This window comes from Rhinolophus ferrumequinum, chromosome 12, assembly GCF_004115265.2.
Source record: "Rhinolophus ferrumequinum isolate MPI-CBG mRhiFer1 chromosome 12, mRhiFer1_v1.p, whole genome shotgun sequence".
Classification (NCBI taxonomy): domain Eukaryota; kingdom Metazoa; phylum Chordata; class Mammalia; order Chiroptera; family Rhinolophidae; genus Rhinolophus; species Rhinolophus ferrumequinum.
In genome coordinates this window covers 64,772,535-64,916,713 of record NC_046295.1, presented here as the reverse complement: position 1 = coordinate 64,916,713, position 144,179 = coordinate 64,772,535, and the positions used below count along the sequence as shown (strand labels likewise).

The 144,179-nt window shown below is 42.2% G+C and overlaps 2 protein-coding genes across 2 annotated transcripts; one reads left to right on the top strand and one right to left on the bottom strand.

The window, feature by feature from the left end:
* Positions 1-30,232: 30,232 nt before the first annotated feature.
* Positions 30,233-39,794, top strand: SLC46A2 (solute carrier family 46 member 2). The gene is made up of 4 exons (XM_033122163.1): positions 30,233-31,560; positions 32,973-33,056; positions 33,428-33,584; positions 39,110-39,794. Exons 1-4 carry the CDS (start codon positions 30,426-30,428, stop codon positions 39,165-39,167), a joined length of 1,434 nt encoding a protein of 477 aa, XP_032978054.1. The 5' UTR covers positions 30,233-30,425; the 3' UTR covers positions 39,168-39,794.
* A 7,341-nt stretch (positions 39,795-47,135) lies between these two features.
* Positions 47,136-143,603, bottom strand: SNX30 (sorting nexin family member 30). Its single transcript, XM_033122288.1, has 9 exons — positions 143,182-143,603; positions 104,148-104,339; positions 94,776-94,886; positions 83,231-83,389; positions 80,306-80,501; positions 78,675-78,874; positions 66,250-66,336; positions 55,864-56,016; positions 47,136-53,332 (listed from the first exon to the last, which is right to left on the bottom strand). Exons 1-9 carry the CDS (start codon positions 143,335-143,337, stop codon positions 53,273-53,275), a joined length of 1,314 nt encoding a protein of 437 aa, XP_032978179.1. The 5' UTR covers positions 143,338-143,603; the 3' UTR covers positions 47,136-53,272.
* Between the last annotated feature and the right edge of the window lie 576 nt (positions 143,604-144,179).

Sequence of the window (144,179 nt, the reverse complement as noted above, 5' to 3'; positions counted from 1 at the left end):
TTCTTGTGTGCTCTTGGTTAATTCATTTATACTGTCACAGTTTTTCTTAACCATTAGTTATTAGCATGAGTTTTTGCTGGTATAGAGAAATGTTATTGACTTTTGTATGTGGATCTCTCCAGCCCCCTTGATGAAATCTTTTATTAGTTATAATGACATTAGTTTGAACACTTTGTGGATTTTGTTGTTTTGATAAGTATATGACAATAATATCTACAAATATAGTCAATGTATCTACTCAAATACATATGCTTCCCTTTTTATTTTCTCCTCTCTTTATAACTTCAGCCAGAATCACCTGGAAAACTAAAAATTGGAATCATATTTTCTATATCAGAGGTTGGCAAAGTATGGCCTAGAGGCCAAATCCACCTGTTCCCTATTTTTGTATTGCCTGTGAGTCAAGAACGTTTGCAATTAATGTGCTATTGAAAATATGTGCATATTTTCAACCCCAGGCAAGAAAAATTCCAAAAATTTTATTCCAAAAAGAATTCCATTCTTCTCACTAAGAGACCTTTATAACCAAAAAAAAAGAAAGAAAAAAAATTGTACTCCATATTTTCATTTCATCCAAAAATGTGGAAATGTGTTTTCTCTGTTATTATATTATTAATATCTGATGTTACCTCTTGGCCTGCATGACCTAAACTATTTTCTGTCTGACTATTAAGACGAAAAGTTACTGGTCTTCTTTCTATATCATGGTTTCTCCCGACTGAAATTCACTACACTTATTTATGCTGCATTGTCCCCCAAATAAACAACTGTCAAATTGAACCCCTCAAAGTGTCCTCAAGAAAATCGGCATAAATTATCTGATTATGGGATTAAGCAGATATTTTTGAGTTGTTCTGTTAGTGCTCCCCTTTAAATATCATGAATGTGTTAAACCTGAATGGAGGAATTGTAGATAAATGTCAAATAAACTTCCAGAGTAAACGTCAAACCACAAACCCTGAAGTTATTTGCAGTTTTAAGAGCAACAATGAAGACTCCAGCTCTGTCTTCCTAGATGAAATGACTGCCATTAGAGTCTCTGGTCCCTGGACAGACTTTAATTCAAACTGTCTGCTCCTAGAAAGAGGCCCATGGAGACATCAACTGTTTTTAAAAGTTACCTTTTCTGAAACATTATTCCACTGCTTACAAAAACCTCATGATGGCTCTGTTGGTTTATTAGAATAACAGAAAATTACTGGCTGAGCCCTGGTAAAGAAAGACAGAAACTGGAGTGCTAGCTTGTTCAAGAAAGCCTGGCCAGAAAGCTTCACTGACAGTAATTACCCGCTGCCAGGATCCCCACAACCGCCTTCAGTTTCCCATGTTTCTGTTAAACCTCAATTCGTCATGCACACGTTTTCCTCAGACACCCCAGAAGCACTCCCATCTCTGCATCTTTGTTCTGGCTGCTCCCTTTGTCTGAACTGCTCATCTGCCAGAGAGCTGTATGGCCTCGCCCCTCACAACTTCTGCTCAATACCCCACGTGTAAAGTAGCACAATTCCCCATCTTCTTTGATGTTTACTTGTTTAGTGTCTTCCCCACTTACTAGAAGGTAAGTGAAATAGGGTCGAGGAGCTGATTTTTCTCAGGGCGATATCCAGCACCCGAAACAGTGCTATCCTGACACAGGCGCCCCATGTTTGCTGCCTTCATCATGGGCTTCCCTGACCTGCACTGGAGAGCCTTGGACTTGCTTTGATCACTGACAAGAGAGTAGAAATTCTCTATTTCCTGCTCACCAGGAATTTTAAAAGCTCTCCAGGTGATTCAAAAGACATTCCTGTAAGGATGGAATGAATTGGTTTTGCCACGTATGTCTGAAGTAGAATCTCTAGAACTAGAGCCATGGAGTGGGGGTGCCTGGAGCTGCCTCAAGCAATGTTCTGCAGATGTGGTGGGGGAATCTCAGGTTGGCCCCGTGCTCAGAGGAGCTCCAGAGAATGGCTTAAGCTAATTGTTCGCCAACTCTTACTACCATATTTTCTACTTAAGCATCAAGTAATTATATAAAATCCCCATTTATTTCATTTATGCTTTAACAATCTCAACCTTCTTAAATTCCTATTTGTCTAATAACATTCCCCCACCTGTTTTGTTTTTATTTCTCTTTAATCTCTCTCTTTTTCTTTTTTTCGTTAAGTCACTCTGACGACACAGCTACGCTTTTTATTCATGCTCACAGCTCATTTGTAAATACGAGGAATCATTTGGCTCCTATTTCATTGATTTTACTCCTTATATTGTCTGTTTTTATTAATTTATCTGTTCCTTAGACTGATTGATCTGACCACATTTTCTTCATTTTTCCCCACCTTTTTGTTAAATTAGAAGTTCTACAGTCAAATTCTAGGAGTTATTGTCCTGCTCTTAAACAAAATCTATTTCTTTCTTTACTGCACTTGTTGTCATTTAATTTGGAAAATCTAACTTGAGGTACAAGAAACTGTTTTTAAAAGATGTTAACTATTTCATATTCATACACTGAACTTAAAGTGGAATTCCTGGGGGAGCTAAAACCTATTATTTTGTTCACATAACTCCATTATATTACCTACAGTAGAAGTCATATTAAACATCAAGAACATAATACACATTAAATTTTGTAGAATAAAAGCACATAGCTAAGAGGACCATTTTGTTATCAGGAAGGACAGGTAGAAACAGAACAAAGGACAAACTTACCCATAGAGTTCTATATCCAGATGATTTTAGACATTCCTTGCGTTAGAAACATTATCTCCATCTTCAAAATATTTCAACCTTCTCAGGCCATGCTCTAGATATATTTAACATTAGTTTAAGCAATGTGCTTAGTGCTTCGAGGCATAGCTTATGAATACATCTATAAAGTGTTTGGAGAATGTGTTAAGGCAATAGCACAATTGGCTATGTGGTCTGTAAGGCTGCTTATGTTTGAAAAAATTACTGCTAGGACTCCCAGTTAAACATGGTACATTGGCATATGATTGCCTGTGCTCCTTCCTGAAAGCCCACTAACATACATTTACAGGTTTGGGGACAAAAGAGGGAGGTGGCACCAGAATCCATCAAAGACAGAAAAAAGAAAAAAAAAAAAGATTGAAAGAGGAAGTAATAGCAGAAGAGGATAAACATAAATGTTGGAGTTGGCAAGCAGATTTATAAGGGCTGAGTTAACAAATCAGAGTAAGCTGGATGTTCAGGTGGTGGGAAAGACAAGAAGAGCTCAGATCCTTAGTGTAGCACTCCGCAAAGGCACCAGCCCAGGAGACAGGAAGGCAAAAGGTCAGAAATGATAAGGTCATGGAATGATAGGTCAGAAATGCACTTAAGCACTGCCAGAGAAATACTAGGATGGGAGGGGTAGAGGCAGTGAGAAGTGGCAAGTTTCTGGATATATTTTGAAAGAGAGCCAGCATGATTTTATGATGGGTGGGATATGTAGTATGAGAGAAAGAGGAGATAGAATGACATCTTGGGTTTTTGACCCAAGCAATAAGAATAGTGGAGCTGACGCTAGTTGAAAAGAAAACTGCAGGAGTTACAGGTTTAGGAGTGAAGATAAGGAGTTCAGACATGTTAAGTCTGAGATGCCTATTAGACATCCCAGTAGCAACGGTGAAACATTATCTTTGTTATCCTGGTCAAGAAATAAATATGCCGTCTACTGTAGAGAGGGACATTATCTCTAGCCTCACAGGTTGTTTGACAAGCAAACATCCAATGAAGAGATAGTCCAAAATGTGTAGAAATGCTACTGAAGATTGCCCACTGCCAAACAATATCCACCCCTCATTTCTATATTGTCTTGACTTCTAGCAAATTTTCCTATGGATGTGCCATTCAATCAGCCACTATGATTAACAGAGCCAACAGGAGCTAAGACCAGGTCCACTCAATTGGTCCACTCTAAGCAGCAGAGTTAGACCAAGCCGCAACACTGACCTTCGCTGTGTCCCCCAGAATTCAGCTGAACAAATCCCATAGACCATCAGTGTCGACCTTAGAAAGCCAAGGGCTTTCTCCTTAAGTTTCTGTATCAACCCAAACCATCCACGTGGAGCAGGATATGTTAGCAATTGCACAGCCCTACCCTGGCCCACAAGGCGGACGTCTAGGATGATTCTTTCATCCATCACAAACCAGGCTAGAAAATTAAAGTTGACCTGGTACCTGCCAGGCCCAAAGCGGTGCTTCTTTAAGCACTTTCAGATCTCTTATGACCACCTCTTATGGTATAAGCCACTGTGTTTTAGGAGAGAGGTAAGTCAAGGTGTAGCTTCCACATAAGTACTATGATCCCAAAGTGTTTCTGAAAAGAGTTTACAATTTGCGGGGGGAATCCCCTGAAATAGGCTCTACATCAGTCAGCAAGCCAGGTTGACAGTGGCTCCAACATGGCCTCCCAGCTGCTGGTAAGCCTTCAAGTTCCCAGTTCTGGCCATCTGGAGGGTCTGCCTGAGGACAGTCAGTCCAGTTTGTCCCCAACCAGCTGGGTCACATCTATGTGCCTCACAGCATGGATCAGAGTCTTCTGGCCGAGGACAGCAGAGTCAACAGTCAGGTAAACTTCTTGCAACAGTTTAGAGAGAGACATACTGTGGGTCTTCCTTCTGTAGGAAGGCTCCAGGATGGTTCTGAAAGGCAGAGATCATTAATGCCCTTCTTCCCTCACACTCCCTGGTGCTGCTGCTGTGCTGCTCTTCCTTTACCGCCACAAAACCTTATGTCCCATTCTAATAGCTAGAATTTTACCTTTTACCCAATCATCCCTACGCACACCCAGACCTTTCATCTTCCGTGTTTCCCCAAAAATAAGACCTAACCAGCAAGTAAGCCCTAGCATGATTTTTCAGGATGCTTGTAATATAGAATAAACCCTACCGTATTTCCCCAGGAACATCCTGAAAAATCGTGCTAGGGCTTATTTTCTAGTTAGGTCTTATTTTCAGGGAAACACAGTAGAAGAATCAGGTGAAAGAGAGACAAGGGCATTTTTAGAAAACTTAAGAAGTAGATTGGAAGCCCCTGGGCCTCCCTCCCAGTGTCACTAGCTTAAGCTGATCAGTAACCTGAAGAAATATCAGTGTTGAGGCAGCCCTGAGCCTCAGAGGGAGTCAAAGAGCAAATAGAGTCCATCTGCTAGGCAGGAAAAGGGGGAACACCCCTTGTGATGGGGCCTTCCCGACTGTGGGACAACTTTTGGCAGGAGCCGCAAGTCTGGCACGCAGCAGTAGCCTCTACATCAGAAACATTGGGTTCAATCAGCAGCTTGATTCCAGTTGGTCTCAGAACCAGCCTTTGCCACCAGCATCTAAGTGAATGACCTAGACAGTTCAATCAATAAGCACGATTTATGTCAACAGCTTGAGTGCCACCTTTGATCTGGCAGTCTATGCTTTCCCAAGTGGAAGAACAAACAGCAACAGCCCACGAGTCCGAGTTCTGCCCACTGAGTGAGGTGCCCACATCCACCTCCAGCTCTGCAGGGCTGGCTCTGAGGCTAAACAGATAAATCAGCCCAGTAAACACTGCCAGGTTTCAACGTATCCAAACCCTCGTTGTGCCAGGCCCTAGCAGGCTCAGTCGAAGAAACTGTTGGGCCTGTGGCTTTGCTCTAGTGTTGTTTTTTGGGGGGTGGGATTTCCATAGAGGAATTACTGCTACTTTCCCATGTAAAGCCAAGATGCCACTGGGGTCAGGACAGCTGTGATCTTGAATATATTCATGTTAGTCTTTGAGTCCAAGTTGAACCACACCAAAACGGGAATTTGAAAACAGTCACAGACCTTCATGGGTCAAGTATTCCATTTCGGTAAGAACTCTGCAAGCTAAGAGCTGCTTTCCCCAAAGGGTTTACTTGGTAGCCACATCACAGGGGCCATAAATTCAAAACCCTGAGGGCACCTCTAGGTAGAGTCTGTCTCCCTTCTCCAGAAGCTCCAGTCGGCAAAATCAGTCAGAGAATTCTGTCTCCAATGCCCTAAGGTGTTGAGGTTCCTATTGGGAGGCAGGAGGGGGGGCAAAGACAGTGTTTTCCTTGACTGGCAGAGAAATTTAATGTCTTGAACCCACCCATGTAGACCTAAGAGACTTTATTTGGCATCTGGCCACCTGAATTTTTTCAGGTTCATCAGCCACACGTGCTGGCAAAGGTGTGCTCACACTATAGTCAGGTTGATGGAGACTGAGGCTTCTGACTTGGGAACCAACAAGACATCTAAACAGTGAAAGCTGTGGACATCAAAGGAGAGAGGCTCTCATGCTGAATCCTGACCCACCTCCTGGTGGCAAATGGCAGTGGTTTATCCCACTAGTCCGTCTTTATAGTAGCTCCTCCCTCAGCAGCCTAATCCTTTCTGGGTTGAGAAAATACAAGCATCTATAATAACAATTCCTACTATATGGTCAGATGTAGAGGCAACAAAAACAGTATATTGAGTCAGCCCAAAAGACCTCCTCCACAAGATCACCGTTTCTCCCCACTGCTGTAACTTTGACACAAGACCAAGTAGGATTGTCCTTCTCCTACCCAAGGTGCCCTAGCATACTTGGCTTTTCCCTTAAAGTGGCCAGTGTGCAGGTAGAGGAGAAGGGAGGGGTCTGAGCCTGAGAAGTGAGTGGCTCTGTCCTAGAAAGCATGGCCTGTTCACTTTATTTCCAGGAGCCCAGCAGTTGCTCGTGGTTTCTCCCACTGGCAGAATGAACCACCACTAAATGCCCTATTCAGGCTGGATGTTTCAATTCTTCCTCCCACCCCCTCAGTCTCATTAACAGGTAGGACAGTGGGATACTCTTAACTCACCCTCACTTGGGTAAGAGTACTCGTTACCACATCCTAGGTTATTTGTTTCTCATATCCCTTAAGCCAACCTACAAAGGCTCTTTGTCCTTTCTCTCCCAGAAAGATACATCTTTGTTAGCATCCCATTCTCTCCACCAAAACTTTTAAGAACTATGGAGGGTCTGAGATTTTACTCTACTTGCAAGCTAACAAATTAACCTGCCACAACTTTATGGATGCTGGGCAAGAAGACATGAGACCTCTGGATAAGACATAAAAGATTATTACTCACTACACAGCAGGCAGCATGAGCCTCATGTTTGCATGGGTTTCGTTTGCCCCCCAAGACCCATGGAACAGGTTTAGGTAGAGGCTACATACTGAATGGCTCTGTCACAGCTGAGGAACCCTAATCTCAGGAAATCTCACTCACTTATAGGGGCTACTAACAAAATGTCTGATTTCAACCACCTATCAAAATAGTTTTTCCTCAAGAGTATTGAGGGGGGTTGGGGGGGAGCTGCTTAGTCAAGCCTCCTGTTCCCCTGGAGTCTTTTCAAACCTGATGGAATTGAAAACACCTGGAGTTGTTTACTAGCAATGCCCTGGGGGTCAGCACCACATGTTTTACTTTACGCTAATGAACAAAAAGGGGCTGTGTTGGCAAGCCTGGCAAGCTCAATAACTAAAAGTAACCACATGGGATGTTTTGAGCATTAAAAAGAATCCTAACTAAGCAAGTCATGGTGGGATATCACGTCCTAAGGCCTAGATGATAGATGAATCTTTACCTTGAACAAGCCCTATCCATTGTTTTTGTGCATCTTGAATAATATACTTAAATTGTCAAAATGATCTCTTCTCCAGACCCCAGTGCAGGGTAAGACAACCTCAAAACATTCCTCATTGTTATCTTCTACCTGCATACTATGTGAAATGTTAACTATCCTGCACCCACCAATGTAAAAAAAGTATGTATCTCTCTATTTCTCTTTTTATCCAATCCTAGAGATTTCCCTGCTTTGCTTTCTCCTGCCTCCTTAATCTGCCACCAATGGATTTCACATCACCTTTCTGACATCTTCCCCTTTGGTTCTAATGTATAAAATAAACTGCAAAACTGCTGTTCTATACAGCAGTATTTCAATCCCTTGAGATTTTTGTTTCCAGGACTAGCCCCGACCCTCTTGGTTCATAATAAACTCTTTAAACCTTCTTGTAGGTTTGGAATTTCTTTCATCAACATGCCCAAGGGACCTACACATGGAGAAAAAACTTAGCACAGTGGTTTCTCAACTGTGGGTGATTTTTGCCCCTGGGGAAGACATATGGTAATATTTGAAGACATATTTGCTTGTCATAATGGGGAGAGAGATGCTACTTGCATCTAGTGGGTAGAGGCCAGAGATGCTGCTAAACATTCTAAATGCATAAGACGGCCTGCCCCAACAAAGAATTCTCCAGCCCCAAATGTCAGTAGCGCCAAGGATGAGAAACCCTGCCAGGGGAGGTGTAACATCCTCAGATGAGCTCTGTGGGTGTTTAAGGCACTACATTGCTGCTCAAACAGAAATCCCTTATTACGAGGCTCAACACAGGTGCACTGAGTGGTATCAAATATTAGGTTTGAAGAAGTGTAACTATTTTTCTATAATTATCTCAGTAGAAATAGTCTTTCTGATTTAAGATAGACCTTGTCACTTCCAGTTTGGGACTCTATTTCTTTTGGGTTAATACTCAGGGATTTCGGGATTGCTCCCTTCTCTTTGTTTTTCACTCCCTGAGGATAATTTGAACTCCTCAGAGGCTTTGGTATCATTCTGGCTCTGGGGAAGAGTCATTTGGACTACTATCACCAATAACCACTCATGCTGGTTTTCGGAGACGTCCAGCCCCCGCCGGTCCTTGTTTATCTGCATCATCCCAGTTGCCTACATTGCTGAAGCAATCTCAGCCCCCCTCTCCTCTCCCCTCCATCACACAGGTCTCTCTGTTCACCCATGGTACGAGATAACACTAGCATAAATTTCAAATGGATCAAAGAGCTATATGTAAGGGAAAACAATAGAAGAACTAGAAGAAAACCTGGATGAATTCCTTTACATTCTGGCAGTGAGGGGAACTTTCCTAATTACAACTCAAACTTTAGCAATAAAAAAAAAAATTGATGAAATTGACTACGCAAGAAAATCAGAAAATTTCTGCATGACAGAATATACTATATGAACAGTCAATACAATTGTAATAACTGTATATGGTGCTAGGTGGGTACTAGACTTATTGGGGGAATCACTTTGTAAATTATATAAATGTCTAACCACTATGCTATACACCTGAAACTAATATAAAATAACATTGAATGTTGACTCTAATTGAAAAATAAAAAAATATATGTATATTTAAAAAATATGGGTAAAAAAAATGGCTCAAAGGATGATGCTACGTCAGTGAGATAGGTGGGCTGATGGATAGTAGAGGATATTTCTGAACGCTCTATTTGTGATTATTTGATCTTAGAGGTTGGGCTTAAGAACGGTGAAGCAAATTTTAGTCTCTGCATATGAAGTTTCCTCTTTTTGTAACAACAGCAACAGCAACAACAACAACAACAAAAAGCCAAATAAAGGTCAAACTGATATTCAGATTGAAAAAATATATGCTATGTGTTTTCCATATAGCATATATTATTTTACTAGTAACATATCACAAAGTGTTAATGTCCTTAATATATATTTTTTTTTATTTGAGGAGAAAATAATCAATGACATGACATGGGGGCGGGGGGCAGAATACGAACAGATCACAGAAGAATAAATGCAAATGATCCTTAAATATGAAGAGATGGTCTACCTCACTCAGAAGAGGAGTGCATATTAAAATTATACTGAGGTACAATTTCTTATCCATTACATTGTCAAAAATTCCCAAGTCTGACAACCTGCTCTATTGGCTAGGCTGTAGGTAGACAGACACTCTCAAAAGCTACCAGTGGTCTTCAGGGAGACTTTCTCTGGAGGATTACTTCAACTAGCAAGATTACAGCACCACCTGTTGCAAATATCCAACAAAAAAAGCAGATGTTCTTTTTCTTTAAAGTTGAAACATTTTATAAGTCTCTGGGAACTGGTAGGAAGGATTTGAGAATTTTCTTTTCTCACCGCCTTGAAATCAGTGGATATAACATGTCTATTAAACCTTTTCAATAGTTTTTACTGAATTTTTTTTTTAATTAAAGTTTATTGGGGTGACAATTGTTAGTAAAATTACATAGATTTCAGGTGATAATTCTGTATTATATCATCTATAAAACACATTGTGTGTTCACCACCCAGAGTCAGTTCTCCTTCCATCACCATATATTTGATCCCTTTTACCCTCATCTCCCACCCTCCTCCCCCCTTACCCTCTGGTAACCATTAAGCTACCGTCTGTGTCTATGAGCTTTTGTTTCTCATTTGTTTGTCTTGTTCTTTTGTTGTTTTTGGTTCATATACCACATATCAATGAAATCATATGGTTCTCTGCTGTTTTTACTGAATTTTAATTTTCTAGAACTTAATCACTTTCTTCTAACTAAAACCACTGAGTGAGTGATTTATGATGTTTTCTATTGTGACACGCCTCATTCCATTAAGAAAGTCACATGCACACACACTTTACCAGCTTTTATTTATAATAACAGAGCTCCAATGATCTTAAAAAAAAAAAAAAGATTGCTGAGGAACACCAAAAGGAGTGGTGACTGCAATGGATTGAACATACAAACATAATAATCCACAAGTTAGGTGTCTAACATAATGCTGTGCCTTTTGATTTCTATGTTTGTCACTTAAAGATGAATTACAGGGCACTGCATCAATGACAAAGAGAACTCCAAGGTCATTAAAGTATGGGGATGATTAAAACCCTACACAAGAATATTTGTCGATCAGAATGTTTCAAGGGGCTCCACTGGTCGCTTCATAATTGCAAAACGAAAAACATACTTTACAATGGCGACATCTGGTGGTCACCCCTTAACCAAATTATTAAATTAAGCATCACCAAGAGTGGGACCATCTGAGATTATGTGTCTCCTTGTGTGATGCAATATGAAGTGCACTGCCTCACCTGTGACAAATTCTTGCCCAAAATATTTAACTTAAAGGTAATCAAGCCGTTAGCCCTAATCTCCAGTTTACAGGAAATTCAAGGGATACAGGAACAGGTTAAATATCACTATGAGGACACAGATAATTTCAGAGTTGGGGCATTAAAAAAAACAACTCACCTATTTTCTTCAAAAAGTCATCATAGGGGAAAAACATCAATGATATAGAAAAAAAGTGAGAGGATTGTTCCTAAGGCACTATTGATCACTAATGGATTACGTTCCTAATAAAGGTTCACTATGGCTAAGAGGGTAGCATTTTTTTTGGTAGACGAGATAAAGAACTGCATAGTGCCCCCCATTTGACAAAGTCCCAGAAAGTTACAAGACATAACCAATGAGTTGTGAAGATGAAGGAAATTTTTCTAAACTATCCATTTAAAAATTATTGCCACCTCAAAAAGTGACCAGAGTGTGCATCAATCCTGAAAGGGACAAAAAAAGTATTACAGAGATGTGTTGGGCAGTTAATTAATAAAAGTATTTTATTTCTCTGAATTTGGTGATGTTTGAGGTATATTTTAGCTTTGTGAAATTGGTAATTTGTTGTGAATTATTTTCTCATTCTTAGTAAGTATTCACTTTGGCGTCTAATTTTGTTGGGGTAATTTTGAATTTTGTTAAGAAGGTCCCAAAATGTATATAAGCTTCAGGCCCTACAAAACTTTAATCTGAATGTAATATTAGAGAAGTGACTTTCTCTCTGAGCATAGAGACTTAATAGGGACCGTGGGAAAATGAATGGAGGCTAAACCACAGGAGGTCTTCATACTAAGGGTCTGGAGGCTTCTCTCTTGCAGAAAACAGGGAGCGAAGAAGAGTTTTAGGCAAGGGAGTAGTGTGCTCAGAACTGCTGTGAGCGCTGTACAGTCAGGGAGACCTATGGCAACTTAATGCCAGCGACCAGGTGAGAAAGGATGAGGACGGATTTTCAAGTACCTGAGGATCCAGCCATGAGCTCATCCGAACTTCAGGCGAGACTGACCAGAATGGTTGCTTAAGACCCGATAATCAGAACATTCTCCTTTAAAATGTTTATTTAGGCATATACTTGGATTTTTGTCCCCTTTAGATATCTCTGCAGAAAGAATTTATTATAGGATTCTACAACTCAATCAGATGGCTAACATAGTTTTCCAACCAGGTGTTTACACATGGGGATTTACTTCAGTTCACTTATAAGAAATATTATAAAAGTGCCATAAGCCAAGCTTCAGACCACTTTGCCATAACATGTAGCATAAAACTTTTTTAAAAATTTGCAGTATAGCTTGTAATTCAAATTAATCATATCCAAATGTGTTTCACACAAGGGACCAGTGCTGCGACTACCACAGTCAACCTCGGCCAGTTCCCTAGCTTATAAAAGAAAACATTATCTAGCATTGTTGATTTGGAATGGCTGCTTGTTTTGAGATTGCCACAAATGTCCACTATGTGTGAGAGAAAAATGAGCCATTTGGTGTTTTTCTCAAAGAGACACAGCCATCTTTTCCCTTCTGTTTATCAAATAGACATGCACTGGCGGAAACAGTCTGGGTCGTATAGATTATATTATAAACTAATTGCTTTAAGAGTGCTCTCCATTAGACTGTAGCATTATGCGTTAATTTGATTCAGCAGCTAACCTAAAATGCCTCTGGCTCTTCATTTACCAAATGCCAGCGCCCTTAAAAGTTTTGGTTAAGTATGAGCAAAGGAGGAAGACAAGGAACATTCCTTGCATAGAAACACTGAACTTGAGCAACTTTTCTCTCAATTTTCCTTTTAAGAAAAAGCCTTTTCTGTTAATTAGCCTGTTAAAGTATGAAGAGAAAAATTGTTCTTTTCTAATATTTGATTGGAAACGAGCACTTATTTTTAACAGAATTCGTGATGTATAACACAACACATTGTAAGAGGGTAAATTACATGCCATTTTAACTATGTAGATGACGTCTTGACCAATCCGAATGTGGAGAAATTTTTATAGGGCCTTGTATGGGGGAGGGAGCTTTCATGTTCACACACACGTACTTCCTACTTTTAAGTGCATACTCCCCCCAAATAAAGTGGATTCTCGTGGGGCACCGTCCAAGCTGAAAACAGCCAAGGCTTATTTGTTGATGCTCCTAGTTGATCAGGCCAAGTCCTCTGGTCCAAGATCTCAGAAGCATGTGAGGAACAGAGGTGACCGCAGGCTGAGGAAGATAAAATCAAAACTATGCAAGGAGGAAGAGAACTCGAACTAATTCTCTCTCCCTCTTCTGTGTGTACAGAGCGTCCTCATCAATAGTGAATCATGTAATGAAACACACATTTATGTGCCAGGGGTTACTCTCAGTCACAAACATAGTCTTCATTCTGAAATTAGAATGTCCACTGTAATACATTCATCAACATTTTGATGTTTATTGCAAAGATAGGTCTTCTCCCTTCTCCTAGGGCTAAGGTCACTGCAGACTTCTGGGAAGTATTTTTTTTTTTCTCTTTTCGGCACTTCTTCTCTCTTAGATTCCTAAGGGCATCTTCAGGCCTCTCTGAGATTGGAGTCCAGGGAGGGAGAAGGAACAGGGAGTAAAAACTGGCTGACAGCATCCTAAGATGGCTTTGGGCTCTGTAGACCTGGGCGGTGTTTAAAGCTGACCTTTTCTCATGTGGGTTTGCCTAAGAGGTTCCTCTGACTACCCCTCATGTTGTAGGCTGTGCACCTTTGACTGGCTTCTTCCTGCACCGCCACCCCTATCCAGCATCTTCCTGTAGTGTGTCCCAGAATCTCTCCTGGAAGGTCATCCCTTTGGGCAAAATTCTTCTTAATCCTGGCCAACGTTTCCTGCAAACATTTCTGAGAATTCTGGCCTTTGCTCTCAGTTACTGAGAAGTGTCTCTAGGCTTTTAAAATATCCTACCTGATACAAGTGCCTCTGTTTACCTAAGGGTCTTGGGCCACACCAGATAGTCTAACAATGTGATTTATGATGGGGGTTTTGGGCCAAGCAGTATTACCTCAGCCTTCAGAGGGGCTGAAGACCAAAGGTCAGCCACATACGCTGTCGAACATGTCTGCATGATGGAGCTCCAATAAAAACTCGATACCAAGGCTCAGGTGAGTTTCTCTGGTTGGCAATACTCCATTCATATTGTTAAACATTTTTGCCAGGGGAGTAGCATGATCCATGAGTCTGCTAGAAGAGGACAACTGCAGGCTCCACTCTTGGAAACTTCCTGAACTCTACCCTATGATCTCTTCCCTTGGCTGATTTTAATCTGTATCTTTTTGCTGTAAAAAGCATAACTGAGAATATAACAGCTTTCGGTGGTTTCTGTGAGATCTTGGAGTGAATTATCAAACCTGCAGATTATCTTAGGAACCCCCCTACCTTGCCATTGGTGTCAAAAATGAGGCTGGTCTTGTAGATGGCCTCCCTAACATTGTAAGTGCCTTGCACAAGCAGATATTCAATAAGTGTTTCCTTCATTGAATGAAGGAAAGGACAAAGGAATTGGTAGATACCCACAGAATAAGCTATACCAGTTACCTAAGGATAGTGGTTTCTCAAATGCAGCATGATAAAATTTTGAGACCAACTGGTACTCCCCTTCCAATCCCAGATTCAACATCTCTGTCACAACTACACACACTACACACACACACACACTCGTTATTCTTTCTCTGGTTTGACAGTGGCATGCGGGTACCCTACCTGGCCAGCTGTCCGTGGTCCTCACAGAAGTGATTGCTCCTCTCTTATTCTTTATAATTGAATTCTCCTCACTCTCCTTCATCATCTTTCTTTTCTGAGCCAAGGCTTCATGTTTGATATGGAAGAATTGCTGACCTTAATTGAAGTCACTAGCAAACTCCTGAACCGGGAGCTCCAGTGTGTGTTTCCTTCTATGAACACACAGTAGGTGCTCCTATGTCTCAGTTTTCAGAGGTGGTAAGATGGTGAGAGATTGAACCCTACTCTCCTATCGCTAAAGAAAAACTGAGGTCTTGGCTAAAAAGGGTTGAGGTCCAGGGATACCAAAACAGGGTGGTATAAACTTGGGGTTTCGGGGAAAAGAGGGCCTGTGAACTAACAGGGGACTGGGAGATAACTCCCACACTGAGGGAAATGAGCCAGTAGAAGCAAACTTATCTCTTATTGCGCGAGAATGAATGATTGTCTCCTGGGCCCAAACTCCATCAAAAATCTAGGCCTGGGCATGCTGGTTTCCTATGTGACTGAGGGACAGAATCAAGACTCTCTAATTTCAGAAATCAGATAGAGCAGGTATCATCTTCTTGGTGAAACGTGGTAAGTTTGAGAAAACTTACCTCATATAATATTTTCCCAAGACATGTGTAATAGAAAAGTATTTATCTTTGAGTAGTTTAAAAGCTCAAAACTGTCCAGAAAACAAGTTATTCTCCCTAGGGTGCCTTCTGCCCATATAATATCTCATATACTTGTACATCTGGCCTATCTTACCTTCTTCCCTGTGACCTTCTTCAGTCCAAAGAGAGGCCAGTCCCTCCTCTTTACTGTAGGGTCTTGATCCATCATTTGTTCTCTTTCCACCCTAATTTTTCAACCAATTCCTTTCTACTGGCTCTTTTTTCTCTGTCTGCAAGACTCCCCAATTAACCACACTTGAAGGCTGGGGATGCCATGTTGCATAACTCCACAAGGCACCACTGACACCCTAGTCTATGTAAATGGTGCCCCCTGGAGTTAAGCAGCTGCACATTACAGAATAAATGAACAATAATGATGGGGAAAAGGAGCATTTCCTCTGCTCACTAGGTGGCGCTCAGGCAGTTTTCAACTATGGGATGATCATATCTGTGCTTTATCGAATGTGGTTCGGAGTTTGACCACAATAATGTGGTGAGCTCACTACCACTTTCTTAGCCGAGTAAACCTTTATTACAAGGGTCTTGGTATTATAGGACTCAGATTCTAAAAGAAGCTTTGAGTTTGCCTATCCTCAGCTTAAAATATCTCCAGTGGAAGGAGTATAATTCCCACTTAAAGAGCTCAGTCAGCTGTTCAGTCATTTGTTCATGCTTCATTCAAAAAGCATTTATTGAGTACCTACTACATATCAGGCACCCTACTCCATGCTGACAATTCAGGTGCAGATAAAAAGAAAAAAGAAAAACATCTCTGCACTCATGGACCTTTTGGCCATTAATTAAAAATTCATGCAAATACCATTAAATTATAACAGTGGAAAGAACTGCAAATGAGAGGTACATGATGCTATGAGAACTTCTAACAGACCAAAACAGGAATTTCAAGGAAGGCTTACTTGAGAATAGGATGGTTGAGTTAACATCTGAAGGGAAGGTAAGCGTTGATTAGATAAAATGGAAGTGAAATGTCATAAGCAGAGACTAAAGCATGCGCAAGGGCCCTGTGGGGAGTTTGAGGAAATGAATGATGAACACCACTGGATCATCATTCTGGATCACTCGTGAGCAAGGAGGAGTGCTGAGTGAAATGAGGCTAGAGAGGTAGGGAGGGCCAGACCGCATAAGCCTTACAGACCATAATACAAATTTTGGTCTTTAGTCCAAGAATAATTGGAAGTCATTTCGGTCATAAGCAGAGAAATGACATGATCATATCTGTGCTTTAAAAGAATCACTTTGGATGCAATGTGGCTAATGTATTAGAGGGGCCTTAGAGATCTGGGAAACAAATTAGATTATTGGAGTATAGCAGGAGAGAGAAGCTGGTGGCTTGTATTGAGGTAGTTTTGGAAAGCTCTGATTATTAGAAATTCCTTCCTTATATGAAAGCAAAAGTGGCCTCAGCTCTTTCTTCTGGAACCACAAAGAACGAGTCAAGTGCACATCAACATGACAGTCCTTTAAGTGGATTAAGGAACACATTGTTTCACCTCTTCCACTCTATCCCATCTTGCCCTCATTGTTTAGTCCTCCTTTTGTCTTGTTTAAAAAACATGATTTTTTTAACAGATCCTCACATGGCCTGAGTATTAATTCCCTTTGCCATCCTCACTGCCCCTCTCAGAAGAGTCTCAGGTAGCCAGTAGAGACTAAATCTCTCAATGAACCAAAGCTTCTGGAGATTATGATGAACACAAAAGATAGGATTGCGATATTAAGTCCGGATTACAGTATGAAAACAAACAAGGAAGAGTTAAACCTACAACTTGACCCCTAGAAAATTATAAACTAACATCTGATTTCTCAATCAGGCTGATAATAATAGATATCAACATGTATTGAGACTACTCGAAACGTATTATGTGCATGAACTCATTAAGTCTTCACAACAACCATTGAGGTAAGTCCTAATATTATTCCCATTTTACAGATGAGAAAAATAAGGTACAAGAGACTAAAGTCACACAGTCAGTAAGCATCGGAGCCAGGACTCAAGCACCAATCTGACGTCACAGCCTGAGCTCTTAGCCACTACAGTATACTACCTTCAAGGGCAAGGAAAATTATCTTCAAATTTAGAAGGGAAAAACAAACACAATGAGAAGGAATTAAAGCCCCCTAAAAGAGAAAATAATCAGAGAGCTTCCAACTACTTGATTTAATTCTAATCTAAAGCCCAGATGGAAAGTATTTTAAGACACTGAAAGCACAGTCAGATATAAACCCCAAATAACAGTTGGTCATCTTTAAGAAATATTGGAAGATAACCAGAGATGCCCAACAAATTAAAAAGATAAATTTTCAAAGCAGAGAAAGGGTCAATTTTTGGAAATTGATGCACTTTGTATTTCTCTCCATCTTATTTCATTTCTGTCTTTGTATCTTTTATCATTGACCAGGTAGTGCCCAATGGCTTTAGAAAAGGCTTTGAAATTCTGGCTCTTTTAACAAATCATCTACTCGTTTATTCACAAATATTTATTGAATATCTGCTACATGCCACACAGACCGCTAGATGCTAAAGAGTCAAAATACTCGTATATTCCACCAGCAGTGTACAAGGCAACACTTGTCATTGTCTTTCTTTTTGACTATAGCCATCCTAATGAGTGTGAAGTGGTATCTCATTGTGGTTTTGATTTGCTTTCCCTGAATTTGTTGAGCATTTTGCATGTGTTAATTGGTTACTTGTATATGTTCTCTGGACAAATGTCTATTCATATTCTTTGCCCATTTTTAAACTGGGTCATCTATTGTTTTATTATTGAGTTGTAAGTGTTCTTCTTATATTCTACATACAAGTCCCTTATTAGATATATGATTTGCAAATATTTTCTCTCATTCTGTGGGTTGTCTTTTCACTTTCTTGATGGAGTTCTTTGCAGCACAAAAACTGCTAATTTGAAGTCCAATTGACGATGAGTTTTACGTAGAAGTGGTAGATGTCACTTCCTGGACCAGGCATGTAATTGCCAGTATGAGTCTTTAGAGCTCTCTTTAAAAGGTGACCAGAAATGCTTGAATTGATGGTGGTGCCATCAACTTGGGTCCCTGAGTGATTGCAGGGAGCAGAAGCCCGCTGCCAACCCATGAAAGATATCAGCCTGAGACAGAAGTAAATCTTGGTCATTTTAAGTCACTAAGATTGAGGATTATTTGTTACCACAGTATAACAAAGCCCATCATGAATAATACACATGCCTTCTATAACTTCATTAGTTGTCAGAATATTATCAAGTAAGAACTAAGACAGTTTTAAAAATGTATCAGTTTAAATAAAATGAGTTTACCATCTCAGTTCTATGAACTATTGAGCATTTTACATTTTACTCCATATTCAGTCAAGAATTTCAAATAGTCATTTCATAACATGGGAAAATTCTTTTGATATAGTAAACAAGGAAAAACGTTTTAAATTTAAAGACAAAGTGCTGGAATATTAACAATGGTTATGTCTCCCTGTCAGATTGGGTTTTTTTTTCTTCAGAACTTGTCTGTAGTTTTACATTTATTTTTACAATTTTATACTCAGAAAATATTATTTTATTTAAAACATATTTCCACCTTAGAAATGGCATTTACTTTTATTTATTATTAGAAAAAAATCTAGCATGAAAGCTATCTGCCATTCTATATATTTTTATGTCACCATCTAACAATGTTTATAGAAAATCATGACAAGAATTGCTACCCCATAATCAACAGAATATATTTTGTACCATATTTTTTAAGTGATTAGCCAAAAGAATGCAATTTTACATGCACTAAATATCAGTGCAATAGATTACATTATTTCATGGTTTTAATTTCTGGATTCAGGAGTTAGGTATTGTAATCACAAATACAGGTTTACACAAATGAGCCATAAACTAAATTATATAAAAGCCTAGATACTTCAAGATATAATATGGCTTTTATCTCAAGACGGTGGGGATATATATGTATTACCTCTCTTACCTCTCAAAATATTATGAATGCAAAGGGAATATGAATAAGTGAGGAATAACTCCACTGAACCAAAGGCAAACAGGACACATGCCATTGGTGAACCAGAACCATCAAGAAACATTTGGAAGACGCTGAGCAGATAGAATCAGATTGGAGGTGAACTCCATGAAACAGAGAAGTCCCAAAGCCAGTCGGAAGAGATGGCATTGTTCTCTTCCCTCATTCAAGGGAAGTGATGTGGAACATACTCTAGCCCAGATATATTATGACTCAACCTAAATCTTCAAAACATTAACTTGATTTCTGGAAGGGGAAGCAGGTGTATCTTGTTTTCACCTTGGCCCTCGGTGGTTCTACAAGTTGGGCAATATTTACATGTGGGAAATAACTTTGACTGTTTCTTTTCTTCCTCTGGACTAGGTCAAGCTTTTTCTGCAGGGTTTGTGTTTTCCAAACACTTTCACTCCCTGTGATCAGAAAGTGATTAGGTGACTAACTTGATTTAGCTCATTACAGAGGTGTTTCCTGGCCTGTACCAGCCATGTCTCTCCAAGATCTACTTTTCCTGTTTCATAAAGCAAAATTTGACCAATAAAATAACAGTGCAGACAAGTAAATACTGAGTCAGGAATTTTAAAATAGCAGGAATAATGCCCCTTTCCCCATCTTTTGTCCTCCCCAAATTACATACACAGTGTGGTTTTTGAGACAATGCCTCTTTAAGTACTCAGGAAAAGAAACTTTTTTTTTTTTTGAGGAACAGGAACTTTATTTTCATTTCTTAATTTTTTTAACATTGTGGAGACTTTCACTTTGAGGTAGCTGATCACATGTTGGGAAAGGAGTGTAGCTCAGAGTCCCCACTCCCTTAATTAGGGAACATCAAGTCTCCATCAGCTGCTGACAGTGGGGATCTTTCGTGCTAGAGAATCCCTGTGGTGAAGCTCCTGAGTGGTGGAATTCGCTTTTGAGGAGAGAGTGAGAGGCACAGATGTGTGTATGTTAAGAGTTGCTATGTCTTGGCCAAGGATGACCAGGAGGGCTGGTTAGCTGAGATTAATGTGACTTCAAAGCCTCCTTTGCCAAAAACGTGACCTGGTATATTATATTAGATGTCAGAAGGTGATGAGACAGAAAATATGGGCTGTAGCTCCTAGCTCTGCATCTAGCCCTACTGGCCGCAAAGCTTTCAATAAATCAGGGCTTGGAAGAATAGCAGGGTTCTGAGTTCACCTTTGTAGGTTTTATTTAGTGGTGACAATTTGTCCAAAGTGTAGTACTGATGAGGCTGAGAGTCTCCCAAAGGTACCAGTGAGTTAAACCTAGACCCACGGTCATGTGCTAGTCCACTGCAAATCCATGTTAAGATGTCAGAGGGCTTAATTTAGTGTCATCACTGCTGGATGGGAGGGAGAGTGGTATGATGGGAGGTCTGAATCACAGAATTTGAAGACTCGTTCTTACTAACTGTGGATTTGGGGCCTCAGGTTCTTTAGAAGGCTGGTCTAAATAATGACTGACATTTAACTTTTCTATCTCTGAAAGGCTAAACCCATGGGTTCCCCAGACAATGGAATATAATATGATCTTTATTCACTATTTAACCAATATTGATTATATGCCTTTTTTTTTTTTTTTTTTTTTTTTTTGATTACATGCCTTCTAAGCGCCAGACAATGTGTTGGGCTCTGGGGATTTGATGTCAACCAAAATAGGGTCTGAGCCCGCATTGAGTTTACAGTCTAATGTCACCAAAAGACACTGTCGACTTAAGAAATGTCCAAACCTGTAGGGAATTTTTATGAGTTTGTTTGAACCAAATGGATGACAATTGTCAGGAAGCAGAAATCTCAACAAATTGAGAAAACGCTCTGAAGAATGGCAGTTTGGCAGCTTATTTTATACATTAGAATCAAAGCAGGAGTTGTATGGAGGATTATATGAAATCCATTGGGAATAGATTAAGTTGGTGAGAGAAATCAAAGTGGGGAAATCTCTAGTGTGGGATAAAAGGTAAAATGGAAAGACACATACTTCTTTTACATTGGTGGGTGCAGGATTGTTAATAATTAACATTTACAGCACAGAGATGGTATTCGGGGAACAAGATAACAATGAGGGATTCTGTGGTCTGTGCTCTGGTGCTATGGTTGTGCCCTCAGGGTTCTGGAAAAGGAGATGACTCTGACATTTCAAAGGTATGTTATCTTCTATGCACAAAGACAACAGACAGGCTCACATACTGTAAAGACTGACCTTTGTCAACGAAGCTACAAGCCTGGGATGTGACTACCGGCCATGACCTGCTTTTAGTTAGAAATTTTTATGTTCAGACCATCCTATGTGGTGACTTTCAGTCTTTGAGTTTGTGAGGCCCGCCATTGTGGCCTCCCCGAGCTTGTCAGGTTTAATGTGTGGCCCCTTTTTCGTCAACACATGAATCAAATTTATCACCAAAACAAATATGAAAATTGCAATTTTGACAAGAAGAAGAATCATGTGGTGCCAAGGAACCCTATAATGGGGATGGGGTGGAATGACTTAGAAAAGTCATGGAATGCTTTCCTGAGGGAGTAGCACGTGACCTGTGACCCAAAGGATAAGCAGACGCTCACTAGGCAAAAACGACTTTAGCCAATTGTAAATAGAAGGACTAGCATGAGCAAAGGCCTGAGGTAGGAGGAGCAAAGGACATTTAAGAAACAGAAAGCCAATATAGTTGGAGTAGAGACAACAAAAAGGAGTACGGGACATGATGAAGGTGGAAAGGTAGACACGGACCAGACTATGTAAGACTGGCAGACCATCGTAAGAGGATTTGGCTTTGGAATAGGATGTGTATTTTGAAAAGGTAAATTTTGTTTCAGCACTAGAGAGGAATGAAGATGGATTCAGATAAAACAATTAGTAGTCGATGGTTTGGGCTAAGCAAGAGAAAATGATACTTTGAATGAGGGCGCTGCTTTGAAAATGGAAAAAAGTGAATGGATTCCAAAATATTTAAGAGGTTAAATAAACATGATTTGGGAAGGAATTGTGTAAAGAAGGCAAGAGGGAGGAAGAGATCAAAGATATGTTTCTAGCTTATACATCCAGTTAAATGGTAGTGCTATTCACAACGATAGGGAAAAACTATAATGGGGGTGGGAAAAGGAAACTATGAGGTAAAAAAGATATCAAGTAGGTAGATATCAAAGTAGGTAGTTGATATGTGGGTCTGGAGCTCAAAGAAGGATCTGGATTGGAGACATGAGTCATCTATATATAAATGGTAGCTGAAACTATATATGTGTAGATGAGATTGTTTAGAGAAGAGATTGAGAAGAAAGCCTATGACTAAGTCATGTGAATTCTAACTTTAAAGACTGGTTAGAGTTTGAGGAGTTTCCAAAGATGAGAGGAGGGATGAGAGAGAAAGGAGATAAGCCAGGAGGTGTGGTGTTGCCAAAACAATGGAATAAACTCTCAATGGTTTAGGAAAGAGGTCAAAACTCTCAAAGGTTGCTCAGAGTCAAGTAGGATGAGGACTGAAAATGTCCATTAGATTTATTTTTGTCCCATTAGACTTAATCACATGGAATTACTGATGACATCAGGAAATCCATTTTAGTGATATGATAGAGCTGGAAATAAAATAGAAAATAGTAGAAGAGTTTGAAAGTTTGAAGGGAACAGCAAATTTCTGAACTTGTAATTTTGGAGAGTTAAAGAGTGAGAGTTGGCTGGAGAAACATAGGACTGCTGGATAGTTTTGAGGGCTCATTTGCGATTGGAATTTGTAAATTTATAGTTAAAATTTGCCCTATTGAGCTGCATCTTACACAACTAGACTGAGAAACAATGGCTTGAACTGGAGGGGGGGTTGAGGGAGGAGGCAGAAGAAGGGGGGGAGAGAAAACTTTAAAATCTGCCCTATTGTGAGACTTCTCCCAACAATCGTCAGGTACCTGAAGGCCGGAAGATACCTGGGTTCTTCCAAGGTTGACATACATTGAAAAGATAGGAGAACCAGAGAGTTTGATCTATTGAAAAGGATGTTGTTGAAATGATGTACCATAAAATCTAATTTAGATAATAGAAGAAGAGAAGAAAGAAAACAGCTACTGGCTTGGAAAATCATTCATTAGTATAGGGTACATGGGTCCTGGTAAAATCAAAGAATCATTGAAGTGTAAATAGTTGAACAAGTAACATAGAAGGAGAGGAGGCTGTAATCAGAGAGTGAGAGATTTGAATTAATGACTTTGGAGGTGGCACAGCTGCAGCTGATGATCACATCCAGGATCCAAGGGTGTTTGGAACGAGGGCGGAAGTCACTAGAGATGAAAGACCTTGGGTTTGACTCCATCAAATCTCTTTCATTTGCAATTGATAGAAAACCCAAATCAAACTTTAAAAAAAGTAATGCAGAAACTTTGTTATTAAAAAAATTGAGAGATAGTTTAGCTTCAGGCACAGCTCTTATGATGCCATCAGATCTGGACTCTCCCTCTTTCAGCTCAGCTGTCCTCTGTATGGGCTCCGATCTCAGGTAAGCTCCCCTCTCGTGGTAGCAAAACAGCTGCCAGCAACTCCAGGCTTTCATCCTCACCAGTCCAATAAGAGCAGAAAAGAATAAGTATTTCTTCCCTAAGTAAGCCTAAGTCCTGGGCCTCATTCTGACTGGTCCAAATTTGGGTCACATTCCCATCTCTGAACCAATCACTGCAATCACAAGGACACATTGCTGTGGTAGGCCAGACCTGAGTTGTATATCCACTTGGAGGATGGTTCACCAAAGGACAAATGGGGTGTTGTGACTGGAAGAGTCAATGTATGCCAGCCAGCAAAAAAGACAGGTGTCTTTCTTCTACAGTGTTGAGCAGGTTGTTCATGAGGTTATTGAAGTTGGTAGCAGCGCTTAGGAATCCCACAAAATCAGTCTTTGATGCAAGAAGAGGCATTGGCCTGGCATCAGTGACTTCACGTGTAAAACAGAACTTGGAGTGTCAGTACAAGTACCTTTTGATAACTCTTCAGACTGAAAGATCTTTGAGGGCAAATGATATTTTATCCCTGGTACCTACCAATGGTCCTGATACTCAAAATATTCTTGTAAATAGATGGATGGACAGATGGGTGAATGGATGGATAGTAGATGAGAGATGATGAATGAATAAACAAATGAACCACTGAATTTGAAAATACCTTAGGGTTAGGCTCACAATATTTGATGGAAAGTATTCAACAAACAAATGCCTTTTTAAACTGTATATCTTCTGTTCAATTACGGCAAAAATGGAGCATTGTGAAAATAGCAGACTCAGAAGTCAAACAAACCTAGATTTGAATCCTGGCTCTGTGTAAACCTTGTGCAAATTATTTAGCTACCCTAAGTCTCAGGTTCCACATCTATAAAATTGAGCAACGTTAGGGTGCTACCTCAAGGGGGAATGGACTATGAAACAATCTCCCATACATAACATTCATTATTTTGATAAATTTATTACAGATGGGGCCTAACTCTCAGCCTGACAGAATAAACAAACAAACAAACAAACAAACAAAACTTCATTTCATTAGCACAGGGAGAGGGAAGCCATTTCTTAGATACAGGCTCACGTTAACCAAACTAGAAAGGCAGATAGATAAATCAGAATGCCAGCTTATTAATTTGCCATAAGAAATTATTTGGAGCACTCAAGTAGCTATCACATTTTATCCTCGAGTGCAACTATTTTTGGGGAGGAAAATCATAACTAAAAGATTGCTTGCAATCAGACAAGCTGAGCTGCATCTTGCATGTAAGCGATGGACCAGCCATTGGAAAACCCTCAAAAGAAGTGCTCACTGACAAGGTTTGTCTCTGTCTCCTACAATGAGTTTGTGCATCTTTGCTTTGTTCAATTATGTATTTATATTTTGGAGGGCATCTTATTGCCCTTGCTTGCAGTGCCTTGGGGAAAGGCTCACCCAGCCCCTACAATAGTAACGATAAAAAGAATGACACCTTTCTCAATTAGTGCCGCTTGCACCTCAGTGGCGAGGGTCTCTCTGGGCCTCAGACTCTGGGTTAGATGGCTTCACTCCCCAAGTCTATAGCCTGTGAAAGTCCTAAGCCCATTTACGATTTTGACAAATGCTTGTGTCTTGTGGTCTCCTCTTCCACCTGTTTCCTCGTGATCTCTGCTCAGCATTCTGTCAACCCAGGCACGAATAATCACAGCGGCTTCACTGACTTCCACCAAAATGAAAACCAAAAAATTCCTTGTACACAAACCATTCATGAGCAGACTTTTCTAAAGCACTGAGGAGGCAGGGAGAGGTCTCTGGAAGGATTCGGATCCACACAGGACATAGAAAGCTGTTTGAAATCCTTATCAGACATTCCCTGTCCTTCTGAAACCGCCCTGACCACCCTGACGCCCACGGTTACTGTCCTGGCCCTTCCCAACTATAGCCCCCCTCCTCCCCACATCTCTTTCCCTCTCTCACTCCCTTCTCCCTCCTCTGCTTTCTCTCCCACCCCTCCCTTCCAGAACGCCAGACAAGTTCCTCTCTTTGACTCAGAACAGACTTTCTACACCCTCTCTCTCCGGAGCTTCCTCCACAGCTGCAATCCAAGCCTGGGGATTTCACCTTCTAACTGATTTTGTTTCCCCACCCCAAACAAAGACTTTTCCTTTCTAAATTGAATTTTGGGGCCATCTCTTAAAACAATAAAAGAGTTTCCTACTTGATTATAAAGTGCCTGGGATATACATTCAATAAACAAACATCCATCCACTCCTTGCTTCTCTCCGTTTATGCAATACGTTGTTGATCAATAATAATTTCAAAATGACTAAGGTGTTTTTACTCTTCTCTACATTCCTATGTTGATTGAAAGGACACCCTCAAATAAAATTCCCCATAGTTACAGGCTTTCAAAGACTGGTGCCAAATACTGGCTCCCCAATTTACTAGTTATATGATCTTGTGCAAATTACTTAACCTCTCTGGCCTCAGTTTCTCCACCCATAAAATGAGATGTTATAGTAGCTTGTAGATTTCTTGGGAGGATTAAATTAATTTATGTAAAGTGCTTAGTACATAGTAAGAGCTCTGTAAATGTTAGTTGCTCCTTTAAAACTTTTTTTTTTTTTTTTAGTTTCTTTCTCCTTAACTAGCACGGCTTTATCAACGTAAAAGATGAGAAGGTTTAACTGTTGTACTTTAATAAAGCCAGCTTAGAGACAGAGACTAAAGCGGCAGGGTCAGGGTTTAACTTGGCTCAAGGGCTATGCCCTGCTGGTACCCTGCTAGCAGAGAGGATGGCCAGGCATTAACTTAGCTGGGACCTGCATTTAGAGATGGAGGAAGTAGTGAGGACATGATGAAAATATAATCCAAACCAGAGTAGTCTACACTGGGAGAGATACCGACTGCCCTGGGGCTAGTTAATTTCTGGGTCAGAGGATTCAGGTCCCAAGCCTGGAGGGTTCCAGGGTTGGCTAACAGCATGATGACCCACTTCCACTAGACCTGTCTTATGGCTTGTGTGAATCTCTCAGAGGCCCCTCAAATATTCCTGGTTTCACAAGAGGATGGGAAGCATTGAGATACCACGGACCCTCCCAGATAAGATAAAAGCTGCCCTCTAGAGGCTGCAGCCCTAAGAATAGACATACTGTTCAGGCTGTTGTTCTCAGGGCAGCATCTGATTGCCGAATACCACCTTTCCCCATAACCCACCCTTCCCTTGGAGCCTCGTCCCTCACAGGAACAGGCTGGTTGGACTGCTTTGCTGCAGCCTCTGGAAAAACAGGGTTAGGAATGGAGTGGGAGAGCCAGGCACGGGTTGAGTGAAACCAGCACCTCCCAAAGTGGGCCTTGGTGAGGGGGAGGAAGAAGGAAGTGAGGAAGCTTTGAGGGAATTGCCAGGTCAGCTAAAAAGGGCACAACTTGAAGAGGGAGACTAAGTGAGTCTTTCTCTTTGCAGAAGGCAGAGTTGTCTGGGCCTGGACACAGGGGGCTAAGCAGTGACATGGAGGGGTAGAGAAGATTATAGCTCACGTAAAAACTACCTAAAGGACACATATCTACAGAAAATCATTTAGAGTTTAGTTTCTACATCAAAAAGTACATTATCCATTTAGCTTTCTAAACTCTCCCTACAGACTTGAGTTTCCCCTGTGTGACGTTGGATTCTTGCCTATCTATGCTGCCATGGCTGACGTTGGGTTCTTGCCTATCTATGCTGCCATGGCTGTGTTAGGATTGAACAGACAGGGAGAGAAGTTGTATATTTTTTTAAAGATTTTATTGGGGAAGGGGGAACAGGACTTTATTGGGGAACAAGTTGCAATTCTAGGACTTTTTTCCAAGTCAAGTTGTTGTCCTTTCAGTCTTAGTTGTGGGGGGCACAGTTCAGCTCTAGGTCTAATTGCCGTTGCTAGTTGCAGGGGGTGCAGCCCACCATCCCTTGCGGGAGTCGAACCTGAAACCTTGTGGTTGAGAGGATGCACTCCAGCCAACTGAGCCATCCGGGAGCTCAGCGGCAGCTCAGCTCAAGGTGCCGTGTTCAATCTTAGTTGCAGGGGGTGCTGCCCACCATCCCTTGTGGGACTCGAGGAATTGAACTGGCAACCTTGTGGTTGAGAGCCCACTGGCCCATGTGGGAATCAAACCGGCAGCCTTCGGAGTTAGGAGCACGGAGCTCCAACCGCCTGAGCCACCGGGCCAGCCCAGAAGTTGTATATTTTGACTCCATCCCTGGGCATGAGCATTTTTGCCCCTGTACCACCATCACCCTGGTCCTCTTTGCAAAAGTGTGTACTTAAAGGAGGAAGCAAGGCAGCCTGGGAAGCAGAGGTCTTAGCCCAGCCCAAGGCAGTGAGCCCATGGGATGGAAGAAGAGCAACCTTGAAGAAGGAGAAAGGGTCCTGAGGACCATATTCAGGAGCAGATGACACTGACGACTCCATTCTTTCCGGTGGGATCTTCTGCCTGCCAGAGCCCAGTTCCATCATCTGGAGGGACGTCTACGGCTGGCAGAACCTCCCCTTCTTTTCCTTGGCCTTGGGGTTGGAGGCTGGGGCCCACACTGGGGCCCATGATGGCTCCGGGACAATACAGGTGCTTGAAGCAGGACTCTCCTCCACGAGGCCTACAGCTTAGAGGAAGGGCTGAGCCTAGCTGCTCTGAGGTTTTGTTTATTTAGGGTTTTTTGTTTGTTTTTTTAATTGTGGTAAGAACACTTAACATGAGAGCTTCCCTTTTAACAAATTTGTACAATACATTAGTGCTGACTACGGTACAATGTTGTACAGCAGATTTCTACAGCTTATTCATTTAGCTTAACTGACACTTCACGCTTTTAGATTAGCAATTCCCCATTTCCCCCTCGCCTACCCCAGCCCCTGACAACCACCATTTCACTCTTTGATTCTATGAGTGTGACTATTTTAGATACCTCATATAAGTCAAATCATGCCATATTTGTCTTTTTTTATAACTACCTTATTTCACTTAGCATAATTCCCTCGAAGTTCATCTATGTTGTCACAAATTGCAGGATATCCTTCTTTTTAAAGGCTGGATAGTATTCAATTATATGTATACACCACATTATTCATTCAACTGCCAATGGACATTTAAGTTGTTTCCTGAAAATAAACAAGTGGAACTACATCAAACTAAAAAGCTCCTACACAGCAAAGGAAACAATCAACAGAGTGAAAAGGTAACCTACAGAATGGGAGAAAATATTGCACACTATATGTCTGTTAAGGGATTAATCTCCAAAATATCTAAGGAACTCCTATAATTAAGTTGTAAAACAAAAGCAAAATTAATAGCCTGATTGAAAAATAGTCTAAGGACTTGAATAGACATTTCTCCAAAGAAGACATAAAAATGGCCAACAAGCATATGAAAAGATAGTCAACATCACTAATCCTCAGGGGAATGCAAATCAAAACACAATAACATATTACCTCACAGCTGTGAGAATGGCTATTCTCAAAAAAAATGAAAGAAAGAAGGAAGCGAGGGAGGGAGAAAAGGAGGGAGGGAGGGAGAGAAGGAAGGAAGAAGAAGGGAAGGAAGGGAGGGAGGAAGGAAAGGGAAGGGAAGAGGAAGAGAGAGAGAGAAGGAAGGAAGGGGAAGAGAAGGGAAGACAGAGAGAGACAGAGAGAGAGAGAGAGAGAGAGAGAGAGAGAGAGAGAGAGAGAGAGAGAAGGAAGGAAGGAAGAGGGAGGGAAGAAAGTAAGTGTTGGCGAGGATGTGAGAAGTTGGAACCCTTGTGCACTGTTGATAGGAATGCAAAATGTGCAGCTTCTATGAAAACAGTACAGAGGTTCTCCAAAAAATTAAAAGTAGAATTACCATATGACCCAGCATCCTACTGCTGGGTATTTATCCAAAAGAATTGAAATCAGGATCTCAAAGAGATATTAGCACTCCTGAGTTTTTACTTCTCTCAGTGTCTGTGCTACCCAGCACATACACGGGTCCCGGTTACTTTTACACCCAACAAATAAAACCTCACACACCAGCACTGATCCCAGGCAGAATCCTAGGCGCCCCACCCCTCGCCTAAACCTGCCTTCCAAGGACATCGGAATTTTGCTCCCTGCCTGGTGGAGTGTGTGTGTGTGTGTGTGTGTGTGTGTGTGTGTGTGTGTGAGAGAGAGAGAGAGAGAGAGAGAGAGAGAGAGAGAGAGAGAGAGAGAGAGAGAGAGAGAGAGAGAGCCTATGCAGTGACAGGAGCAGAGGAAGATGCCCAGGGGCCTGCGGGAGGTCCAGGCACGCCTGGCTGTGGGGAAATCTGCCGCTGGTCAGGCGGACGCGCTTGCCGAAGCAGCATGACGCGGCGGCCAGAGGGTGGGGACACAGGGGGCCAACACTCGCCTTGCTTGCGCTCTCCCGCTCCTGGCTGCCCTGGGCTGCCACCAGCCTTACTCCACCGGTGAGGGCGTGGGTGGGGGCGGGGGCGGAGTGCGCTCTTTTCTAGCTGGGGAGGAGTGGCCGGGGCCAGGGAGGTCGCTTGGCTGCTGGGCTGGCTGCTGTCACACGCGCCCAGCGCCCGGCTCCGCTAGCCCTTCTCCCGCGCGCACCCAGACACACAGCTCACACTCGTGCTCTGGGACTGAGCCCGGGCTCCCTGGAGCAGCGGCCAGCGAGTAAGCCCCTCCATCCTCCATCAGAGAGACCACATGGGCCCCGAGACCACCTGCCCGTGCAGGGGCCCCCTGCCTCGCCTCCACATGAGGACCTGGGTTGAGCCAATAGTGGCCTCCACCCAGGTGGCCGGCTCCCTCTTCGACGCGGGGCTCCTCCTGGTAGTAAAAGCGTCCTTCGGGCCTGGGGCCGGAAACTCCTCCAACCACAGCATCAGCCCGTCACCACGGGGGGCTCTGGAGGACCAACAGCAGAAAGCCATCTCCAATTTCTACATAATCTACAACCTCGTGGCAGGCTTGTCGCCCCTGCTGTCTGCCTACGGCCTGGCCTGGCTCAGTGACCGTTACCACCGCAAGATCTCCGTCTGCGTGGCCCTGCTGGGTATCCTGCTCTGCCGACTCGGGCTGCTGTTCAAGGTGCTGTGGGACTGGCCCGTGGAGGTCATGTACTGGGCCACGGCGCTGAACGGGCTGTGCGGCGGCTTCTCCGCGTACTGGTCAGGCGTTATAGCCCTGGGATCCCTCAGCTCCTCTGAAGGCCGCCGCTCCCTACGCCTCATCTTTATTGACCTGATCCTGGGCTTGGCGGGATTCTGCGGGAGCATGGTCTCCGGGCATCTCTTTAAGCAGTTATCTGGGCATTCTGGACAGGGCCTGGTGCTGACAGCCTGCAGCGTGAGCTGTGCCGCTTTTGCCCTTTTCTACAGCCTCGTGGTCCTGAAGGTACCGGAGTCGGTGGCCACGCCCAGCAAGACTCTCCCCACCATGGATACAGTGTCTGGCACGACTGGCACATATCGCACCCTGGACCCTGATCAGCCCGACAAGCAGAGTGTGGTGGGGCGCCCTCTATCTCCTGGGAAAGCAAAGCCCCAAAAAACCATTATTGCCCTGCTCTTTGCAGGTGCCATCATCTACGACCTGGCAGTGGTGGGCACAGTGGAAGTGATGCCCCTTTTTGTGCTCAGGGAGCCTCTCAGTTGGAACCAAGTGCAGGTGGGCTATGGTATGGCGGCAGGGTACATCATCTTCATCACCAGTTTTCTGGGCGTCCTGGTCTTCTCCCGCTGCTTCCAGGACACCAGCATGATCATGATTGGGATGGTCTCCTTTGGGTTGGGAGCCCTCCTCCTGGCTTTTGTGAAAGAGACATACATGTTCTACATTGGTGAGTCTGGCATTCTGGGGGAGGCAGGACAAGGACACTGTGGGTCCCGAGTCATAGAGCTGACACCCGGAATGCCGTGGTCTAGGTGTCCAAGCTCAGCACCAGGCATTAGACCTGCTACCTAGAAGGTTCAAGGGAGACAGGGTTATGAGCACTTGAGTTTATCTGTGTTGTGTTATGCTTTGTGTTATCTGTCTTTATCTGCATGCTTAGTGTTATCTGGTAGCCTATTAAAATGCTACCAGAGTGATGGCCATGGCCCCAGGAGGTCAAGGGAGGGGTGGTCAGTGGTGCCTGGAGCCAGTAGAAGAGGCATCAGGATGCGGTTGGGTTTCTTCTCCCCAATTTTAAAACATTAAGTAATCCAACTGAAAAAGTCCCTTAATTAAAATCATTTCAGGCCAACTAAGGGTTTTTTAAAACTGAATAAAAACTCTCCATAAATGCCTTCCCCAACCAATACAACAAATTCCCTCAAGGAAGGAGAATGAAGATTCCATGTGAGGACACAGCTCAGACAACCGCACGCAGAGAGCTCTAGACCAATGCTCCAAAGAGAACTTTCTATAATGAGAGAAGCGTTCTGTATCTGTTTGGTCCAATACAGAAGCCACTAGCCACGTGTGGCTATGGAGCACCTGAAATGTGGCTAGTGCAACTAAAGAACAGAGTTTTAAATTTTATTTCGTATTAATTAAAATAGCCACACTTGAGTGGCTAACGTATTAGAAAGAACTAGACGATTACTAGAAGCTGTCCCCTGGCTGAGGTCACACACCTCATAAAAGCATCCAACAAAATGGCAAGATTACCTTTGGCCAGCTCCCAGTTAAACAGGCCATATGCAAAGGCCAGAGTACACCTCTCCCCTTCCCTTCTCACCACCTCTAACCCCCCCTCCCTCACACACACACCACATCGGGATAATGAATGGAGCCTGAGGGACGGAGGGGTATGCGGCAGCTGTGCAAGTGGCACACATTTCTGGATGTAGTTTTCCAAAGCTCCTGGGACTGTCTCCCAGCAGTGTTCATGAATGGCAAGGGCAGACACCTCTCTCTTGGGAGGCAAGGAGAGGAGTTTCAAGTCACTTCAGTGATATCAGCTCCACTTCCCTAGAAACCAACTAACTGCCAATGAATACACTTTTCACCATCTATCATCATACCAACTGTGCCTTGTCACCTTTCAGATGGATCTACAGCTTCTATAGCTCCATCAGAGCTCAGGGACAGCGTGCCCCAGGGAAGGCACGAGTCTGCCAGCAGAGAAACCGTTTCTTCCAGGGAAAATCATGTAGGAGATTTGGGGAGAGGGGATTCTCAGTGAGACTTTTGCTTTATTCTAATTTACTCCTTGGCCAAGGTTATATGAGCTATAGTGAGGAGTGTTCTTGTGTGATTTCTTTCCAGCTCGAGTCATCATGCTGTTTGCTCTCATCCCTGTCACAACCATCCGGTCAGCAATGTCCAAACTCATAAAGGACTCCTCTTACGGTGAGTAAAAGGCATCTCTCTGAGGTTCTCTGCCTGGCTATTTTAGAGCTGTTCGGCTTGAGGCACAGGGGTCAGGCTTGCAGAGGCACACAAGAGAGTTCTAGAAGCAATCTCAAATACTCTAGGAACACACTGGTGTCCATCCAGTGAAAATGGGAAAGACTTAGAAAGTCGGTCACTGAAAAGCCACAGTAAAAGGAAGACACTGCCATCCACAGGTCGCAGGTAGATCCAACTGGATGGAGGCAGGAGTCTTGGTGAAATGAGCCAGGGAAGGGCGAGGGGTCTCCCGAGAGCTCCCCAGAGTCTCAACTAGCTGGGAACATAGAAGGGACAGCAGTACATCTTGGTAACCTCTGTTCCTCCCACAGGAAAGGTGTTTGTCGTCCTGCAGCTGTCCCTGACAGTGACGTGGGTGGTGACATCTACACTGTATAACGAGCTCTATCAGCTCACCATGGAAAAGTTCGTCGGGACCTGCTTTGCTCTCTCCTCCTTCCTCTCCTTCGTGGCCATCATCCCAATTGGGTAAGACAGGAACAGTGTCTGCTGTTTGGGCTGGGCCCTAGGGCTTACGTAGGTCAAGGACAGTTGGACCATCTCCAGTTGTCTCCAAATAATACCATAAAGCATTATTTATTTTCAGTGGGTTCTCAGTAGGTTCTGTCACAAAGAAAATGTCCCATTGTTACCCCCAAACTAATCATTTGGGAATTCCCAAAGTCATAAGTAATGAACAGAGGGCCCCAACCAGCTGGCTCACTTCCTGGCAGTTTTGTAATACAATTTATTTATAGGAACCTCATCTACTTCCTTGTAATGAGAGGCTGTGATTTGAAATCCTCTTAAACTTTTCCGACTTCTTTTGTTTAGCTTCCTTTCGGTGAGTCATCCCACCTCACTTCCAAGTACTTGTTCTCTTTAGTACCCTCTGAGGGCTTGGTACCTGGCAGCCTCTGTGCTCAGTGCCCCTGAAATCTCACGGCTACTGGACTGAGTGAGCTCTCCGTAGGACTTGGGCAATTCCCTTGATGACTTTGGGGGAATTTACAAATTCTCATTTGTAAAACGAACACTCGAGTCTGGGAATAAACAGGCAAGAGAAAAGCTGGAAAAGCAAGGGAGAGGCACTCCAGTCCCACGGCTAGAGCACCAACCTAGGTTATCACCAAACTGGACCACATGGAATAGTTTGGTCTTTGACCAGCCCTGTCCAATGAAAATACAGAGCGAGCCACACGTGCAAGCCATATATGTGATTTAAAAATTTCTAGTAGTCACATTTAAAAATGATAAAAGTAACAAATGTGTGCCACTTGCACAGCTGCCACATACCCCTGTGAAATTAATTATAGCAACATTTTATTTAACCCACTATATCCAAACTACCATTTTAACATGTAGTCAATTTACAAAATTAATCAATGAGATTTTCTTTTTTTTTTTTTCTTTACTGAGTCTTTGAAGTCTGGTATGGATTTTATGCTAACAGCACTTCTCCATTTGGACCAGTCACATTTCAAGTGTTTGGTAGCCAGTGTGACTAGTAGCTACATATTAGGCAGCACAGCTTGGACCGACCATTTAGGTCCTTTTACCACCTCCCCTTAAAGTGAGGTTCTCTCATGCTTGTATCAATCCCACCAGAGGAAAAAGGAATACAATAAATCCTTCCACAAAAAGGTGCAAGGGATTTGATATAGACTTGCATTTTAAAGGGACCTACCCAGGAGCACATGAGAGCTGTACATATCTGTAATGGTGGTATCATAGGCAGCAGAGTAGTAAATAATTAAAGTCAGCTGAAAGAAGTGGGCAGTGGATGCTGGTAAGGCCCTTTCTTGAATTCTCACATCACATCACAATACAGGCCACTGCTCGCCTAGAAAATTGGGCCTTCTGAGACAGGAACCATTAGTCATTAAGGCTGTTTGCTTTATTTCACAGTTAAGAAGCTATGAAGAGCAAACAGCTTAGAGAATTTGTGCAAACAGCAGCCATGACCACTAGTGTCCTCATGGCCCAGTTCTCATTTTCTCAAGGTGTAGGATGGAACCAGACCTGTTCTCAAACTCCCCAGCCCTTAGGCCTTTTCGTGTGCTGGGTTTCATGTGAGCCCTGGCTGAATGGGTGGGGCTTAGCTAGACCTCGCATGCAATGCAAATTTCTCAGGAGCCCCAGCTCTTGTCCAAGAGAGTAATGTGTCCCTTTGAAGTGATCCAGTCCTATTTGATTGGCAGTTGGTTGCAATAGTCTCTTTAACCTAAACAAATAAACAAAAGCCATAAAAAAAAAAAGGAAGAAAGAAAACAAGTCTGACTAGTAGTCCATGTGTGTCAAAGCTAGAGATAGAAACTGACAAATGAAAGCAATGAGAAAGAAAATACAATAGCTGGCTCCTTTTTAGTTTCATTGCTTCATGTGTGTGCTAAGTAGGATGTCTTGCCTTTGTTAAGAGACTTTAGGGCACATGAAGCAGCTGTGCTGCCCTTGACATTTCACCCCAATGCACTTGTCATGTGCACTTGGACACAGTCATACATCCTGTGCACAAAATCTTGATTAGGCCGTGCATGGTCATCATGATCTTATATCACAGAAGCAGGGGTAGAATCTTGAACCAATTAAGTAAATAATTGAGTGCTTATATGAAGGAGGTGCTTCAGTAGTTGCTAATTGTTTCCCTCTTTTGTAGACATTTAGCAACAGAGAGACCCATGTGCAAAATCGCTTCCTTTGCTCACTGTACACTCGAATCACTTGGACAGATTTAAAAATTACTGATGTTGGAATCCCATCCCCAGAGATTCTGATTCCATTGATCTGGGGTGCAGCCTGGGCACAGGAATTTTTAAAAGCCCTCCAGGTTATTCGAATGTAGATTGAGAAACTCTGGTGTAAAGGGAATGTTTCCATTGCCTTTCCCTTTCACGAAGTCACTAAATAAATGAGATCCTGAAAAATTCTTACAGCTAGAAGATGCCAAGGCTCCACCATTAATAACTAAGTAAGATCAACAGGAAAGACCAGTAGAACTCCCTGACTGCAGAAAGAAAAGCTACATTCCAAAAACATAAACATCTAGCAAGTCATGCCAGAGCAGGGGAGCAGAGGCGGCCATGGAGGGCAGGATGCTGGGAGGAGAGGTCCCACAGCTGCTAACAGCCTATTTGTAAGACGGGACTTTAGTCCCAGCACTTCCTGGGACCAAAGCGAGCTGATTTCACGTTACTATGAGGACCTGCCCTCTCCTGCTTGCTCTTCTTTATATGCAACGGGGAGATGCTGAGGAAATAAATGTCTGCCTCTGCCTATCTGCCGCACACTCACCACCCAACACGCACGTGCTCAGCTTCATAAACAGAAGCCATCAGAGTGGAATGGCCTCCTCTTCCCCTCTGTTCATTTGCACCCATCCTATTCTTCCCCTTCCCTCCTCCTTTTTTTAAATGAAAATAATTGCAAACACTTAAACAGTCCTTAATATGTGCAAGGCACTACTTTAAATAGTTTATACATTTTAACTGATCTTCTTAAACAGTCCTCTGAGGTAATTCCTGTTATTATCCCCATTTTGCAGATGAGGAAACGACTCTAAAACTCTAAGGTATTACATGACTTGCCAAAGGTTACACAGCTAATTATGGCAGAGACAGGATTTGAACCCAGGCAGCCTTTCTTATCCACTACATGACATCGCTTCTTAGAAAAGTCACTGGGTATCTGGGTGCCACCTCTCCCATCTCCTTAGAAAGCTCACTGCACTAATTAGCTGCTCTCTCCTGAATTCTTCCTACCAGCACTGACACAATCTACCACCCTCCTTGCCACTCCCTGCCCTACCGCCTCGCCCACCCCACCCTGCCTGCTCCTCTTTATAGCCGAGTTCTCCAAAGGCTGGTGTGCACATGTTGTCTCACATCCTCATCTTCCATTCACTTTTCAACCCACTACGGTCTGATGTCCCTGCTCAACTCCACCCCTGCACTCAGACTAAGGAAGATAGGACTTCTTCAAAGCTGAATCCAGTGGACTCACTGCAGTCCTCACCTCACATGGTTTCTCAATGGCCCCCAACACTGTGCGTCATTCTTTCTTTGGGGGGCACTTGTCACCATACTTGGCTTTCTCAACACCTCCCTGTCCCAGTTTTTCTCCTACCTCTATGATCACTTCTTCTCCACAAGCCTCCAAATGGAAGACTTCTTTGGGGCTCTGCTCTGGGTTGTCTTCTCACTTCATATTCTCTGAGTAATCCAAAGGACTTTCAAAACTTCAAATTATCATTTCAATTTCCAAAATTGGGTTCTTAATGTCCTCCTATGTCTGCTCTCCCACCAGTCTTTCCCATCTCATTAAGTAGCACCACGACTCACCCAGGGTAGAAATCATAAAATCACCAATGTCCTCCTTCTTCTTCCTCCCCCACCTCCAATCCATTAGGCCTCATTGATTCTACCTGCAAAATATGCCTCAAATTCATCCTTTTCTTTTTATCTTTTTGCTACCACGCCTAATCCAAAGCACTTGGATGATTAGGTTAGCCTCTGAGCCATTCTCCCCATTATCTACTCTTGTTCCTCTCCCATCTTCTCTGCACCAGGTGGCCAGAGCAATTTCCTTGAAGGGTAAATCAGATCACATCATGTCCTGCTCAAAGTTCTGCACTTGGCTTTCTCTGCTCTTAGGATAAAACCCAAACATCTTACCATGGACCACAAGGTCCTGCATAATCTAGTCTTGCAAACCTCGCTGGCCTCCTGTTCCTGTCACTAATCACCCTCCCCACTCTGCTTCAGCCCCAGTAGCCTCCCCTCATGCTCTTCTCCTTCTTCACCCACATGTCTTTCTTAACCCAATTCATTGTGGTCTTAACCACCATTTTCACAAAGAAAATTTGAGAGAATCTCCTTCTCAATCTAAATGAGATCCTTCCATTATAGGCTCCCCACGCTTCCTATACTTTTTCTTCATAGAATGACAGTTGCTTATTTAGCGATTGTTTCATGGGCTTGCCCACTAGACTGCAGGCTCTTTGCAGGGACCATGACTGGCTCACCACAGTATCCTGTGCGTCCAGCAGAGCCTGGCATGAAAGAAATACTCAGAAAGCACTTGCTTAATGAATGAATGATCTGTCAGAAGGGTGTGGCACCTACTAAGCAGCACAGCTGACCACCCACATCCCAGGGCTGCCTATTGGCTGACCTTGAAGTGAGGGGCTGGCCATCACCATGGTGCTGGGCTATAGTGGTCCATAGCAGGGTTCAGCTGTGGAGTCAGGGCTGCAACCAGGGTTCCCATGGTCCTGGGCCGGCTGCCTCCAAAGTCTTTGCTCTCCTCTTGTTAGTTTTGCAATACAACGAGTTGTGTTTTAAGTACAGTAAGTGCTCCTCCCTGTAGTACCCTGGGGCTCATGAAAGGTGGGAAATCAGAGTGTTTGGAAGTTTCCACAAACATTTCCCTTAGAAGTTTTGGGTTTCAGCTCATACCCCATGCAGCAGCTCCAGGTATTGTGTATCCATCAGGAAGAGCTTAGAACCCGAGAACCTGAGGAACCTTAGAACCTGAGCGCTCAAACAGATGAGAAAACAGAGAGCTCCAGAGGTTGAAGGACCTACCAAAAGTCACACAGATCCAAGACTTCAACTCAGAGCTCCTAATTCCTATAATTCATTCACCTACAAATATTTTTAAACCATGTAACGATTTATGGAAGAAATAAAGGGGCTCTGGAAAGGCAGAAAATGAGCAGCTAATTGTGTTTGGGATTAGCCAATCTTGAGATACACGCGGGAGTTGATCCTTAGGCAGAAGAAAGATGGAAAGAGATTCCAGGAAAAGGAAAATGTAGGTGCATAGGGCTCATGTTACATGACTGGAATGAGCCTGGGATGAGAGAAACTCCCTTGGCCTATCTCTCTCCACTCAGCACAGCATTCTAATGCCCTAAGGGAGAGAGCCTCTCAGTCTATTAGTGATAGAAGTGGCTAGAGCACAGCTTGCCCTGTTCCAGCTCTTCTCTTGTAATTCTCTCTTATCAATTCTTACAGCATTGTGGCCTATAAACAAGACTCATGGTTGAAATGTGCAGACATCACAGAGAAATGAAAGCGCTGACCTGCAGGAGCTGAAAACACCAGCAATGGCCAGGCCCCTCTGAAGACAAAGGAAGGGACCAGGAACTGATGACCAAAGCGACCCACTGCCCAAGAAACCCGAGTTCCAGCCAGTCAGCCTCAGAATGACCTTCTCTGGCTCAGGCATCTCTGGTGGGTGGGGAAAAGCATTTTCCTGGTGATGGAAGAAATTTCTCAGCTTTCAGATGTCCGTTAGGCAGAGGTTAGGTTCTGCAGGCAGTAGAGTGTGAACTTTCAGGTTTACATGCAAGCTGCATGCACAGCCATACCTGATACTGTAAAGGGCGTCAGACAACAGATACCTTTCTTCCAGAAATTGTCTTGTGGACTCCAAAGTATGGCTAAATAGTCACCTGGCTGCGGCGCTCGGAGTCCCATGTGAGAACTCAAACCAAGGCACGCATTTTCAACAACATGAGGAGAATGTGGAAGGGATGTAAAACCTGCCTGCTGTGAACATCAGTCAATACTTTTTAAATAAAAATAAAACCTTGGGAAAAAAGCTGGCTTTCTTCCTGAGTCCCTGGTAGCTGTGAACAGTCAGAAGGGACTTAGAGCTCAGGCTCTTTCTTGGCTTCAGGGTAGTTTTGTTGTCACTGTTTCTGTTTTTAAGAAGCAAATATCAAAAGACTTTTTCTTTAATGAAATATTCAATTGAATACTTTCAGTCAACTATACCTCCCAAAGTGAGTGGTGTTGATGGGCAAAAAGAGAGGAAATATGCTAAGACCCATTTTATTTTGAGGTATTTTTACTGCCTATTTTACATACATACATAAAACTAGCAGACTCACCTCCTAGTAAAATCAACATTCATAGTATGTGTGTGACTCATTCTTTCCCAGGTAAGATTCCCTCTATAACGACAGACATGGCATTTTATCCTGGAGTAAAATTCATTCACAATGAAATAGTTTTGCTAATGTTAATGTTTTGCTAATAGTTTTGCTAATAGTTTTATAATGTTAGTATAATAGCAACTATACTAATAAGAATTTAATCAATCCAATACTAACATTGAGTTATGCTTTTGATTATTATATAAAATGAGTCCAGGAGTTTGCCATAACTAATTTGACTTTTACAAGACTACTATGTAATATTACACTAACTTTATTCCCATTTTACAAATGAATAAACTAGAGACTAAAAAAAACAAAAACAAACAAACAAACAAACAAAAAAACTCAAAGCTAGAGAATGCATTTAAATCTCAGAGCATTTGGGCTCAGAAGGTCTGTATCTCTGATTCCCTTGCAGGACACGAACAAAAGTTTATTGGCACATATACTTAGGTCCCAGCACCATGCTAGGTGCTGCGGTATAGCGAGGAGATGACTGCTTCTGCCCTAAAAGAGCGTGTTGTCGAGTGGGTGGAGCAGACAGAACAGCAGGCACTGATGTGTCCTATAATCAATGCTAATATAAGGGAGCATATAATCCAGATTTAGGAGAGAGGGAGGGCTTCTCAGAAGTGGCATATGATTAAGACTGAAAGGATAAGGAGTTACCAAGGCCAGAAGTTGGACATTTCAGGCAGACGGAACAACATTTGGGAAGGCGCAGGGGTGAGAATTTCAGAAGATAAAGGAATTCAGTGTGAGGGGAGCAAACAGGGAGGGTGAGAGGGAGAGATACCAGGAGGATGGAACTGAGAGATGAGACTGGGGCGGTCAGGAGGAACGATGTAATACTGAGCCTTTAGAAAAATTTCTCTCTAGAGGAATGGGGGTAGCTATTGAAAGGTTTTAAGCAGGAATATGGAATGCTTACCTCCGTATCTTAGATAGAGCACTCTGGCAGCACTGAGGATAAACTGGTAGAGGAAGGAGCAAGCCTTGCAGAAAGGAGACAAGAGACCCCTCCAGTAACCCAGGTGAAGGATGATGGAGGACTGACATTGGGTAAGAAGCTATGAGGATGGAGAAAAGTAGGTGCACTTGGAGTAATGTTTGGAAGCTAGAGGTCATCAGCAACTGGTGATGGATGGACTGGAGAGGTTAAGTTGATGGAGGCAAGAATGACTCAGATTTGGGTTTCAGGCAATCAGGAAGAAGGTAGAGCCCCTCACTCAGACAAGTAACAGAAATGCAGAAGGTGCCATGGGGAAGATAAGTTCAAGGCCATGCTCTTATCGAAACTCTCACCAGTATGTTCATTTCTCTTGACTCCTTGCCTCCCACCCCAGTTCCTGACCAGTTTCCCAGCCTGAATGAATCTAATCATTGGCCTCTTCTTTCCTGCTCTTGAAAAGCTTGCTCTCAACATCTAGAAAAATATCCTTATTTGTCCTCATTGACCCTGCCATAAACTTGTGGGTTTTAACCTTTAAGTTGGGCTCTCAAAGCCCTAGTACTGGCTGCTTTTCAATCCCACCTGTCACTAGGGTAGCAGTTTCAAACATTTTTTACTCTCCAAGGTCACCACTTCTTCTAACAGATGTTCTAACCTAGGGGTTCTCCAAGTGTGGTTTCTGGACCAGTGAACCTGTTAGAAATGCAAATTCTTGGGCCCCAGAAGAATCAAACTCTAGGGGTGGGACCCAACAGCTGGGGTTTTCACAAGCCCTCATGCTTAAGAACCACTGTTCTAATCTATGGTCCTGGCTTTTTCTCCTTAAAATCTTTCCCTGAGCCCCCCTCCTCCTTTTCCTGCATCCTGAATTCTTGAGGCCCCAAAAGCCATGTCCTTGGTTCTCTTCCCATGTAATCTAGTTTACTCCCGTGGACTCTAGAACTCTTTCCAACAATATAGTTCAACACCTCCACGTGGATTTCCTCAAACATAAATCCAAACCAAATTCTTCTTCTCCCACTGCACACTGCACCATCTAAACTCATTCCATCTTTTATATTTTTCTCCTGATTGATTTTCCAACTCTCAGGCTAGAAGTCTCCAAGTCTTTTCTGACTCCCCTTCACCACAGAAATCTCTTAAATCCATCTTCCTATTGCTTCTTGCCACTTTTGCAATCTATTCCCATCTATTCTCCAGGCCTTTAGTCTGAGTACAATCCCCCAGCATACTATCTCCATTATCTTCTTAAAAATAAAACAATTAAAAAAAGGTATATCCTGCTTTTTAATTTTCAATGGCAAAGCATACAGGAAGGATTGTTATGGGAATAACCTTAACATTTAAGTTGGCCATATTTAAACTAGTAATAGAAAGAGTCTTCCCATAAGGGCTATCATATAATAATGAGTGCCCGACACACGCTTGGGTGCTTTGTATAATTATTGCTAGTCCTATCAGCAAGCCTTCAGGGAAGGCATGTTTTCATTTCAAAGATCATAAGACTAGAGTTCAGAGAGCTATGACTTGCCTAACGTCACATAGTAAGTGAAAGGCTCTTTTTTGTTTGTTTGTTTATACTTTGAAAAAGCTTTAACGTATAGTCGTCATACAATAAGCTGCATATATTTAAAATGTACATTTTGTTGTTTTGACATATGTATATACCAGTGAAGCTATCACCACAAATAAGATGATAACTATACCCTTTTCCTCCAGAAGTTTTCCTCATGCCACTTTTTAATCCTTTCTAATGCTTATTCCTATCCCCTCCCTTGCCTGACACTCCCTATCTAACCCTAGAAAACCACTAATCTGCTTCTGTCATTATAAATTCAGACCTGATTTATTATATGTATGAAATTATACATGCACATATTTTTAGGACTAAGTGTCTACTTTTTAAATTTTTTATTGCTAGACTTTACTGTTTAGAACAGTTTTAGATTTACAGAGAAATTAAGCAACAGAAGAGAGAGTTCCCCTATATCCTCTGCATAGTTTGCCCTATTAATATCTTAATATGGTATATTTGTTACAATTAGTGAAGTAATATTGATACATTATTAACTAACACACATAGTTTATTCATATCTCCTTAGTTTTTTTTAGTTTATTTTTTATCAGTTTCAGGTGTACAAAGTAACGTAATAGTTAGACATTTAAACCCCTCATAAAGTGATAACCCATCCCCAAGCTACTACCCCTCTGACAACTTATATAGTTGTTACAATACCACTATCTTCCCTATGTTGTACTCCACATCCTGTGACTATATATACCTATATACTTAGTGATAGTTGACATTCAATATTATTCTACTTCAGCTTCAGGTGTAAAGCACATTGGACACAGTCTATGAAGTGATCCACCTGATAAGTCCAGTGTCCATCTGGCACCTTACATGATCCTTACAACGTTGATTATATTCCCCATACTGTATTAACAACCAATTTGTATTTCTTAATGCCTTCACCTTTTTCACCCTGCCCCTAACCCCATTCCCTTCTATCACCCTGATAGATCTAACATATATCTGGCACCGTATCTAGTTATTATAATACAATATTATTGATTATATTCCTTATGCTATACCCTACATTCTCATGACTACTGTGTAACAACAAATTTGTACTTCTTAATCCTTTCCCTTTTCACCCATTCTTAAACCCCTCCCATCTTAAAGGGGTCCCTTTATGATTCCTTGTAATACTGGTTTGGTAGTGATGAACTCCTTCAGCTTTTTCTTGTCTGGGTAACTCATCTGTCCTTCAATTCTAAATGATAGCTTTGCTGGGTAGAATAACCTTGGTTGTATGTCATTGCTTTTCATCACTTGGAATATTTCTTGCCACTCCCTTCTCGCCTGCAAAGTCTCTGTTGAGAAATCAGCCTCCAGTCTTATGGGGGCTCCCTTCTAGGTAACTAATTGCTTTTCTCTTGCTGCTTTTAAGATTCTCTTTGTCTTTAACTTTTGGCATTTTAATTATGATGTGTCTTGGTGTTGGCCTCTTTGGGTTTATCTTGTTTGGGACTCTCTGTGCTTTCTAGGCTTATATGTCTAGTTCCTTTACCAGGTTAGGGAAGTTTCCTGCCACCATTTCTTCAAATAGGTTTTCAATTCCTTGCTCTCTCTTCTCCTTCTGGTACCTCCTATAATGCGAATGTTGGTACGCTTGATATTGTCCCGGAGGCCCATTAAACTCTCAATTTTGGGGATTCTTTTTTCTTTTTGCTGTTCTGGTTGAGTGTTTTCTGCTACCTTGTCTTTTACATCACTGGTTGGATCCTCTGCTTCATCTAATCTACTGTTGATTCCCTGTAATATATTCTTCATTTCCGTTACTGTACCCTTTATTTCTGACTGGTTCTTTTTCATGGTTTTCATCTCCATTTTTATGCTTCCTATCTCTCTGTTGAAGTTCTCCCTGAGCTCATTGAGAATTCGTACAACCAGTGTTTAGAACGCTGCGTCTGATAGATTGCTTGTCTCCATTTCATTTAGTTCTCTTTCTGGAGCTTTGTTTTGTTCTTTTATTTGGGACATGTTTCTTTGTCTCCCAATTTTGGCTGCCTCCCTGTGTTTGTTTCTGTGTATTAAGTAGGGCTGCTATGTCTTCGGTCTTAGTAGAATAGCCTTATGTAGTAGGTGTGCTGTGGGGTTCAGTGGCACAGTCTTTCTGGCCACCTGAGCCATGCGCTCCAGGTGTTTCCCTTGTGTGGGTTGTATGTGCCCTGTTCTTGTAGTTGAGCCTTGTTAATAATTGCACATCAATGCGAGGGACTGACCCTTGGGCTCACTGGTTGTGAGGACTGGCCTTGACTACAATGGAGGAGTTGTGGTGCAGGCGCTGAACCTACAGGGCAGGATCTGCCTCAGCAGGACTCTGGGGCCTGCGCAATCTGCCCCTTGGTTGTATTGCACTTGGAGGTGGCTACTAATGCTCCAGCTTGTTTTGAAGCTAGCCAGACCCAGGACCACCTTAGAGGGGATCCACTGTAGGTCAAGTTCAGCCACAGCCCATGCCCCACCCGGGGCCACCCAGCAAGAGCCACAAATATGCAGAAGCACCTTGAGAGGCCAAGTTGCAAACCAAGGCTGGTTGCCTCTAATGCCAGCTTAGGGCTAGCTCAGCCAGAGGTACAGGACACGCTCAAGTCAGATGCTGCTTGTCTGGGTTCCATGAACCTTTGAGCGACCATAGGAAAGTCTGCAGCTTGAGCCAAGGCAGGCAGTCTGCACGAAAAAGCCACTGGAATCGGCCTGGGTATACCGAAAGTTGGGCAGGGTGGGGTCTTGAATTGCCAGGGTGTGGTGAACCAACAAAAGAGACTCAGATATGGTGGCTATCTGCATCTGCACGCAGGGAATGGGAAGGGCTCAGCAAAGAAACAATGGCCTCCACCATCTCCCCCATCCAGGAGAAAGCCTCCTCTCCAGCCCCCGTCCCAAGCCAGACAACTCAGTTCCCCACCATATGTCCCTTTCCAGCTGTTGCCCAGCGCTGGAGCTCAGAGCGTGATTCCAATGGTGGGTAAGTCTGTGCACAGTCCCTTTAAGAGGAGCGCCTGGGAGTGCAGCCGCCCTCAGTCTCACTCAGTCACAAGCTCTGCTGGTTTTCACAACCAGAAATTGTGGGGACTTCTTTCCCCAGCACTGGAACCTTGCGCTGGAGTGGAGCTCAGACCTCTCTCTTCTTTGGGAGGTGAGGGGACCTCCATAGCCGAAATATCCCTCCCAATCTTTAATGGTCACATATGGGTGTAGGACCAGCCCGTCCACATCTCTGCCCTTTCTATCAGACTGGAGGTGGTTTCTTCTGCACATCCTTAGTTGAAAGGCTTCAGTTGAGCTTGATTTTAGGCGATTCTCGATAATGGTTGTTTTGTAGGTTAGTTGTAATTTTGATGTGGTTGTGAGAGAAGGTAAGCACAGCATTTACCTACTGCGCCATCTTGCTTGTCTCCTTAGTTTTTACTGATGTCTTTTTTCCTTTCCAGGATTCCATCCAGGATACCACCTAACATTGATGTTATGTCTCCCTGGGCTCCTCTTGGTTATGACAGTTTATCAGACTTTCCTCATTTTTGATGATCTTGACAGTCCTGAGGAGTCTGGTAAGGCATTTTGGTAGGATGCTCCACCATTAGCATTTCATGTTTTACTCATGATTAGACTGGGTCTGTGGGTTTGGGGGAGGAAAATCATAGCAGTAAAGTGCCATATTCGTCATCAAGAATATGTACTGTCAACATGACTTACCTGTTGATGTTGACCTTGATCACCTGGCTGAAGTAGTATTTGTCAGGTTTCTCTACGGCACAGTTACTTTTCTTTTTTTCCTCTTTCCATACTGTACTCTTTGGAAGAAAGTCACTCTGTGCAGCCCACATTAAAGGAGTGTAGGGAGAGTAGGGAGGTATGCCCTTCCTCCTTTATGGTGGAGTATCTACATAACTTATTTGGAATTGTCCTGCATGGGAGATTTACGGAAAGGCTGAGTCTTGATCCAAATATCTTCCTTTTATCCCACCTTGCTGCCTCATTTTATATGACTACAGATTTATATTGATGATGTCTATTATCAGTAAGCCAAGTTTAACACCAGTTTAAGTCCATTTCAGTACCTTGACATCATTAAGCAAGCTTAACAGAGAGCATACTGGTCTCTAATTTGCAACACACTGCAACACTCTAATGACCTACAGACATTTTTGCTTTACATAACATTATAGCAATCAAAAACAAATGAGGAAATGACTGGTTCTGACCCAGAATATGATGTGTTTTGCTATGGGATGGAGTAGGAAGAAATCCTTCATGTAATTTCCTGGGCTGGCTGCCAGCCTGCCTGCCAATCACGGTTACAGATATGGTTATGTACAGACACTAGGTAGTTTCTTCATTTCCCCAAACTGATGCCAACTTATAGATGTAGGAGCTGGTAAATTGAAGATAAGTTTATAAAGACGTGAAGACGAATAAAAATAGTTCAATTATATTTTTTTCCTGTTGCTCTGTGTATCCTGATTCTAGCAGGCAAACTTAGAGAGAGAGAGACAGAGAAAGAGAGACAGAGAGAAGAGGCATGCATGTTTTCCTCTCTAATAAAGGGGTACAAATGAGAACAGGACTCAAGGTAAAGAAAGCATCTTTTATAGGTTTATTGGTCCATTACTTTAAGTTAATTGAGGTAAAGAAAACTTTTTAAATTTACAAGCTAACAGTTTATCAAGCAATACAAATTCTTTTGTTTACCTCAAAATGTAATACTAATCCCATAGTAAACAACAGACAGAATTTTTTATACACAGATATATGAAAAAAAAAAGTGGACAAAAACCTTGTGCCAGCATCAAAACTGCAACAAACACTCCTTTTTTTTCTTTTTTCTTTTTACAGTCTCTGGGTTCTATAACAAGAAAAAAAATGGTGCCATCCTTTTTAAAACTTGGTAGCTTCATGAAACAAAGACTTTGATCTGTAAATAAATCACTTTCTCATCTACACACATTCTCGAGCACATTTTGTTTTTTCACAGCTTTTGATTTGGCTTAATGGCAGCATGGAGAGAAGAGAACACATTTACACAGAGGACTTTATCAATACCTCAGCAGGTTTTTATTCTTTTAAAATTTTAAATGTAAAGAATGATTTCTAAAAATAAGAAATACAGTCCATAATTTGGACATGATCTAAGCAAAAGTTTTTCTCTCTTTTTCAACAGTTAAAATACAAGTTAGAAAGTCTGCTGGCAGTTTATTTCATGGGAATATATCAGGTGTACATCATTTCTCAATGCATTCCCAACGCACAGACACCAAGGGAGCAGGTACACAGAAGTACAACGGACAGGGCATCTACTGGACAGGACCCAAACCTCAGAGGTGTCCAGGTGAACGGTGCTGACTGTTGAGAGCTGCTGGTTTGTTATTTGATGACGGCCCAGCTGACACAGGCATCATTTTAGCATACTGATTCACATTGTTGCTTGCAATCTACTTTCCTCTCCTCATTTCCACACTTGAGGAAAAAGCAATCCCCCTTTCTCCTTTCTAGTATCATTGGTGGCTGGAAGGTTGGTCTGTGACTGTGAACCGGCCTGTCAAACAGGGGTGTTGATAGGTGTTATCTGCTTTCACCTTGCCTGCAGGGAGCCCAGAATCACATGGTAAGAGGGTGACAATGCTGAGGGAGGTGCATGTGCAATACTCAATCACTGGTTTTAATAGTAAAAGCTCTGTTAAAACGTACTAAATTATGTGAGTCAACACAGTACGTTTTATGTTTTTGGCATTTCAACCTGAGGAGAATTTCTTTCTGAAACACACTGCTCTGAAGCCCCCACAGGATCTCTTAAAAAGCTGTTCTGCAGAATCAGGGTAAACCTTTCATATTGTCACAATCTATAGAGTTCTTTGTATCTACGTGATTTGTCAATGCTGATATCATATCTCCTCTACAATCAAAAGTGTGCCAAAAGGCACTAAATTAATCTTTCACGCTTTGAAACAAAAAAAGGTTTTGTGGTCCCTGTGTTTCCTTACATTATCAAAAATATCATTTGGCAATAGCAATACTTAAGCTTTTTCCTCCCAAAAGGCAGCCTTAATTATGAACCTCACTTTCTTGCTTGTTTAAGGGAACTGAGGACTTGCAGGGCTAGACCTCTAGTATTCAAGCGGAACAACTGATTACATTTCGAAAACCTCTTTTTATCCAGAATCTAGAAAACACTAGTTGAAGAGTAAGGCATTAAAATAGATGTTGACAAATTCTCACAAAGCAGAGTTAGGATTTTAACATTCTGTGCCATTTTTAAAGGTCCAGACTCATGGATTTTCAAGTGCTAAATACACAGAATGTTTATATATGAGACAAATACCTTACTGGTTTGTTATTTTTTCCAAGCACTTACTTACAGGCTATCTATAAGAGTAAAAACCACCTGGATAACATATTTTTCTGCCATCATAGAAGGGATTAGACAGCCATACCCAGAAAGCATTGCAAACCCATCCGATTAAGAAAAAACAGTCAAACCCCCTGAGATACAGCCTCTCCCCACCTTTTCTAAAGCAGTCAGCCCTGATGCTCTGATCTGTGCAACTATGGGGAGGCCAGACATCTCTCAAATAAAAAGCTAAACACCTACTGAATGGGTTGATTCAAAATCGGGTCTATTTTATTCAGTGAATTAAAAAAAACAACACAAGGAATGAGACAACTCCATCACACCCAGCTCAATGTGTAAGTCTGGCCCAGGGGATGACATTTTCCTCAAATTTACTGATAAATGCCACATGCCATCAGAATAGAGAAAACATAAGCAGTGAGAGGACATGTCCAATCTGTCGCCATCTGGAGGACTTTTGTGAGAGGCAAACCCACGTTGCCAACACCATTTTTAAAATGGGGATGGCCAAAGCAGTGTTATCCCAATCTTATAATTAGATTACCCAGAGTCCACAGCCCTTTAAAGTAGGCATCTGGGAAGATGGGGTCGAGAATTGGGGTGCCCTGCCCTGACAACAAGCAGTGCTCCTTCTGAGCGGAAGCACCCTGTGAGGCAGCCAGAACCCAGATCTAACTCATCCCAGACCCAAACACGTGAGGCCAACACAGACCTAGGAGGTTGCTCTGGACCTTGCTCTCCATCTTCTCTCACAGGTCAGGATAGAATGTAGAGAATGGCTACCCTATAATCCGATGAATGGCATCAAAACAGAACCAGGTGCCCGCGATTTCAATGCTATCACTGGCAGGGCTAAGTCACACAAACTCCGGGTGTTTCTCGGGCTGACACCGTCCTAAGACAGAAACTCCACTTGCAGACTGCCACATGCCCAGCACGCCCTCCTCTGAAGCAGAACTTCCTGTCATTCCATCACAAAAGGCGGCCTCACTAGAAATGAGCAGCAGGTACGCCTTAGTTTCCTCATGAGAAAACACGTTCAATTTAACCACATTGAACAAACTCCAGGTGTGGCTGAAATTTGGCATGAAGGCAAACTTATGTTACATTCACCACAATCCCCTGTGTTGTGCTGGGTTTTGTGATTTCAGCTAAAGAAAGGTGTCCGGTCAGTTCAAGGAGCAGCACTGTGAAATACGAGCCAACCACCTCCATAATTGCACTTACCTGAGTTCACCAGGAGTCATTATTAAGTCTTATTAAAGGAGAAATTCCAACCCCAAACCTGGTTGTATAAGGCGTTCCCTCCTCCATTAGGAGGAGTGGTTGCCTGCTTTGAGCCGAGTAGCCTAGAATCTTCTTACAGATCCATCACATGATAAGGAAGAGCAGTGTCCCTATCTGCTACAAATCACAACTGCCCTCTTCAACATTATGTGCTCTCTAAAATCGGCTCAGTTTCTAGGAATTCTCTCTGCTGCCTTACTTAGCCTGTATTTTTAATCTGGGTAAATGAAACCTTTCACTTCCCAGGCTCAGAGGCAGCTGACAGGGATGACTTTCCATTCCACTGCCATGTGCTCACGCCTCAACATCTGTCCAGGTCTGTCTGCCTGAGGTAAGGCGCATCTGCAAGCAAAAACCTCCTGGAAAATAAATACAAGACGGGAGTTGGTGATCTGAGCGCCGCGACTTTGTGGAGCCAAGAAGGCTGGGGTGACGAAGCCTGCACGAGGCCGTCTTTGGCACAGAAGTCTCTGGTTACACTTCTCACAGGGAATCACCTTTGTGCTGATGGAGATGAAGAGGCGAATGCTCGGGGCTGCTGACCCTCAGGGGCCCAAACGAGGCGTGGGAGTGGGAAGGGCTGGAGAGCCTCCTTCTCCGCCTACTGCCCCTTTCCTTCTGGTCCAGGCTCCTCACCTCATCAGATGCCAGCCTAGACCATTTCTCCAAGGAAGTCTGTAACGTGCCCCAGTTTTCTCTGCTCTGTTATCAATGGCATGTAGGAGGACAATCTACCTTGTGGGAGGACAGTCTACCTTTTTCCAGTTCCCTCCGCTGTCTTAAAGCACAGGAACATCACATGGAGACCAAACAAATAGAGAAAGACGAAATCCCAAGATGGCCCGAATCCCTTCAGAGCCAGTCTTCTGCCTCCAATAACGTAAGGTAATGACTATAGACCTCACTCCCTTCCCCATATATCCCAGCGAAGAACCTGATGATTTTTTGAAGGGCTGCCTTCTTTCGCAACTAATCCTTACACAGGAATGTAGCAACCAGCAGCAGACTAGACTCTAGTCTTGCAACTCCTTCCATAGTTCTTTCCAAGTACGCGTTACACTGGGCAACATTTTTAAAGTACATATTCCACAAAGCAAGGCTTCACACATTCCCAAAGATGCGCATTTGTTGCTGGGTCAGTCTAGTATCTTCTGTCAAATACAAATAGAGGGCCATCAACCCAATATTAGATATACACCCTGATTCCACCAACGAGCTGTCACGTTGGACCCGGGCATCTATACCCACCCCAACATGATGGTTTAGAGGTAGAATGAAACACGGAATCACCACTCAGGGTAGATGGACTGTTCTGACCCTTCTATTTCAATGAATCATTTCTAATTGTACCAACCTGAAAATTCACATCAAAGGATTTTACACTGGCACGAATGGGGTCTAAGAATGCAGGCAAGTACCAATGGATATAAAAATTATAACTTAAACTGTGACTTTTTCAAACACGATGAAACAGAACCATCCAACTGTGCCATCCAACTGCTGCCCCAGCAGCGTCACAGCTGTGGCTGACCAAGGTCAACTGTACCGTTAGAAGTGGAGTGAACTGATTTCCACGTGCTGCACGCTGACTGGTGTTTGCAGACGAACTTCCACATGCAGCCGTGTCTCAGCACAGCTACTTCATTAAAGAAAAAAATAACACCGCTTATTTGAGACTCAGATTTATAATTTTACAGGGAGGAGTCACAGACAAAAGAACACAAACGTGTCATACGTAGCTTCATTTCAGAAGAAGAAAATGAGTTGAAAGATAGATCCTTTTTTTTTTTTTTTTGTCTGCTTGTTTTGTGTTCATATGAAAAGTAGACCTGGCAATGGTTTGAAATAAAGATTTTTAGATGCGGCCAGCAGTCCCCAGGAATTTGGCTGCAAATTGAGTCCTTAGCTTAACTAGAAGCAAAGAGTTCACTGTTGCACTTGTCATCTTGGAGGCTCGACCAGAGGCTGACTTTTCTTCCTGACCAGGAAATATTAAGGGTTAAAGCACTTCATGTAGGACGTGCACACGGAGTTTGCAAAATCTCGACTATGTCCTAACAACATGCCAGCCTCTCACCACAAAGTTGCTTAAACATTCAGTGGACACCACAGGAAACATTTAACTAGGAATTTGGGGTGAGGTAAAGGCAACTGCATAAAGCAGACGTGGGAGGCGGGGCTTGATATCTACCCCATGATCTCAACTACTGGGGAGCTACTCTGACTTCAAGACAACAGATATCCCCTCACACTACTCTGATGACATTTAATGAGCCAAAGAAAAACGCTGAAGAACTTCACAGAATAAAATGCACCTTTTTTTCATTTTACACAAAAACAGTTTCTAATCTACTACTGCATTCTAGTGTCAGAAACAAGTTCAGGGAGCACTGTCCCCTCAGCTCCCCGAGACATCGCATAAGGACAAGGACGCTGGCTTGCCACTCTAGCACGGACGCTTTTAGACAACGGTCTTATACGAACCAGAAACCATAAAACAGGTGTCAATCATCACAAGCAGGCAGCGCGCCACACTCGCAGCTACAGGCGCCTGTACATTAAGGACTTCCCACGGAGGTGACAACACCTCTTTCTAGGCTGAGACAAGCCAATGCCCACAGAGGTCAGTTCCAGAACCGCCATGTATCCACGGAAAGCAAGACCTGCCTTGTAGTCATGCCTTTCTCATGTCCCTGAAAAGCAGGACCCGGGTTCTCTTCCACAACAGGCAACTCCGCTGTCCCAAAACAGGAAACTGTAATGAGATGTCAGAATGTCACCTGAAGGTTGTCTCGTCCCTCAATTTCAAATCTTCGTAGTGTTCCATTTCCTAGGTTCCTTCACAACACGGAGGTATGCTTTTTTTGCTGAGAGATGATTATAGCCTTACAGACTCCACCAGGGAATAAATACTAATTGAAAACAAATGTCAGACAAAGGAAGGTGGAGAAGGGAAAGAAATACAGGAGAAGAGATGTTTCTGTGGTTTTCTCAGTGCTGTCTCGCTGGCACTGCAGGGACATTCCGGTATGGGGCGCCATGCCCTGTGTAGGTAGAAGAGTCCGTCCCAGGAAGGAAGTTACTTGGCCTCTTGTTTTTCCTGCAGTAGTGGAATGATCGACTCCCACGCCATGAGGCACTGAAACAACAACATACGCACACAGTATCAGCACCGATTAGTTCCGCTCTCATCTACCTTTTACTGTCAATCCTGCTCGGTCAACTGTGTCTAATGACACCTACACGTATTACCCACAGTTGTTAGAAACGAGGGAGGTAACAGGTGCTGGTTTTGACTATGTTTTGACTATATCTCTCCCATCTCTACCAAAGACAGGAGAGTCTCCACAAGGCCTAGACGTCCACGCAGCTCATGTCCAATGAGTGGAAATGGATTCACTGAAATTTTTCCACTGAAAGAAAAAGCAGAACAGAGACCAGGCTGCAAAGCCTTGATGAGGCCCCAGGTTCTCAGCTAGGAGGGAGACCTGGCTCCAGGTAGGGGTGGAGCCCGCATAAGGATGTAGGTCATATTGGAATGAGCCAGCCACCGGACTCTGGGGGGTGGAAAACCCGCTCTTCCTCACCTACCTTAGATTCACTCGTGTGGGCTACTCCTGGATCTCGCAAAAGGGAAAATGATGGAGGGATCTCTATATTTACTGAGTTTCATTATGTGCAAACACTGGTACGTATTTTGCATTCACTATCACCAGTTCTCACAAGTCTATGAAGTAGAATTATTATTATTATATTTATCACCCACTCACTTCATAGATGGGGAAAATGAAACCCAGAGAGGTTAAATAAGTTGCCCAAGACAACACAGCTTGTAAGTGGCAGAGCTCATGCTTCCAAAAACAACTGTTCTGTCCTCTACACCAATCCCTTTTCATTGCAGATCCTTGCGTAGGACCAAGAAACTTAGATGACTCTGGTACTCTCCCCTAAGAGCACCCTGCTTAGCAGAAATGACTACTTGTGAGCAGTCTTTGGCAAAATGGGAAAGACAGAGGAATCACACAAGGCCTTTCTTAGTAGCAGTGCAGGGGTGAAGCAAGACTTTGTCCTGAGTCATTTCAGAAGAGTTCTGAGGAGGAGGGAGGCGAGGCATCCTTAGGTCAAGCCAGGGAGAAGAGTGGTGAAATTGCTCTCTGCTTCCCTTCTTTGGTGACTCTGAGGTTGGAGAAGAAGCTAGACTCCCACCCTCCCTTACATAAGGAAGGCTGGGGAGCTTCAAGGAGTTTGCTTTCAGTGAGAGCCCCAGGGTAGGGTCCATGGCATTCTGGGTCTGGCTCTCTCCCTAGGCCATATTGGATCCAGAAGGGTCCTTCTATGTCAGTGATGGGGAACCAAGGCCACATCAGCTTTCTTTTTGGTCCTCAAATGCTCAAGATTTTTCCTACCTTAAGACCCTTGCATAATGTTGTTTCCTTCGCCTAGAATACTTATTCCTCAAGTCTTTGTCTCTGAGACTCAGATTAAATGTTATTTCCTCAATTGGCCTTTCCTGCGCAAGCCATTTGCCCCCTTCCATCCGTAATTATGCCCACTAGTATTTTCTCCTAGTTTCCTGTTCTTTACCTCACTATGAAGTGGTGGAATTCTTGGATTAACGGGTATCCTCCAGTAGACTGAGGGCTCCTTGATGGCAGGAGTTCTGCTGTTTTGTTCATTAATGTGTACCCATGCCTTGCACACAGCAAGTACACAGAAAGCAGTTGTCAAATGTACGTAGGAGCCAAGGCAAGGCCCCAAGACAATGATCCTGTTTGTGGTGTATGGGAACTCATGAAAAAAACTGTTTTTAATAGTTTTCCTTTGTAATCCGATGTACATTTTTTTAAGTATTTAAAAGCAATATTTTAAAGTCTATTTTTATAAAAAACAGTCAATATTGAATGTCAATTGTAATTAAAAAATTTTTAAAGGGTGGAAAAGGTAAAGGAGAATAAGAGATTAAAATTTCCAGGCATAAAACAAATAAGTCATGGGGATGCAATGTACAGCACAGAGAACCTAGTCAATACTATTGTGATAGCATGGTGCAGTGTCAGATGGTTGCTGGACTTATGGTGGTCACTTCTTTAGGAGTATAAATGTTGAATAACTATGGTGTATCCCTGATACTAATATAATATTATATGTTAGCCACATTTTAATAAAAGTCTTTAAAAAAATTATTTTGATAAGGGGTCTATAGGGCTTTGTCAGATGACCAAAGTGATCCATGACTACATACAGTGATCCATGGCTACATACCCATGTATGTAGAACCACAACAGGTGATTACTTTAAGCTGTAACCCCAAAGCCTCCATTAAAGTAACCCCAAAACCTCGATAACTGAGGGCATCCCTGCAATGAAGGCCTGATTGACTCTGGGAAGCAGTGAGCTGCCAGGACCAAAGGGCACAGACATCAGCAGTGAATGAAAGTGAAACCCCTGTGGGCACCTGGGAAATCTCTGCTCCCAAGCTCAACACCACATCTAGCACAGCGGGCCAAAGACATGCAGGGGCTACTAAGAATAAGTACATAACGTAAGGGAAGGAGCTGGGCCTGGCAGGATCCCTGCTCCTGGATTTCTGACAGGCCCTTCCGAAAGGCTCTGGCTACTGGAAATGCTTTCTTAATGAGAGGGCTGTGGCCTTGTGAGCATGCTCATTACCTTCTCGTAATATTGGATATTCTTGTCAGCCATTCCCATGAGCAGCTGCCGGAAGTCCTGCCTCTTGTTGTTCTGCCACCTCTCCATGTCGGCTTTCAGATCAGCATTGAAACATTCCATCCGATCCTGACATTTCTCAACATCTGCTGGCACCTGGAAGGAGGACGCGTAAGTGGGCGCTCTGTATGTGTAACTGGTTTCTCATGACTCAAGCTCCCCTGCTCACACATTTGTGAAGGGCCAAACTACTATATTAAAATGCCACAAACACACTCTCTCCTCTGGAGGCATTTGTTTGAAGGCAGAGCCTAGGGTTTTCAGGTCTAAGAAGGAATTCTGAAAAAGGCTATATTGACCCAGAGCTTCAAACCCTCCCAAACAAAACAGAGGCTCATGGGGGGAAAACACCCCAACCCATTTACAAACAGGAAGACGAAACACTGCAATTTAGTCATATATCTTTGCTTCTTCTTTTATGTTTTACTGTCCATACATAAAAATGTGTATAAGTTTTGCAAATATCCAACAGTATTTGGTATTACCCTGCTAGTCTCCTGTTTCCCATAACGAAACTAGAAAAGAAGGTTTTTCCTATGTCATATGAACTATTCCATCACTTGAACTATTCCATCACTTGTGAAGTTTGATAATGCCCATCCTCATTAATCAGAGAATTAATTGCACTAAGAAGACTATTTGCTGGCTTCCTCCTCTGAACCCCACATTACAAATAAACTGGAAACTTGTCCATGCACTCCAAGATAGCAGGTCATCAAAAATGAAAAGTTAAAGTTAGGTAATTCTTTGGAAAGAAGAGGAAAATTATTTATGCGTGGCAAAAGAATCTGAAATACAAAGAAGAAAAATATAACAGGCTATTTCAAGTTTTTCTTAAAGAAGTTCGTAAGATTTTCTCAAAATGGAACTATGTCACCTGAATTTCACAACTTTCACTTTGCTTTGATGAGTTTCAGCCATCCTAAACAGCTAGAGAGAGCATTCAATATTATGAGAAGGTAATGGGATATGATTAGCCAGGTTACCAAAGCATAAAGCTACCTTCTCTCCTAACTCAAGAGCTATACTGGGCCCTGATGGTGGCCATGGGATCAACATACCCAAAGTTGGGTCAAACACCCACCTGTCAAATGCTTCCCAACCACAAATGAGGCCTTGTACACTTTGTGTGCTGTGAACCCCAATGTCTCCAAGCTGTGGATCACCTTCAGGGTCAATCTCTACCAACCAGGGAAGTTTTATACTCAGCCCTTATGGGCAAGGAGCTGACCCAGAAACATCAATAATGGTGAGGCCAGGCCTGAGGGAGCCGGACACCTTCATGGCTTCCAAAAGTGCTGAGGGCACTTAGCCATCTGCCACCAGACCATTTGGAGGTGGCTACAGTACACAGAAACAAGGCAAGTGAAGCAGCCTGGGTGAGGGGATTCAAATGTGCCTGGTCTGGGAACTGAACTTGGGTGAGACAAGGATGAGTTAGAGAGAAAGATATAGCGACGCATCCTGGGCAACTTAAAAAGAAGGAACTTCTTTCAAGAGGGGGAAAAGAAGCCTTCTCCAAAGCACTTAAGTTTCTGGAATTAAAAAAAAAAGACTTGACTTTTTCTTCTGATGCCATGACTGAAGTCAGTTTTGCCTTTCTCTGCTGAATCACCCATTACTGCTAGTCACCTTAGGGGAAACTGAAACAAACAAGAGTGCCCTGGTTTTGCTGCACCCGAGCCATTCCCCTACAAATGTCTAGTGAACCAGCCTCAACGAACACCCAGGGAGCCAGCGTCTCTGGCTAGGCCTCGCCTCCCTGGAGGCACAGTCCAGTTTCCTTATTCCTCTCCTGGGCACCACTCATTTTAGCATCTGGGTGACAGACAGTGCCTGGCAATACCTTCCGGTTTGCTTAACAAAATTACTTCAGCAAAGAGGAAAAAGGAACACTCTGAAAAGAGAATTTGTCGGGGCACACAGAGAAGAGGGAGGCTGGGCTGCCTGATTCAATGGAGTTCTTAGGTAGGAAAGATGCCTGGGTCTGTTCTGTGGATGGGAACTCTGGCTGACCCACAAAAATTAAGAGTCAGAACTATAGCTCTGGATTTTATGATAGCCTGAGCCTCGCTTTGGGAGACTTTTGGCTTATCATTTTCACAACACACCCACGCTTGGTAGTGAGGAATACGAAAGTTCTTAGGTCTCAACAGGCCAACTTGTCTCCAATTGCCTACGATCCACTTGGGAAGAAAACAAACCTGCCTGGACAGTACGTGAGGTGTTACGAGTGCTTTCACTTCGCTCTTGAGCCCATGATGAGCGTACTGAGGTGGAACTGGAGAGTGAGTCCCGCTGCGATGAAGGATCAGGCTTCCTTCAAGAAATACCACTGAGTTGATTCTTCAAAGATGACAGAAGTGGGGCATGTGATGATGTGAGAGAGGGCACTCTAGAGTGACAGTACATTCAAGTGACGGATGTGAGAAAATACCTAGATCCACCTCAGGAATAGCTCACAGGCCATAGTTCCACAAAGGCAAAGCGAGAGAACTCCATCTGGCAAGACCGCTGTGGGTAGAAGATAAGAAGCCTGGGACTCTTCCTGAAGGGCAGGTTTTCTGAGGTCCATTTAACTCATGCCCCCTTTTGGAAAATAAAAAGGCTTCGTGCTTCCTCTAACTATATAGACAATTATGGAGCCAGACTTCCAGAGTTTGAATATCACCTTTACACTTACTAGATGGGTGACTTTGGGCCTCGCTATGCCTCAGCTTCTTTTTCTAGATAATACTATCCCACCTGACAAGGTTGTTATGAGATTAAATGAGATAGAATGGATAAAACACTTGGTGCCTGGCATATATTAAACACTCAACAAATATTTGCTAGTTCTGATCAGTATCAATATTACAAAAGATAATCTATCAGTTGCATAGTTCCTCAGGTAAGAATATTTTATTGAACTTTATTCCATGTCTTAAAAAAAAGAGGTTACTTTTGTCATTTTCCAAATATAAACTATTATAACATAATTAAATGTTATTTCAAACTTCATGCTCCTCTTCACCCATACAACACCACCCAAGGTTTCACCAGAGATCAGAGATGAGTCAACACCAAACTATGCTGCCGTGAGATCACTCTCTGCACCCTGGAACCAGGGCAGTGACTATAACACCAAAAGGGAGAGGATAGATTAGATCAACCTGATGGAGACAGAACTGACAGATTTGGCAACCAACTGCACGAGCTATGATACAGAAAGTCAGAGAAGAGCCTGACATCTCTAGTCTGGATGAGTAGGGTGGCAATAGTCTACGTAAGGCTCAGGGACCCACCCTCCACAAGAGTGTGCTAAAACAACTCAACAACAACAAAACAAACAACCTGATTTCAAAATGAGCAAAGGACTTGCATAGCCATTTCTTCAAAGAAGACATACAAATGGCCAACAAACACGTGAAAAGATGCTCCATAGTACTAATCATTAGGGAAATGCAAATCAAAACCACAATGAGATATCACCTCACACCCATTAGAATGGCTGTTATAATAAACAAACAAACAAACAAATAAACAAATAACAGAAAATAAGAAGTGTTGGTGTGGATGTGAAAAACTTGGAACCCACATACACTATTGGTAGAAATGTAAAGTGGTACAGCCACTGTGGAAAACAGAATGATTGTTCTTCAAAAAATATAATTTCCATGTGATTCAACAATTCCACTTATGGGTAAATACCCAAAATAATTGAAACCAGGGTCTCAAAGATATATTTGTACACTCATGTTCACAGCAGCATTATTCACAATAGTCAAAAGGTGGAAGCAACTCAAGTACCTGTTCCAGGTGAATGGATAAACAAAATGTGGTATATACATACAATGGAATATTATTCAGCCTTAAGAAGGAAGGAAATTTTGACACATGCTACAGCATGGATGAATCTTGAGGATATTATGCTCAGGGAAATCAGCCAGTCACAAAAAGATAAATATTGACTGATTCCACTTATATAAGTTACTTGACACTACTGAACTACAACAAAAAATGGTTAAGGTGATACATTTTATGTTATGTGTATTTTGACATGATTAAATTTTTTTTAATATATGGGGGAATAAAAAAGGAGGTTGAGGAGCAGAGGGTCAAAGGGTAGAACTCGTGGAGAAGCCTACATTTATAGGGTTAATAAAGGAATCAGCAAAAGTCACTAAGAAAGATGGGCACAGAAACAAGAAGTGCATCAGAGAGAGAAGAGCCATAGAAGTACAGGGATGGAGGGGGTTTGAAGATGGATGAGGGGGGAGGGCTTAAAAAGAAGAGAATAAGGGCTTAAAAAGAAGAGAATAGGGGCTTAAAAAGAAGAGAATAAGAGGAATTGGGATGAGCTATCTGAAATGACCAGCTACTGAAGTTGCCCAACTTTATGAAAAGGAGGGCTGCTGGTATCAGACACCCAGGATCGCATTTTTTTCACTTTTGTTTCTTTTTCAAAGATATTTTTGCGACAATTAGTTAACCGAACAGAAAGAAACATCCCACATTCCTTAGCTCAATGTTTTCATATTTTAACTGAGGTATTGTTCGAGTTATGTTATCTTGTGTGTGAAGGATGTTGAGATGGCAATATTCAATGCTAATGGTTGGGTGTTGCTTATCACAAGACACCAGGAAGAAAAAAAAAATCACCAAATAAGGCCTCAAAAGACAACTCCTAAATAGAGAACAAGGCTGCATTTTTCACATCAGTTTCCCTATTTCTCATGAGAATATCCATTACAGAATATGGGTTTGTTGGAGTGATGGGAGAAGGCTTATATGGGATGAGATTAAGCATTTTTGTGTTGGGAAGCAGGGTGGCAGTGCAAAGTCACTCAGCATTCATTTAAAAATGTATTATTGAGCTCTTTCCTTGTACTAGGCATTTCTAGGCCCTACAATATAAATCCCTAAGTGTCCTTCTTGGAGCTAGGCTGGAGACGTCACATTATTTGTACCCAGGATGACAATAGGTTTAAAAAGTCCCAATGATTATATAAGGCAGACATGATCCCAAAACTTGTGGGGAGAGGGAGCTCTTGACTGCTATGGGACAATGACATAAGCAATTCAAGATGGTAGTCTTCTCAGCCATATGCTGCTGGGTGAAAGGTGGGGCAGAGAGCAGCATGGATCCCCTAGCTCTCTGGGAAGCCAGAGTCCTAGGTCGCTCATTTCCAGCTTCAAGCAACCTGGTCTGTTCAGCCTAGTGTGTCATACAAATATTATCCTTTTTTATGTGAGCCGTGAGAAGAAAAAATGTTGAGAAAACACTGAGATAGGGTCAAGATTAAGAAGAGACTACTGAATTTGGCAACTAGGAAGTCATCAGGTCCCTGAAAGAATGCTTTAAAAAAAAAAAAAAGATAAAAAGAAACAAACTTCAGAGAATAACATGAGGAGGGAGAAGAAAGGGCCCAAGATGAGTTGAGAACAGGAGCCATGAGCTCACCTGCATGATGGCTGAAAGGAGCTAGCAGACACAGAGACTGAAGACCCCAGAGAAAGTGCATATTCTCTCCCCCAGTCCCTCTAGCATTCATCTATACATGCTTATAAAAGCCGGAACCCTCCCCGTTAATGGCACAAAGATTGTTGGGAGCCCAAGTAATGGGGATAAAGGGCTCCAACTTTGGAGCCAGACATATCTGGGGGCCAATCCCAGGTCCACTGCTTGTTAGCTTTGGCACATAAGTTATACATGTCATTCCCCTGAGCCCTGGTTCCTCATCTGTAAGATGACAACAACCACATTGATACGGGCGGTTGTAGGAATTGGCTGATACAACCTCTGTGTCATTCATCTGGCTTTCAAACCCAGGCTGAGATCAAGGGTGCTGTGAAGAGAACCGGGAAACCACAGGAGTGTCTCTGCTCACTTATCCAAAGTGCCCGAAACAACAGATACCCTCACTTACTTCTCAGGTCTGGGGAAGCTCCATATTAAGAAGTCTCCTCACTCCTTCTGCCACTTTAGAACCAGAGTTCTTGCTGTTGTGCCACAGCTTCCCTCATCCAGAATGTTGACCATTCTGGTAGTCCTAAAAGCTTTTAAAGGGCCACAGCCTTTAAGAGGTTTGTCCAAGGGACCTTAAGGTCTGCTTCCCCTCCCTACCTGTGCTCACCCTGAGAAGCGGCAGCTCAGTACCTCCTGTTTTCTGCCCCCACCCACCTCCACGTGACACGCCTTCTCAGTTCCACAAAGATACTACCCATTTCCAATAGATTCTTCACCTGGCACTGTACCCAGCAAAAGGCCACCTGTAGATCAGGGCCTAAAATCACACTCCCCCACCTTTTTCTCTTTTACCTTTTGAAGATCATTGTGAGATTTTTACAAGGCATTCTCTTTTGGCATCCCTTCTTTGTTCTTTTTTGAACTAGCAAGACTTGAATATATTCGCATTGAAAAGAGTCAAATGCAGAACAAACTGTGCAAGCTCTCTCCGCTTCACATGAGGGTAGTCCGCTTCCTGTCCCATTTAAAACGCAATTCCTCTGCCCTTCTTTGTTTCTAATAATAGCTTTGATATCCTCCCCAGCTTGTGAGGAGGGTCAAATTCTAAGATTCACAGGCTGTGGTCCTGACAGATCCAGCAGAAGGCCGCTGGCCCCCAACTAAAGAACCTCTAATTAATCTAACTGAAAACTTAAAATGAGGAAAGCCAAGTGTACACACTCCAAAGCTGCATTTGCCTGAGAATAAACCACCTCAGGGTTTGCTGAGTTTCCTCCACCTAAAAACAAAGCAAAACTTTGACTTGTCTGATGCCAACGTTTTCCCTCAGCTCCAGAGGCCTCAGCGACGACTGCACCTCCTCAGCACAAGCTGACAAGCCACAGGCTCTGGGCTCCCAGTGTGCAATTCCTAGTGAGGGTCACGGGCTATTTCCTTCTTCTGGGTTACGGAGAAAGCGGTTAGATCTGATACTACTCCACAGCTTCATAAAAATCAGCTTTCCCTCAGTCTTCAGAGCAACTTTTCAAGATTTCACAACAATACAAGGAAGCCCCCAGCCCCCTGGGCACTGTTAACGTGCTCAGGCCCGGGTCCCTCCCTCGTGAGAACTCCCCGTCTTTCAGCAGGAATCTTCTCCTTCCTTCCCCGCATCCCTGCTCCCTGTGCACAATCCTGCTCCCACTCTAAGTTACTAACAGCAGAACTCATTGAGTCCTTGGAGTAAAATCAGCCTGGACCCACTTCCTGGTACCCTGGCTTTTATCTCACCAACAGCATCTCTGGAAAGTGGAGCTCAAAACCTCATAACACAAAGCCCAGCAAAAGCTGGAGCTCTTTATTTCCTAGGTATCTCCCTACCTGCTGATGGGTGGTCAGGGAGGATAGGCAGTCGGGAGCGTGAGAAAGCAGGGGAAGCTTTAGGATACAAACAAACAACACCCCAAACAGTATGCTCAGCCACAAAAATTTAAAAAAAAAAAAATCAAAAAACAAAAAACAAAAGAAACATAAGTGACAAACCCAGAAAACACAGTTCTCATTCAGTATTCCTATGAGAGAGAACCGGAGCTCGTATGGAAAGCAGAAGCTCTACTGATGGAGCTTTTCTGTTACTAAATCCAGTGCTATGCCACACAACAGTCGCATGTGTGAACTCCACAAAGGCCAATGAGCAAGCCAGTCCAAGCCATGGGGGTAGAGCTGGGATGTGAAGCCAGGACTGTCTGATTCTACATCCTGTGCTTTTTCTACCAATCCCTCGTGGACTTGGACAGGACGCCAAATGAGCCCTCTGCCCACCACAGTAGTTGCTGCCTCGGGTCCAAAACTGGTTCTACAATTTCTGCTGCCCCCACTGTTGGGTCACACTCACAGGTACACCTCCATCAAGACAGCCCCTGTTCTGTTGTTAAATATCACAATTGCTAAGTAGGTAGCAAAAATAACTGGCCTGGCTCAGCATCCCACCGGAAAGAGGGAAGATGAAGACTGCCTACCTGCGGTGTACTAAGAGAATGTAGCCGTGTTTGGAACCTACTGACTAGTCTTATGGGATGGAAAGAAACCTTCCCCTCTTCTAAGAACACCTGTGGCCAAGAGAATGAGTTGGATGGGTCAGTCATGCTCCAGAGAAGTGAGAAAAGCAGCAGCAGGAAGATTTCAACACCCACTGGGAGGAGAAGAGAAGTCTCCCAGGGCCAGCGAGAAGGGGAGAGAGAGTATGAGGAGGGAACGCCCCCAGCTTGGCCAGTTGGAACGTGGGAGCCAGAAACAGCCGTTTCCTCTGCTCCAAGGTGAACTTCTGGCAGCCAGCAAGCCATGGCACAGTGAAGATTTAACTCGGCCTTTTCTTCATAACCTTCAGCTCCTGTCTTTGGAAACCAACAGCTCCACACAGGGCTGAACATATATTAAATGACAAAATCAGCCTCTGAGAAAGCTTGTCTTTAGGGCCGAGCAGGTATGAATGCTGACAGAACTATTTCAGCGACATTCTTTTAAATATTCTCAGCTTCCCAATTTGGCCGGTGGCTTGACATGCCATCTTTCTTTCCCTTCCTATCCAGGAAAGTGATTTTTCTATATTTATATTTGGAAGCTAAACTGTGAGAATGAAAATTTTAAATATATAAACACAGTATTCTATGTCATTCCTTTAAATGAGACTGAGACGTGGGCTCAGCAGACAGTACCATGTTCCAGAATATCACAGGGACAACCAAACTAGCCAATGGGACAGCAGCTGAGAGACAGAGGGCAGCCAGGCACACAGCTGTATGCCCATCATGTCCTTCCTTGTGACACACAGGATGGAAGAAGGCTGACAGCCTGTGGACAAAAGAGAGGGTGCCTAGCTCTCTGGCCACGTCCCTGCATACATTGGGCCAATGACAAGAGCCCGTCTTTATCATCTGACTTTCCGGAAGATGTGTGCAGCTTTCACTTTCTTGTGTAGATCACAATGGATGACACATGAAGCGATACCACATTCCTGTACTGTATGCCTGCTGAGCCACGTGCACTGGATAAAGACCTTCGGCATCAACAAAACTAGGCAATTTATTGAGCTGCTTTGTGCCTTGTTTCCTCACCTATGAAATCGGGAAAGAACACAGTGTTCCCGTGGGCCTCAGATGACTGCTGTGGTGATCATGTGACGCAATTAGTATAAAAAAGTACTAGATAGAGTCAAGGTGTGCCATTTCTGAGGTTTGGATTCCAAATTCCCAAAGCTAGTTCCCTTCTAGGTATATCTCAGCATGGCAGCAGCAGTGAGAACCAGGGGAGAGGAAGAAAACCAAACACACAATTCTGATGTCAAACTATTTCCCTGAAACTTGGGGCCCTGCTATTTTTATTTTTAGTAACATTCCCTATCTCACTCCTTTTGCAAAAACAAACACACCTTCCAATTACAAACCAAAAGAAGCAGAGTAACATAATGGTAGCTGCAAGGTTCGAAAGTCAGACCGCAGGCTGTAATCTGGGCTCTGCCACTTGCTGGCTGTGTGATCTTGGGCCTTTATTGGCTCATCTCTCAAATGGGAATAATGATGGTAACTGAACCACATGGTTGTGGTGTAAAATAAATGAGATAATATAGAGTGCTGAGCACACTGTAAGCACTTGCATGTTGGCTATTATTAGTCTTATTTTTCATCTTGGCTCTCTAGGGGAAGAGAAAGGCAACAAAGAGGAGCAACCAATACAATAGAGGCCTTTTTACAATTACGATCCTCTATCCAGACCCGGAGCACTGGAGGTGAAAGGTATCATAAATGAGCTAGATAAGTGCTTCTCAAACTTTGTGGTAAAGGACCCCGTTTTGTTGGCCTTTTCCCCCAATCCAACCAAGCTGTAGTCCTACTGTGCATAACCAGTATGCAGGTTGCTTCACGAGGACCTCTCCACCCTCGTTTGACAACACTGATCTTGAGCCTTCAACAAATGTCAAGTTGCTATAAAAGTGCATCCTCTCAGCGTCTATACTTTAACCATCAAGGATCAGTAACAGTTCGTGGACCAGTCCACAAATCACACTTTTGAGAACACTGATTTACACTGTTCTTCCTCTTTCTCCTCAGTCCCATTTTACAGAGAGAGAGGAACTGCCCATGAATTGCAGAGCTGGAAGTCTTTAACAACAACAAAAAAAAAAACCCAGGAAACAGCAGAAAACACCCTCATGTGCACATTAGGAACTCCCAGAAATAAGACATAAAAGGGGGCAAAAAGAGGGAAGTAACAGCATCAACACAGCCCAGCTGGCACTGACCAGTTAGTCTACGTATGTAGGGACCAGGCTGGCTTGGTCCCAGCGTGGTGGTTACAGCTTGCGGCCCGGAGCAGCCCCTCCCTCCCCCAGAAGCTTCGCTCACCTTGGGGCGGTCTTCCCTCCTCAGCGCCACAGCTTCTAGTTTGGCTTCGTACTCTGCTTGCACTTGGTCCCTCTTCTTCAATACGCTCTGTGGGAGGCAGAAAGGGGAAGCCTGTAACAGAGTTCACAGAGGGGCCTCTAAGCCCCAGGCAGTGCTTCTTTATCCCATTCCTCCCCCAAATCATGGCACCCAGGCCCAGCCATGTGCTCCAGAGACAGTCTGGCTGCGTTGTGACTTGTGACATGGACTCTAGAGGAAGCAGAGTCATGTGGGGGGAGGATGGGGAGGGCAGAAGAGCAAACTTGTTTATTAATTCATACAAATGTTTTCCAACTTGGGAAGAGAGAGGGTAAAGCCGGTAGAAAAGGCTTTCTAAGAAATGAGCTCGGGTGAAAGAGAGATTTAAGATACCTCCAAACCAATTCCAGGAGGGAATATAGTAACAATTTATATAAACATTTTTGTCACATTTGAACAAAATATGATTTTATCCATAATTTTCAAACTCATTTTCCACTTCAAGGGGAGTTAAGAAGGAGAGTAGGAGAACCATTCTCAGAGACAGAACTTTCTAGTACGGTATCTCAGCCTGACTCTGAAAGTGACAGAATTCCGGAGAACGGCAAGTGGGATGAATGGGCCATCCATAGCCGTGGTGGGGCAAGGACTCTTGGCTTCCCCATGTGCAGAGAGAACGTGGCTGTGCCGAAATGTGGAGCTTGGCAGGTGACCATGCAGGACATTCTCTGAACTGCTGATGGGAAAAGTCTAAGTCCGGAGAGTTCTTGGCTCTTGTATTCATTCTTGGCCGACTGATTTGCTCATTGATCCATTAACCCTTTATTTGTCCTCCGCTTAGGCCAGGTAGACAAAGAGCAAAGAGATACAGCCTCGACCTGAGGGGTTCCGTTGAGGGAAGAGCTGCAGACACACACGGGGCGGCTGCAGGTGCTAAGCGAGCTGTGTACAAGTACAGCATCCCTGCAAACAAACATGTGGCGAGCAGTAAATGGGCCCACAGAGAGCCAGCCTGGACAGGCCTTGGGTGAAAACCAGGTGCCCAGGACACAAAGTTTAAGGAGACACTCACTCTTGGTCCTGTGCAAGTACAGGGTTGGCCCCTGAGCATGAATGTCACCCAGAATCACCTAGTCCTGGCTCTGCTGCGAAGATGCCACCAGGTGGAACCGAAAAGCTTGCAGCCAACATTCTAGAAAAGCATGTTTCATCCAAGGGTTTCTTTTTGTCTCCTTTTAGTAGAATTAGAAATAGCAAACGAAGAGTGGTAAGAATTTTCTTTCCTGCTAACTCAGAAGTCACACATTGCTAGAAAAGTTTCTAATCTTGCACTTTTCCCATAGCGACCTTCCAGCAGAGCATGAAGTCAGGTGGGAAGGAGGAGCCTTTTCCTGGCTGAGCAGTGGGCATCCTGTGTCCCTGACAATGTGCTGAAAGGTGATGTGTGAATGAGCAGTTGAGAGTGCTCTGGGGACAACCTTCTAATGGAACATGTCAACACAGGGCACCTCAAGTCTTCCCTTGAAGAATTGACTTCAAGAAATGTTTTACCATGAGAAGAACATGAGGTAAAACTTGCAACAGCTTATGTTTGCCACTCATCTTTGTCCTAAGTGTCCACATGTTCCCTCCCCACACTCATCAACCTTGGAGTAGAAAGGTTTACAGTGCTGTTCAATAGAACTTTCTACTCCATCTAATACAGTAACCACCAGCCCTATGTGCCAATTGAGCTCTTGAAATATGGCTGGTGTGATTGAACAACTGGATTTAAATTTTAATTTAATTTTAACTAATTTGAATTTAAATAGCCACGTTGGCTAGTGGCTGCTGTATTGGACAGCACAAATCTAGAGTAAAACAAACAAACAAACAAATCAGGGGTCCTTGGGGCAGCCGGATGGCTCAGTTGGTTAGAGTGCAGTGCTCAACACCAGGGTCACCAGTTCGATTCCCACATGGGCCATTGAGCTGCGGTCTCCACAGCTAGATTGAAAGCAATGACTTGACTTGGAGCTGAGCTGCGCCCTTCACAGCTAGATTGAAAAACGATGACTTGACTTGTAGGTCCTGGAAAAACACACTGTTCCCCAATATTCCCCAGTAAACAAATTTTAACAACAACAAAAAAAATCAGGGGTCTTTTCTGGACTTCGTAGAATCCAGAAAAGTCTAAATCTACTAGTCTGATACCACAAATCATAATCTCCACTCTAGAGGAATAAACACAGGATGCCATCCTTGGAGATGCCAATGTGCTATCCCAAGGAGCAATGAAACAGCAGGGAGGGGGACCACTGGAATCCGTATCACTGCCACATCCTCCGTCCACAGGATGCCTCACATCTTACAGGAAAAAACACATATCCAGGCGAGGAACAGGAACACAGATGAGTGGTCCCAATGCCAAATTCTGCCAGTGTGGTAAGAACTGCTGAGGTTGCCAAGGCCCCCGCGTGGGAAGGAACGGTGAGAGATGTGTGAGCTCCACACAGCTGAAACAGCCCCAGGGCATCTCCTCTCCTACCTACAAAGTAGGTGAAGGGGCCCCAAGATTCAGCCATAGCCCTTCCTCAGTTAGCTTGGGCCTTCCCTGGCCCAAAGGAGAGCCGGCCATCTGTCTCCTCAGCCATTGTTATCCTTAACGTCACCTGGAGTGGCCAGAATGCTGCCTTCACATGTAGGCTGACTGGTGGATTTGTGCTAATATCCCTGCTATCACTGGACAGCGGAAAACTCACAACCCTGCTGTAATGAAACAACCCTGCAGAATGGAAAGGGTATCAACCCCATTTTATATACAAGAACACTAAGGTTCGGTGGAGGGACCTGGTTGAGGCCACACCACTGGCTAATACCACAGTGGTGACTCACTCAGGCTTTTCCTGCTGCATTCCAGCAGAGCTGTGGTTTCCCAGTCTGACTGCAATGCAACCACACTAAAGGTTGGGAAACATGTTTTGAATCAAGATAATCTCTTCAAGACTACCATCCTTGTTGAGAGTACCTTTGCACACTGTTGGTGATGGTCTGAAAGGACTGGCCTCCCACACCAAACACCACAGGCTCTGTTGATAAAACTGGTCAACCAGCCAATGGCTGATGGGACCTGAATCTGCAATGGGGTGAAAGGGCCAACAGACGGAGTCAGCATTGACAGAGAGGTGTCCCCATCACTGAGTGACAAGCAAAAGGTATTCATCATCTGAGCTTCTCACAGAACTTGATAGGACTCTCTGATTCCAGTGGATACACAAAATCAAAATGGTGCCATGTATGGAGATACTTTCCTCGTTACACTTTGCATCCCTTTGCATCCCTTCGCACCTCCTCTACATAGCCATCTTCACTCTGTCTCTGTCCTGCTGTAATGTTTCTTCATGCGTCTACCCAGGAGCTGGGGATACAGCAGAGCACAAAACCCACAAAACCCTACCCTTCATGGAGCTTCCATTCTGGAGGGAGGCAGACAATACACAAGTAAAATATATTAATAAATAGTGTGCAAGGTAATGCCAGGTGCTGAGGAGGAAAGTAAAACAGGAAAGGAGGATATGAAGTGTCGAAGTTTTGGAAGATGGTGGACTTGTACACAGAGTGGCCAGGGAGGGCCTCAATGACAAGGTGACTTTTAATTCAAGACATGGACTAAATCTCTCTCAAACACTGTATTCTTTAAAAGTAGAGCATTTCATCATGATTTCAAAATGGTCCTAGTAATAAGGAACTTCACTATCCTTCTTTTAAAATAGAAAGTGAAAAAAATGACTCATTTCTTTAACAAATAAACTGTTAAAAATATGTAAGAAACATACCAACCAATGCATGGATTTTATGTGGATCCTGACTGGAAAAAAAACTATACAAATAGTGTCTGAGACCACTGAGGACATTGGATACTAATTGGATATTTGAGGATAAGAAAAAAATTTCTTTAGGTGTGATGATAATGTGGTTCTTTTTTTTTTTTAAAGAATGCTTGTATTTTAGAGATATGTACCAGATATTTTTGTATGAAACGATATGATATCTGTGGTTTGCTTTAAAACAATTCAGGAATGGGGGTTGGGAGGGGTTGGGTAGTAGAACAAGATGGAACATGAGAGGACAACTGTTGGAGCTAGCTGATGGGTTCATGGGGGATCGTTATATTTCCACTTTCTTTTTGTATATGTTTGAATTTATCCATAATAACAGGCAAACAATGGAAATATGGTACTTATCAAAATGTGGATTGCAAACTATAATATTAAACTACAATGACAGAGGATCTGGAAGTCGGTACACTCTGTGGTTTGGCTTTCAGCACCTATACTGGATTCTTTCCAAGAAAATGCCACAATGGTTAGTATCAACAGGAAAGCTCAACATTTCCCTCCACCCCCGCAGAACTCATGCTCACGTCTTCTCCTAATGAGTCTGAGGGCGTGGAAACTTGCAGGGGGAAGAAAAGACATTCCAAAAATAGCCCCAATGCAAAAGGTCAGAATTTACCGAAAAACCTGCTCTGGTCCCTGCTGCTTTTTAAGCTTCAAGTCTTTTTTTCTAAGAAACACATTCGGATGCTGGGTTGAGAAAGAACAGGAAAGCAGCAGGGACAACTCAGCTCTGAAGCGAGAACTGAGGACAGAATGGTTCATTCTCTGGTATGCCAGGGGCTTGACAGCTCTAAAGACCCAACAGGAATTCATGTGGAATAATGGATGCTCAGTAATAAAGAAAGAAGCTCAAATGAAAATAAAAATCAAACACCAAACACAGATAGCCCTGTGGCCTCTTTTTGGGTGGCCCTCTAGGAGAGCATTTTCCTACAGGCAGGAAAATGAGTTTGACTTGGTCGTGGTGACATCATTTCAGATTAAACGACTGAATTTAGTTTGTCCCTTTAAACATGCTCCTTTTACACAGTCATCATATTGAAAACAGGACCACCTGTGAGTGAAGTGTTCTAGGGCAATATTGATAATATGGAAAGCTCATATTTCCCCCTAATTTTAAAAGATATTTGTTATTAAAAATTGGAAAATACAGAAAAATGTACAGGAGTGGGAAAGGCATCCTTAAATGTCATCTTTCAGGTACAACCAGTAACACATTGTCTTCACTTTTAGTCTTTTCTCTCAAATGACTTCTTCGATGCTCCCCATTTCTTTGTTTTCCCTTCCTGGCATTCTGTTACTCAGATGCCGAATATTATGATCTAGTCCTTTCACTTTCATATTTCCCTCTTCGATCCTCCACATGTCTTTTTGTTTCACTTTATATGTCATTTCCTTTTTCTTCTAACTCTTCTATTGATTTTTTTTTCTTTCATTTCTATCATGGTCCTAATTTCTGTGAGCTTTTTGTTCTCTGAATTACAAAAAAAAAAAAAAAAAAAATTCTTGTTTTATGGCTGTGATATCTCTTCTCTTTCAGAAAATATTAACTTTTTTTCCTGGAAATTTTCTTCTCCCTCCATGATGTTTCACTCAATATGCTTTTGTTTTCATTGTTTTACTTGATGCTCATCTTAGAATCTTCTCTTAAACACTTGGAGACTTGTCTGCCCACTTATCCAAGAGGGAAACACGAAAAAACTGATTGAAAGCTCTGCACATCAAGGGCTTCTTGACAGTTGTCCATAGGGATTCTGCTGGGTCCTTTTGTTGAGGGTCTTCCCTATTCCTCCAATATCAGTATCAACATCAGTATATCTAGTCTCTTGTCCTGGCCTGTTCAGATTTTCTAGAAAAGGCTTCTGTAATACCCACAGGGAAGATATAAGGCTGAAAGCCAAGTAGAGGAAGACGATGAAGAGTCTCAGGATTCAGTTACCTTTTACTTAAAATCCTGATTTTAGGATTTTAGCCCCCACCCTCAGCTGTGCCTACTGTCCCTTGGTCCAGAGACTCTATTTTACCCCCTGCAGAGAATATACCTCCAGTTCTGCCAGAGTGGAGAAGGGACAGTAGCCTCTGTGTGAGGAGAGAGAAAAGAATCAGAAGCGCTAACTGCTTCTTAGACTCCTGGCTAATCTTTCTCTTTAGCTCCGTCTCTTCCTCAGTCCCAGGGGTACTTGGTGCTGCTAATTCCTGTCCTTTTTGAAGAGTTGCACAGTGTAAACCAGGTGGCTTCTTAGTTTTACCCCACAGTCAGCTTCAAAGGCAGTGTTTTTCAGTCACCTGAGCTATTTATCACCTCTAAATTTATTTTCCAGTCTCCAATTGTATTGCTGTTCTTTCCCCTACTATCACTTTGTCCTTGCAGGTTTATATCGTTAAAACAAAAATCATTCTAGTGTCATTTCGGTGCAATTTCATGAAGAAGAGGAAGTTTAAAAATATACTCAGTCTGCCATCACTGAGAATCTGAGCTTTAATTTTTACATTTTTCTAATTTTTTAAAACACTTGAGATCATGTACATTTCTACATCCTACTTTTTCATATTTTCAAGGAATTAGGACCTTAATCTATAATCACTTTTATTTAGGAAGGAGGATCTCTCCCTCCCCCCACTCAATCTTTTAGAAAATGTCCTTTTTATTTCAGTTTTTGAAAAGCACCAGAACTGGTCAACCTAAAGCCTAAACTAGTTACTTGACTCGTTAGTGCCACCTTGTGGCCCTGGGAAAGGTGGCAGGCTAAAGAAACCCTCTTACACTTCAATAGTTGGCATTTAAGTATTTCTACTCAAAGGCAAACTCTGTCTTTAAACTTAAACTTCTGCATCCACATTCAGAGCTCTAATCATGATCACCAGTGACATTATTAAAAACCCAGTGGTCTCTGTTTATCATGTTCTTCCTCCTAAAAACATTTCTCTTGGCTTCACTGAGGTAATCCTCTACCTTTTTTCTCCTACAACACTGACCACTCCTTCTCAGGCTCCTTGTCTACTGTTCCTCCTCCTCAGTAGGTTTTAGACCATTAAATATTGCTTCAGGGCGCAGGCCTAGCCTATTTACCTCAATCTCACCACTACCGTGTTTCCCCGAAAATAAGACCTACCCGGACAATAAGCTCTACTGCGTCTTTTGGGGCAAAAATTAATATAAGACTTGGTCTAAATTTACTATAATATAAGACAGGGTCTTACCTAATATAATATAATATAATATAATATAATATAATATAATATAATATAATACCGGGTCTTATATTAATTTTTGCTCCAAAAGAGATTGTCCGGCTAGGTCTTATTTTGGGGAAACACGGTAGATGATCTCCCCAACTCTTATAGATTTAAATGCCATCTAAAATAAGCATGCTCTTTGTAAAGACAAAGTCCTAGGATGATGGTGAGGGCTCTAGGATGGACATCTGCAAGAAAAAATAATGTCTAAAAGGACTCAAATGGCACTGATTCACTTAACATAGATGTGCCTATCGAACCAGGGAATGCTTTGGAAGGTAAACTCAATATAGCTGATGTCTTAACATAAAAATGGGTAATGGTTAAAAAATAAATACAGAGATTATCATAAATAAATAAATAAATAAATAAATAAATAAATAAATAAAATAAGCATGCTCTTTGACTTCTACATAAACCCATTTAAATGCATATAAAGATGACTCCCAAATTTCTCTTTGCACGCTGGACTAAACTCATCACCAGCTGCCATGACATCTCTACTTTAATGACTAATAGGTATTTTTGAACTCAACATGGCCAAAACCACTTGATTCCCAGCTACCTAATCTATTCCTCCCAGACTTCCTCACCCAATAAATAGTACCACGGTCCACACAGTTGCTGAAGCCAGAACCCAGGAGTCCTCCTCAATTCCTTCCTTTCTGACTTCACACTGATACAGCAGCAAGTCCAGATGACCCCTCCTCCAAAACATACCCCCAATCCACCCACTTCTCCATCACCGTAGTCCAAGTTCCACTACCTTAGCCCTCTGCCACTTGACAGTCTCCTAAATCATCTCCCTACCTCCACTCTCACTCTCTACAACCCATTCTCCATACTGCAGCACTAGTTGTCTTCTTAAAGTAAAAAGTGTATCCTGTCATTCCCCTGCATAAAACCAAACAGCTTCCCTTTTATTCCTACTAAGAATAAAATCCAGACTGTTACCAACCATGGCCTTTAAGATACCACTATATGTCCTGGCCCCCACCTATCTCTTTTACCTCACCTCCTCCCACTTTCTCCCTTGTTCACTGGGCTCCACTCACATTGGCCTTTCTAACCTGCAAAGACACCAAGCTCATTTCTGCTTTAGAACCTTTGCACTGGCTGTTCCTTCTACCTCAAATGCTCAATCCTCTGATCCTCGCACAGCTAAGCATTTACATCATTCAAGTCTCCAAATGAAGCCACTTCCTCTGTGTGGCTTTTCCTTACCACCTACTTTTCTCTCATCTTACCCTAGTCATTCACTAACACCTCTGAAATAAGCATGCTGTTTGACTTCTACATAAACCTATCTCTCCGTAGCTCAGGTAGTTGGAGCGCCATGCTCCTAACGCCAAGGTCGCCGGTTCGATTCCCACATAGGCCAGTGAGCTGCGCCCTCTACAGCTAAGATTGTGAACAACAGCTCTCCCTGGGTTGCCGTGAGCAGCCGAAGGTTGGCATGAGCTGCTGCCTCAGCTGGGGGGAGTGCAAAGCTCATAATACCAGCATGGGCCAGGGAGTTGTGTCCTACACAACTAGACTGAGAAACAACGGCTTGAACCAGAGTGGGGAGGGAGGTTGTCTGTAAAAACCCCAAATTCAATCAAATACTTGCTGACCACCTTCTATGAATAAGACAGCATAGGAAATGAAATGGTTGTGCCCTAACCTTAGTTAAAGCTTCTTCATGGCTTGGCTGGTCATCATGACACCAGAACTTAAAATTTTTTGCATTGCCAGAAATTTGGGAAAAACTCTAAGATACTCCCAGCCCACCGCTATCCTCGTTTTACATACATACCATGTATAGGATGTGAAATCCCATATAAGGACTCACCTGCAGATGTCTACGGCATGTTTAACTTGAGTCCTGGGCCTCAGGGTAAATTTGTTACCATCCCTCTCTGGCACTGTTCTCTCGCCCCACAGCACCCTTGGAACACACATCTTCAACCATCTTTCTGGGAAAAACTGTCCTCATTGTTCATTGAGTATTGTCCACCTGTTCCACATGGCGTGATAACAGCCCTCGTTTTTCTGTGCTTTCTCTCTGCCTCCAAAGGGAACAGAATGTACCTAATCACAGTTGCACTTAAAGAGACACAATTGAGACTCAGCCATGAAAAGCAGGAGCTTATCTGGTTTCTTTCTTGGCCATTGTAAAGACACAGATTCAAGGTGACCGACCGATCATTAGAACTGTGGTCATGGGACAGAGAAAAAGGTTTACCTGTGGGGCTCTGCTTCTTCATCTATAAAATGAGCAAGACAGACAAGATGAGCTTTCTAACCTCAGAGAGGAACTCCAACCTTAGCCCCAGTAGGAGAGGGTTTCGTTGATCTCCAGCATTTTCTCCATGGATCCAACACCCAACTACTTCAAACTCCTAAGGCACAGGCCTGACTCCAAATGAGGACAAATTCTCACTTTGGTTCCTGCATGGCTGTCACAGAAAGAGCAGACTGACACAATGTCAGCACACCGATGTCTTCCTACCTGAGCAAGACCAGGGCTTTCTCAGTCCTGAAGACCATTCGGTAGTTGACAAGAACAGGTTTCACAACAGGTCTGCAGCAAGCCCTTTACTCCAGGTTTAGTTTTCATACTCTATAACATCTGTCCTATTTATACCTTAAAATCAGAAAATTATTTTGGAAGTGGGATTATACGACTCTCTCTCTGAGGAATAAAATATAGTTAAGAATTCTTAAAAAGCAGCAATGTTAAAAGGCAGGGGAGCCGCTTAAGGTACTGCTCACTCTCCCAGGGTCTGGACCCTGACAATTCTACATGCAGCCGTGGTTTTGCCATCAGGTCACTCCTGTCCTGCCCAGACCACTACAGACGTGTTTTACTGTTGGAAAGGAAAGATGGGGAGCATAAGGCCTCATTTCTTCTAACTGGGCTTAACTCAGCTCACCCAGGGCAGAGCTAGGGTTTCAGAGACTGCCAATCAACACTTCCTCTCCAGTGCCCTTTCCCAGACAACACTATATACAATCCCATTCTCCCAGCCCCAGCTTGATTAACCTGCTTAACATTTGTTCAGCCTCAGTAAACAAGAAACTTTATACATATGCTTAACACCTGGGGTGAAGAAAGAGAGGAAACATAAATGTTTCTTTGATGTGCAACTTCAATTACTCACACAAGCTTGTCTCACTGTGTAATATTTTAATAAAGATGCCAGATAAATCCTTGGTAAATGACAATTTAAATTCCTGCTTCAGGTAAAAATAAATATATTAAGTACTAACATACTTGCCACATGCAGGAACAAAGTAATATGTACTGTTAATGTCCCAGGACTGTGGAGCATTTTTGATGAGATAAATTCAAGGATAGTATCTGTTCACAAAAACAGATACTATTAACTTTATAAGTAAAGCAAAGTATTCTGGTTCATTTTAAGCAAGTCGGGATGCCTTTTTATTGAGATATAAATCACATATAACATTATATTAATGTCAGGTATACAAAATGATGATTTGATATTTGTATATACTGTGAAATGATCACCACAATAAGCCTAGTTAACATCCATCACCACACGTACCGTAGTTACAATTTTTTTTCTTGTTATGACAACTTTTAAGATCTATTCTCTTAGCAACTTTCAAATACACAATATAGTATCAACTACAGTCATTATGCTGTACACTGAATCCCATGACTTATCATTTTATCATTAGAAGTTTGTACCTTTGACCCCCCCAGACACCCATTTTGCCCATCCCCCACCCAGGATGCCTTCCTATGCTTGTTTCAGCCACAGGATTGAATATGCAATGTGTAGAGCTCAACTTTAAAAAAACCACAATGTAATAGAGGAGAATGAATTACAAATTTGGAGTCAGAAGCTTTGGTTTTCAGCCTCAGTTCCAGTAATTACTAACAAAGCTGCTTCAAGTTAATGATCGCATGTGTGAGTTTTATCCTTATTATCACCAACACTACCATTATTTCCGTCTTACAAATAAAGGAAATTTATACCATTTTCCCTGATCATCATGAGATCCAGACCCGATGCTGTCTTTGAAAGTGTTTTATTAGCAGCTTATAAAGCTGTATACATGAGACAGTGATTCATTCTACCAGGAACAGGCTCTATTTTCCACTGTCCACACTGTAATATGTATCAAGAGCCTTAAAACTTCATACCTGATGAAACAAGATGGAACAAGAGTGATGGGTCTATGAGAGCTCGTCATACGATTCTCTCTGCTTTTGTATAGGTGCGCAATTTTCAATAATAAAGTTTTTACAAGTAGTTGATTTTTTTTTTATTTCCCTTCTCAAGATATAGAATATTTTCACAGCACTATGATTTTCCTGGTTTTCCATTTTTACAACCCAAGTTGATTGACAGGGTTCTCTAGAGATTCGTCAATCCTACCCACAGAGGTCTCCTTTGGAAAGTAGACAAGGGATGTTCACTTGAAGATGGGGATGATCAATACAGAGCCACGTATCTTTTTCAGGAAGACTGACCCTTTTTTCTAACTGGTGGCACCATAATAGGAGTTCCCTTCAGCTATGCTCTCCAACCAGTACAGGCTGGGGCAATTTCTGGTGTGGGCATTAAAGCACTTGATCCTGTATTTGATCCTTATCATTTTTGTTCTAAAATATTAATCATATGCTTTGGGTTGGTTCTCTGTTCATTTCTTTTGCTGGGCAATTAAAATGTCCTTTTAATCTGAAGACTCATGTCCTTCAGCTTTGGAAGATTTTCTTGTATTATTTCTTTCATAATTTCCTTCCCTCAGTTTTCACTGTTCTTGCAATCAGGAACTCTTCAGAGTCAGATACTGAACCCGTGAGACTATCCTGTATGTCTCTTATCAGTCTTTCTTCCACATTTTCAGTATTTTTGCACTTTTATTTCACTTTTCAACTACTTTTTTGTCTGTTTTACTTTCCAAGGTTTTTTCATCTTCATCTTCCAACTTTACTCTTCAATTTTATTTCAGCAATCATGTTTTAACTTCCAAAAGCTCTAATTACGATTTGTCCTTTTCCAATAGCATCCTGTTTTTGTTTAGTAGATTTTATACCCCCTTGAACTCTTAGTGAACACTAATAAGAATTTCTTCCAAACTATTTAATTTTTATAATCACATACTTGGTTCACCATGGGTTCTATTTATATGTCCATAATGTTAGTCATATTCTGATGCTGCCTACCCAGGGAGAAGAAAACCTGTACCACATGCAAATAGGCAATAGTTAATTAGTTTTTTGATAATGACTACAATAAAATACCTAAGTGCACAAGAAATGAGCCAGCTTACCTTCATGGAGTCAGAGTATAAAATATATTCCCTGAGTACAGGTAGAAAGTCTTCTGTCATGTCATCTGTCAGCTCTTCCAAAGCTGTGGAGCAGTTTCCGATGCAAGCTGACACACCCTCCAGAGGTTCAGCCAGCTCCCCCTCTAAGGCGCTCCACGTGGAGTACACAGGCCCATATTCTCTCAGCTCTACAAGGTACTCTAAAGGTGGAAGAGAAATCAGTAAGATCTGGCTGGGCAGCAATCACTGGTATTAGTGACTCAATAACCACTGCAGCCAAGAGCTCTCTCTACATTAAGATGTGTTTCCTTGGCCAGTCACCTACCTGAGCACACTCTCTTTTAAAAATAACACTGCTTAAAACATAATATTTTTAATCTTGAAAAGCTAATGTTACAGCTTACATCATAACATTAATCAACTCCACACCATAATGGGAATGCCATGCCTCTGAATAATGGAGACCACAATGCCTTCTGGGGAAAAGTCATAGGAGCTATAGCCACCAAATAGCTTAAAAAATAACTACTCTCCTACCCACACAGTGAAGCAGTGGGTGCAGAGTTTCATATAGGGCTAAGGGGACGTTTTTAAAAGGGGGGGAAAAAACCCACTCACAATGGAAACATAATAGAATTCTAGAAAACATTTGATACAGGAGGTGGTCTTACATAGGCAGACTCACTCTCTCACTCAGGCATCACCCCAACACCTTGGTCCCAACAGAATTCACTCCAACTGGTCCTTCGGTGTGCATGGTACCTAAAGCTATCTCCAAAATCTGCAGTACCCACATGACACCATCGGTGGGTAAATGAGAATTAAAGCACAGGGAACAAGAAAATCTGGCCTATTATTTGTCACCAGGATTCTTGCCAGGACAATAAAATGCTGTTACCATTTTTTTAGTAACCAATGGATGGCAACTACTGGTGAATTCTTTTTAATGTGTTTCACATCACGTGTCAGCATGATCATTAACATGGTTCAAGGTCTGTCTGGCTTACAGGTGTATAGGAAGTCAAAGGCCCCAAAATTCTGGGATACAGAAAAGCAAGTGACCACAAGAGGGGTGGGAAGGAACTGGTGGCCACGACCAGGAGGAATAAAGAAACGCCTCGTAATTTCCCAGGTAAGAACAAGTGGGTTTTAAATGCAGCAGGGATGGGGTAGATGAGTCAATTTCAAGTCTGAAGGCTCCTTTGGATCATAATTTCGGCACACACAAGTCACCATGCCACCCTTTTGAACCATCTTTCTGCTGAAAAAGATACGTAAGTTTGTTTTTCTAAATGATCATTTCTATGAATGCAGGGAAGTTGAGTGAAGGTCTCCATTTTGAAAGCTGAAGTTAAGAAACAGAAAAGTGGGAAAGTCTAGAGGCTCAGACATGGTTGTTTGTCCTGGGGAAAGCAAACACAAGGCTGAAACACAGGGCAAAGGATGGAGCGCAAAATTAAACTCTGGTCACAACTACCAGCTCCCCTTCTTGTATTTATTTATTAGTTTTATAAGTAAAGTTCTAGTTCTGTCACTCCAGCATTTCTGCAGTTGACTCTGCTTAGCACACATGAATGCCATTTCTGCAAATGTTGTCCCTGGGCATGACAAGATCTCAACAAAGAGCTCACCTATTTCTTCTTTGATGATCCGCTGGGCTATCCGATCTATGGTTCCCAGTTTGAGGGCAAATGTGTCTAAGTACTCTCCTATGGCTGCGAACTCAAGAGGCCGACTCCTAAGCTTGTAGCCTCCGGTGACATGCTTGACGGACTCGCCCACTCTGGTCAGCAACGCCATGCCTTGCTTCTTGTAGGCATTCAGGTCCTAAGATGACAAATGAACAAACTCAAAGGGCTCAATCACTCGCACAGCCAGGACTCAGTAAACCAACTCCTTTCGGCAGTTGCTTTTTGTAAATGGGGGACTCAGAAAATAAGGAGCTGAGTGAGAGGACCTAACCACAGACACAAAAGTGTGTCCTCCCCAAGTTAATTAACACCTTGAATATTTTTTTATAGTTATTCAGCAGTACCTATATGATGGCTGCACCCATTCTGCTGAAGATGAAAACACTGATCTCAACGTAGCTGATACTGAGTGTCCCCTACCTCTCCCAGCATGAGTGGATTCTTCAAGACACTTCTAGTTTGTGATAAGATCAAGTCATCATAAGGAAGAGGCATGCTTCTGCATTTGCAGTGGCAGAACATGTAAGTGGGTAATTGAATAACAAGACCAAGTTATTCATGATGTGTTAAAAGAAAAGATGGGGGAATTGGGGGGAGGAAAAGATGGGGAGCTGGGGAGTTCTGGAGATTAGTTGCACAACAATGTGAATATACTTAATACTTATGAGCCGTCTATTTTCAAATGGTTAAGACGGTAAATTTTGTTATGTGTACGGGTGTGCCAAAAAAATGTACACACATTTTAAGACATGTTATGTATGTATTACTTTTCAAAGTTGAACTGAATTATGGTAGCAATGTGTAGTATGATGCTCGCTCAAAAGATGTTTTTGGGAATGACCGATTTTACTTCCAACAAGGTGGCGCCCCACTGCACTTCCACAGAGACGTGAGAGCTTACCTTGATGAGAATTTGCCAGGACAATGGATAGAACGAAGAGGTGTGGTTGACTTTCCCCCACATTCTCCTGACTTAACACCCCTTGACTTCTACCTATGGGGGACCTTAAAGGATGTGGTATACCATAGAAAACCGGCTACACTGGTGGTACTTCGGGAAGAAATTGAAACTGCATGTGTAGCAATACAAGTGGACACTTTGGTCAACATTGCTCAAGCAGTAGTTCTTCATAATCAAAAGTGTCTGGATGCGGATGGTAACCACTTTGAGCACCTCTTGTAATTGCAGAAGTCAAACGTGACTTGTATTCATCTTTTGTTATCGGTATATATTGAGTATTACAATTTTAATACAGTTTTTTCCTTTCTTAAAACGTGTATACATTTTTTTTTGGCACCCTCTGTATTTTACCAACATTAAAAAGAAAAAAGAAATATAGAAAACATGGGGTCATTCAGTGTATATAGTTCAGCAAGCAAAACTCAACTAGGGCTAGAATTTGTTCAGTTTACACAAGCTAACTCCCCTTACTCACATGAAGTTGGATGTTGATTAAGACATGCAAGGACATTTTTAAAAATTATTTCATACTGCTTGGCCCACAGATAAATCACACACACATCCCTTCCTATTTATACAAACAGAATGTTAATTCCTAGTTCTAGAAGGGCCCAGATTCCTGTGACCTGGGATCTAAGTCTCCCCACCACCCTTGCCTCTCTCTGTTTAATAAAAATGACTAAGCTTGAAGGCCTGCCTGGACAGTGGGCCTGTACTTTGGGTAAATCAGTGAGTTGTGCTTTTGGGGAACAGAATGGAGTTTACTTACTGTATAAGCTGAAAGAACTATATCTGAGGATCCGTTCACCAGGCAATACTTATTTTAAAAAAGAACACAAGTTTGACCTATGGGGCAAAAGGCCTCCAGTGAAAAAGAGAAGATGAACGGGAATATCACCAATGAGGCTAAATGCCAACTGAGGTTTTAAAAAAAATTCAAACACTAAAGGATTATGCCATGCGGTTTCCACTGTCTGGAGAATGGCATCCTCTATAATGGCTTTAATGTCAACTGATGCAATCTGTAAATATTTCTCAATTTTGCCATTTTGAAAAAGAAAACTGAAAAGTACCTGGGCCTCAGTATCCTTGCCAACGCAGAACACATTACCTATGGCCTGAATATGGAAATATGGTACATGAAAGTAAATGGATGGAGCTGGAAGGAAGCTGGCATGAGAGTCTGGGCATGAGATCCCATTTCTGCCAACAAAGTAGAGTACCTCAGGTTTTCTAGCCAGTTCTGCCAGCAGGGAAGTGCAGAGAGAAATCAGTGAATGATCAATTTGAGTTTGAATACACAAAATCTGGCAGCTAGTAGACCCCAAATATTTCTCTGGCAAAGGCTTAGAAAATGCCCACCTGATAGGAACCTGGCTGTGGGCTGAACCACTCTTGGTCAGACAGTAATACAGAGCGTAAGTGTGGCCTCAGACCACAAAGAGCCAATTTCAAGTCCTAGTGATGCCACTGGAACATGTACAGACTCCATGAACTTCAGTTTCCTCATCTATAAAATGGGGTTACGAGGAAACACTCACAGGGTTCTTGTGAAGGACATCCTTATCAAACACTCGATAAACGTTCTAACCTTTCTGTGCCCACGGTTGGTCAGAATGGCCTTACCCAGTAATATGCCAAGAAGTATTTAAGGAAACACGTCTCTGCTTTCAGCAAGTGAAAATACTCTAACTTCTGCTGCTGTTGCAATGGGGTGTTTCTCCTGAATTCTCACGAAGAAGCCACGCTAATGTAAATGTTCATCAAAAACACAGAGCAGGTCAATGACGCCCACTATAGCATGCCATGCATGAAGGTGGCTTGTGAGAGATCCAAACGGCTTTTAAGAAGAAGCCCAAAGAATGCTAACTTGGGGGAAGAAATATGGAAAATTCTGTCCTTACCTTAGCAGTAAGAAAAACATTAAAGTGTTCATTGAAAGATAGCACAGGATGATCCGTAATTCTTTTTAGAAATTTATCCAAAGCTTTTCTTCTGGTCTCCACAAACTCTTCTGAAAAACGATCCACAACACCTTTCACCACAAACTTCTCAGGAAGCGGCTATGAAGACAGGAAGAAAATATTCAGAGTAACTGATAAAATGGTGCACAGAAAAACCACCAGGCTAACAAATCATTCTATGACTCAACTGTCCAAGAACAGTATTTTTCTTTTATTTACTTATATCTTTTTTTTTTTTTTTGCCAAGGTATTCATCTGGCATCTTGGACCCTCTGCCTCCAAGAACAGTATTTCTTAATCAGTCAGATCTTTATGTAGCTAGTCATCGGTATAAACCTTTTTGAAAAATATAGATGGAATAAATCACAACTACCCTGTCAATGTTACAATGCAAGAAATAAAACACTAGAGCATAAACCAGACAAACAAAGAAAGAAACAAAAACTCACAGACACAGACTATGTGTCAGTTCAGTGGTTACAAGAGGGTAAGGGGAGAGGGGATAGAAGAGGTTAAAGGGGGTCAAATATTTGGTGATGGAAGAGAACTGACTCTGGGTGGTGAACACACAGTGTGATATATAGATGATGTGTTACAGAATTGTACACTTGAAACCTATGTAATTTTATTAACCATTGTCACCCCAGTAAATTTTAATTAAAAAACAACATAAACAAAAACAGAAACAAAATAAAACACTAGTGCATAGGCCATGCAATACAGAAGACAGTTAGTCAATGTTTATCTAGTAAATCCAATAGTATAGTTATCTTTACCTTGCTTGATACCACAGATGATATAATGAGAAAGTTAGGACAAGATAAGACATTGTAAAGAAGGCAGACAACATCAAACACAAAAATGTCTTTAAATATAATAAGATTCTACTCCTAGTTCAAGGGATAAAAGAACTTGGTGGATGTTGAAATAAGTACATTAGGCAAACCCATGTATCTAAAAAATACCTTTCCCAAGTCTTTTTTGTTTGTTTAGGTTTACACTCAAAATTTTTTACAGATGTAACTTCCTTTACTCCCCTTAAACAAATTTCTCTATCCTATGTATTGTCAACCAGTATTGTGGGCAATTTCAAACTACCCAGCTACCAAAGTATCTCTGAGCTTTAACCTTTCTGTGTAGTAGCTTGATTAAATGCTTGATTAAAAGTCCTTCCTTGTTAAGTTACTGCCACCACAAGAAACAGAGTATCTGCAAATGCACAATTAAAAATGTTCTGGTATGAAATATTAAAAGCGTATTTACATTAAAAAATGATCTTACTATTTTTCCAAAGATATACTAATGGCTCAATAAGCATATGAAAAGATGTTCAACATCATCAGTTATTAGAAAAATGCAAATCAAAACCACAATGAGATATACTTCACAACCCCTAGGATGGCCATAATTTTCTTTTAAAGAAAGAAGAAGAAAAAAACAAATGTTGGTGAAGACGCGAAAAAATTGGAACAAGCATTGACGTTTACAACCTCTTCAAATCTCATATGGCCACGAAGAGATTTTTTTTTCTTTTAAGTTATAAACCCTTGAAGACCACAAAACAAAAGCAAACAAACAAACAAAAAACCCAAAAAACAAAAAAGAAAAACACAGAAATAGGAAACAAGAACTTAGCCAACCCCAAAAACTGGACTCCTAAGCCACTTGGAGTGGAAAAGCCAAGAAGCAACTCAGATTGATAACACAAAATCTATTAAAGGTTTAGGAACTGGCAACACCAGCATCCCGGGAAATGAAGTAGTTGGGGTGTGTAGGAATTCGACATCTTGAACTTGAAAGACCTTTGAAAAATCAGTATGTTCTATTAATAGTTCTTGAGTAAAGACCCTACTGCCATGCCTCCTAGGTTAATCCTTCATATCTGCCAAGTTGTTTGACTTTGGTCAAGTTTCTATAATCTCTTGGTACCTCAGTTTTTTCGTCTGTAAAAAAAAAAATAGATAACAATAGTACCAACCTTGTAAAGTTGTCATGAGGATTAAATTAAGCTATAAGGTTGACCATGTTTCGATCAATTCCTGCCACAGAGTAGACACTCAATATAAGTGTGTGTGTTTTTGGTTGTAGCAGTGGCAGCACTTCAGGGGACTACTTACTCATCTTCAGGGAAGCCACTGTTCAGTAGAATCTTTAGATGGTGGGAGTGTTCAGAGAAGAGGCTAAAAATTGAGGGATTTCTTTTTAATAGAGAAGGAGTTCTAGAGGGCACAGTGGAAAGGTTTAGCAATGAAGGAAGGGAGGGGAGTAGAGTCAGGAATAAAATTACAGAGCCACATGGGGGTAGCATGTCCAAGTCAGATGTCCAGTAGAGCTTACACTTGGGTAGAACACTAGAAATGTATGACCGGGTCAGACACATAGGCCACCCAGCTAAATGTTCTGTCATCAGAGAAGCTGTCTTAATAGGGTATGGTTGTCCTTTAAGATGCTTCCTTTATTCTGCCCAATTCTCCCATTCCCTTAGGCAGCCATTCTCCTTAAACCCTACATGCAACTGCCAACCTTCCATGTTAAGAGATTAGCATCTCTCTGAAGGAGGAATCAGGTGTAAGGGCGTCACCTGGAAATTCCCTAACCATTTTGCTTCCTCCACAGAAACTCATCTATTGGGCACCAGCCTCACCTCCGTTCCTCAGGGCCCTGTGAGGACATACTCCTCTCCAAAGCTAACTATTCCATCTGTTTCCTGGACGCATTAGTTCACTGTCATGCACTTGTCATCAGTTAATTATACGTTTTCTTCAGTATCTTCAACATCTCCTCATGCAGCTCTACTTCCTGAGTTTACAAAAATATGGCTAGTTCTCGTTCTACCTGAAAAAACAAAACAAAACAAAACAAAACCCCAACTATCCTTTGACTTTACATCTCCTCTCCCCTCCTTCCTGTCTCATTCAACCTTTTTGAAAAAAGTCATTTATCTCTACTTCCGCTCTTTCCACTGATTTCTCAACCCCCAACCTGCCTCCAGGCCAAAACAAAGCTGTCTCTGGCAATGCCCTCGACGCTGCGTTTCTCTGCCACATCCTTACCCAATGCAGAAACTGCTCTTTTAAAGATGAGCAGTGATTTTCTAATTACCAAATCCAGTGGACATTTTTCTGTTCTTATCTCAGGAGTCCTGTTGAGCATTCTCTCATTTGCTTATGATGAAAAGGAGTTGGGACGAAGGCAGAATGAGCAAATAAGTGGTTAGGTGTGCCTCATTGAACGTAACAGATAACCTCTTGAAATAGTTATCCATTCTTCAGATTTAGTACATTGAACTTTATGTTTAATGAATCAGGGAAGCTTGCTACTTAAAGGAACCCTGGAGTGAATCCTTTTGCAAAAAGAATTTCCTTCTGTAGTTGGCATTATTATTCCCAAATGTACATGGCTTCGAAAATTTGTTTCTTCCTATTTCAAGCTTCCTTAAAGAGACACACCTACTCTCAGTCTCACCTTTACAATTACCTCCTGGGTTGTTTATGCATCAGAATCTGGGTTACTAGTTAAATCAAGGGCATCTATACTCTGTAAATGAGATAATTAATCTCAAGTGAAGAGCTCAATACAGCTTCAAGCACACGGTGAATGTCTAATGAATGCCAGATATTTTTATAAATTTGTAAACACTGAGAACAGAAAGCAAAAAGGAGAGTGAACTAAAGGGTGAAACTTCCCTATATCTTTTAAGCCAAATGCTTTTAAAAATCATCTGAGATGCCATTTCTCACCCATTAGGATGGCTATAAAACAAAAAAAAGAATAACAACAAGTGTTGGCAAGTATGTGGAGAAACTGGAAGTCTCATCCATTGCTGGTGGGAATATAAAATGTCAGATCCTCAAAAAATTTAACATAGAATTACCATATGATCCAGCAAGTGCATTCCTTGGTATATAACAAAGACAACTAAAAGCAAGTGTTCAAACAAAAACTTGCACAATAAATGTTCAAGCAGCATTATTCATAATAGTTGGGCTAAAGAAAATGGGGAATGGAAAGTGATTACTTAATGGGCATGGGGTTTCTTTTGGGGGTGATGAAAATGTTCTGGAATTAGTGGTGGTGATTATAAAACATGGTGAATATAGTAAAAGCCACTGAATTGTACACTTTAAACTGGTGAATTTTATCTCAATTACAAACAAACAAACAAAACAACGGTGTGATGATGGTGTTACCATAGGCAGAAAGAAGAGGCCCACAGAGGGAGAGAGAGGGAAGGAAAGGAAGGAGGACATGAGGTGAGACGAAGGAAACTAAGGAGATCATTCTTAAGAAAAGGTGCACCTACAGCTAATTGTAATGGATTATAATACTATTAGCACTGAAGGCAGGGAAAATCTCCACCCTCTGTGTCACCATGACAGTTCCAACAAAGGCCAAGTAAGAACACAGGAGTCCCACCTCCCGAGGGGAAGGAGTAGTCAGTGTGGACCTGCCCTGGGAATGCTTAGGATTCCACCCCTAAAACTTGAATATTTCCTGCCTTCATTCAAATAAAACCCTAAGCTTCTTTGTTCTTTTGGGCAGTTGCTCTTCTTTTGGCCGTGCTCACTCTCACACCTTTTTGAGAGCGCACTATTTCTTTTCTTTTTAAGAAATCTACCGCTTGCGTGGCATCGTTTGCTTGACTTTCTTGAATTCTTTCCTGTGATGATACCAGTGACCCATTCTCCTGTAATAATGGAAAATGTCACAGAGGAGAGAAGCTGCTCCCCTGCTGGCTCTGAAGATGGAAGAAGGGGCCGTGAGCCAAGGAATGCAGGCGGCCTGTAGAAGCTCGAAAAGGCAAGAACAAATTTTCCCCTAGAACCTTCAGAGAAAAGCAGCCTTGCCTTCATCTTGATATGAACCCACTGAGGCTGACTTTGGACTTCTGACTTCCAGAACTTAGACAATAAATTTCTGTTGTTTCAGTCACTTTTTAAAAAGTCACCTGGTGAGGGAGTGGGTAGGGATAGAGATGAATCAAGATTGGCCATAGTTGATAAATGTTGAAATGGGTGATAAATACATGAGGATTTACTGCACTGAATCTCTCTACTTTAGTATATTTGACATTTTTCCATAATGAAAAAGTTTCTTTTTAAACTATATATGCATATATGTGTTGGAACTTACCAAAAATCCTATTTGCAAAGCATTATAATAACCCATTAACTATTTCAAGGTTTAACCGCAAAATATTTATATTTTTATAGCACTTGATACTTTGGTAAAACACTTGCACTTATATTCCATATTATAATAGCTTATAAGAAAGTATTTTATAATCTGAAACAAAAGCATTTTTCCTATAGATTGTCACTGAAAAGCCACTATTTCTGGATGGGAAATCTAAACAAAGATTTCAATTGCTCAGTCTTGAAAGAACTAACTTTTGTCAGCATTTAAATTGCTTTTTCTATGCAATTCAACAAATATTTAGTGCACACCACTACATGACAGAAAACTATTTTTCTTATCCTATCAAGTTAACAGAAAATATTGCTCCTAAGCAAAAATAACCAACAAATAAATAAAAGAGCATGAAGATTAAAAGCTTGGTCCCAGTAAAGAACAATCACTAAGCCTGATTTAATTCAAAATACTTGAAAGTTCAACCAATGTTTCATTACTTACTAACTTATCTATCAGGTAAACGAAAGGCATGTATATTTAACAATACAACAAAGAAGGAACCAACTAGAAAATGAAGGTAAGAGTTTTCACTGATTATTTCATATTAAGAAAAACTTGTTGCATTATGAATTTCTTCTAATCAATTCCTATGTGTTTACCACTACCCAAAATAAAAAACTGGGTGCATAATAAATATAAATGCATCCTCCCAGCAAACTTTCCTTCATAAAAACTAAAGCAAGCTTTAAATTTTCAGGTGAAATTAAACATTATAGAGTTTAATAAATGCATTTGCTTCATCTCCAAAATCAGTGCCTATAGAATCATGAAATCTATCTGCTGTGTAACTAGTTGGGTTCTAGCAAATGAAGCAGTGTTTAAAACCAACTTCTGAGCCAAAAAAATAAATTAAAAAACAAAAACATGTCACAATGAAGACTTTCTGGTGGCTCCTGCTATTAGATAACAAAGACATACAAAGTGAATTGTCATTATGGGATGAAAAATATACATATCCAGCACACTTCTAGTTTTAAGATGGCATTTTAAGAACATGATTATTTCTTTCTGCTTTTAAAAGTCCAGGGGAACAAGCAATGTAAAAAGAGAAAAATTTGTTGTAGCACCAGAAAATTCAAAGATACTAGTAACAGGACAGAATTTGTTAAAGACACAAAGCAGAAAAGATCGAGTTGAGAGAAAAGTCAGTCAATATCAACCACCTGTGATTCTACTCAGCAAAGTCAAGGTCAGATTAGTGAGGCAAGGTTGGTTAGTATGGGGGTTGGTTAGTATGGGAGGGTTAGTATGGGGGTGCTGGTCCCTGGTGAAATAAACAAAAAACAGCCACATCCTGAATCTCCGGGTTCTGGAATGTCACAAAGATATGAGAACCTTGAGGTTAATAAATTATCTCAAATCCCTTCTGGCCGACAAAGGAGCAGATCTGATAGATAGGACTGGGTTATTTCCTTAATCCCTTCAGCATGGGCAAACAGGACAAACCTGATAGATGAATTCCATTAGAAGGCTCCAGCTCCCTTCCCCAAGCAGACAAGGGAAGGTATAAAAGTAAGAACTTTTGTCTCAGTCACTGGGCACCCCCATTCAGGACCCCCTCCCGCTCGGGAGCTCTGACCCTTTGTTTTCAATAAACTATCCTCTTTTTAAAACTCTTTGCCTCTCCTGGGTCCATGTATCCATTCTTGGGTCTCATGAGACACGGTCCCAGCCGACACCCAGAAACTGCCAGCAGATCCAACATCATTTACATTATTAGGAAGCAAGGGGTTGGATGTCTCCAGCAGGGCTTCAGAAGCTGCCAAGTTCAGAGCCACAGGGGCCAGAAACAAGGGCAGGGCTCAGGACAGCCAACAGGGAAAGGTGAATGAAAGAAGTTAGGTGTTTCCCCAGAAGAATAGTCTGGCTGGCTGTTCACCTACAACTTCACATGGCTCTAATGAAGCCCAGGTGAAGTGTGAACTTTACCTCCATGCTCCTAACATAGGTGGTAGAATTTGAAAGCTCAGGAATTCTCACACAGTTTTAATCATAGTTGACACAAGTGGGCAAAGCAAAACAAAAAACTAGAAACTCACCACCGTTATTCCCTTAACTTTTCCAACTGATTCAAAAGTTTTAAAGTTCATCTTAGGAAAAAAAAGTGCAAATAGCTAGAAAAACTCTGAAAACAAAGTACATATATATTGGGAGATGGGGGCAGAGATAGAAGACCTGTCCAGTGAGACGTTGAAACGTTTGGTAAAGTTGCAATAATTCATATAGTGTAGGAGTGGCACTGGACTAAACAGAATGATGAAACAAGCGTTCAGAAACAGACCAAGAATACACAAGTCTAACAATGCACGATATAGTGTGATGCACGAACTATGATAAAGATGATTGATAAGTGGTTCTGGACAACTCACCATGTGAAAAAAGGTCCTCCCATCTTACATCAGAGTAAGTGCTACACTTGTGAATTAAAAATAAAGACAGAAGAAAATACAGAAATATATTTTTAACATTCTAGGTTAGAAACAGACTTCACAGCCAGAAACTATAAAGAAAAAATTAATTTGACTGAGAGGAAAGGGATATTATTTTTATGGAGTCAGTCCAAGATATGACAACTGGAGAAATAATAGGTATTTCCAACCGGGTTCATTTCCTTTGCAAATATGGAGTTTTTACAAACCAATAAGAAAAACAACAACAACAACAACAACAACAAAACAATAGAAAATGAAGAGGCATTCATAAAAGAAACGTCAATGTCCAAAAAAGTCATGGAAAGATGTTCAGCCTCACTAGTTAAATGAACTCAAAATTGATAAGACCTAAACGTAATAGCTAAAACTATAAAAATCTTAGAAAACAACATAGGAGCTAGGACTAGGTAATGGTTTCTAAGATAGGACACCCAAAGCATAAGCAGCCAAAGAAAAAAACAGATAAATTTGACTTCATCAAAATTAAAAATCTTTGATCTTCAAAGGACACCAATACGAAAGTAAAAAGATAACCATTAAATGGGAGAAAATTTTTGCAAGTCATCTATCTGATAAGGGATTTGTAACTAGATTCCATAAAGAACTATTACAAACTCAATAACAAAAAGACAACCCAGTTTTAAAATGGGCAAAGGATCAGAATAGATATTTCTTCAAGGAAGATAACAAATGGCCAAGACGCACATAAAAAATGTTCACATCATTAACTGTCAGGGAAATGCAAATCAAAACCACAACGAGGTATCACTTTGGCTATAGTCAAAAAGGCAGAGAATAACCAACGTTGATGGAGCTGTGGAGAAACTGGAACCCTCATACACTGCTGGCGGGAATGTAAAAGGATACAGCCACTTTGGAAAACAGTGTCAGTTCCTCATAAGGTTAAACATAGTTACATATGAGTTAGTAATTATACTCCTAGGTATACAGCCCCCAAAATGAAAACATATGGCCACACAAAAACTTACATTCAGATGTTTACAGCAGCCTGACTCATAGCTAAAAAGTAAAAACAACTCAAATGTCCATCAAAGGTGAGTGGATAGACAAAATGTGGTACATCTGTACAAATGGAATATTATTTGACAATAAAAAGGAAATGAAGTTCTGATACATGCTACAGCATGGATGAACCTTGAATATGTTATGCTAAGTGACAAAATCCAGTCACAAAAGACTACGTGGTGTATGATTCTATTTATATGAAATGTCTAAAATAGGCGAATCTCCACAGACAGAAAGTAGATTAGTGGTTGCCAGGCACTGGGAAAGGCAGAGAGTTTGGAAGTGACAGGCAAGGAGTGGGAAGTTTCTTTCCGGGGTGATGAAGAGTTTCTAAAATTGTATGATGGTTGCACAATACTCTGAATACACTAAAAGCCCTTTACTTGTACATTTTAAATGGGCAAATTGTATGGTATATGAATTATATTTCAATAAAGCTATTTTTAAAAAATAAGTGAAAATTTAAACACTAACACATGTTTACTGAGTCTCCATCTGACAATAAACTCTCCAGGGTGGGCAGGGGGAGCTCCCTTGTCTGTCTTACAACCCCTCACCTTCCCAAGGGTGCTCATCAGGCCTTGTAAAAAGACTAACACAAAGTGGATGCTTAATAATGGGTAGACACCTCCTAGCAAAGCTGCTATAAAATGAATTTCTATGGGGGAAAATTTTTGTTTGTTTCCAGTCTGACTTTCATGTTTAAGTCAGAGATGCTCTCCTACATTAAACCTCTCTCTAGCCCAGACATGCACGAAGAATTTATGAAGAAATTTAAGTCTCCACTGTCTTCTAAAGTATCTTCTTTCTCACTGCTCCTACCCAGACCATAAGAAACCATACTGAAAGATACTCTGGATCATTCCTGGGCATTCTGGAGACTCTTCCATTCTCTTTCATTTAAATTCTGGCCTCAACGTCTACCCATGCATGCTACTTTGTTTCACCAGCAGGTGTTGCTATCTAACCTTTGATTGTTAAGCACCAAACTTGAAATACACTATCTGCTGAGAGATGGAGCACAATTCCCTTTACGCATAGTGTGGGCTATGATGCATAAAGAACAACTTCTTTCCAAAGAGTACAGTATGGATAGGGAGAGAAGAAAGAGTTACTGTACAGTGGAGAAACGTGACAAGCACTACCGCAAGTCAGGCGATTAAGTTTAACAGCAACAGGGATAAATATTGCTGATAGCATGAACCCTTAATGTGATGCGTGGAGAACGGCACTCGGTCTCTGTGCTTTTCCTACCCAAAACACATTATCCCAGTCTAATCATGAGGAAAGTATCAGACAAATCTCAACTGATGGACAGTCTACAAAATGCCTCACCAGTACTTCTCAGAACTGTGAAGGTCAGCAAAAACAAGGAAAGCCCAAGAAACTGTCATGAGCAAGAACTGCTGAAGGAGACCTGATGACTAAATGTAATGCTGTATGTATGCTAGATGGGATCCTGGTTAGAAAAAGGGCATTAGGCAAAAACTGAGGAAACCTGAATAAAGGACTTTTAGGCAATAATAATGTACCATTACTGGGTCACTTAATGTGACAAATGTGCCATATTAATGTGAAATATTAATAAGCAAAACTGCATGTGGGTATATGAGAACTCACTGTACTATCTTCGCAATAATTCTGGGAATCTAAAAGTGTTCTAAAATAAAAAGTCTATTTTTAAAAAATAATTCACTAGTTAGCTGCCAATTTTGCCAAATTAAGTTTTTGGGGTTTTTTTGTTTAGGATTCTATTTTAAGGAATAGTTCCAAGGGTTTAAAAACTATAGTTTCTTCTTCAGGCACATTTTTAAGTGATTAGAAGACAGAAAAGCAGAACTTCAGGCTTGGAGAGCAGAGGGGACACGTGATGGGGCAGAAGGGGGTTCCCCGAGAAAGAATGGAGTCCCAGCCAAGTCCCATCATTTCCACCACTGCGCTGCCAACATGGCTGCTTTCAGCTTGAAAGCCCAAAAAACTGCCAGTGTCACAGCATAGTCAGCCTCTTTCAGCCATCGGAGGAAAGAAGCGTTAGGAGATGCAATGGTAACAGGAAAATTGGTAGTGCTAAGAAGTTATTCAACCAAAGTTATTACTAAAAGATAAAGCCCTGCTGACGAGGTTTATGACCCAAATTGCCCTAAAGCCACCAAAGCCCCCAAAACATCTGGGGTATAAATAATTATTTCTACTGAAAACAGGGTAGTCTGAGAAGTGCTCAATATGTATGCTGATTTTTAAGTAGTCTTTTCACTTTTATTTGCTCTGGTTCTGTTAAAGAAAAAAAAAGAGCAGATGTAAATAATAGATAAATATAATGTTCCTTAAATAAATAGAGCTAAGGTAGCTTTTGGGTTTGTTTTCTAAATGAAAAACTGTGGTTGAGTGGATTGTGTATTAGATTCCTGGTCCCTGAATTACCCATGTCTAAAGAAAGTCCAGCCAGCTGTAACCTGAGGCATCATTCTTCACCTGGTGGCAGCCATCCAAACTTTAAGAATGGTGTCCAGGAAGGGTGAGACAGTCTTTAAAGAGGCAGCAAATGAGAATTAGGACTCTCTATACTTCAAAAACGTGCCAGAATGGAAGTGAAAACCTACCCCACCCTACTCTAGAAACCGGCGTACTGTATAGAAACCAGAAACCAAAACCGAAAAAGTGAAATAGATTATTCGGTATCCATAAACATGTTTTACATACATTTGCTGGGTGAATACAGTATCAGATGTAAGGCAGCACTTGCCCGTAATTTAGGGGTGAAAACTGAGTAAACCTCCACAGGAAAAGATAACGCAAGAAAAGTGAGTAACAAGCTATAATGACTTAGTACCTACGGGAATGAGATGGGTGGGCTGCGACTCTTCCAGTTTGTTCCTCAACCAGTCAAAATCCTGGTATCTCCGACGAACAGAATATTCTGGCAGGTCAAACTCCACCCGAGTACTCTGCAAAGAAGAATGGAACAAAATAAGCATAAGGGAATAGGAGCATATCTTGGCAGAAGGGGAGGAAAAAACCTCTCTTTGACTAACCAAACTGGGCAAGAAAACATTTTCTTTTCACCAAACGCACCAGCCAAATGGCAGGGTTTAGCAATACAGAATGACAACTCTGGGCCACAAGACCCAGTTAAAAATTCAAGGATCTAGAATGAAAATGTGGAGGGTTTTCATTTCTACCATCAGGAAAAAGAACTCAACTATCCCTCAGAATTGTGTTCAGAAACATTTGATTCTTTTCCTCCAAGCTTAACTTTGAGAATTTTTTTTCAGCAGAATCTTTCCACTGAGGATATTGCCACTGAATCCAAAGCTATCAATCTGTTAAAAGAAATTACACCTCCACCCTCTGCTAAATATGCTGACAAGTTTTGCCATAGGCAGAGGGGAAACAAACAAAAAATAACAGATCACCTGCTCATTTAGGATCCAGATTAGATGAAATAGAAAAGGTTTTGCATAATCTGCCATATTCTGGCCTGAACCATAACTTTGAAATTATATTTTAGATGACAAAAAAAAAAATCTAGAAGGAATATCAAAATGTCATTATATTGAAGAAAAATATTTATCTCATCCTCTTTCCTGAATTTAAGTTTTCTGAATTATGACGATAGCACTTTGATAATGAAAACCGATGATAAATAAAATTATTTGTAGCAAAACAAGAATTTTGCACATTAATTTGCCCAAACTAAAATTGTGTCTCAGATAAACCATTTTCCCCTATGGGGGTACTGACTATACGACAGTCACAGTTCTCAGAAATTAAAGTACAAAATAAAAATGGCTTAAGCTACATTTCATAAATTTGCCCTTTTAAGCCAAAAAGTCTGTTTCAACCCATAACACCAAGAATATCTTTAAAACACATGAACAAGAGTCATTCATCAAAGAAAAAGCTGTGAACGGCTTTGGCAGTGAAAATTATGATATCATCCTCCTCAAAAGCTGTGCTCACACAATCTAGGCAAAACTGTGAAGTTAAAGGCCTGGGTCTTGGACGGACCCCCAACTAACTCTTTTTGCATCTTTTCCCCTTTTCTGAGTCCCATGCACCAGCTTATGCCATGAAACACAACCTTCCCCTATGATGGGCGGTAGGGGTGGGAAGATGGAGAGAAATTCATTCAACGTAGGTTTGTATTATCTACTGGAAGACTCCCCAAAGGAGTTAGCATTGTAATATTGGGGGTGGGGGAGGGAGAATATTTAAATCCACAGAACAAATCACTGCTGATGAATTTGCAGGCATAAGGTCATGGAAATATTGAGGGCAGGTAGTCTGACACTCTTCCCGAAGCAGGGCGGGAAGAACCCTGCACGTAAGCAGTCCTACTGGTAGCACCCCTACTAGATTCCTGAGACACCACTAAGCCTCCCAGAGCCAGGGTTTCCATAACAGTAAGAAGAGAGTTGGAAGGACGTTCCTCAAGAACCCATAGAGACCCCCAACAGGCCCCATCTGAGGACTTGCTGATGATTATGGGGCCATAAAAGATAGATTTTGAAAGGTGACAAATGAATTTAGATGATTGTCATTGTAAACAGAACCGATGGAGGGCTCTACTTCTTGCCTTCCTAAATGTTACATGATATCAAGGGACCATTTCTCTTTATTATGCTTTAGCAAATGCACTTCATAAATTATAGTGTATGTAAATAACATTTCTACTCTAACTTTGAAATCAATATTTGTTAACTATAAAAAGCAGTATAATAAAACACAAGTTTTGTTTCTGCTGTAACCAATTTTACCTTGGGGGAACTTCTTTTTTTCCTTCTATTTATGCAGGTTAGACATACTTATTTTAAAACTTCAGGAAAAATAAAGAAATAAAAAATAAAAGATCAATCATACTCCCTCTAAACAGAGAAAAAATGAAATTAATATTACAGTTTATATATTTTCATATTTTTTCTATGCATATTCATTCATTCACTCATATTTTCTATATCTCTTTAACACATCTTGAAAATCTTTCTAGGTCACTAAATTCAGTTCTACATAATAATTTTTAACACATATAGCATTCCACTGAATGGATATACCATAATTGAACCAAATTCCCACTTGTTTCTAATTTTTCAATTAATAAACAGTGCTACAGTAAACATCATTGGGCACCTGTTTGATAGGTCTCTTAAGATAAATTCCTAAAGATAGAATTGCTAGATAAGAGTAGATAAATTTTTAATTGACAAATTGCTTCCAGAAATATACAAATTTATATTCTTACCATATAGTATCATCAACATTGGTAATCTCTGATGGATTTATAAATGAAAAATAATATATTATCTTTTACTTTTGTTTCTTTAATGACTATTGGGATTAAACATCCTTTCAAATATTTGTTGGCTGTACTTTTTCTTCTTTTGTGAGGGTCTCTTTTTAAAATTGTGAGTCAAGTCTTTTTCATTTGTGAAAGCTCTTTATAGCCATTGTCTATCATAATTTTCAAGTGATTTTTCGGATACACAATTTTTAAATTCATCCATTATTTTCCCTTATGGTTACTCCTTTTGGTTTCATCCCTTGGGAGGCTGTCCCCATTGCAAGATTTCTAAAATATTCACCTGTATTTTCGGCTTTATATTTATGTCTTTAACTATTGCAATTCTACTTCTAGGAATTGACCATTAAAAGATAATTTTTAAACTGTGGCAAAGATACTTGTATAATGATGTTCACTGCAATATTATTTAAAATTGCAAAGGAATCAAAGCAACCTAAATGTCCAACAACAAAAATGTTCAACAATCATGTCTGTAACACATTTTTAATAACAAAATGTTTCGATATAGTTTTAAGAGAAAACAGCAGGATATAAAATTAATTGTATATACACTATGATTTCATTGGTGTTAAAAATTTGGATATAGGGGAGGCCGGTTAGCTCAGTTGGTTAGAGCGCGGTGCTCTTTACAACAAGGTTGCCGGTTCAATCCCCACATAGGCACTGAGCTGCACACTCCACAACTAGATTGAAACAACTACTTGACTTGGAGCTGATGGGTCCTGGAAAAAAACACTTAAAAAAAATTGGATATAAAAGTTTAGAAGAAAAATCTAGAAGTGATGACAACTGTCCTCTTTATACTCATTCTTATATCCAAATTTTCTATTATTCTCACACAACACTTTTATAGTCACACGTACAAAAAAAATTGCTCATTTTTTAACAGTTCCTTTAAAGACAAAAGGGATTTAACAATGCAGTAAAACTTGTATGATGCTGTGGAAAGCAATAAGGTAAAATATAATCATCATGAAACAGAAGGATGCTCACACTCTCTGACCCAATATTACCACAACATGTTCTAGGAAAGAAATAGAGATATGTGAAATACGATCAAATGACATCCATTAGAAGTAGGTGAGAAAGACAAAAGAAAAACAAAGGACAGAGAGAAAAGCAGAGCCAAGAATGAGGCGAGCGAAACCCACTCACCTCGGAATTCGGCACACTTGCTAAAATTGGGCCACAGACATTACTGTGACTTTCTGGAGAGAAACCCAGTCAGTTATAAGACTCATGGTCCTCATAAAATATGCTTGCCAATAAAAGTCCGACTATGAGTTTGTAGTAAATTTTTCCTCTGTGAAATTCAGGGTCTAACTTAGAAAAGAAAATAAGGTAATAAGAGTCTGTCTCTATTTTCTAATATCTGTGGTAAACAAAACAATAAAAAAGAAAGAAAAGTGCACACCCACAGTTCAGGATCAGAGACAACCACTATACCATTTTGTTCTGTGTTCTTCCACAGCGTGTTCCATAATCTAGAAAGACCCACAAAGATCACAAGGTCATGGTTCACATCTAACGTCACAAATAGGTGACCGCACACTAGAATGGAAATGAAAAATATTCATTTTCACCATCACTCCACATGAATATCTTCTTGATCATCTTTGGGCATCCCTGACAATTTTTTTTTTTTTAATTCAACACTTTGGAAGGCCTAGCACAGAGCCACAGTACAATCATTCACTCACCCAGGTGAGAACCTATCCTCTGGGCCTCATCCTCCCATAAAAGAACCTCTCTTATTTGCCAGGAGCTAAAGTGTCCAGTGGCTGTGGCCTGGAGACATTCCAAAGAATTTCCATTCAAGCCAAAATTTACAACCAACTTACTCTAGAGACCTTCGGTCTTTGTCAGAAGTGCTGTCTGTCCAGGCCATAGCTGGATCCTAAGAAGTCTAAGTGATCCCCTTCCCGCCAAAGGAACCTCTTCCCGCATTAAATATTAGCCAGCTAATGGCATTCTGCTTCAAAACCCCACAGCCCTAAGAGAACACCTGGGCATGACTGGAGAGGCTTCTGGGCTCCCCTCCTCATGCTGTTCTGGGCTTCCTATCTTCTGATACAAGCAGCCACTTACCTCCTTTTTCTTAGATCTTTCCACTAAGCTCTCTGGAACACTCATTTCATAATTAGTAATGAAGTCCTGCAGTTCTTCAATCTATTCAAATTCTGAAAGCTGGCTCTCCTCTAAGAACACAGCCTTCCTACTGTCCCAGCAAGTGGAAAGGGGCTCATTTTCTCATGTTACACAAACCTCACTCCACCCCAAGACCAAGAATTGCTGTTGACATTTTCCTCATTCCACACTGTTCCTTACCACCACCGCTCCACAGCCCAGTGAAAACCCTTTTGAGGCTCATGCCATCAAGATATATCCATCTCTATCCCTCCTCACGCCCGTCATCTACTGACAGCCCTGTCATTTCTCCTGATTCCCTGAGAGCACCTGGCTCTCAGGCTTCCTTTCCAAAGCCCTTCCATAATCTGAGTGCCCTCAAGAGCCAGGTGGTTCGCACATACAATACCCAGCCCTACACCAACAATGTCTCCTTCCCACAGCCTCTCCACAAGCTGTCATCACACAGAAATTTAGACATCTCCCGCTCTAACCAGCACCTCCAACATTTCAGACTCTTCCATTTCCTTATACCCCTTTTCAGGCTCTTGGGACCTACAGTTCCTTGACATTCTGTCCATTCTTTTCTTTACTTCCTTCCTTAATCAGCATCAAATTCCATGACCCATCACTTCCACTTCTGACTTGCCAATATCCTAAATGCCCGTTCTCCACTGTCCATTCACACAACTCTGGCAAAAATGCAACCATCCATTTTTCACTCTAGTAAACCTGAAGGAAAAACAAAATCAGACAAACACACTGATCGACACAATAAGTTCCACAACTGGACCCTCAACACTGCCAAGAAATCTTTCTATACTTCCTTAATCAACTATCTCCCTCATTTTCTTTCTTTTTTTAAAAAAGTTATTTACTTTTTTCAGTTACATTCAGTTGACATTCAATATTATTTTATATTAGTTTCAGGTGTACAGCTTAGTGGTTAGATATTTATAGAAGTTATGCAGTGATCCCCGCCCCCATTAGTCTAGTACCCACCTGGCAACTATATATAGTTGTTGCTACATTACTGACTATATTCTCTACCTGTACTTTATATCCCTGTGACTATTTTGTAACTACCAATTTGTACTTCCTAATCCCTTCACCTTTTTCACCCAGCTCCCTAACCACCCTCCCCTCTGGCAACATCAGCTTATTCTCTGTATCTATGAGTCTGTTTCTGTTTCATTTGTTCATTTACATTATTCTTTAATAATATAAAGAATTATATTGTTCTTTATATATATAGAATAAGTCAAACTGAGAAAGACCATACCCACATGTGAGTATGGTCATATGGTATTTGTCTTTCTCAGTTTGACTTATTTCACTTAGCATAATCTCTAGGATCATCCATGTTGTCACAAACGGTAAGATTTCATTCTTTTTTATGGCCTCTCCCTCATTTTCTACATCAGTTAATACAAAGCCTGTATAAGTTTGAAAACTAAGCCCCACTTCAAAACTTAGTAGAAGGCCTCACTATCTATCCATCGAGAAAACCGCAGTTATAAGCAAATAACACTCAACTTTCTGCCACAAAAAAAGTCCCTTCTTCCTCCAGAAACAATGAAAAACATTCGTCTCCCTCATCAGAAGCCACTCCCTCCCTCCATTTCTGCTCAGGATACCATCTCCTTCCACTTTCCCCACGGCTTCCATCCTACTCTCCATTCTTAAGCCTAAGGTCTCCTCCACCCACACTGTCCACTTAGCACTTAAACAAGTCTCTCCCATCCTTAAAAAGCAAACAAAAAGCCTCTCCCCCTCGAACCCACATTCCCCTACAGCTACTGTTCTTTCTCTATACTTGCTTTCACTGCCAAACTACCAACACTCATGATGTCTTTTCTTTCTTCTCACTCACCCGAACCCACAACAAACTGGGTTCTGCTCAATAAAACTGCTCTCACCATAGTCATCAGTAACCTTATCATTAAATCTAACGTCCACTTTGTAATCCTTATCTATAACTTGATATCTGAGCAGCAATTAACCTGTTGACCACCGAGGTATTAGAAAGAGGGACAAGTTGAAGCACAGTCTTGCTGATGACTAACTGGTGATGGGGAAACGAGGCGGATGGCTCCTAAAGGGAGCTGAAGGCTCCTCTCCATTTCCCCAACCTCCAGGGTACTTCTACATCACCAACCATTTCGACTGCCAGGCCGTGGTAGTAAACCAGTGCTGGGAAAGCAGGGGGAAGCCCTCTCTTGAAAATTTTGTCATGACCTTGATCTGGATTCAAGTTCTAGCTTCACCACATATTAGTTGCATGTGTTTGAGCAATTTTTAAAGTAGCTCAGTATCTCAGTTTCCTCATTTGCAAAACAAAAAATACTACCAGTGCCTATTTCATTGAGTGTGAAGATTAACTGATGAAATATTTAAAGCACTTAGCACAAAATAAATGACAGCTCATCCGTAGAGTGGCACACTATTGCTGTCTTAGAAATAATAGCATAAAAGCATGCTTACTGGCATTTACTAGCATAGAAAGATGTTTGCAACATACTAGGTAAATTGACAGCAGGCAAAATACTCATTTTTGTAAGGGAATAGAGATCAATAGTTCATAAAGTTATAAGTGATTCTTTCTGGCTGGTGAGCTTATAGATCTTTTATTCCACTGTTTTATCTTACTTGAGTTTCCCAATTTCTCTATAATTGGGAAATTATACTACTTATATAAAATAAAATTTAAAGGTTTCTATTGCAAAAAAATACAGCACATGGTTCAGTGCTCAATAATTAGTTAATATGATGATACTTTCTAGGACCCTGAAGAGAAAATTGCCAAGATCTGCCTGCCATGAAAAGACCTCTCTCCACCGCTGGAGAAACAGGATGATACCCAAGACTTAGATTTGAGGAGAGAATGCTTTGCCTACATTGGCTCTCAGCCCGAGGCTCTTTTTAGTTCAGGCAAAAGCAGCTCTGTAATTTGTCCAGCTTTGGTCATCAGGAATCTAAACTAGGACAGGAGTCAAAAGTCAAAGCAATAGAGTAAATATTTATATGACCTTGTCCTCTGACCATTAAGTTTGCTGAGAACCTTAGCAGAAGTGGGGATCCTGGGACAAGTTCAAGTGTTTGGGACCCCATGTTCCTGTTTGTCCTCTCTCTCTCTCATCCCAACACAACCCTACCTATCCTTTAAACACAACTTTCGGAAAGAAGGCTCCAAATGAATCACCAAAATACTAAACCTGCTGTCACTATTTGAAACAGGAAAATGAAAGGACTCTGGTGTGAGATCAGAAGGGGAACTGACAGTAATAAGTAAAAGTTAATACTGCAACAAGTTCACCTGACATGTTAGCATTATAGCCAGTGAAAATGTGGGACTGCAACTTGGAAAAGAGCATCCTAAGACATCTGACTTATAGGAAATCAAATATTCCCAGGAAAAGGGATAGAAATAAGAGCACAAAAAGGAAGGAAGGGGGAAGGGAAGAAGGCCAGGAAAGAGTGGTGAGGTACAGCGCGTGCCTTAGCCTGTGAATCAGAGAACAGAGGTCTGCAGTATCAGCACTTCGGGAAGCAAACTGCAGGGCAGAGGAAACACGTAAGGGTGGAAAAACATCAAGGGAGCAAGCATCGCTGTGCCAGCTAGGCAGTCACCTTGTCATTCAGCTGTTTAGAGCACAAATTCAGGAAAAACAGGTTTTACATTTCACAGACGACAGTGTAAAAAATATGTTGGCCCTAGGGGGAAAAATAAGTAACTGGAAATTACTGATGGGAATATGTATGAGGACCTCGGACCTCTGAGGATATAATACACATCTAAGCACCAAGCCCAATGCCTGGGAAGTAGTAGGTACCCAGTGGCAATGGTAATGGGGGAAGACGGTGTGAGTGCATGCGTATATGCTCACAGACATAGACAAATTTTCAAATGTGAACCAGGTGTGGAAAGGACAAGGTAGTAATGTCATAGTAGCACGAAGCAAGAAATCAATGAATATTAGTTTCCATCCTTCTCCTACTCCTTCTCCTCCTACCATCTAGTCTAAATACACCAAATTATACTCATGGTCTCGTCACAGAGATTTAGGTTGATACAATGATTCATAAATTTCAAGTGCAATGTGATATTAATACATTAAATAGTATCATGATAGAAAACAAGTGAAAGTACAGGTGAGCCTTGACCATCATGAGGATTAGGGGTGCTGACCTCTCCACACAGTCGAAAATCCATGTATAACTTTTGCCTCCCCCCAAAACTTTACTAATAGCCAAGTGTGGAGGGGAAACTTACAAATAACAGACAATTAACACATATTTTGTATGCTGTATGTATTATATACTGTATTCTTACAACAAAGGAAGCTAGAGAAAAGGAAACGTTATTACGAAAATCATATGGAAGAGAAAATACATAATCTTTATTGGAAAAAAAAATCTAAGTACAAGTGGACCCACAAAGTTTAAACCCATGTTGTTCGAGTCAACTGTATAAGGATGAAATGTTTTCTTTGAAATAGTGTAGTCACAATTTCTCTTCATTTTAATATTTTAAATCTTAAAATGAAGAGAAATTGTGACTACACTATATATATATATATATATATATATATACACACACACACATATATATATATCTATATATCTCCACTCTCTCAGAAAGCTACGCCCACAATTGTAATAAAGGAGAACAGAGTTGAACAAAAAAGAGAAAGGAAGCAAAGACAGAAATCATGGAGGCAGGACTCTAGTTCTCTCAGACCATCCAACACGGGCAGATGATAATAATAAAGGGACCTACCTTGGTGGTGATCCTATATGTGATGTAAGTCTCCATTGTACAGACATGCTTCTTGGGATCATCAACCGTGACAAAGAGATCTCTGGTCTCACCATCAATGTCATCATCAAGTTGAAGTCTGTTGAGAAGGGAAGATGAAGAAGCTGGACTTGAAGTGCCTGCTGGCGTACCACCGTTGGGCAAAATGAGATCCTGAAAGGAGAAAAGAATCACTTTAGAAAGTAAACAAAAACACACACCTGGAGAATATCAGCAAAAGTAGTTTGTTTAGCCAAACCTAGGAACACCTCTAAAGACAAAAATAACTTTCAAAGAATCTGAGCCTCTCCTTACTTAACATTTCTCAAGTGAACAGGTCTTTTATGACCAAGACAAACACACCACAGCCGTGCCCTACACCAAATACATGCTCATTCATCTTCTGGCAAGCACTGGAGGAACCAATAGAAGAAAATAGTTCAGGGACAGAGAGCTTAAGAGCCCCACCACCACCAGGCCTCAAACAGAAAGAACTCGGTGAGCACACCACATATTCTCTTTTCCCCACTTTCTGAAGGCCACCACCTGGCCCCAGGTAAACATTAAGGGACCTGAAACTTCTAAAATACATTAACACATTTAAAAACGGAATCAACCAACAGAAAGAGACAACTAAACATTATATGCCTCCTGAAAGAAATTCACAACACCCCCTTATAAAGTATGCTTGCCAAAAAATGGAATCTGAGTCCGAAACAAATCTCTAGACACACCACCAATTTATAGGAAATATAGAGGAGTAAGGAAGAGAATTAAACAATACTTTGAGGATGCAATCAGCAAAATTGATACTGTGAAACTAACAAGAATGAAAGACCCAGTTTCTTCAATAATAAGTTGCAAGGGAAAAAGAAAAAAAAGAGATAGAAGGAGCATGTAGAGATGTAAAGAAACTTAAGAGATCAATAAACAATTGCAATGGAACCTGAGTAAAACAAAATGTTAAAAGATTTTTGAGACAGTGAGAGAAATTTGAATACTGATCAGTTATTTGATGATATTAAGGAATTATTAAATATGATAATGGAAGCATTAAGATTTTACAGTCTTCATCTTTTAGAAATACATACTAAAATACTCATGGATAAAATAATAGGATGTCTGGTATTTGCGTCAAAATAACTAAGGATGGGTAGGTGGGGATATAGATGATACAAGATGACCAAAAGTGGGGATTGTTGAAGTTGGTATTTGCAGGTTCTTATACAATTCTCTCCTCTTTTGTGTATATTTAAAATTTTCCATAATAAAAAAGTTTTAAAGGAGGGGGGTGAGCAAATGCCAGGGAAAAAAGGAAGGGAAAGATTTTAAAACTTATGGACCTCTTTCTCTTTAGGCCTTAGGAGGAAGCCACCTGAATAAATTATGCCCCTACAATAGCCAAAAAAGTTGCAAGCTTACAGTTACCTTTTTTGTTTGTTTGTTTTAAGGTTTGATAACAGAACAAAGTCCTGTCTAGCAGTAGATGTGAAAGACTCTGAATGTTACCTTGGAATCATTAGGAGGCAAACACTAAGGAATATGGCAAGAAAGTGACACTCACTGTACACCTGAAGCTGAACAAGAATGTCAACTACAATTATATATATACATATAGTTACAAGAAGTGGAGTTCAGCATTAGGAATAGAGACAGTGGAAATGTAATGGCTGTATGCGATGTCAGAGGAGTAGCAGATGGGGGAAGAGGGGTTATCACTATTTGAAGGATATAAATGATAAATGTCTATTACATTGTTTTGTACAACTGAAACTAATAAAAAAAGAAAAAAAGGAAGAAAAAGTGAAAAAAAAAGAAAGAAAGTGACATGACACCATGGAAAGGGCCTTGGTCAGGAATGCAGAAAACATTCCTGACCTGTGGGGGTCATCAGATCCCAGGCTGGGGATGGGAAGTGCATTCCTCTGAATTCTCTGTTCTTGTATGCAGGCTGCATACTCATATGACTGAGCCCCCAGATTAAAGAACATACAGGATGAGAGGTCAACCTAGCAGTCATATCCACGAGCTCTAGCTGATTATGGGACTTCTGTTCAGAGCGCTGGGTGGGACAAGGCAAAGGGAAGCATGGCCTGGAGTGGAGGGCAATGTCACCCAACTCAGTAGGTGATGGAAAATAAACAGAAAAGGCAACTTCCTTTGTCACCCATCTCTACTGACCATAGATCATTTAATCCCATACTTAATAGGCAACACCAAAGAGATGTTTTGTAATTATCGAAAGAGTACCATTTTCACAGAAGGTACTCATGGGACTAGAACGCACCTCTATTCCTAGTCTGCCCAGGGGCTTGTCCGCTGGGAAGGCGAACTCCTGCAGCTCTTGGGGTGGACGTGACTGTTGAATCTAGTTAGCTAGCTACAGCAGCAACCATCTGATCTGACTGCTTTGTCAGCATACTGACACCACAGGGCACGCGGCGGCCATACCACAGTGTCTGGGGATCTGAGCGAGACATCTTCTCTGAAGCTCTGAGACAAAGAAATTTGTCATCTTCATCATTTCAGTAACTATTTAAATGCTGCCCTTGGGCAAGGCACCATGCTTGGCATTTCAGGGGCCCACCCTCGCACTTTATCAACATTAGAACCCTAGCCTCAGATGGCTCTATAGACGGCTAAACATTGCATAAAGAAAGAATTCAAAATCTTTAGTCAGATAAACCAACATCAGCTCACACAGCAGTTTTCCACAATCTGGACCGATCTCAGCAGCCTCATTTCTCATGGCATCAGTTCCTGAAACCCACCATGCTCTTTCATACCCCTAATATTTGTTTGTAAAGCCCCCCTCTTTTTTCATGTAGAGGTCTCCAAGTATCTCACAGGAATCTGTTCAAATGCCCCTCCTCTCAGTGGCCCTCCTCGTTCTACTCACCACTTGGCAGAATTAGTCACTCCCTTGTCAATAATTGGAAGATATTTCCACAGAAACAATTTTCACAGTTTTAATGATTGATTTACATATATAACATCCACAAACACTGAGTCCCCAACAACTGTTACTGTGCCTTGTTCACCTGTGTGTGTGTGTGTGTGTGTGTGTGTGTAATTATCTATCTGTCCGTTTGTAGGTCTCCCAGCGACTCCAAGTCAACTCCCCTAACTAACCTTTGCTCTGGGGACCTCAGCCAATAGCCTTCCAGGAACAGCCCACACAAAGGTCTGAAATGTCTTGACCAGACAGTGGGATGTTAACTGGTTTGCTAATCAGTAGGTGTGGGGATGGGAAGAGTCAGTCAACCAGATCTTATCGCACACTGCACATCCTTTCCTCTTGGGACTACATGACCAGGGAAAACACTCACACTCTTACTACGAGGGTTTCACAGAGTACTATTTGAACATACACAAATAGCTGACAAACTATAAAAATCTGTAATTTCCTAAAAAGGGATGCTACCAGCTCAGATTTCTACGGTACCTCTGTACACAGTGCTTCTACATTCTTATTTCATTACATCCCATGTCACCCTCATGAGGTCAGCAGGACAGTTACTGTCTCCACTGATGAGCAAGCCGACCCAAAAAAGTTAAGTAATGTGTTCAAATGTATCGACACTAGGTGTCGCTATGCTAATAAGTTGAGCCAGATTTCTGGTTCCTAGTTCAAGGTTCTTATCAAGCTGAATCCTCTTTGTGTGGCTTTTTCCAACCCAACACAGTCCCTCATCTCCACTCTCTGGCCATACATCCTTTTGGGTAAACTTCTGTTTTTGAAGGCCGTCAAGAAAAGCTAACATTTTCCTTAGGGTCTTAATACAAGTATTCCCCAAATGACTCCCCTCAAGATATGTTCCTCACGAGAAACAAACACGGAGAGAAAATGTGAAAAATCTTAGGAGGCAACAGCAGAGGGCTAGGAGAACGGAATGACCCAGGCTCCTCCGCCCACAGAGTCCTCCAGCAGTGGGTCGGCTACGCGGACACACCAGTGTCTACAGCGGCGATTGTGGGAGAGCAGCACCTTTATGAGCAACGTGAAGTATTGAATCAAGAAGTGAGAGTCCTGGGCTCAACACAAAGACTTTCTGTTTCATTTTTGCTACCCTATGGTCAGTCCTCTATACTGCGGCCAAAGAGCTCCTTGAAAAATGTCAATCGTTATTAACATTTATTATCATTATTCACTAATCATGATTAACATTATTAGCAGAGTTAATAATACTATGTTATGTATTTGAAAGTTGCTAAGAGAACAGATCTTAGAAGTTCTCATCACAAGAAAAAAAATTCTGCAACTGTGTGACGATGGATGTTAACTAGACTTACTGAGGTGATCATTTCACAAAATACACAAATAGCAAATCGTTATGTTATACACCTGAAACTAATATAATGTTGTATATCAATTATACCTCATTAAAAATAAATTTTTAAAAAAGAAAAAAAATGTTAACCGAAGCATGTCACTCTCCTGCTCATAACTCGCCAAACTCCCTCCCATCACCTGCAAGGGCCAATATGACCTTATCATTCTCTCTGACCTCGTTATAGACATTCTCTCCCTAGATTGTCCTGCTCTAGACACTTGGCTCATTTTGACCTAAGGGCCTGGGTACTTGCTGCTCACTCTACCTGGAACACTCCTCTCCCCTCAGATTCCCATGTGGCTGGCTCCTATGTTCAAGCAGGTTTCTGCTCAAATGACACCTACTCCGAGAGACCTCCTCAGTCACAAAATCTGATAATATCCCTGTACCCTCCATCACTTTCCAGCCCCTTACCTGGCTTTGCTTTAGTCACAGGACTTGTCAGTATCTGAAAATTTGTTAGTGATTGACTGATTACCTGACTCCCCGCTAGTCAGTAAATTCCACAAGACCAAAGGCTTTGTCTTGCTCCCTCTTCTATCCTCTGGCACATAGTAGATACTCAGTAGGTATTTGATGAATAAACGAGTCTTAGAAATGACCTCACTCAATCCCTTGCCAATAGAAGATACTTGGTAACTACCTTTTGAAAGACAGCGAAACTGAAGCTAACCTGAACCAGACTGCCCAGTTTTGAACCGTAGTTCCACTATTTGCTAGCAGTGTGACTTAAGCAAGTTGCTTTCTTTTTTAAACTTTGTTATTTGTTGTTCTTGTTTTGTTTGTTTTAATTTTACTGGGTAACAGTGTGTTTTTTCCTAGGACCCATCAGTTCCAAGTCAAGTCGTTGTCTTTAATCTAGTTGTGGAGGGCGCAGCTCACTGGCCCATGTGGGAATCGAACCAGCAACCCTGTTGTCAAGAGCACTGCTCCAGCCGAACTAACCAGCCGCCCCTTAAGCAAGTTTCTTAATCTCTCCAGGCCACAGTTTCATCATTTATAAAAATGGGTATAATGGGATTGAGTTTGTTAGTATATGAAAGCAATTGGAATAGTGCCCAGAACATGGTAGGTGCTACATCACTGTTAACATACTACAAAAAACATGAAGTCCACTTGTCTAAAAGTATTCTTGCCTCCCCTTATAGACGATGGGCTGGGTGCACAATAAACGCTTACTAAATGCTGCTGAAAATAAAAACTGTATTGACAGTCATAGTTGGTACCTCAAATACACTTTCCATAATGATTTCACTGTAGCAATAGATATCTACAGGAGCCCTTATGAAAGCTACAACTACATAGTTGATAAATAAATGAAAATTCCTCCTTGCTCCAAAATATCAATTCTCACCATGTAGCTTTCAGTTATAAGAGAATTTCTTCTCCCCCTCTACCCCTTTTACCAAGGAAGAGAACGACATGCCTAGGCTGCTTCAGAAATCCCCCTGGTTCAGAGAATTTCAGCTACAAGATCTACCATTGTGGTTAGCCAGCCACGAGAGATTATTAAATTAACACAAATCACTGGCAAAATTCTGTATTATATTAAATATACAGGAAAGTGGTATACATTAGGAGCCAATATGGATTTAATAAATATAAGTCATGCTTAATGACTAATTTCTCTTTTTGATACTATTAGAGGAATGTGGGTGATGGAGTTTCGGAAGAGCCTGACAACGCCTCTGAGGGTATCTTTACAGCTCAGGGGAGGATGGGGCTCTTTGAATACACCGACTGCACCTGACTTATCTTCCTTTCCCTCCCTCCTGCTCCACCCCCCACAGGAGATGCTTGAAGAATGAATGTGTCCAAACTGAACAGAACACTCTTGATTGTTGACTTTGTTGTAAAGTTAAATTTAAGCCCACGTTGGAGAATAAATTCAAAGGGAAAATCCCCAAAATGTTCTGTTCAAAGATGTTCATAACAGTGCAAAGAACACAGAGTGAACCCTGGAAAAATCCCAAAGGTTCAATTAAACTTTGTAAATTTAACTTTACAACAAACCCAGGCAATGATTGTATTTACCAATAAGAATGGTACACACTCATTTTAAAATGATAAATCTAGACTTTTAGATAAACTCAGTGAACTGAACACAAACAAGCCTTTGCTTTCTTCCTCTTTCAACCCTCCAGATATTAACAACTTGGAGAATGGAGAGAAAGAGGAGTGGGGGTGGGGGGGCAGGGAGAGAAACAGCGACTGGAATCATACCAGGAAGCCGGGAAAGGGTGCCATCCAAATGCAAAACTCTCTAAGATTTTCCAGTGTGTATAACTGGGACACAACTGAGAAAAGAACTAAGAGGTATCTTTAACCCATGTCACTGAAGTTACTTAAGATACCTAAGAAATAGGAAATGTCCTGAACTCCCCACATACACTCTGATTTGTCTAGGGGATCTGGGGCAGTGCAAGGGCCAACAGCGGGACAAAGGGAGGCCACCAGAGTGTGTGGCTGGGTCAGCGAGGGGAAGTCACGCACAGGCAGATGCCCCATGAGAGGACTGCCAGCAGAGGGAGGCCTGCCCACACAACTGTATCTCACCATGGGAAGGAGCGATCAAGAGAAAAGTCAGAGGAACATGAAGGCAACTGGGTCAGCTGCCCTGGGAGGGTCCACAAAGCACAAAGCAGGCAGGCCTCAAATTCTGAAGGGGTGGTCTCTACAGAGATGGGGAGAGCACCTAAGACAAGAAGGAAGCCAGGCTACACTCGATCCAGACAGAGAGAGGAAGCAGACCAAGTTTCCCTGACCGACTGTCCAGGACCCTGGCTTGCTTTCTTATCTGACTCCTTTCCCCACTGACAGATCACTCAACTGACTCAGCTCAACCTAAGACCCAAGAAAGACAAGCCTAACATCAAGTAGAAACAGAGGGAGTCCAATCATTCACTTGTTCTGATGGGAGGCAAACAGCAGGCCTGCATTACCTTATCAGACATAAGAAAACTGAAAAACATATCCGAGCTATATTAATGTATCATTCAGATCCAAGAAAACCTAAATATGAAGAAAGAAGCACAGTCCTCAAGAGCAGATAAATATATACATTTGAAAAACATTTATCCCACAAAACAACACGTTAGGCTACATCCACTTTGTGCTTCCATTTAAAAAACAAGGGGAAGAGAGAATAAAAAAATTAAAGCACAAATTGCAAACAGAAAAGAAAGAGTAAAGGCTATGAACAAAACCCAAATTTTATTCTTCTAAAAGATGAATTAGATAAACTAAACTTAGGAAGCCTGATCAACACAGGAAGGGGGTAGGGGAGAGCAGGCAATTACTATTTAAATCTTATCTCTGTATATGATTATAAATTATAAAAATGTTCTATGAATAACTATGCCAATAAAATTGGAAGTCTATATGAGTAGATAGCTTTGTAGGAAAATATGTGGCAAAAGTGAAATTAAGTTGAGAGAGAAAACCTAAACAAATATATAACCACAGAACTGTTATCAGAGAACTTTTACTAACAGGTAAGCTAAGCCCCAATGGTTTTACAGCTGAATTCTATTGAACCTCAAGGAGCAAGTCCTGTTTTACTCAGTCTAAGACACAGATTTTGAAAAAATGGAAAAACCTTTCAAATAATTTTATGAAGGTTACCTATATCTATTAGGCCAAAAAAGGAAGTTAGATATGTGTAAACATTGTCAATAAAATAACGACATATGGTATATTAAAAGAATTTTTAAAAAGAAGAATATACCAGGTTTAAGTCAAACGTATTTCAGAACATCAAGAATGACTTAACATTAAGAAATTTACGAATGCAATGTATTACATTCCCTGATGATATAATCACGATGAATATAACATGCCCACAATTACCAAAATGCTTACTGGTATTCTTCATTAGTTGAATATTAAATGATTTCAACATCAATGATTTCATTAAAATCTCTAAGTAAAATTAAGTAATAAAAGTTCCTAAATATGTTAAAGAGTGTATATCAGAAAACACCAGCCATGAACCTTGAAAATATTACTCTTAAGTGAAAGAAACCAGACAAGAAAAGACACGCGTATGATTCCATTGATATGAAATGTGCTGAACAGGCCAATCCAGAGAGACAGAAAACAGATTTTTGGTTGCCAGAGGCTGGCAGGAAGGCAGAATGGGAATGAACGCTTACGGGGTACGGCGTTTCTTTTCCATGTGACAAAAATATTCTGGAATTAGATAGTAATGATGGTTGCACAATGCTGTGAATATACTAAAAACCACTCAGTTGCATACTTTAAAATAGTGAATTTTAGGGTATGTGAGTAAAATCTCAATATGAATTTTTTTAAAGCACAAACAATGTGTAGCCCTGGAGGCATGTCTACTAAATTCAGAAACAAGGCTCTTCTGATACCTAACATCACCCCACTATTCAGTTGTTCCGGAGACTCGCATGCAATGATGCACGCTAGCGCTCCATGCACCGAAGTACTGAAGGGTACTGAAAACGGACAACGATCCACCGCACCGTTCCCTGGCAAGAGGTCGGCTTCCCCCCAAATTAACGTAAAAATGGAATACACATAACAGGGAGAAAATGTATTTAAAGCATTTTAAAATGATAAATCGGAATGGATGTATTTACTAAATAATGTTCAGCGATGAAAGGAGAGGACACAAACTATATAGAAGATTATATCATCGTTTGCAGCTATTAACTCCCTTCCTTTGAGAGGATTATACATTCTTACTATTGCCAAGTGACTACCCATGGGAGGACATATCCGCACCCCACTGACTTTCTCTTGGCTACACGACTTGCACTGGCCAAGGGCACGGAAGCGAATGTGACATGGACCAGATGGGAGCAGACACTTTAAGAGCCATTGCGTGTTCCCACCGGCTCGCTTGTTCTCTCTCTTCTGCCTTGAAACTAGCATGTCCCGAACAGGGGCTGCTCCTTCAGAATGGAAGGAAGACTTGTGACAAAGAGTCACAGCAACTGACACAGACACCGACAGATAGCGTGGCTTAGAAATTAATGATTGCAGCAAACCTTCTAATTTTTGGAGTTGTTTATTATCACAGTAAGGCTGACTAATACACACAGCTATTAAATTCTCTATACAGTTATTTTTTAAATCTAAATAGGAAATACCTGATATAAACAGTAAGTAATTTTAAGATGTGGGGATTTATTTTTTGTTTGTTGGTTGGGTTTCTGTAGAATAATTCAAACACATCTGAATATCCTACGTTCTGGGACTTTATTAGTAGGAAGTTCACTCCCCCTTCTTCTCCACCTCACCCTGGAATCCCGAGCTCAAAATATTCTCCAAAACCTCTGAGGACACTTGCACAAGCACTTCCAAGTTCCCAAGGCCCACCAGTCTGTGGTTTCCGGCATCTTCCCTGAAAAGTCATATTTTCCTTCTTTGGATTCTGGACCATTTCTTATGAGGTAAAAAAGGCTCTTCTTCTTTAGGCGTGGTTTAAGAGACCACCTGTTTCAAAGCTTAATTGTAGGTTAATAAAGTTGTTTACAACTGAAAATGCTTCCCTACCTCTTCTACTAGTAAACCTGCCATTCAAGTAAAACCCAACCGCAGGCCTGATGTAAAAAACAATATCTCCAACAAGATCACAAATGATGTCAAAATGAAAGAGTGCGAGTCCACATTCCTTGGCTAACTGTCCAATGTCTGTTCCTAGTTTTTTCTAAGAATCACCAGACTAGCAATCGCTTATCCAGACATTCTTGTGATTCCTGGGAGCAAAGGTTTTTCCCCACTCTCAGCTGAATTTAAACATGAGCCCTTTCCATTCCTTCTACGGAGGAGCCACTATTTCAAGTACATATTAAACAGTCCAAATGCAATGCAGGGCTACCAAACAAAATAGGATATGACACCTGTGTTTAAATAACTCAATCTAGCTGGACGTATGGACATGAAAACCTCTAACTGCGACGGAACACAATACGGCTTATAATAGAGCTCCATGCAAAATGCAGGAGGCGAGCAAAGGATGCTGGGGCAACTTGAGAAGGAGTAAATTTGCCACATGGAAAAACAAGTCTGGGGGACAGCATGGCATGGACATTCCAGGCAGAGAAACCACTGCCACTGAAGGAGGAGCGGTATTTCCGAAAGCTTGTCCCTGAGTGATAACTAAGACCCACAACACGAAGGTCCTGCCTCTATTGCTCATCACGTACGTGCATGCCGTCCGGGGGACCCCAAAACCCAAGCAGACAGCTTTCTAAAAAGATGGATTAAACTTCCCCGAAAAGCCCATTTCCAAAGAGAATGTGACTCTTCCTAAAACCTTGCTGTCTTTTCTGCCCTTGACGTGTTGTCAGGATCCTCCAAGTGAAAACCCATAAAGCTAAATAAGGCATTCATTCTTCCACTGACAGTTCTGCACCAAATCACACAAGGATTTGGGGCCCAGTCGCCCTCAGAGATCATCCGAGTTGTCCTGTTACATGTAAGATGCTTAGAAGTAGCGGGCATGAGGTCACTCAAGTGGTATGTGAGGAACCCAGGCCTTTGGTCTGTCATCTGGGGCTGTGCTACACCACGATCCCAGACGCGTTCCTTGTATCTTAAATAGGAAGAGAGTGACATAGACAAGCAGATAAAGAGCTCTAAAAGGCCAATTGAGAAAAATTATATTGTGAGTGGAAATCAACAGATAAATGATGCTTCATAAAGACTATGAAATTAGCCTACTGTGCAGACTCATTGTAAGGTTCTCATTTCTATACTCTTTCTATGCTCTGTTTCCTACCCTGTCCTACTCCATCCACTCTATTCTTTAACAGAAGAGACAAGGAAGGAATGCCTGGGCTTGGAATCCAAATGACGGGCCTTGATCCTGGTTTTGCTCCTCGCCGGTCCTGGGGTAAGGTACTCAATCTCTCTTTCTCCATCTATGACACGGTGGGTGTAAGGATTAAAGAAAACACAATATGCCTAGTACAATACCTTAATAAATGTCAGTTTTTTCCCACCCTTCACCCCATACCAACCGCTTAACTGTGCCATTTGTTCATCTTACAAAACTGTTTACATGTTTTTACGCTGCCATCCGACACAGGCTTAAGTATATGGAACACACTCAGTGTTTGATGAAACAAGTCAGATGCCTACGGAAAGTTAAAGGAAAAGGTCCGTTTTGGTGTTCAGGACAAAGACCTAGATAAAACAACATACTATAGAGAGCTGACTGTGTACTAGGTGATCAAATAACTGTTGATGAATCATCACCCCAGAGCAAACCTTTTCAAAAAACAAAAACCACTCAGGTAAGGAACAGAACAGGGCAGGACTCGACAACCAACAGCAAGTGCCAAGTGGTTACTGTTAATTCCACACTTACAGCCCACACATCTCAGCTGTGCTTCAAAAAAAGCCCTGCACATTTAGCAAGACGAAAAGTGTCCCTGCCTCAGAGATTACCTAACACTCACCATTCCTCTGCGTCCCTGCCTCAGAGATTACCTAACGCTCACCATTCCTCTGCAACAGGGCCTCTTTCCCTGGAATCCATAGGCACCCCACACCAAAATTATGTGCAAAGTTTTGCATGTGCATGTGTGAATTTGAATCTCCCTTCAGAGAGAGCCTATCACTTTTAGAGTCCGAAAAATACCCGTGGGGGAATAAAGTTAGGCACTGCAGATTCTAAACTAGCTCTCTAAAGTAAAAAGAGGAAACCGAAGTACATTTCAATTTCCATGAGCTACCCAAATTCAAATTGACTTCTAGAGTACTCTCACATTCAATCATGTGTGACACATGTACCCTACCTTTGGGGGTGGGATGTCCTTAAACCCTCACCCCAAACCTAAAACTAACCTGAGATGAGAATTTGTTAAATTAGAAGGAAATATGTGACTATATTCAACTAGCTCACACTTGAAAAAAATTTCACTTCATTTTTTTCTCCTACAGGATGCATAGGCTTCTCCCAATACTAGTTTTGTGGCAGCAAATACTGTTGTACTGATTCAGGAATCTGCACGTTACCACAAAGATGCTTTTCGGTTAGACTCTTCAAAGCCTGTGACACAGTATCCCCCATGGCATCCTTTTTTGAAGCCAGAATCTTACCTGCCTCCTACATAAAAGTGCAGATGGATTGCCAGGCTCTAGATACATCTGGCTACCTGTCTGCTCCAGATGTAATTCCCACGTTCCTACTAACATGACTCAGACTGGATGTGGGGCAGTCCTTTTTATTTCCATGGTTAACTGATTCATTGGAAAAGAAAAAGGCACTTAAAAACCAAGAGTCTGACCACAGTCTAAACAGTCAAGAGCAAAAGGAAAAGCGGAATGGGACAGTCTAGAGCCACACTGCTCCAAGAGTTTCAACACTGATTAGAGATTCACAACTAAGTAAACAGACAAGGAAAGTAAGAAAAAGGAAGGAAGGACACGAAAGAAAAAGACCTTAAACTTAATACTAATCGGTCTGGCCGTCTCACATGAGCTTCAGAGGCAGAAACAAGCCCTTTGAATAAGGGCAAGTGGAAAAATTTCAGATGAGGTACACATGGCAGACGGGCTGAAACAGGTGAAGGAAGTCAAAGAGTGAATGAAGGAAAAAAATATTACAACCTTACTTGCCTATAACCTATAGGTATAAAACAAAGGCGAAAATGAGAGAGCTCCCACATGTTGGTGCAGCAGCGGCTATGGGGTACCGTCTACACTGGGGTGGGGGTAGGGTGGCGGTTTGTTTTGACGCCAATTTACAAAAGATCAGTAAATATCAAGGATTTCTCATGATGCTCTTATTTACACTTCACATATGACAGAGAAAAATGCCAACTGTCCAAAGTGAAAAATATTATTTTTTAGTGAAGGTTGTTGTGGGGACAGGAGGTGCTAATAGAGTAAGGGAGAGCTAACTTCCCTCAAAGCCAATCTTAGGTACGGCTGCAAAATTTACGTAAAAGGAATTTTATATATGCATACATATATAAAATAGGAATATAAATATTCTGGGGGTGCAAAAAAAATGTATACATTTTAAGGTAACATCTCTTAAAATGTGTATACTTTTTGGCACCCTCTGTATATTATAAGAATATATATTCCTATAATTCCTATATTCATACATATATATTCCTATAGTATATATATAATTAAATATGTCTCAAGTACCTTTCTCCAAGTAATGAAATAATAAACTCGATTATAGCTATAAGATAGATGGCAGAGGGAATGGGGCAACATAATTATCACTTTCTATTTGTTCTATAGACCAAAGGAGATGTTTTCCAACACATGGGAGATTTAAGTAGCCTGATTACCACGGTACCATATTCCTCCAAACCACAAATTAGAGGACATGGAAAGAAAAATCTATTCATTCATGGATTCATCCAAACAAACACTGATCGAGTTCCCATTGAACACCAGGTACTATTGGAGCTGCAGGGGAAAGCAAGCAGATAAGAAATTTACTTGAAGAATCAAGAATTAGGGTGGGTATGGGGTGTGGCATAGACCCAGGACAAAGAGCAACTGTGATCTAAAGTGATAAACACATGAATAAGGAGAAACCTGCTGTGCTGGAGTACAGAGAAAGGGAGAGTAACTCTGCCCTGGGAGGAAGGCTTCAAGGGGGCAGTTTGACGGCTTCGTAGGATGGCAGAAGGCCTGGGTTTAAATTGCAGGTCTCCTACCAGTAGCTCTGCGGCCATAAAAAAGACCACCTAAACTCACCAATGTTCACTGGAAGACGGCAAGAGCACCGGGAGCAGGGGGCTAGACTATATGGCGATTATGGAGAATGTCTGTGACAGCCCACTAGACACAATGAAGAGCCAGCCCATGGAAGAGAAAGGCGAGCCTGGCGTGGATCCTGCATCAGCAAAACTGATGGTGTGACGTGCACAGGCGCAGCTGGAGAACATCATCATGGACAGAACTGAGCTGCCCACCGGAAGCAGCAGGAAATTAGCTCCAGATTAGCTGAGGGATCTTAAGATCCCTCATAGGCAATGACTAAGCTTTTAGGCACGCAAGTGGCAATCATACATTAAGTTTAATTAAAAAAAAAAGACTTTAGAAAAAGCACAGGGAACAAATAAACAGGGGAAGAAATAGGCGATAAGAGAAGGATCAGTTTGGGCGAGCTCTTGTAATGGTCCAGGCACACCCTCCTCCCACCGCCACCCCAACGGGACCTGAACTAGGTGGTAGACGCCACTAAGAGGAAAAGGCAGATGAGAAGTGTGGTCAACACTAAGGTCAAATGCCTGGGATACTCTGAGGAATGTTTCCTAGGTGGAAAAAAACAGTCTGGCCACAGCAGGAGGGAATCATGTTTCAACACAGGTAAATTACAGGGGATTAGCAATTGCTGCAGTGCTAACAAAATCCAGTAAACTCAAGTTCAGCAGCCCTATGTGCTTGTCCTTAAATCCACAGAGACCATCCTTAGGACAAGAGGGAAGTCCCTCTTTATTTATGGACTGTTCAGCAAAGGCTTAAAACCAACGTCACTGAGTACCTAACATTCTTACCAGGTGGAGAGCTGCCTCCTAGAGTAGATTCTTTCACTCACCTTCAATCTTCTGCTTCAGTGATACCTGCCTGATTCAAGTCATTTTTCCACTGGCACAAGCGAGCAATCTCCACCACGGGAATTCACACAGGGAATTTTGCACCACAGCCCATTTAAGGTGGCCACACAAACAAGCAACCCACAGGCTGTCATCATGGCATGACTGCGACATCTGGCAGAGGGTTCTCCTTGGATCATCTGAACAAATGACCCAAGGAACAGAGAGCAGAAGGTGGCCAGCTGAGTGCCCTGGGAGCCTGGGCTATGTGTTGACTCAAAAACACAGCAAAACCCCAAAAGAGAAAGCAAACTCTTGGGCTAATATTACAGGACTTGGAGACAAAAACCCAATCACCTTTGCATCTGCACCAGCACCTGGCTGTGAGCAATCTTTCACACGTGTTTCTTAAACAATCCTGATGCATCAATGTCAGAGAAATAAATCAAGCACTTCCCCTCTCACGGGATTTTAAGAGCCAATCAGCTCCAGGGAGGATCCAACATAAAGGACCAGAAACCATGAACAAACAGCTGCCCTTGGCCATCTGCAATCCCCCAGGGACTCTGGAAAATTAAACAAGACCCCACCATAGCGTCTGCGCATAGAAATAAACCTGAGTGGTCAGATACCATTGTGAATGGGCACATCTGACTTGAACATTCAGTGTTAATGCAGGGGGTAAAGGCTTCTCATCGCCAGAGAACTCATGGGAACAAATATCCTGCCCAAATAGCTAATGATTTACCCTGTCATTCCTCAATTGATGGAACAGATCTGAGTTGTTTTTTTTTTAAAGATTATTAATAAGGTTTTTTGGGTTTTTTTAGATTTTATTGGGGAAAGGAAACAGGATTTTATTGGGGAACAGGACTTTTTTCCAAGTCAAGTTGTTGTCCTTTTCAATCTTAGTTGTGGAGGGTGCAGCTCAGCTCCAGGTCCAATTGCCGTTGCTAGTTGCAGGGGGCACAGCCCACCATCCCTTGCGGGAGTCGAAACTGGCAACCTTGTGGTTGAGAGGACACGCTCCAACCAACTGAGCCATCCGGGAGCTCAGCAGCAGCTCAGCTCAAGGTGCCGTGTTCAATCTTAGTTGCAGGGGGCGGAGCCCACCATCCCTTGCGGGACTCGAGGAATTGAACTGGCAACCTTGTGGTTGAGAGCCCACTGGCCCATGTGGGAATCAAACCAGCAGCCTTCGGAGTTAGGAGCATAGAGCTCCCACCCACCGGGCCGGCCCCCAGATCTGAGTTTTTAATGTACGATAACTATAGAACTTCAAATAGTGAGGAAAAGAATATTCAATAAATGCTGATGGAGAATTTGGTTAACCACCCAGAAAACAATTAAGTTACATCCTTCTCTAACACCAAATGCAAAAATAAGTATCAGGTCACGTAAAGAATTAAACGCAAGATTTTTTGAAAGAAAAAAAAAAGAATATTAGATGATGATTTATATCAGGGGCCGGCAAACTTTTTTGCACAGGACCAGACAGTGAATATATTCAGCTTTGCGGGCCCTACAGTCTCTGTTGCAAACATCCCAGTCTGCTGCTGTAGTCCAAAGGCAGCCACAGACAGTAGGTAAACCAACGAGTGTATCTATGTTCCAATAAAATTTTATTTATGGACACTAAAATTTGAATTATGCCATTTTCACATATCACCAAATATAAATCTTTTTTTCAGCATTTAAAAATAGAAAAACCACTCTGAAGACTGATAGTGTCAGAGGTTAGGGATGGGGTGAGTGTGGCTATAAAAGGGTAGTAGGAGGGAGCCTGTAGTGATGGAACAGTCTGTATCTTGATTGTGGTGGTGCTGGTTACAGAAACCTACACATGATAAAAATGCCCGAAACTAAATACACACATGCTCCCACATGCAAATGAGCGTATGTAGAACTGGTGACCTCTGAATGAGTCCTGTGGATTGCACCAATGCCAATTTCCTAGTATCGTGATGCAAAATAGTACCATTGTTGGAAACTGACTAAAGGATACCTGGGATCTCCTTATACACATTTTTGGTCATCTATGAATCCATAATTATTTCAAAATGACAAGTTAGAAAATAATCAACTTATGGGCTGGTAGCTGGCCAGATTTGACCTGTTGGCCTCTGTTTGATGATTCCTAATTCACGTGAACAGTATATAAAATCCTGCAGTTGGGAGGGAGTTCTCTAAACCCAAAACCAAAAGCAGAATCTATAAAGGAAAAGAACAACAAATTTACCAATTTTTGTCTCTATGTGAAAAAGACACAGTTAGTAAAAATGAAAAGATAACAGCTCACTGGGAAAAGGTTGTTTGCTTTAATATTAAGCGTTTTGAAAATCAAATATGGCCAATAAACAATAATTGGAACATCAAGAGTAAACAACAAAATGAAAACAAGATAGCATTTTCTCCCATCAAATTGGCAAATATTACCTCTGGTGCTAAAGTTTCTACTATACTACACTAAAAAATATTTAGGAAAGCAAAAAATAAAATGGCTTTTTCAAAGCTCTGTTCAGAGCCAAAAGAGCATGGAGAGACTTTGTAAACAGGAAGAGAGAATATGGGGCGGTGACAATATACTGTGGTTGGGGGACTCTGCTTGAGCTACCTTTAGCTGAAATGCTGATAGAACTAGTGGCCCTTCTCCAATCTTCAGCCATGCCTAAATGTCATCAATGCATACGTGTATGCCAAGGACATACACGGGTATGCAGGAGACATTACCCATCTCCATTTGTCTTCAATGGAAACAACCACGCAAGTACTTTTCCTCTGTCAGTTGTGACTAACGGTAGATGGCAATATTAATACCTGATGAATTTCATCTTACTATGAAATTCAAGCCCCCAGAAAAGGAGACAGTCCTCAAAATCATCCAAGGAAACAAAGGACACAAATGGCGGTCAGCCAAACGCTGTGCTGAAACTGGGTGTAAAACCTTTTTAATTCAATGCACAATGGTGTTCCTCCACCAAGGGAGGAGTCCATGCAGAAAAGGCAGGAAACCCATTCTTCTTGGGTTTTGGTACGAAGATAACAGCTTCCAAAAGTGCAAGTAAAAGGCTAATGCCATTTGTGCTTCAAGATTCAAAAATATCCCTGCTGAGATGCCTTCTTTTTCAACCGACCTCTCCATCCCCAACCCACCAGCACGTGCCAAGTCTGGCTTAGATACCTCCCACCAAGCTCTCCTCAGGCCGCTGTGCCTAGCCCTTTCACAGCATTTACCATTTACACTGGCATTGCCTGTTTATCTACCTGCCTCTGCCCTCTGCCACTGAACCAGAAGTGTGAGGAGCTATGTACCTGGTATCGGTTATCTTTCAGGTATCGGTGAGCTATTCTCATATGGTGTCTGTGGCAGTTTTTTTAAAGAATGGCCATGACAGTATCTCCTATCGCACATGCCATCAATGTGACCTGGCTGCTACCCCATCAAGAAATGGAGTCTATCAATCCACCCTGTTGAATCTGGGCAGGCCCTGTGAATGCTTTGAACAAAAGAATAGGACAGAAGTGATGTGGTACCAATTCTGGGCGTAGCCCTCATGTGGCCTAGCAGCTTCCACGTCCTGTGTCTTGGAATGCTCATTCCTGGGGTCCAGGAATCCATCCACCTTGCTCTGAGCAGCCCAAACCACAGGGAGATGTCACTCAAGTCAACTGCCCGCCACAAGGCAGTCACTTCAGGTATTCAGTTGAACCTTCTGTTAACCACATGAAAGACTCCAAGCAAGAACCACATAGCTGAGGCAACACATAGAACCACATGAGATAAGAATAAATTTGTGTTTTAAACTACTTTGTTTTGGGGTGGTTTGTTAAGCAGCAATGCCTAAAGAGAACAGTGTTTGCCTGGTACACAGCGGCTACAAAATGAAAGAACAACGAAATCAGCTCTGACATGATGTATGGCACACAGCAAACACTCAATATAATAACTGCTGCTATTATTAAAATTACGTGGAAGAGGCACAAATGAGGAGAGACGGGATACAGAGGCTTGTGCACAGCCCTGCCCGTGAAAAGTGTAAGGGACACTCAGTCCACAGTCGGGATGGGCCGAGCCCTGCGTTTGACTCGCATGTCACTCCAAATTCCAAGGAAATGACAAAAGAAATATGAAAGTAATAAACCCCTTAAAAGCCAGAAAATAGGGATGGCTGCTATCATTCGATAGAAAAAAATTTTTTTTTTAATTTATTTTTAATTTATTGGGGTGACAATTGTTAGTAAAATTACATAGATTTCAGGTGTGCAATTCTGTATCACATCATCCATAAATCACACTGTGTGTTCACCACCCAGATCGATAGAAAAATTTTGAGGAATTTCTGTAAGAAATTACAGCAGACAGGATCAAATTTACAGAAAAATCAAATTTAGCTGGAGTTGAGAAACAAAACCCTAAATGGGCCACAGTGGGAAATGCTGAATATGGGGAGGGTCTAAGAGAACCCCAAATTCAAGAGTGACAGAGAACAGAAGCGGGCGCTGAGAATGCATGTAGGGGTGGGTGATCAAAGACTGTGGAGTGCTGAGTTTCAAGCGCAGCTTGAAAAAAGAAAAGAGGAAGGGTATTTTGGGGATCAGCTGTGAAATTCTCCATCTGCAGACCAACTCCTTTCCCACTTCCTCCATTCCAAAAAGTCCATCCAGCCTTTGCCCTGTTATCAGCCACACGTCCTGACAGGAAGCCTGCCCAAGGGCAATTTCAAGGATCTATTCTCCATTCCCTCCTTACTTCATCCCACCCCTGCCCCAAAGGCTTAAGAGATGTTCCAGCTGCCATCAGCGAACACGCACATCAAGTATTTCGGGACTCTAGAATGATTTCCTTAGGCTGTGCCAAGTAGGATTTACAACCTTCTCTCTCTCTTTCTCTCTCTCTCTCTCTCTCAACTGTGGTAAAATACACATGACATAAAATCTACCATCTTAACCAGTTTTAAGTGTACAGTTCAGTTCAGTGTAAGTACATTCACACTGTGGGTGACCAAGCAGCCGACCTCCTTTCACACCTTCTCTTTTTAACCAAAGGAGTTTGAGGCTATGACTGGGATTGCCCCTACCCCCACCCGAGCTCAGCCCAAACTGCAGTCACAGGACAAAGGCCAGCCAACCGCAGAGTCTTTGTACACTGCTTGTGGACACACACGTACATGTCTATATGCACATACACAGACATGCATCCAGTGGTGGCACAAGAACAAGTCTCATCGCGCGCAGCAATAGCACGTTCCTCCCCAGAAGGTGGAAGCAGCAGCCCCACTAGAAACTCTGGTGCAGACTAGAAGCTCAGTGGGCTCTAGTTTAGGTGGTCAGCTCCTGCCCTAAGTCAAGATCATCACTTTGGACATCACATTCTGAAAGCAGGTCCAAAAATATGATTGGTAAAACAAACAGAAGTGAAGCTAATTTAAATTAATAAGGAATCAGAAACATTGGAATAAAATGAAATGAAAAATAACCCAACATTCAGAAGATCAAATCGAGGAATTCTCCCAACACACAGAGTGAAAATACAATGCAATAAAATGAGCCAAGAAAAAAAATGAAGCCAAAGAAAAAGGACAAACTGAAACCCAAATACCCATAAGTCCTTTCTTCAGAAAAAGAGAATGGAGAAATGAACCGATGTAGACAGAGCAATAACACAGAAAGGGTTTCAAGTGGCAACACCTCGGAAAAATACACATCTAAATACCAGCAGGCTTGTGAAAATTCTAAATTTAAGAAGAAAAATCAAGGGCTAGATGGAAGAGTACATGAAGAAGGAAAAGAATCTGGCACAGACCTCTCATCCTAGACCCTAGCGCTCAAGTAACTGAAACAATGGAAGACTATGCAATCACTAAAAAGGGGGTGGAGGAGAAGGAAGATCTTCTGGACCAATATGGAACAATCTCCAAGATCTATGATTGTGTAAAGCAAGGTGCAAAACATTGTGTACGTGACCATTTGAGGGTTTTTTTTTTAAGATTACATTTATGCAGTTTCATATTTAGGCATAACATGTATCTCTAGAAAGTTTCTCAGAAACTGGTAACATCGGTTGCTTCTGGAGAGGGAAACCTGCTGCAGAGGAAGGGGGATGATGGGTCCAGGGCAAAAGGAGCCTTTTCACCAGATAACTTTTTGTACTTTCTGAATTTTGTGCCATGTGAATGCACTGCCTACACCAAAAACAAAACAAAAACAAAAATCTAATCTGTTTCCCTCTCCTACTTAAGAAAAAAAAAATATATATATATATATATATATCAGAATTGGGAAAATACATCTATCTGACAAGGCCTTGTATCCAGAATATATCAAGAACTGTTAATAAGAATACACATATGAGGGCGGTTTCCACTACGCCCGGCCTGCACTCATCTGCCTGGGGAGAGGACAGCCCCCATGAGGCCCTCCCCACACCAATTACCCCCAACAGTCCCAAGCGCCGCCTGCGACTTCCCTTCCACTTGGGACACACTGCCTTCAACTTCTACCTCCAGGGCAGCCCACGTCTCTGGCCAGAGGCTCCTGCGGGAACTAGTGTCCTGTGGGAACTTCACTGCCACCAGCTCGCATGCAGGCCAAGGCCCTGCAGGAATAGCTAAAGATCTAAAGAAGAATCATACCTGAACATGACAAGAGCAGAAACCGTATAGGAGTATATGCTGGTCTGCCATCTGAAGCTGTCAATACAGTATCCAAAGACTGTACAAAAAACTATAAGAAAACAATACAACTCAATCATCAATAACTTGCTCGTCAAGACCGGGAAGGAATTTTGCTCCGTGAGACACTGTATAATGTGCAGACATTTCCAACGAAATTCTAAATTGTCTGCAACCACCCCCACACTCCAATTCTTAAGTCTATAGCTGAAACCATGGGTACATGTTGAACGTCGTAGTACTGGAAAGGACTGGTTAAACAAAACACTCGTGTGTGGAACTTCTGTGGTCTGCCTACCAAAGACAAGCTAACCAACTTGTTGCCCAGCCCTCCTGCAGTGCTCTGATTTCACCCTAGCCATGCAACACACTTCATGACGATCATGTCTGTTCACTGATACCTTTTTGATAGTCCTTTATATAGCACAATCCTTATTCTATTTACAAATAAGGGCATTATGCATGAATTACCTAAAGTGATATATTTGTCTATCATTATTTCTACTTCACATTAATTTTTACTGTAAAATCGTTGATTCTTACTGTTATCTCTTTCCCTTTTTCTATTTGGCTTCAGTTTTATTTAATGTCAGACTTTCCTTTATTAGGAACAATGTAATATTTAAAATAAACCACTGAAATGTGCAATGCCATATGCACATTTTGACTAGTGTCCTATTTTCTTTAGTCCAAGACTTACATAACTACAAATATTTCTAGCCATTGAATCTCCCAATTCTACCTTTGTGAGACCATGGCATTGTATCACGTTAAGTCTATACTATTTTCAAGGACTGTGAGTGAGGTTTAGTGGGACATTGGAAAGTTCTTATTTATTGATAACGACTATGTATATCACTTAGTACTACAATGTAAATTACTCAGTTTACCAGTGTATTTCAATAATTAAACATTTTTATCCCACTTTTTAAAAAAGAAATATATTGGTATATACATACAATGAAACATTATTCAGCCTTAAAAAAAGAATCCTGCCATTTGCAACAACATGAATGAACCTGGAGGATATTATGCTAAGTGAAATAAGCCGGTCATAGAAGGACAAATATGACATGGTGCACGTATATAAAGAATGTGCAATAGTCAATCTCATAGAAGCAGAGAGTGGAATGGTGGTTGCCAGGGCTATGAGAGGGCAAAATGGGGAGATGTTAGTAAAGGGTACAAAGTTCAAGTATAAGACAAATAAGTCCTAGAGATCTAATGTAAAGTATGGTGACTATAGTTAACAATATTGTGTTGTATACTTAAAATTTGCTAAGAGGATAGATCTCACGTTGTGTTCTTATCAATAATAATAAAAACATGTATAAAGAAGGTAGAAGGAAACTTTTGGAGATACGTTTATTGCGGTGATGGTTTCACAGGTATATACTTATCTCCAAACCCATCAAGTTGTATACATTAAATATATACATCTTTTTGCGTGTCAATCATACCTCAATAGAGTGACTTTTAAAAAGAATACATACATAATATGTAAATAATTCAATATATATATACACATATATTATTTTCTCAATAAGAAAAATAGCCCAATAAAAAAAATGGCAAAAGATTTGAAGACACTTCACAAAAGATATACAATGGTCAGTTAGCATGTGAATAGAGGCTCAACATCATTAGTCATTATGGAAATGCAAATTAAAACCTCAATGAGCTACTACTACACGTGCACTAGAATTGATCAAACTGAAGGGCTAATAATACCAAATCTTGGCAACGGTGTGGAGCTGCTGGCACTCTCATAGATTTAACTCACTAGTAGGTATTTACCCAAAAGAAATGAAAACATGTCAACCAAAGACTTGTACATGAATGTTCATATTTGTGTCTAAGAATTTGTCCATTCCATCTAAGTTATAAAATTTATTGGCATAGAATTCTTCACAGTATTCCTTTATAATCCTTTTTTATTTCTCTAAGGTCGGTAGTAATGTCTACTGTTTGTTTCATCTTTGATTTTAGTAATTGGAATCTTCCTTTTTCTTGGTCATCCAGCTAAAGACTCAATTTTGTTGATTTTTTTTTTCAAAGAACCAAATTTTGGTTCCCATAATTTTCTCTATTGTTCCTCTATTTTCTATTCCATTAATTCCACTCTCATCTTCACTTCCTTTCTTCTACTTGCTTTAGGTTTAGTCTGTTCTTTTTTCAGTGTAGCATAGCAGCTTAAATTGTAATAGTGCCAAACAGGAACAACCTACATATCCATTAATGGCTAAATGGATAAACTGTGGCATAATTATTCAATGGAATACTATTCAGTAATAAAAGAACAAACTACAGATATAGCAAAAATGTGGATAAAGATCATTATACTAAGTGAAAGAAGGCCAGACATAAGAATAGATACTTTATGATCTAATTATACAAAATTCTAGAAAATGCAAACTAATATAGTGACAGGAAGCAGATGAGTGGCTGCCTAGGGCCAAGGGAGGAGGAAGGTATGGACTCCAAAGAAGCATAAGAAAACTTTAGTAGATTATGATTTGTATCTTGATTATGATACCATGTTTCCCAGAAAATAAGACCTAGCCGGACAATCAGCTCTCATGTGTCTTTTGGAGCAAAACTTAATATAAGACCTGGTCTTATTTTACTATAAGACCAGGTATAATATAATATAATATAATACAATACAATACAATACAATACAATATAATACCGGGTCTTGTATTAATTTTTGCTCCAAAAGACACATGAGAGCTGATTGTCTTATTTTTGCGGAAACAGTGTAGTGGTTTCACAGCTGTATACAACTGCCAGAATTCACTAAATCACATGCTCAAATGATAGTTATTTTATATAAATTACACCCCAAAAAGTTGACTTTCAAAAATGCTTTAACCTACTTAAATGCTTTTAAAGTAAAAAAGAAGGCAATGGAGCAATCTCTACGTGTCTTAAGGGGAAAAACTCAGCTAAATTACCATTCGGACAAGAAAAGAATAATGTAGACCACTCAGATGTTGTTATATAATGTATACCATCCAGGGTTTGTTTCCCCCTTATATTACTCATAGTCATAATGTAGCACACTGAAAAAAATGCATCAGAATAAAGCTTTGTTTAAGAAAGAAGACATGGCGGTGGCTGGATGGCTCAGTTGATTAGAGCGTGAGCTCTTAGCAATGGAGTTGCCAGTTCAATTCCCGCATGGGATGGTGGGCTGCGCCCCCTGCAACTAGAGTGAAGGATAACGACTTGACTTGGAGCTGATGGGTCCTGGAAAAAATGCACTGTTCCCCAATATTCCCCAAGAAAGGAAGGAAAGAAAGGAAGGGAAGGGAGGGAGGGAAGGAGGGAGGAAGGAAGGAAGAAAGAAAGAGAGAAAGAAATAAAGCATTAGTCTAATGAAGAGCTGATGTTACTGTGAAGTTTGGTGCAACTGGTAAGAAAAACATTCATTAAAAAGACAGGGCATTAATTTTTTAGAAACGATGAATCACAATCAGGAACTTAAATTCAAAATGATTTCAAAGAAGGGGAAGTAAAAGCAAGCCCAAGGTCTCCCCTTGTTCTGAAGAAAGTTACACATACTAAGTCATGCCTACAGTAGAAAAATATAATTATAAATATTAGTCAGATAGAAACAGGAAATAGAACTTGGAGGAAAATAAAATTGAACAAAGCACACTAGAGCAATCCACCCAAAGTCAGGAAATGGAGAAAAGGGAGATAAAAAAGAAAATATAGAATAAATCCAAAATTCCGTATCAAACATTAGCAAACCGAACCCGACCAAGTAGGACTTATCCTAAGTATAAATTTAAGCACGGTTCAGTATTAAGAAATCAATTCTATTAGAAGATTAATGCAGAAAAATCAAATGATCATTTCCATAGATGTAAGAAGGCATTCTGAGACCTCTGTAGCTCTAAAGGCCTGGGATTCTACAGCAGAAAAACAGCCCCTGTGGACCTCTGTGAGCAGTGAGTGGTAGGGGCAGAACCTGGACCAGGGGGCCTGCTTGGTGCTGAGGCAAAAGGATGCAGATGAAAGCAGTGTACAAAGACCTCTCATCCGAGGAGCCTCGAGCTGATGGGATGAGGGAGCAGGCAGAAGACAGCGAGCCTTCGGAAACTTCTCTAACAAGGGAGACGGGTACAATGAGGAGGACGAGGCTGAAAAGGCTAGAAACTGAGAGAAGAGACACAGGCTAAGATACAGCAGAGGATGGTTTTCATCCCCTTGGCCTGAAGACCGTGCTTGTATAAGAAATACAACATACAGGGCCTAAAGCATTTAAGTGCCCAAAAAAAAAAAAGAAAAGAAAAAGGAGGAAGAGATTTGGGAAAGGACAACAGTTCTGTAGCAGTGGTGGTAGTGAAGAGAGTGGGCTCTGAAATCGGAAAGACCCAGCCTCACTGTCTTCTAGCTCTGACCTTGAATGAGTTACTTACCCTCTCAAAGCCTCCATTTCCTCAGTTGTCAAAGGGAATGAGATAGTAACTACGTCATAGGAGAGTGCACTGAGATGATGCAGTAAAGCTCCCAACCAAATAAGTGTTCCATAAACGTTAGCAATGATTACAAACACACATTACTATTATCTCTGGGTGAATGTGAGGATAACTGAGGGAACATAGGCTGGACACAGCTGATGGGGAAGTGACCAGCACAAAGGAAAAAGAAGTAGAAACAACAGGTAGAAAAGTGAAAAGCAGTCGCAAGCATATGTTAAACGTGAAAGCCTGAGCACAGAGGAAACCACATTAAATTTTTCTAGAAACAGGGAATGCTAGGATGTTGACAGAGAGAGGGTGGAGCATCCCAGGCAAGCTCCACAGTCAATCCAGACTGGAGAAGCAAGTCCTGGGGACCCCAACTCATTGCAAATATACGCAGAGGATGACAACAGTCCTGAACTAGAACGCTGAGATGGATAAAAGGTGATTTTAACAGGACCTGAAAACCAGTATCCAAAGGATACACTCGGGACCAGCTTCATGGGTGTGCAATCTGTGTGATCACACGGGATCCTGTGCTCAGAAGGGTTCCACACTAGCGTTAATGCTCTGGCTGTTGCTGTCTTGAAATTTTTAATAATTTCTTAACAAGGAGACAAACATTTTAATTTTGCACTGGGTCCCACCAATTTTATAGCCAATTTCGGATACTCTGATAAAGAACATTCATGCATTAACATATATTATATGTACATAATAAATCTAAGCCTGGAAAGCAGTGAAGAATTTCCATTATCAGACCAGAAAACAATTATTCAAATTCTCACTGAAATTCCAACATTGACCATTAATTTAAAAGACAAAATGTACTTATTACCTACAATAGGGAACCCAAGGACTCCTTCAAACATGTTTCGCTCTAGAATTTCTTTTACTCAAAGAAATCACTCTGATTGCTCCAACGGCATTCTGTATAATATACCCCTATCATGTAAAATTGTGGTTATTCACTTGTACCTCCTCTGTCTCCCTTTCTGGACCTTGGGTGCCTAGAAGGTAAGGTCACTTTGTTCATCGATGTATCCTTCAGGCATGGTACACAATAGGCCCACCTAAATCTTTGAGGAATGACAAAAAGTCCAAGTGTCCTGCACAATTACTGATGCAAGTCATAAAATAAACAAGATTTTCTTGACGGGACAGGGCAGAGAAAGGCTGCTATCTTGCATTTCTGCAGCATAGATGCTGGTGCCAGCAAGAAGACAAACCCAATTCCTTAAATATACCTCTGTCCTAATTAAATAGCCCTAAAGAAGGTCTAGGCTTCTATATTTGCAATAAAACAACTATTCCTTTAACCACTTTTATTCTAAATACAGTAAAGTATTGTTTACCTAAATGTCCGAGACCTGACTAATGTCAATTCCAGAATTCAGATATCGTAACTCCCAAGGAACATAATGCCTCATATATTGCATAGTGCAGAGAAGTCACTCACACACTTGTAGAATAAATTCATCTTAGCACTTCAAGTGTAATATGGCTTATTGATATTGGTAAGAAATGAGCTTAAAAAGCATATATACCCTCAATGGGAAAGAACCGTCTTTTCAACAAGTAATATTGGGAAAACTGGATATCCACATGCAAAAGAATGAAGTTGGACCCTCATCTTACACCATATACAAAACTTAACTCAAAATGGATTCCCTAAACCTAAGACCCAAAACTATAAAACTCCTAGAAGAAAACACAGGGAAAAAGCCTCATGACATTAGACTAGGCAATGATTTCTTGGATGTGACACCAAAAGCACAGGCAACAAAAGCAAAAGTAGACAAATAGGACTACATCAAATTTAAAAATTCTGTGCAAAGAACACAATCAGCAGAATTAAAAGGCAACCTAGAGAATGGAAGAAAATATTTGCAAATCATATATCTCGTAAGGGATTAATATCCAGAGTAGAAAAGAACTCCTACAACTGAACAAGAAAAACATCAAATACCCTGATTTTAAAATGAACAAAGGATCTGAATAAATATTTCTCCAAAGATGATATACAAATGGGCAACAAGCATACGGAAAGATACGCCACATCACTGCTCACCTCAGAAATGCAAATCAAAACCACAATGAGATATAACCTCACATCCACTAAAATGCCACTATCGAAAGTATAGAAAATAATAACACAAGGGTTGGTGAGGACGTAGAGAAGTAGGAATCCTTGTGCACTGGTGGTGGGATTGTAAAATGGTGCAGCTGCAATGAAAAAACAGTATAGGAGTTCCTCAAAAAATTAAAAGCAGAATTACCATATGATCCAGCAATCTCACTTCTGGGTATATACCCAAAAGAAATGAAAACAGGATCTCAAGGAGATATCTGCACGTCCATGTTCATTGCAGCATTATTCACTATAGCCAAGAGGTGGAAGCAACCCAACTGTCCACCGAGGGATGAACAAATGAAAGCAATGTGGTGTACACATGCACTGGAATACTATTCAGTCTTTAAAAAGAAGAAAATCTGCTCACATGCCACAACGTGGATGAACCCTGAGGACACAGTAGTGCCAGCTGGATTTCTATCATTTGCAAACCAAACTCCTGACCAGTACACTCCCTGAATCCACTAAGTCAAAACCCTCCTGAACTGCACCCCCTAACCTTCTGCTGCAACAGCCTTCTCCCCAGACTCCCTGCCGATTGGCTCCGCCCACCCAGTCCCGGCGAGGGGCTCAGTCACAGTGACCTCTAACCACAAATATGGCCCTGCACCTCCTCTGCTTACATTACAACTGGCCTCCCATCACTTAGGAGAAAGCCCTTCCTGTTCGCCATTAAGGACCACAATCTGCCTACTACCTACCTTTCCAGCCGCATCGCTCACCAACCCCCTCACACACCATTCCTGCAACCTGACATTGCTAAGCTTTGGCACATGCTGGTATTTCCTCTCGCATTACTCTTCCTTCCTCTGTCCATTTGTAAAATGCCCAGTTCTCCTTCATTCTCCAGCTCAAACATCATCTCCTTTGGAGAGGCCACCGTGCTCCTAAGCATGGACACTCCTCACTTCATTCCCTGTGTGTTATCTTCATAATAGTAGATAGTGCCAGTGCCCCACCTATGTCCCCTCACCCTGACCAATTCAGTGCCCATGGTCCCGACTTCCATCTGGCAGCACCTGTATTTCTTGGCCTGACTGCTTCTCCCGGCTGCTGACCCTACTTTGCTTACCCACGGGGCAGGCTGGAAAGTGCCTGGGGATTCATGGCCAAACACCCAGCCAAGCAGCACTCAACCAATGACTGTACAGACAGGGTTTCTTTTTGAAGACCCCAGCTCCCTGCCCTGGGCTGGGGATAAGCCCCGTGCATGTTCTATACAGGCTCTCAGGGCTCCCCAGGAGAGCAAAGCTCCAGCTCTGTTCAGTGAGAACCAGCTTTGAACATGCCTTTTACTGGTAGCCTTCTCTTCCCTATCTCACTTTCCGTCACTTCTGCAACTACTGTCAGTGAAATCCTTTCTCGGGGTCTACTTCTAAGGTAGTAACACTGAGCATTTTCATAGTATTTACTGTGTGCCAGACCCTATTCTAAACACTTATTTAATCTTCAGAACACCCCTGTGAGGTAATCCAAAATTGAGATGGGGAACACGGAGGCATTACAGTAGTCCCCCTTTACCTGTGGGGGTTAAGTTGCAAGACCCCAGTGGCTGTCTGAAACTGCAATTAGGACCAAATACTATATGTACTATGTTGTTTCCTATACGTACATACTTGTGATAAAGTTTAATTTATAAATTAGGCACAGATAAGAGGTTAATAAGTAATAATACGATAGAACAATTATACTATACTGTAATATAAGTTACGAGAATGAGGTCTTTCTCTCTGAGCATCTTACTGTACTCACCCTTCTTGTGTGAGACGAGATGAAACAATGCCTATGTGATGAGATGAAGTGATATGTGAATGATATGTGATGAGATGGAGTGGGGTGAATGATGCAGGCATGGTGACACAGCATTAGGGTGCTACTGACCTTCTGACGATACGTCAGGAGGATCATCCCGAGTGATCCCAGGCCATGGAGCCATGACGATGTCAATAGTTAGATGTCAGAAATGGGAGATGTTGACAGCTGGGGAGATGTAATATTCTCAGACCTGTGGGTAACTGGAACTGCGGAAAGCAAAACCTCAGATAAGCAGGGAGGACTACTGTACAAGGTTAAGAAACTCGCCCAAGGCCGCAGAGCTTAGTAAGTACATTTAGCATCTTTCACATTTTATTGCAACCATCTGTGTATGTGTCTCTCTTCTTCACTGGACCATGAACCTCTCAAAGGAGAGACTTTCTTTTTTAAAATCTTTCTCAACGTCCCAAGCATTTAGCACAGAGCTGGGTTCTGAAAAGTGCCTGCACTCTACTACCCAAACATGCCATGTGCTTTTCCTGTCTCTGTGCCTCTTCTCAAATAGGAGTCCTGAAACACTTTCTGCATATCTCTCTTGCCCTGTCCATCTCGGGCACCCCCCAACACACACACACACACACACACACACACACACACACACACACACACACGACAATGATTCCTGAGCCCTGCTGTGGCAGCTGAAACAAGGAATTCTCACATCTGGGAGAAGGCAGATGTGAGACCGCATATGACCCTCTAATATCTGGTAAACAAACCCAATTGCTTATACATGAATTAGTGTATCCTTGCCAGGCTGTTATTTATGTACTTACTTTAATTTGAGAGACTCATTTATCATGAACATCTGTCTTCTTCCCCATAACCTCCACTAATGCTCAACTCTCCCCTTTCCTGAAGACCTCCTTTCAACCCTGTTTTTCCCATAAGCTATCCTTCTTAACACTACACTGCCGTCACCTTCTGCCTTCCACGTGATTGTCAGTATCCACTTTGTCAAAAGTCTGACCTCAATGTCTGCATCTTTCACTCCCATCTCTATTTGATCTGTTGGGGTTATGCATCTATGTAACAAACAAGAGCTTCCTGGGGACACCACCTGTGTCCGGCACTCCTGACTGCAAACTGCATCCTAGGCACCTTTACACTTCCCACTCACACTTGCTTTCCAATCTGTGTTCTCCCTCTCAACGGGGGCCCCAGTCAGCATCAATCTCCTAGACTAGAAAACCAGTCATCCCCAGTTTACCAAAACTAGTCCTCTTTACATTTGCTAATCTTTCTTCTTCTTCCAGACAACAACCCCAACCTAAACCAAGCTAACACCTTCCTAATATACCTCTTGCACTGCCAGTCTCTCTTCATCCCAAGCACTGATCACACATTCCCCTGCTCAAAATGGCTTTTACTCTCTTGGCTACTGCTTAAAGAGTAAAAGCCACCTTCACATCACAGCACTCAAAGCAGGCTACAGGCTCCCCCTGACCTGACTTCCCACCTCATCTCTTACTAATCCCCACATCTAGACTCTCAAAACCCAATTCAGTCCAACTCCAGTGGGCACAGGTCTTTTCCAGCTCAGCAGCTTTGCTCAAGTTACCCCCTCGGCCCATGATGCTTTCCCACCTAGCACGTGACAGCCTCCTCAAACTTCAAGGATCTGGTGAGAACACACTTCTGCCACCTTAACTGATTTTCAGACATACATCCCAATAGTGGGGCTGACCAATAGGAATGAAGGACCCCCTTCTCAATCCTCCCAACATAAAACCATAAAAATCAATTTCACTTCACATTTTATGGTCAATTTTTTTTTTTTAAGTTTCAAGTGACAAACCAAGTTGAAAATAGTATAAACAAAAATTCATGACCTCCTGTAACTAGGAAGCCCAGAGAGCAGGGCTAGCTCGCTTTAGGCCTATATGGCATAAGTGCATCCAGGGATCAAGTAATCTTCAGGCTCATGCCTCTTTTCCTTTCCAGCTCTACTTTCCTCTCTGGCTTCAGCCAATGGAAGACACTAATGATACACCCGGACGAGGAGAGAAGCCAGGCCATTTCTCCTCCCTCCCCAACCTCTTCTCTCTGGTGCAGACCGTGTACCTGGCAGCACTTGTTCCCTCTCCTCTTTGGGGGCTCCCCCTTCCTCTGTGGCCCCAGCTCTCATTGAGCAGCCCTGCCATGGTTCTAATCCCCACAGAAGCTCCTGGAGTCTGCTGACATCACCCCCTCCCACTGACCTGCCAGCCCCATGAATGACGGCGGTTTCCTGCTATTGCTACTCTCTGGGTTACCTCACTGTCCTCTGCCTAACTGCTTATGTTTTCCATCACCTCTGTTCCTAATTCCCTGTAGTATAGTCTCTCCGTTTGAGATGCCAACAGTAGTTTTATTTCCTGATCGGACCACAACTGATACAGAAATGGACAAAGACTAGACAAAAATGTACACAGAAAACGTGGAAAGCACAATCTCAAGGAATAAAACCCACCACCATCACCTCACATTTATGAAAGGCTCACTGTGTATCAGGCACTCCGTTTTAGTGTTTTAGAAATGAACTCACCGGATTTTCATAGCAACCCTGTGATGTAGGCACTTCTGTTACCCCCTTTTTTAAGATGAGGAAACTGAGGGTCAGAGAGATAAAAATAATTTGCTGATACGAAGATTGTAACTGGTGGAACTGGGATGCAAATCCAGACTGCCTGGCTCCAGGGTGCACACTCTAAATCACAAAGCCAAGTGAAGAGGGTTTCAAGCAGGGGGGTACTCCACAGGATCGAGTGCTACCGAGAGGTCAGGTAAGATAAGGGCTGTGGGGCGTCCACTGGATTTAGCAATAAGGAAGTCACGAGAGGGGCCTTGGGTAGGAAAGTCAGACACCAGACAGCAGTAGGCTGAGCAGTAAGCCAGAGGTCAGGAAGTAGAGACAAGAGAAGCAAACCTTCCTTTCAAAAAGTTTGGCTGTGAAGAGGAGTCACAAAATCGGACAGGAGATAGAGGAGAAGGGAGTATCACAGCAGAGTTTTCTTTACTCCTGCTTTGTTTTTAGAAAGAAGAGCAACGTGAGCATGTTTAAACATTGATGGGAATGAGCCAGTAGAGAGGGAGTCTGAAGAGGAGTGGGGAAGGAAGGAGGAAAACGGAGCAGGGTCTCCAAGAGGCCGGAGGGGTGGGCCGGATAGGGCAGGAGCAGCTTAGACTCTCTTCTGCCACAGAGGGTTAGAAAGCAAGGATGGCTACAGATTCAGATCATTTTGTAGTTGGGTGAAACGAAGTTCCTTTACGGTGGCTTCTATCTTCTCTGAGCTTGAACACAAGGCCCTCAGTAGAAGGAGGGGTGGAGGGTGTGAGGAGCAGAGAAAAGCTTCAGGTCACCACACTGCAGGACGGGGGCCTCCTGGGGAAAGAGAGGAGGGCCCCACAACACTGAGTCCCCAGGTGTGGCTGGAATCTGTGGTTTTACGCTGGCAGGAATTCTCAAGGCACCTTCACACCCGAGGCGCAGGCAAAGACAGGAACAAAGGGAATGATCCAGGTTGGGTGTAAAGGAGAGCAAAGGAACTGAGTGAAGGGCAGTGGTGGGAGCAATGGACGGGATGAGCCAAAAAATCTGAAGGACGTGGGTGAATATAAGAGTTCAGAGAACGGGTGTAGTCAGTTATTACAGGCCGAGTGGATGGTAAGCCAAGAAAAGATGCTATCTGATGGCATTATTTCAGAGCAGGAACAGTTCTAGGTGTTTTAATGCAAGGGTGTAGCCAGGCAGAGGGCAACTGAATTGGAAAAAGAGGTGAAGGTGACGGGAAATAGGGTCAAGAAACTGAGAGCTTTGGAGATTTGGATGGAATCCCCTGGGATGAGGACATGATTTGAGAAGACAGTAAACTGGGGGTCTCAAGCTTTTAATGAATAGGAATGAGAAGAGGAAAGTTAGAAAATGACAGTGGAAGGTCTATAAGGCACATGTCATTTCTGCAGGTCCAATATTCACTGGTTCCTCCTTCTTCTAATAACAGCACCTTGATTTTGCTTTGGAAACCACCTCCTTCCAAGGCACAGAGGGGGTTTCTAAACTATTAGTAACATTCTATAGCTAAATCTAGGTGGTAGGCACATGAGTGCTGTTATTATTCTTTAAAAACTGTATAAAAACTATATCGATACATTTTATTCTTGAGACTATTCAGATACATTTTGTATCTTTACAGATACATGTACTTCCAGATGCATATTTCACAGTTCAAACAAATAAACAAACATACAAAAACTTCACTTTTCCACACTCTAAAGATAAGGAACTGTTCCAGGTCTGGACAATCAGTTACAAAGATTGGTTTCGGCGCCTGACCCAATTTAGGCCCCTGAGACACCAGCCCAGAGCTTTTGCTGGAACTATCAGGAAAGAGGTGCTCTCTTTCTGCTGGAGTTGGGAAGCTTGTTTGTATAACATATCCCTTTGCTATCTTGAGAATAAATCTAACGCGGAAGAAGGCAGAGCCAAGAAACAGAAAGTGACAGAGTCCCAACACCATCTGAATACCTAGTTCTAGCCATTCCTGAAGCCAAATACCTGGAGCTTTGCAACAACATGAGCCGGTCTTTTTTCTTTTTTTCCTTCCGCCAGTTTGCATTCGGTTTCTGCCCTTTTAACTAGAAAGAAACCTAATTCAGTAGAATAGTCAAATAAAGTATTCTCAGTTCAATAGCCTGTATGATCCTTTTCAACATATAAGACAAACTGCCCTCCTTCTGCTCAAGACCCTGCAGCGGCATTCAAAGTAAAGGTCAAAGTTCTCAGCGTGGCCTACCAGGCCCTATGCAATCTGCCGCCACCCTGCCAAGCCCTCGACCGATGACTTTCCATGGCTCACCCTGCCCCAGCCACACTGGCCTGTGAGCTATTCCCTGGTGCACTAGGAACGTGCCTTCAGGCCTCTGCTTTGGCTGTTCCCTCCACCTGGACACTCCTCCAGATATCCACTTGCTAAGTCCCTCACCTCCTTCAAGTCTCTGCTCCAGTTTTCCATAAGGCCTCCCCAAATCCCCTTCCCCGTGGCCAGTGATGCTGAACACCCCCCTCCCTGCCCGACCTTTTCTTCCCTCCACGGCATCTATTCCATAATATAGCACGCACTCACTTAATGTACCCAATGAATGCGGGGGCTTCAACTGGTTGCTTCATCTCAAGTTCCTAGAACAGTGCCTGAACACCCTCAAACATTTGCTGAAAGAACAAAAAAGGACATGAGCCTCAAAGGAGCAGGACATGGTTTGTAAAAGGCAGTGGAGAGGGCCGGCCCAGTGGCTCAGGCGGTTGGAGCTCCATGCTCCTAACTCCGAAGGCTGCCGGTTCGATTCCCACATGGGCCAGTGGGCTCTCAACCACAAGGTTGCCAGTTCAATTCCTCGAGTCCCGCAAGGGATGGTGGGCAGCGCCCCCTGCAACTAAGATCGAACACGGCACCTTGAGCTGAGCTGCCGCTGAGCTCCCGAATGGCTCAGTTGGTTGGAGCGCAGGCTCTCAACCACAAGGTTGCCAGTTCGATTCCTCGAGTCCCGCAAGGGATGGTGGGCTGTGCCCCCTGCAACTAGCAATGGCAACTGGACCTGGAGCTGAGCTGCACCCTCCACAACTAAGACTGAAAGGACAACAACTTGAAGCTGAACTGCTCCACAACTAAGAGTGAAAGGACAACAACTTGACTTGGAAAAAAGGCCTGGAAGTACACACTGTTCCCCAATAAAGTCCTGTTCCCCTTCCCCAAAAAAAATCTTTAAAAAAAAAAAAAAAAAAAAGGCAGTGGAGAGAGAGAGAGAGAGGACACTGACCCCCATCTCCTGATCCTGATATGAGCACAAGAGGAAAAGACACCGATCTCCATTTTGAAGACTTCAGATAAAGCAGCGACCTAAGGGGACAGGAAGTAGGTGGAAGAGTTCAGTGAAAAGGTTGAGGATGTGGGCAGGGGTGTTAACCACAGGTGGGGCTTTAGTGGGATAATGTTAAGTTTTGGGAGGCACAGCAGGAGTTGGACGCTGAGTCAGGGGAGAAGCAACCCAGAGTGGTTTGCAGATGAAAGTGAAAAAGAGAGATAGGCCAATGGTTTATTTACATTTTAGGTGGAGATGAAGCACATGGTGATAGAAAACACGGTGAGCTTAGCTGGCAAAAGAATTACTGCTAGCAACCCTTGGTAGATAGAAAGGATTCCTCCCATTACTCTATGGTTTGAATGATTTTAGATTTTGTGGATGGAGAGACCATCACAGATGGTCTTGCCCTCCTTCCCGACACCCCAGAGCCCATTCAGAAGTGTCTGCTAGATGGAGACACGAGCCTTCCCTGTTCATGGCACCATCTTGGGCTCACAGAAACCAATGCCCTGCACAAAATGTAATAACCCTGCACACTGTGAGCAGCTGGTCACACTCATTCTCCCAGTCCAGAACTGACTGAATCAGGCATCCAGAATCACAACCCTAATGTCCAAAATGCAAGAGAACAAAAAATGCAAGAGAACAGGCTTCTTTTCAAAGACAGACCAGAATGCTCAACTTCCCTCCCTGCCCTCCATGCTGCCTGGGCAAGAAAAAGCAGGGCAAAGGGAAGCCTTCCTTCCGCTGGTCCTGATTCACCTCTGTTGCTTGCTAGCTTCTCTCTACAGAAATTTCTCCAGAGTTACGAAAACACATGTGCATGCCAAGATTCAAGGAAAATGTTACTCCCAGTCAGAGAAAGAAATTATATTGCTTTGCCTCTAAGGAAAAGTGGCTTACTATAAATAAGGCCCTAGGGAGTGATGTCATTTGGTTGTTCCTTACTGCTGTAAGGAGACATATTAAATATTCGATAATTAATAATAAGGTCTTCAAGACTCTCTCTCAAAGAACTGTCCCGGTAAAGGCAGCCAGCAATCATTAGACTTGAGCCTGACTTCCTGGCCACCAACAAGATCTTGGTGGTACGGGGCATTTGTTCTCCCAGTGCTTATTAGTAAAATGCCTATATTCTGAGTCAGGTATCTTCCACGAGTGGATCATTAAACAAATATTTAAAATAGCCATCTGTAGTAGCCAGCCTCCGAGATGGCCCCAACGATCCCTAACTTACAGTCCTCGATGAGTTCTGTGACTTTAAGTGAAATTACATATAATGAAACCAATTTTCCCATAGGCTAACTGATAAACAAGAGTTAAGTTTCTACAGCATCTCATCAATGTTACAATGAAACAATATTATTCAAGGATTTGCTGTATTCATACCCTCTCCCCACATTGTGCCAGCATTGGTTTGTGTGAGCAACAGAATGTGACAGAGGCATGTCACTTCCAAGATTAGATTATATAAGACTGTGGCTTGAGTCTTGGGATCTCTTGCTCTCGTGGATCACTTGCTCTGGTGCAAACCAATTTTATGTCAAGCAGCCAATGGAGAGGAACTAAGGCCTGTCAACAGCCGAGTGAGTGAACTTGGAAGCGCACCTTCCCCAGTCCAGCCTTCAGATGATGGCAACTGTAGTCAACAGCTTGATGGCAACCTCATGAAAGACCTGAGTCAGAACAAACCAGCTAAACTACTTCCACATTTTTGACCCACAGACACAATTTTCAGGTGCTAAATTTTGGAGTAATTTGTTACACAGCAGTAGATAATTAATTCACTATCCTACACAGCCCTGAGAAGGAAGTCAAAAGATTTAATCTCAGTTCCTAACCTACATGCACGTAGGACAATTTCTTTTTCCACAGAAAGCAACAAATTATTCATTCAGTCATTCAACAATTATATATTGAATGTTAAGTATGGGGAAGGTATTTCCAAGTGACATAAGCCTTCATATAGTTCATAATCTATAAAATAAAGAGAAATAATTACAAAGAGCACCCCCCACACACACCTCAAACTGCTCAACCCATTGGTTTTCATTAGCTTTTTTAAAGCCTTCTTGCTCCTAATGCTTTACGCGCCCCCTCCCCACTCTGCTTTCACAAACTCTCTCAAGAAGGTACATCAAGTACCCCTCCCTAGCTATTCTGAGGGCTCGGTGCAGGCATCCTCATTTTAACTGTACCACATGCCCTCCCATCTAAGAGGGAAAGAAAGTGAGGTCCCCTATTTCCTTCAGTATTAGGACAAGAAGGAATTCGTTTAATATTTTACTGGGAGGAGGAAATCCTGATCACAAGTGTTGAGAACAATTCTAATTTCTGCAATTAGTGGCAACAGCAGCACTGATACAATCACAGCTCAAATCCTGGTCACAGATGAAATGGCGATGGGGGTGGGGGATGCGGCCCGTTACCACTCACTGGACTCTGCTGTCTCTCAAAGCAGCAGGGGGTTATGCTGCTCTAAGAAAATCAGGAGCTTCTCTCTGCACAAAGAAGGTCAAAGGGCGAGCTTTCTTCCCATCAACCACAAAACCAAGCTTTGCCAAACCTAAACAGTGTGGGAGGCCGTCAGAGGTGAATGGAGTCACAGACAGAAAACCACAAGTGAGTCTCCTCGCGCCGCCGGCTGGGGTCTGAGTCAGGTGACTTCTCAGTGCACACAACAAACCTAAACAAAGATCCCTTCCCACATGACAGACGGGGAAGAAAATGACTGGCAGTAAGACCAAGGCTGCCCAGTGCTACCATGGAAAACCATTAACTCTTACTTCTTTGCAGCCCCAGCCAACGGGAGGAGCTACAAGTTACTCTGCAGCTCGGCCTTCAGGGATGCACCTGGAGGAACTTGGGATCCTATCCCAGGTCACAGGCGCCGAGCACTACACACACGCCTCCGGCCCCAACCCCAGGCGGGACCCCTCCCCACCAGCTGTCACCAGCTCGCGACCACTCAGAGCCGAGCAAGCCGGTCCTCTCTGGTCTCTTCCCATGCGGCTGCGACCCCACGGGGCCCGCAGAAAGGAGACGCTTTTTCCAAAGGATCTGGGGGTCGAGGACACGCCTGTCCCTGGGTAAGGGGCGCCAGGGTGGGCGCGGCCCGGTGCCCAGGAGAGCTCGGAATCCATCATCCTCTCTCAGGAGCGAAAAGAGCCTCCCAAATCCCCAGCTAAGCGCACCCCACCTTGTCGCCGAAGCTGCGGGCCATGAGCAGGTCCGGGCTGGGCGTGCTGTCGCCGCCCACGGCCTCCTCGCTGCTGGAGCCGGCCAGCGGGTGCGGCAGGTCACGCAGAGAGTGGGGCCCGGTGGACTGCAGGGCCTTGGGGGGCCCGCCCGACATGGCGTGCACCGCTCGGGACGCGCAGCCGCCGCTTCCTCCTGCTGCCAGCCTCGGCGGGATCCCCCAGCGCCCTGACCGAGGCCCCGCTCCGCCGCAGTTCCGTCGGAGGCCCTGCACCGGCCCGGCTGGGAGCCGCCTCCGCCTCCGCCACCCGCCGGCTCGTCTCTGCCCGCGCTGGGCAGGGCTGCTCCGCGTCGCGCGCCCCCGCTCCGCGCCCGAGCCGGCGGCGGTCCCGCTCGCACCTTGGCCCCCGGCAATCAGCCAGCTCCGCCACGCCGCCCAGCCCGCTGGCGGCCCCGCCCCCGCAGCGCCCCCGCCGCCCTGGGGTAGGGAGACCGGTGGGGGGAGTGGGGGGGTGGCGGGAGGAGAGGAGGCGGGCAGCTCCGCCCCGCCCGCCGCCCCGCAGGAAGTGCGCCCTGAGCCCTCGGCAGCTGTCCTCTTAACGTCCAACCTCGTCTCGGAGAGGCCGGCCTTATGGAGACTGCGCTCTGTCCCCAGAGCAAATGTTTAACGGAAATCAGAGATGGAAAAAGACGTTAGAGGATCGTGTTCCATTCCACCCGCGTTTACTGATGCGCCCACGGTCAGCCACTCTTGGGGCCGGGGGCTTTGGGATACGCACGTGGGTTGGGATCTTACGGCCTCTATAATATTATAACTGAAAATGGAAGGAATTACGACGCATAGGGTAAGAATGGCATAAAAGGCTATGAGGCCAGAGGAGATAGCGAACAAGGAGACAGTGTGGGGTTTCTTCAGATGCACGCTGAGATCCCCGTGCCATCTTGCCTCTACAGCTACGCCGGGTTTATGTAAGGTTGAGCCTCCAAAGAAGCATCAGT

What these genes read in the sequence shown, in the direction of transcription:
- SNX30 (XM_033122288.1), bottom strand. Translation starts at nt 143,337, where the DNA reads ATGTCGGGCGGGCCCCCCAAGGCCCTGCAGTCCACCGGGCCCCACTCT. An exon ending in CATATAGGATCACCACCAAG is followed by an intron (nt 94,887 to 104,147) that starts GTAGGTCCCTTT and finishes TCTTCTTTGCAG; the next exon opens with AGTACTCGGGTGGAGTTTGA. An exon ending in AGCCCACCCATCTCATTCCC is followed by an intron (nt 83,390 to 94,775) that starts GTAGGTACTAAG and finishes CTGTCTTCATAG; the next exon opens with CCGCTTCCTGAGAAGTTTGT.
- SLC46A2 (XM_033122163.1), top strand. Translation starts at nt 30,426, where the DNA reads ATGGGCCCCGAGACCACCTGCCCGTGCAGGGGCCCCCTGCCTCGCCTC. An exon ending in CATAAAGGACTCCTCTTACG is followed by an intron (nt 33,057 to 33,427) that starts GTGAGTAAAAGG and finishes TTCCTCCCACAG; the next exon opens with GAAAGGTGTTTGTCGTCCTG. An exon ending in GTGGCCATCATCCCAATTGG is followed by an intron (nt 33,585 to 39,109) that starts GTAAGACAGGAA and finishes CAATTCTTACAG; the next exon opens with CATTGTGGCCTATAAACAAG.